The sequence below is a fragment of the Neolamprologus brichardi genome, chromosome 22 (genome assembly GCF_056152115.1).
Source record: "Neolamprologus brichardi isolate AB-2024 chromosome 22, ASM5615211v1, whole genome shotgun sequence".
Lineage (NCBI taxonomy): Eukaryota > Metazoa > Chordata > Actinopteri > Cichliformes > Cichlidae > Neolamprologus > Neolamprologus brichardi.
The window spans coordinates 25836083-25980261 of NC_142124.1; positions in this window are offsets into that span (position 1 = coordinate 25836083).

Below are 144179 nucleotides of genomic sequence, written 5' to 3' on the forward strand. Positions count from 1 at the left end.
TTGTGCTTTGATGATTTCAAGCAAAATGACCACAAGAAGTACAAAAGAATATCCATGACATGGTATAACTGCACTTTGTCTTCAGTCAGGCATTCAGACGCTCTGTGTTCTCTTAATGAAAATAGAGTCAATAGACAGAGCTTGGAGAAGAACAGATAAAAGTTGAGACAGTTTGAATGCCAGGTTCAAATGAAGGCGCAGAATCTGTGCAATATTTTTACAACCTGCTTGACTGTATTGAATGAAAGTTGGTCTGGTTGCTATTGGTATATCAGAGATATATTGACATGTGTGTTCAAGTGTCAGGAAAAGAAAACAAGTGACAGGAAAGTGGAGGGAGAGAGAGGAAGACATGCAGCAAAGGAACGCGGGTCGGATTTGAATCCAGGCCGATCCTGTTTGTGGACTTTAGTTTGGCTTTTAATACTATTGTGTCTCTCCTCCAAACTCTTCCAGCTCAGTGTGTCACCAGTTATCTGTCAGTGGATCACCAGCTTCCTGACAGATACGGAGCAGCAAGCGAGGCTGGGGGAGATCACCTCTGAAACTCTGTCCCTCAAGGATGTGTCCTCTCACCACTATTGTTCTCCCTCTACACCAACGACTTGACCTCCAAGAACTCGGCTGTTAAATTCATGAAGTTTGCAGATGACAGCACCGTCATTGGCCTCATTCAGGATGGTGATGAGTCTGCATATCGACAGAAAGTTGAATGTCTGGTACTCTGGTCCAGTCAGCATAGCTGAGCCTAAGACTGTAGAGATGACAGTGGACTTCAGGAGACATCCCTCAACACTGCTCCCTCTCACCATATCAGGCAGCTCGGTGTCTACTGTGACGGACCTGAAGTGGGAGACTAACATTTCCTCCATCCTCAAAAAGACCCTTTTTGACCAGCTGCCTTCTGACAGATGATATAGGAGCCTGCAGACTAGGACCACCGGACACAGGAACAGTTTCTTTCCCCTCGCCATCTCCCTCCTAAATAGTTGAACTGTCACATTGTTTCACACTGCCAGACTGCAACTTCACTTTATGTACGTTCTGTGGTATTCATTTTTGTAATCCTGTATTTTTGGTTTGTAAGGATTTAGATTGTTTTTATATTGTAGTATATTGTATATATAGTGATACATTGTGTCGCTGATATGGTTTTTACATTGTTGTGATTGAGAGACACCATCGACCGGAACCAAATTCCGCCAATAAATGCGATTCTGATTCTGATATTAAGTAAGTTCTTGGGGCTGCTGCAAATATAATCTCTCAAGATGTAAAGTGAATGCAACTGTCCTCTAGCATGAAGAACCTGTACAGCAGCCATTTTTGCTTTGTGTTTCATCAGTGGCCTTCTCTTTCTACAGTGTGTGAAGGCTTCGCCATTTAAAATGTCTTGAGTTGACTGAGTTATATAAATTCAAATATTATTTAATCAAACCAAAAACACGTTTTTATTTATTATTAATATTTTTTCTTTTTCTTTAGGATGTTGATCAAAAGCTCCACTGTGAAAGAGTGGCTGCTATGGCAACCCTTGTTGTACTGACAGGCTTCTAGTAACATATTAGCACATACATTTTTTTTTCAATTCTGCCAAGAACCTTAAATAACATCTTGTAAGCCATTGTTTTTGCTTTCATTACTATGTTTACACAAAGAGCCAACCAGTGTAAAATATAAAACAATTGTTTTCTTTCCAACTGATCAGAATTATATGCTGTGGCTTTCATAGTCATGAGCTTTCACAACAGAGTGCATATCTTTTGGTAGTGTTATTTTGTCCGTCAAATACAGTTGCACAGTTTTCACTACAGAAGATTCAGTCTTTGTTTTCATTTCAAATGAATGTGAGCTCGTCTATGATAATGCTGAAAATATTTGAAGTGATTGTAAAGCAGCTTGGTTTCATCTTGCTGTTGCATATATTTGATTTGATATTATCTTTGTTCTTACAATGCTGATGTTAAATGAGGGAAACCTAATGAAGACTTTTGATTTCTTTGAGCCATATCCGATGGCCATATTATGATGTTGTCATATCAAGATGCTACCTAATAGGTTAATCAAGATTGATTAACAAGTTGGTAGCCTCAATTTCATTAAACATGTTCAATATTTTTTCCCTGTGTTATGTCTCCTTATTTCACACAATCTAATTTATGGACACACTGTGGTTTGATTCTTTTGATTCCTGGGTTGTTACCTGCATCTGGGGAGAAGTTTGTGTCAATAGCACCTTTACAAATATATTTACTTAGAAAATTAATGACATATTTAATACTTTTTTTTGAGGGAGAATGTTCTGAAAAACTACCATGTGCACACTTTTCTTAAGGTTAAACAAAAGTCAGTTATCTTTCTAATGCTGTAGTAAATTGCACTGCTACATAAAGTCATGGTGACTTGGGATTTAGGAAATCTTCTGTGTCTAGCTGGAGCTCATTCATAACAGCATCACCATGATGAATAATGACTGCTTCTAATATCATGCTCGCGAAAGAAGCCAGCCATCCACAGGCTTTTACAGTGGCTCACTATGGATAATAACCTGCTTGGTATTGTGAGAGTAATTCCACCAACTACATTCCTCAGTCATGTTTTTTTCCACTTCACCTATAAATCCAGTGGTTTATTCCCCGTCTTTAGCAAGGCATGCTCTTTGCTATTAAAAGCCATTCCCATTAAAAGTCATTCAGGGTGTAATTTTGTGAAATTATGTCGAAAATTCTTCCCAGCAACTGTAATGCTATCTCCCGTGTAGAAGCATGCTCAGAATTCTATTTAATTTACTCCCTGTACTTTTAGTGGAGCACAAATGTAGCAAGGAATGCTTAAATTCCCAAATATAAATTAGTCTAAAGAATGTAGTGGAGGTGATCTGCCAGAACCACTGTGGTTGTGTGCAACTGTAAAAGTATAAATGTTATGGTTAAAACAAATCATCATCAATAAAACCGCCTTTCAAATTCGACCTAAATTGATACTTAAATTCAAAAATTAAAACTTTATCACTGAATAATTTGTCAAAATGAAAGTGGTATCCAAGCCCTAAATTAACACCTTATACTTGCAAAGACCGTCATGCACTCAAGTGCAATGCATAACATTAGAGTTTTAAAATATAATTTCATATTTATTTATGCAGTCAGCAGAAGGATCTGTCTGCTGGTGATGTTTTAGTCTCCTACTTTAAATATTCATACAGTGGCTCACACTTACAGAGTCAACGAACAACCTGTAGAAAAAATAACACACATTAAAATTACTTATCATATTTCTTTACCACCCATCATCAAATTTGTCAGAAACATTTTTGAACTAAAAATTATATTGTTGTTTTATTAGGCAAACAACCAACTGAATTCACATTTTGCACACAAATTTTACCCGGTGCACTAGACTTCTCTAAGAAGTCAGAAATTAATGAAGCATAACAAAGCCTGAAAAACTGCTTAAGAATACACCAATCGTGTGTAGAGGAGAAGGCATCTGGCTTGCAGAGAGAGACAGAGAAGAGTGGCTCTTTGGGGGAACTAAGCTCATCCTTGTCCACAGCTGGCACTGTGCTGTCATTGTATTTTTTAATTGTGCCCTTTTAATTGTGCTCTCTGCCCAGATTTGTCTTGCCTTTGTCCCAACATTACACTTGCCTGGCTTGTGTATAAAGCCTCTATGCTTCCCATGTCTCTTTGTCTTGTCTGTTTTAGTCCTCCTCTTACTGGTTTTGTTTCTGTAGGGTGCATTATAAAGCCGGTTCAACATAGTCAGGCTTTCTTTTAGTTTAGAAGAAAATTAGAGTCAGAGATGGCATGTATCACAACAGTGGCTATAAGCTTCATTTTCAGTCCAGGCTTCCTACATCAGGATCTCCTGTGCTCTACATAAAAGGAGCTGCTGATGCTTCTTCCACACAAAATGAACACATCAAGTGCCTCCTACTTCAGTCAAGTGGAACAACTCAACTCGCCTATGAGGAAGTTAAACAAATTGTTACACTGCTGATGCAAATAAGGTGAGAGAGGAATCCTCTCAGATATTGTTAATCTTATAAATTTTGAAGTGCAAATGTATTTTACCACTCAATCCACTCGCGATGCTGCTATTCATTTCTAACATGACAGCTGCACAGTAGAACTCTTAAACTTTAAACTCGGTCCATTTAGACGTAATGGCTTTCTATCTGATATTGTCTCATAATGAAGGCAGTGCGGAAATCACTTTAGCGTTTGTCCAATTCAAATTCAGTCATTGCAATAACTGAATATTGAATTACTGAAATTGCTTGCAAGACTGACAAGACTTCCTGGTTTTGTTTTGTTTTTTTTAAAATGCAAACAGTTGCACCCTTCAGGTGGTCACCAACCAGTCTCTAGGCCCATGTGACTGAGACCAAGATCTAAAAGCACAAAATTAGACAGTGTGTTGCCCCATGATCGGAAGGTCAGGGGTTTGAATCCACTGAATAGCTACCCTGAGGTACCACTGAGCATGGTACCGTCCCCCCACAGGGATCAATAAAGTATACATTATTATTCGCATGTCCTTACATTTTGTTGTTAGTAAATTCAAAAATTGTAAATAAAAATAAACGAGACTACAGGAATAGAAAACTAAAAATCGACTAAAAGTCAGTTAATCATACAAGAAACAGTTTTCTATTGAACACAACTGCACAATCATAACTGTACCAGCAGTTAGATGTTGAAACAGTGTGGGAAGAGCAACCACCTGCTGTCATTTAACCATCATCCACCCTGTATTCTTCTAATTGGTGTTTGTTGAGTTTCTGCTTGTTAGCACTTTCACGGGTATCTGCTGATTGCCACCAAGTGGTTTGTTTGTCAGGTTTGTTCTCTGTATGAAACAGACAACTACTTATAGCTCATGGGAAGTCTAATAAGTAACATTTGTCATAAGTACATAAACCTACACATTTATGAAGACACCTGAGCACAGTATAGTTGCTCTTTATATATATATATATATATATATATATATATATATATACACACAATGATTATATATATATATATATATATGTGTATATGTATATATATATACACACAATGATTATATATATATATATATATATATATATATATATATATAATCATTGTGAGAAAGAAAATGAATCACTTAACACTTCTTGAACTAATCAATGGTCAAACAGCTAACAAGGCAAGCTCATTTTCTCCATCAAAACGTTATCTGTTTGCTCCTTGGTTTAAACATATTAAGCTCATTAACATTTCACAAATTTATAGTGCTGTGTTAATTTTACCTTACCTTTCATTTGTTTTTAAAACAACCTTAGATATCTAACTGATTTCACAGTACAACCACCTAGACTTTAGACTGTAGATCACAAAAAATGTCATAGATCTCTGCTCTGTGGGACACAAAAGCAAGACTGAGAATATATATATATATATATATATATATATATTTTAAGCAAGCTAGAAAGTCAGCGCTAATTTGAGGTTATTTTAATTCTTGTGCGGATTCCAAGATAAAAAAAATGCAAGAAAAGATGCATGCACACATTTAAAAGGTTTATGTGTAAAAAAAAAAAGAGGAATAACTGAAGGTGGAAGTACTGTAGGAGCTGATGAATAAAGAAAATGAGAGAGAGCGGAGGACAGATTGATGTACAGAGGAGGAAAGTCACTGAACTACTCAGGAACTACAGAGAATTAGTGAGGAGGAACTGAGGGCAGCTATAAAGAATATGGGATTATCAGAGTGGAAAGGTGATTGGTCCAGATGAGAAACCTGTGGAGGTATAGAGATGTCTAGGAGCAACCAGAAGAGGGGGGAGTACACTTTAACCAGATTGTTTAACCCTCTCAGGCTCAAATTAAACTTTCTGTTGCTAATGCACAACCAGGTCCTGCAGTGGTACTTCTGAGTAAAAAAAAAAAACTCATAAAATTTGTATGTGGGGTAATCAGGTTGTTAGTTTTTAACTGTTGCAAATCGGCAACGCCTGCATCGAGAGGGTTAAGATAATCTTGGACAGTGAGAGGGTGCCTGAGGATTGGAAAACAAGTGCACAAATACAGATTGAGACTGTGAAAGCTTTAGTGTGCTCTCAGCCTCACTAACAGATTGTCATCAGTGTCAGGCTGTGAAAAAGAGTGAAAAGGCTCTTTGGTTGTTGTACTATCATATAGAACACATGTCAGGCTTAGTGAGCTTCTTTTCTTAATCCCAAACAAGAAGCGCACACTTTGACTCTCTACACTTTCTGAAACCTTTCTTGGTCATTAGTTTTCTACTGAAGTACAACAAGTTATTTATAACACTCCTTCTTCTGGCCACTACCGTTGCAAACTAAATGCAAACTAAATGTCTACATCATGACAAGAATTTTATTAGAGGAGAAGTTACAGTGACCCCTTTTGTTGTAAAGTTTTTTTGCCAGAAGATTGGAAAAAAAATCACTCTGTTTATAAAACATCCTGAACAAACAGGTTTCATCAAAGGTAGACTAGAATCTACAGCTATCTCTTTAGATCCAGAGAAATCATTTGAAAATGGATATTAGTAAAATGGATATTTATATATACAATTTGCCTTGAGGTAACTATTTTTGTGATTTGGCGCTTTATAAATAAAATTGAATTGGTCTGCCTGCTTATGCACTCCCTTTTTTTTTATCTTCACTGAGACATTAGCAGCAGTGATCCAATGAAATAAAGATCTTAAAGGAATTCAAACTGAAGATAGATCTTATGCATGACTATGAAAATGATCTTTATGAACTGAAAATCCAAAAATGATTTGTGTTTTTCTCAGTTTGGAAATTTAGATCACATTTGTTTGGAGAGAATGTCTTCTTCCACACAAAGCGAACAAAAAGCCCAAAACAAATTGGTGCCCACTGATCTCAGGTGGTCAGCTGTGGTGTGGTCTCGTCTCCTAGTGTGCTCTGCAGGTGGCTGGGGGTGTTTGCGTGGGCTGAAGGCGTCTGGCAACTTCTTCTTTTTTTTTTCTTTTTTTTGCCTGTCCCGTTTGGTTCTTTTGCCATCAGAATTATTGTCTAAAGGCGAGGAAAGATGCCCAACGGATTTACTTTACCAAATAGACCATCACAGCCTTGCCGTAATGGTCTATTTGATTCACCATTTATTGTTTATTTTATTTTATTTATTTTTTTATTTTCACTTGCTAGATACGGGACAGACTTGAATGAGGAAAAGAAAAGGGAGAAAGGAAGAGGGGGAAAAAACAGCAGAGAAGAGGGACGGGGATAAAGGGCAAAAAAAAAAAACCTAAATAAGCAGACAAAAAAATAAATACATATATCAATCACCTGGATCACCTGTTGAGAAAAAAAAAGAAAACAAGCAGAAGAAACGAGAGCAATACAATAAACAACATCACGATGATATATGGGAATATAACAGTAAATACTAAATATTAAACATTATTGCGCAGCACGTAATATCGACAGCGCACAGTGTGCTTTGAGCCAAAAAGGGTGTAGTTTGTGTGTGTGAGCACCCGTGTGTACACCTGTGAGCATGGACGCGCTTGTTTTTAAAAGGTTCCCTCATGTAATGATCTGCTAGAGGGTGTGGGGAGTCACTGACTGTTCTCCAGGGCATGAAGCAGGCATGGAGGACATCAAGGCTCCAGACATCCAGAGGCCCCCAGAACACAAGAGACCAAGGAAGACCAACAGAGGGGCAGCCGCGCCACTATCCCAGAAGGAGCTGAGGAGAGTCCCAGATGAGGGGTCACTCAGCAGCCACGGAGCAGAAGCCAGGGGGGTTGCAGTGACGTGCCCGTGAGCTCCGCCGGCAGCCAGCTGCGCCAGAGTGACAGAGCACCAGGCCGAGAGGCCGAGGGCACCCCACCCCCGAAGTGGCCCGAGCGAGCCCCAGGCTCCAGGCCCCGATAAGCAGCCACCAAGGAGTGAGCCGGTGTGTACCTGGGCGCCCATCCCCGGACACAAAGAACCACCAACGCACCGATGTCTGAGGGTGTCTGCCACTGGCAGGGGAAGTGGTGGAGGGAGATAGGCCTCCGTCTGGCAACTTCTTGGGGAGGGAGGCTATGACCGGTGTCAGCTGTAGATCTTGTTGGTGGGGGACTTAACTGCCTTGTGGTGTTGGGGTTTTGAGCCTGGGGTGCTTGCCTTGGGGAGGGTGATGGTTACATTTTTACTTGCCCTGTGGTGGGATATTGGAAGCAAATATATACAATTGGAGCAGGTTTTCCCCTTCTTAGGTGTGTGTGCGGCCAGTATGTGTAATGCTGTGGCGGACTCTGGGGCTAGCTATGTCATGTGACCTGCAGGACATGGTCATGGAGGGAAAGGGGTGGGGTTTTCCGCCTCCTGGTAGATGTGGGTACTTCGTGTCTCCAGGCCAAATGCTAGATGTTCATGACCGATGTCTGGCTCATGCCGGGGTGGTTGGCCTCTGGCGAGGACGGCTGCCCATTGCCTCTGGCCCTTTCAGGCTCTTGAACTTTGATCGGGGTATCCCTTTTTCTTCTGCTGGGGTAGGCATGCATTTATCATTGAGGCGTGTAGCGTCTCAGTGCTCAGGCTGTGGATGACCAGGGTCTCCTGGGCCCTTTCTCTGGTTGCCTCTGACTCCCAGAGGTATTGTTGCAGCTTTTGCTCATTATTAATTACATGTCATGACAAATACATGCAATCACACTCAGACATACACATTATAGGAACATCCTGTGTGTTTGTGCATCAGTTTATTGTTTTTCATTCAGGTGCTGGTTCAGATGCAGCAGTTGATATGCTTTAATTTGTGCCGTGTCCTTTACTCTCATCTCTTTTCTGTTCTTTTTTCTAACAAGAGAAACCTATAGAGAGTTTACAAAGATCCTGCTGGCAAAACAAATGTGTTTGACACAGCAGTGCATTGAGATCATGTTTGTGCTTGCCAAAGCTGCCGGACAGGAAAGGTTATAATACATGAATAAATTAAATATAATACATACAATAGATAACAAATGAAGCAAACCATGTTTTAGCTGTTTTTACTACTATATACTATAGTTTACTATAAAATTTATTACATTGGCCACTCTGGCATGTCAGAGAGGCCAATGTAGTGGTCTGCAGATTTTAGAAGATACAATAAAATACAATAAATCACATATTTTTTTAAAAAACAAACAAACAAACTAGGATATGTGGGGGAAAAATCAATTTTATCACTGTGAAGGCATTTACTCGGTTCTGCTTTACAAAAGATGGGAGAGTTAAATTATTTTGACATTGCATCAAAGAAAATTAATATATCTGGGCAGAACATTTCCATGTAACTAGTCATACTGTCTCTTCAATAAGACTAGAATTATTATGGTTAAGCGAAAGAGGGGAACTGTTGGTGATACATTGCTTCAAGGTGATCCTCCATAAGTATGTTTTTTATGTACAATAGTATACTGAGCTAAGAATCTATATTCTTTTTTCAAACTCTGACAGGAACTTGGTTGGCCTTGACTGAGCAGTGGAGACATTATGCTTCAGACTGCCTGTCCATTCTAAATATGACACTCTGTCAGAGATATACAGACACGCTTTCTTCGATTAATTGGCTTTCCAGTCTCTGTGTGCAGAGACAAGGCGACAGTAGAAAGCTAATACCTGAAAAATGTGCCTAGGGAGGTTAATATATACTTTGTATGTTGGGTTTGCTGACAGGCAAGACAAATATAGTTTATGTTCATGTTTTCTCAACTACAAAGGCAGTTGTAAATTAAGCAGGCTGTAAATTAAACCAGCAGAAAAAGTACATACATCTTGTTATCTTAGTTTCCTCTAGCCTCCCAGTGTTGTTGGCACACAAGTCAATCAATTCTGCTGCATAGCAAAGAGTATTTACAGTTCATTAATGAGGCAGCTGGGGACAGGAATGTCAGGACGTGGTGCTCTGGGGACGAAGCAGACATTTGAAGGAGAACCAGTAAAATGACAGAATTACAAAATGTACATCTAAGAGGGGACTTGTTCGGGAGGTGGAGAAGGGTGGTGGAGCGAGAACACAGAGGGTGAATGTAGGAAAAGAAAATGCTTTTTGCTTGCCGTTAAGGTGGTGTCTTCATTATGCAAATGTCTGTGAAGAAAATGCAGTTAACAGTTAGGGTGGGGATGTCCGCTGATATTTAGCATTATCAGTGTTTTTCTTCACTTTTGGAATCCATTTTTTTTATAACTTTCTTTCTGAAAGGCAGAAAAGCATTTGAATCATATTCACATGCTCACAAATTAGTAGCTTGGTTAGAAAGTCTGTCAAGAATCCCAAAAAGGAAGATGTGCGGATCCTCAAAAGAAATACTCTTTCAGTGCATCCTCAAACACCCTGAAGTCGATAAGTACTTGTCATTTTGCCCCACCTAACAAAAGCCAAGTCTGTCAGAAACAATATGAGTCCTCATCAATTTAAATATCCCTCCTGTTTTCATCTGAGCCAACAACACGGGAGATTAGGAACATGGTTGCAGCTATCAGAGCGATGGATCTGGACACACCATCAGTTATTTCCAAATAATCTGATTTAGTGAGTGACAAGAAGGCCCTACCGAGTCTTGCCAGGAGGGGAGTGTAGCAGCAATGGAAGACATGATGTTGATATGAGGGGTCATAATGGATTAATAGCTGTAATTGACAAGTGGCCAAGTTACTAGCGCAGGTCAGCAAAGCCCCTTAAGCTTGATGGATGTAATTTATCTGCACAATAAATCAGGGGTCTTGGTTGGCTGGAATTCACTGATGCAAGGTGGGCTACTTTGCATCTCTTCTGTTTGAGATTTTCTTTCAAAGTACAAGTGGAGTCTTGGAGCCTCATCTATCAAGTAGCCGTGGCCCTCAAATCCACTTCTTCTTGTCAATCACTATAGGTGTTGTCTATCCATCTCCAACAGTTCCAGTGTGTTAAGGCTGTCTGTTACACATTTTGTGGTTGCATATTTGTGAAGGTAGGCAGGATACATTCTGTGAAAAGCCAAAGTAGACACATTTCAGTATAACTAGCTAGGTAACTATGGAAACAAATTTATTATAGCAACTGTATTATCATATATGTGTATTTAGGATTCTAAGAGTGACTGCTGATATTAGCTCAGTCTAGCTAATATATATAACAGATATGAGTTTCATTGGCAGAGTTTCCAATCCATGGTTCTGGAATCACATTGACTCTGCTGTATCCACTGCTGACCCTTCAAGCTCTCCCAGTGTGGAAAATCATAGGCCTGTATTTATTTTAATTTATTTTATTAACCTTTATTTAACCAGGAAGATCCCATTGAGATTAAAAACCTCTTTTTCAAGGGAGACCTGGCCAAGATAGGCAGCAGCATGTGTCTCACAGTTACAGAAATTACTGAAACACAGGCAGCAACAACACACATGCAACAATAAGTGAAAGAATACAAATAAAATAAAATAAAATTCAAATAAAAATAAAAAAGTCAGTTAAAATGACAATCAATCTAATTGAAACAGTTGCATGTTATGGACTTGGCCTGAAGGATGCGTAGTTTAGATTTAAAAGCACTTAATGAAATGAATTCAGTCATTTTCCATTCCTTCTGCAGTTTGTTCCAAGCCAAGGGTGCTAAAAGCTCTTTTACCAGACTTTTGCTCTGTATAAATGGGTTGCCTGATTATGCAATGGCTTCCTTGGCTTGGTAGAAGTCAGTGGAATTTTACAGAATAAGCAAAAATATCTTAGAAGATGGAAGTACCATACTTATTTAGATTTTAAAATATGCATAGTAGATGGGATCAAGCCTTTGCAGCAATTATTCCAAATCATATGATATGTACATGCATAATTGAATTCAGCATATATGATAGAACCAGTTTAATAAAGTAATACCACCATCATAACGTAAAAAGCATCTAAAGCCCAGTGTAAGGTCCCAAGGCTGCACAAACAAATGAATAATAATTCAACGCGTTAAATTGAACAATGCTTTGCCAAATTTAATTATGTTTAAAAAAAAAAATCCACACAAGCAAACACAAACTGACAATAAACCATGAGATTCATCAAATAATCATAAATTACCTCACTGGGACTTTCCTTATTATTTCCTAGTAAGGAAATAGCTTAAAGGTAAACTGTATCTGTCACTTGTGGCACAATCAAAAGAGTTATGGAGATAACAAACTTATATGAGTTAATCCTTAGGACATGATCATTTTAATATTCACTTTTATGAATTTCCCCAGCAGTGTGGCTGCTGGTCATCAAGACATCTGTTCCGTACCTTGTACAGAGCTTAAAGTGGGATTTGCAAAGTGGGGACACCTACAGTTGTGTTCAAAATAATAGCAGTCTAACTTGACTAACCAGAACAGTCAGTGTTTTTGGTATAAGTCATAATATTACATGGCAAATAATTTACCAGTAGGTGTAGTAGAGTCAGAGAAATCAACAGACCCAACATTCATGAGATGAATGCACCTGAGTCTGTGTAATTGAATAATTAAGTGACAGGGGCATGTTCAAAATAATAGCAGTGTGGACCAATTAGTCCAATTAGTGAGGTTATTTGTTATGTGAAGAGACAGGTGTTGTTCATGTGGTCCTTATTTAAGGATGAAGCCAGCACATGTTGTGCATGAAATTCTCTCTGAAAACCTGAGAAAGATGCCTCGTGCCAGAAATTGTTCAGAAGAACAATGTGCTTTAATCAAAATGTTGATTGGAGAGGGGGAAACATACAATGAAGTACAGAAAATGATAGGCTGCTCAGCTAAAATGATCTCCAATGCTTTAAAATGTAAAGCCAAACTGGAGACACATGGAAGAAAACGGAAGACTACCTCAAGTGGATCAAACAATAGCCAGAATGTCAAAGACTCAGCCAACGATCAGCGCTGGGGAGATCAGAGACGGTCTGAAGTTACCTCTGAGTACTGTGACAATTAGAAGATGCGTGTGTGAGGCTAATCTATCTGCAAGAAGCCCCCGCAAAGTCCCACTGTTAACAAAAGACATGTGCTGAAGAGGATACAACTTGCCAAAAAACATATCAACTGGCCTAAAGAGAAACAGAGAAACATTTTGTGTACTGATTGTTGTAAGATTGTTCTTTTTGGGTCCAAGGGCCACAGACAGTTTATCAGACGAGCCCCAAACACTGACTTTAAGCCACAGTACACTCTGAAGACCGTGAAGCATGGTGGCGCAAGCATCGTGATATGGGGCTGTTTCTCTTACTTATGGTGGCGGGCCTATTTATCGCATACCAGGAATCATGGATCAATTTGCTTATATCAAAATACTCAGTGTTGGGCAAGTAACTTTGAAAAAGTAATTAATTATAGTTACTAGTTACTTCTTCAAAAAAGTAACCGAGTTAGTAACTAAATTACAAGATTCTAAAAGTAATTAAGTACTTGAAAAGTAATGTTAGCCATGTTACCCATCATCTTGTTTGGATGGATGGAGATGCGTTTCCAGCAAGCTTCAATTTCACTGTGTGTGAAGGGCTTTTGAGGAGACTGTCTGAGTTGACATTTGCCACGTTTGGAGTGGAATGGCAATGGAAGAGACAGTGGGGGATTGCACAGGACAAAGCTGAAGAGTAGAACTGCCACTGGACTGGGGAGAGGAGACCACAGTGGAAGTAGGAACAGGTGAGGACATGGAGGAATGCTGTTATCTAGTGTGGGAAATCAAATTTGGGTTAGCGAATCTGGGAAAAAGGAAAACTGACTTAAGTGGGAAAATTGAGAAGGAGTCTGAAGCACTGCAAAAAGAGAAATGTACAGAACATGACACACACAAACAGAAAATGCATTAACCATACTAACACATACACATACAATGAAGCTCATGAAGACCAAACAGCATCTTAAGCATGTGTTTCTGTTTATTATCTTGTCCGGTTGACTTAGTGAGATGAAACGTGATACATAGACTAGTGAACTAGTATTATTTTGGGGGAAAGATGATTGAAGTATAGCTGGGGAAAACAGAATGCTGATGAGGGGTCTTGAATGAGCGAGACTAATAGATTGTTACCCTCTTGAGATTAAGAGCGTGCTTCATAATTTAACTAGGCCTTTCTTTTTTTACTTTCACAGTGCACTGAAAGTTTTGTTTGATAATCTCTGTCATTTAAGCAGATCTGCACGATTAGGATGGAAAGCGCTCTACAACATGTTGTCGGGAAAACAGTCTCAAGTGAGCTTCTCCACATTAAAATGGGCTCTGGAGAAAGCCACTTATTTGGGACACAATCAGATAGCGAGTCCCGGTCTAAAAGGATTCAGTGAGGTAACCCAGTCTAAATTCTTTCTTTTTCTTTTTTGAAATGGCGTCATATTGCTGGCAGTAGAAACTTAAAGACTCCACTATCAACAATAAATAATAATAAAAATGGGGAACTGACTGGACTGACAAAGATGACTGAGTTGACTAAATAACACCGGTATGAAAGATTGCACCTACCTCCACCCAGGTGTGACAAAGGGGTGGATGTATGTATGTGTGTGGAGGGGGAGATTTTAGGGTCACATTAGAGTTTGTGGGCCCAGATTTAACCTTTAACTGCTACTTTTCTGGTTTACTGGTTTTTGTGTGAAGGAAACTGTGTTTTACTGGCTATGTGTTGGTTATACTATCACTCTGTGTGTTGTTGTAAATGTTGAATGTTACAGTGGAGAAAATGTGTATACATCGTGAGGCACATATTGTGTTAAAATCAGTGTTACTCCTTTTATGGCAGATTGTTAACTTTATGACCTTTTACAGCACCTCTGGAATCTGTTGACCTAGGCATGACCTCCAGGACGCTCCACTGCTAATGTTTTGTTTCTCTCTAAGAGTCCTTGTGGAGGATTCAGCACAGAAGAAGTGACAATAGAGCAGATGTGCAGTGATTATAGAACATGTTGATGCTGGGCTCATTATCAGACCACCATTGAGCTCATATGGGTAAAAGAAGTGAGTGACAATACTTCAGGAAAGTCACTGGTTACAGTAGTGTGGAATAAATACATGGGATGATCCATGATATGGGGCAAAATTATCAATAAGATGCCACACAAATTATTTGTGCCACTCCAAAAAATAATTTCTGTCTACTATAAAGGAGAACATCACAGCTTGATACCTGCAGGCCTGACCTGTCCTCTACCTGGAGACAGCAGTCACTTCATTGTTCTGACACACAACACAAAACTATCCACAATTCTACACGCTCCAAATTAACTAAACGTCACAAATCTCTCACATCTCAAAACTCGCTCTTTCTCTTTTTCTGCTGTCTTTCTTTCTCTCTCTCTCTCTCTCTCTCTCTCTCGCCGTCACTCCTAAAACTTTCCCCTCTTCCTAAACAACTGAAGAGGAAATGCCCTTGAAATGGGTGTTTCAACAAGACAACGACCCCAAACACACCTGTAAGTGAGCAGCATCTTCGTTTCAGACCAACAAAATTAATGTTATGCAGTGGCCAGCCCAATCCCCGGACCTTAATCCAACAGAAAACTTGTGAGGTGACATCAAAAATGCTGTTTCTGAGGCAAAACCAAGAAATGCAGAGGAATTGTGGAAGGTTGTCGAATCATCCTGGGCTGGCATACCTGTTTACAGGTGCCAGCATGGTCGACTCCATGCAGCACAGATGTGAAGCAGTTCTCAAAAACAATGGTTATACAACTAAATATTAGTTTAGTGATTTACAGGAATGCTAAATCTTAAATTCTTTTCAGTTTATTGAGTAAATATTTGAGTTTGTAATGAAAAATGCAGACATTGCTATTTTTTACAGCCCAATATCATGTTTTCCTTCATTTTCTGTAAATTAATTGAAATATTGATACCCCTTTTCTTCATGTTTTGATGTAAAATATAATGTGCTGTGTTCCCAATGAATAAATATTATAAGGATTTTGAGCTTTACTCACATTTTAAAACTACTGCTATTATTTTGAACACAAGTGTAACTGCAGGACTATACTTATCTACTGCTTTAACTTCATGTTCTAGCTGCGATGCAGTCCAGCTACTGGAGGTGGCAATGGATGAGTTACAAAAGCGTAACAGAAACATCCCAGAAGCAGCTCTCTGGTCACGTCAAGCTGCAAGAAGCAGCTAAGGAAGGTCAGCAGTCAAAATGTTAAAGTTTCAAATTCTGTCAGATTTCAAAATGGAAAGCCCAAAGCACACTACACTGCTTTTGTGATTTGAAAATGTGCAAAAGACAGAAAAAAATTGCTTCAGGGATGAGTTATGCAACCAATGTATTCCTTGAGTAATGGAGGTCTTCCAGTTTTGTATTTGAAAATATGCAAGGATCCACCTGGGTCAGAGTGATGTAAATTTTATCAGAAGTCGGTAAATGCAAGGCTGTGTCTGCATACTTTTTTGTTAGGTTGCAGAGACATTACACTATAACGAGACAAATATATACGTACCCTTTTTTAATATCTTTGCTTCAAATAGCAAAACTATCACAGGAATGACTACTTTATCTGTGGTGTCTGCAGCTGTCTTTTTGACCTTGTGCACAACTGAATGTAATACCATAACACTTTTCACTTTTACCCTTGATTGAACCTTACAACTTACAGCAAGACAGAACTCAATTGATAAAGACCTGCAAACATGATTGCACTTGATTTCCAAGTATTTTCAGTTGTGGATGTTAAAGGATTCAGAAAGTTTATTCATGCACTGAATCCTATGTATGCAATTCCAAGCAGGAAAACACTTCCAAAAAAATCATCCCAGGCCTAAATGACAGAGAACGTGCATCTTCTTTTTGTTTTGCATATTAATTTATATTTTATTGTGTTGTGGTTTTGTGTTGTTTCACTTTAAATTTGTTTAAAAGGAAAAAGCTGAAAATTGAAATAGCTAAAAGTAGAATTGTAAACAGTCGGTTTTTGTATTTTATAATTTATTTTTAAAATTTTATTTGGAGTGAATAAATAAAAGCATATTTATACAATAAACATATATAAATAAAAACACATTTTTTGTTTTTATTTACAAAATAAAAACAAAAATTGTTTTTGTAAAGTAATTAGTAAAGTAATTCTAATGAATTACTTTACTAATTACTTTACAAAAGAATGAATTACTAATGTAAAGTAATTCTAATGAATTACTTTACATTAGTAATTCATTTTGTACATAATTTTATACTGTTGCTGATAATAAATTTATTAAAGCAACAAAACAACCTGACGAGCCAGCTCTTTTTAGTGAGCCGAGCTCTCTAAAAAGAGCCGGAATTCCCATCACTAGAATCACTAGAATCTCCCTGCATTTATCCCAGTATAGGGTTTCCTGGCTTCTGAGTGGCCAGTGAAGTATCATGAGGGCTGTACGAAGTGTTTCGTTGTTGTTGAGGTGTGCTGAGAGTAAAGGTGCTGCTAAGAAGGTTATCCATCTCCATCTTGCTGTTATAATACTTTAGAGAGATTCCAAACCACAGCGAACAGTTATAACATATAAACTAACCATGTTTCAAGGTTGATTTAATGTAATGTAATGTAATTGAATTAGCTAAAAAGGCAGTGTTTTTGCAGGCCTGATCCGTGGTTAATATAAAGAAACTACCAAGATTCCACGTAACAACCTTAAACACAATATTTACAATGTTACCTTCAAACAAAGAAGAATGCTGGGGGTAGTTAGTAGGATTAATTCCGGCATCATAATATGGTAATAGCATCCTTATATGTTAAAGTGACAACTAATATTACCTTATTATTATGAGGTTACCTCTAGAAGTCTGTTTATAAAAATTCTAATGCACAGATTTTCTTCTTCTTCTTTCAGTTGCTTCCTTTAGGCGTCATCACAGTGGATTCTCTGCCTCCATCTCACTCTATCCCTAGCATCTGTCACACCCTCTGAATGTCACCAGCTTTACGGATGTTCACTACATCTGTAAAGCTCCTTTGAGGTATTTTTCCTTTTTTCCTCCTCACTGGCACTTCCATATTTCTTTGTCCAAGATAACCACTATCTCTCATCTGCACATACCCAAACCATCTTAATCTTCACTCTTTAAATTTATCTCCAAACCGCTATATGTATTTTTAACCCTGTCCATTCTGGTCACTGAAAATCTTAACATCTTCATAACATCCTGTTCTTTCAGCCGGTCCCGTCATCTCCAAATCCCACATCATTGCAGGGCTCACAGGCATCCTAAACCTTCCCTTCCGCTCTTGCTGCGTACTTTCAATCACAATCATCATCATCTTAGTCTCATCATCACAATCTCTAATTCTTGCACTTCACCTTCCCAGTCAGGTTCTTCTCATTAACATATATGTATTGTTTCTACTGACTTTCATTACTCTCTTCTGATCATCTCTCCACCATCTCAAAGCTCTCTTCTACCTGTTCATTGCTTTCACTGTAAATCATAGTCCACGGAAACATCTGCCTGACTTCATCTGATAGCCTGTCCATCACTATTACAAACAAGAAGGGGCTCAGAGATTCCCTGATGTAATTCAAGACCATCTTGAAACCATCAGTCTTTCAAACCCTACACCTCGCTGCTGTCATATCCTCAGTCCAGCAACATCGTCACATAAATCTCTGCCACTCCCGACTTCCTCACTTTATCTCTTGGCACTCTATTATATGCCACAAAGACACAGCACAAGTCTTTCTGATATTCTTTATACTCCTCCATTAACACTCTTTCAACAACTTGTTCCCTTATCCTAATGGTACGACTCATCAACTCATCAGTTGCTACAGCTATGTATGTGATTAATTCTTTTATTTTTAATGGAGACCTATTCAAGTAACTACTTCTGCTATTGCAACTTGCTAATCTGCCGCAAACCATAAAGCATTTAAAGAAAATCTTTGATATTAACATATAGGAGAGTAGTCTGCAGAACATGCACATTGACACAGGCAGAGCATAAACAAAATGACAGCTTAGTAGAAATGGTGATGAAAGCTCTAATATAAACAGAAGCAGAGAAAATCTCTTAAGATGTGGGCTTAGGTGGGATGAGGACCGTTGGAAATGAGAGCAGACATTACAAAACCATGAGCTGATGGAGATGAAAATGTATTGATTGTTTTGCCTGCAGACCAGATTAGATCTAGTGCTTGTGTATCGAAATTATTAAAAGAGTCTGTACTTATTTCACATGAGCATAAAATCAATAACCATTTCAGGCAAGCTCTGTTAACATATCCTTTCTTTTGAAGCCAAAATTTCCCTGGAGAATTTCTTTAATGCCATAATGTTGGCTCTCTTTCAAGTAAAGTGTTTTGAGGGTCTGGATGCATCAAAACATAAAACTCTGTAGTGCTGATATTATCAGAGGTGTTTTCTATAGAGCTATCTCTCTTCTTGAATTTCAGTCTGTGTGAAAAATTAGGAATTAACAAGTTGGTTTGAATGTAATAAAACCATGAAGGATTTATAATGCACCTTTCATTACATGCAATAGGAACATTACAAAGATAGCAAAGATAATATAAGAAAGAAGATTGTCAATGAAAGATGACAGGCTTACAGCTCTCTTTGAAGTGGCTGCTTCCGCGACTCTTTACAAAAAGATGGACAGGCAGACAGACACAAAGACAAAAGTCCTGTAGACAGTGGATGTGTCTATATTATTAAGGCAGGTCTAGTAGTAGTCGGGTGCATTATAGACTTTTTCCTTACTGCATCTTCAATTCAAGCTGGGGGGATTGGAAATGTTCTATTCATACACACTAGTGTGATAATGTCACTCATCTCCCACAGCACACTGAAGCAGCGAACATCGTGTCCTATAAAAATCTGTATCTGTAAAGTCACTGTCCTCTTGGAATCATTTTTAAATGTGGGAACTTCATCCTGTTAGAAACATTCCTCTACAAAAGGTAGACAGTGTCAAGGAAGGGATCCTTTCAGTTGGATACAATGTTAATCCCGATTTAACTGTCAGCGGTGTATATTTGGCACTATGGGTCTTAACTGGATAATAAAATAGATTCACACTGCCACCAGCAACCTGCCACTATTTTTGCAGTCTGAAATATTGAAAATTGACGATCTAGTGAAATTCCAAACAGCACAAATTCTATTCAAAGCAAAAAATAAAGAACTGCCAGGTAATATTCAGAGTATGTTTTTTTTTTGAAAGAAGGAAGTTATAATTTAAGGGGTTTTTGTAACTTCAAAACAATGAAGGTACGTACGACAAGAAAAGGCTTTTGTGTTTCTGTTCATGGAGTGAAACTATGGAACAGTCTGAATATGGAATTAAAGCAATGTCCAAACATAAAACTGTTCAAAAAGAGTTATAAAAATATGATCTTCTCGAACTATAAAGAAAAGGAAAATATTTAAATTAAGCGAATATCTCTATTTTAAAAAAAAAAAACAAAAACTCATGATGTGATATTATAGTATATAGTATATCAGAAATCTGTTCACTATTTTTATTACAAATTATATCAGTAAGGAAGCTGACTAAATATTAACTGGGGTGGGATTAAATAAGTGTTTATTTCTTCCCACTCCCTTTCAACATGTAAATTAATCAGAACATTTTTTTTGTATAGTATTTTTTTTCTTTCTTATTTTCTTTTCTAAATGTACTTGTATATTGTTCACATGTTGAAATAAATTACCAATCAATCAATCAATCAATTGTGCAAGCAAAGTGAATAAGTTGAATTTTAAGGGAGAAAAAAGATTCTTGTATAACCTTTCTAAATTATAAGACCCAATGCCATGTATGCATTTTATATTTTCCAAGGGTTTGCATGTTCTACCCGTACCTCTGTGTATTTCCTCCTGGCATTTTAGGTCTTATGTTGGTCACAGGTGCTCAGGGTGAACCTGCTCTCCCCTGTGAAAAAACACAGAGTAAAAATGGTGAACCTGCCATTCATGGTGCCAGACAGACCACCCTCATGAAGTCTGCTACAGATTGTTTGGTCAGACATATGCACACCAGTGGCCTGCTGGAGGTCATTTTGTAGGCTACTGGAAGTGCTCATTCTGTTTCTACTTGCACATAGGAGCATATCCCTACTGATGGGATAAGGGCCTTCCACCACCTTGTCCAGCTCTCCTAGAGTAACGGCTTGTCTCTTAGAATCTCCTCCATGATAGATGCTAGAGACACAATACACCTTCAGTGGCACTGGCAGATATTGATCCACCATCTTGAACAAGTTGGAATACCCGTGCAACCTCTGTTGCAGTCAGTTGTTCGTAGTTCCCATTGACGCCCCTCTAGTGCACCCGTTGTTAATTTCATGGCAGCACAAGAACAAGCTCCAACCAGGTGAAAAAATGTCACTGAGACAATCCAGCACAGAAGAGCTTGGTGCAAGATGCCAGCAGGCATGGTAAATGGTAAATGGAGTGGTTCTTATATATAGCGCTTTTCTACTCTTCTGAGCACTCAAAGCGCTTTACACAACTTGTGCATTCACCCATTCACACCCATTCGCACAAGCACATTGATCTAAGTGCTTTCTAAGTAACATTCACACACATTCACACTCCGATGGATGCATCGGAGAGCAATTTGGGGTTAATATCTTGCCCAAGGATATTTGGCATGCAGACTAGCCAGGAAGCCAGGAATCGAACCACCAACCTTCCGATCAGTAGATGACCTGCTCTACCGCCTGAGCTACAGCCACCCCCCGTGGATGGCATACATGGATCAAGATAACCAAGTGGCTGGCATAGTGAACATCTGTGCCAAGAGAGGATGAAGGGGTGTAGTGACAAATACCAAGTGATAGAAATATCAGGAAAAATGAACACAGGAACCTCAAGAAATAACAAGAGAAGAGAGAAGAGGGAGAGAAGATGAGAAGATGCAGAAGGTCCACGTGGTAATCTGAACACTCTGGGTACTGATGACTGACTGGGTGAGTGGCTTCAGCAAATTATCAGGGCTGTCCTTTGTTACAGATTCTGTTCATAGTTTTCATGGACAGAATTTTTAGCCATAGGCAGGTTAAACTTTTGTACTCTCAGAATCTTATCTCTGCTTTTTGCAGATGATATTGTTCTGTTGGTTTCATCAGGTTTCATCAGTTTTTTTCACATTAGTTTTAGATGAGACCCAAATGACAGAAAATAGGTTCAGTCTACCAAGCTGGCATTTTTCACACGCCATCATTTAAAATGTTACATTTTACATGTTGTTGGGTCTACCTTACTATATAAAGAGCCTTGAGGTGACTGTTGTTGTGATTTGGTGCTGTATAAATTGAATTGAATTGAATAGATTAGCTATAGTCAGTTAACCTAACTAAAATAAAAACACTGAATAATGTGAATGCACTGACAAACAAGTTTTCACACACATATTTGACAAGTTAGATAATTGATCCTGAAAGGAGAAAATGAGCCGCCAAAATGATCAAAATCTCAGGACTCTGATGTTCTTCACTGACTGCCCCAAGTCTTTCCCTGAGAACAGGGACCAGTTCAGATCTGAAGTTTCTTTTGTTGTTGTTTCCATTGTTGTTACTCAACTGCTTGTAGTTAACATCACTTAAAAAACAACACGTAAACTATTATTTTTATCATGCAGTCAACAGTAAGTTAATAAAAGCTAGTAAAAGAATCTAATCTAACCTCCAAAAGTTGATTCTGTTCATCTGGACGTAGCGTTTTCTGGGAGAAACGTTTCGTCACTCATCCAAGTGACTTCTTCAGTCTCAGCTGCAGGTTTCCCCAATCTTATAAACAGTACAATTGCATAATGACTGAAACCAACCCACTGAAGGAACAATGGGCTGTGAGGTCAGTTCCTTAATCATAATTATGCAAATTCTCATGAATCTGTGATTGCAGCCATTCCCCAACTCTCTGTGAATGGTACTCATGGCCATTGATCAGTGGTCTTTGATCAGTGGGTTTTGGTCAATGGTCATGAGAATTTGCATAATTATGATTAAGGAACTGACCTCACAGCCCATTGTTCCTTCAGTGGGTTGGTTTCAGTCATTATGCAAATGTACTGTTTATAAGATTGGGGAAACCTGCAGCTGAGACTGAAGAAGTCACTTGGATGAGTGACGAAACGTTTCTCCCAGAAAACGCTACGTCCAGATGAACAGAATCAACTTTTGGAGATTTATTTTCCTGGATGATTGAGAATGCATCAAGACAATCTAATCTAACGTTTGCAATTAATGTTAACTAGTTAGCCTAGCTGCTAACAACAGATGCTTAATGTGTTTATCACAGTCCCTGGAAGCATTTCTCTTTTTTGTAATTACCATCTAACATAATATTCAAGTCCCTAAAAACACTATGAAAAAATACATTTTACGTTTGTCAATGTTTAACCAAAGGAACTGGTTAAACATTGTACCTGTCTGTAAGCTTTATGCTTTATTTTTATATGACTCACCATCTGAAGTAGTACACATGTCCCTAGGGTAATGCATATGTTGAGAGCTTAACAAGTGATCCAGAACAAAGACAAGACTTCTTCGTCACAAGAGACAAACGTGGTGTTTTACTTGCAGAGCTGTCTGCTTATGCGGACAGAGGAATACTTAGCACTAAGGATCCACTAATGCACAGTCAGTCCCCCAGGAGCTTCTATCAGACGGTCGCTGCCTGCTCAGTGCGCTGTTGTCATTGGCTCATCACATCCCATCACAGCCCATTTGCCTCTCAGTTAATCCAGTGCTCCAAACCCTTCTAAGTCTTTACATTCTCAGCATGGGAAAATAGATGCATTGGCTAAACATGCCAGCACAGTCTTCTGTAACAGAGGTAATCATCCAGAACATTAAACAGCACTGCAGAAAAAGACATTAGTATTTATTGTCTTCTACCTCAAAAAAGCTTTGAATGCTCATAAAAAAAGTCGCTTTGCAGTAGCAAAAAAATTGCTGGAAATGGAAAGAGTTTCAAGACACAAGCCCGTGGAAGGAGGTGCATGCTGGGAATGTAAATGTATTACAGTCCGTACATCTTAGAAGCTTCTTGGGTTACATTTCAGGGAAACTTTAGCGAAATACTGTCTGAATTTGTTGCCTCAGTCAGATTTTAATTTCTATACCATAGATCCCACTTTACATGGTTAGTGAGTTTCCTGAACTTAAAGATTTAAATCTCCATACTGTCATCATTTTAACAACCTTGGCTCACCTGACTTTCCAATTGATTCCTACTGGTGCAGTTTAAAACAGATTGGCAAGGGAAATTGCATGGTAAACATGAGAAATGTACTCTGTTCAAGCTGCCTGGCTGTCATCCATTCCACTCCACCTATAAAAATCCCCTCAGCATAAACAAATTTGCCCAAATATCCTCTGGCCACTACTTTCATACATCTAGACAATCTAATTATCAGTGCCATTACCTCCACTTTATTGTAATGGAGCTAATGTTGTGACAAGTTGTTTAAAATGCCAGTTTTCATGTACCCAGCAAGAGCTGTGTCTCATCAGTCTGTTTGTTGTCTCTATCAACTGTTTTCCTTCTGTCCACACCTAAAGTGGGCCCACTGCTTTTGTTTCAGCTCATTAGCTACTATAGTTTCCATATATTTCACAGTGGAATGTATACCTTAAGTGCATTCTTCAGCACAGAATTGCCTGTGTGAAGGCACTAACTTTTGCTGTTTCTGCTGATGAGTCACAAGTCATGGCTCCTATTGCCCATTATGGCAGTTGTGAATGTGAGCAGTGGGGATCATAAAAAGATAAAAGATAATGTGAAAAAGCTGAAATGAGTGTTGTGCCTCAAACTTGTTTAAACAATAAAGCATACTGTGATGTTGTTGTGCCACATAAATGAGTCAAACGCTTTTAAAATTCTCTATAAGCACCTACTAATTTGTAATTATATATATAATTTAGTCGCTTATGAGTCCCTATTTCTTTTGGTAGAAATTGAATAGTCTTTTTTATTCTTTTTCCCTTATGTGATGTAATACAGCTGTGTATTGCATCACACAGGTGTTGCCTTGAACTGTGGTTCACATTTACTAAAGTCCTGTTACACTACTGATGCATGTGGCCACGTCCATCTGGGTATCTTAATAAAGGTATGTGTCAAGAGTGGAAGTAGAGGATATATCTTGCTTTTGGAAGCTATCCAATCCCAATGATGAGTCCAGTGATGGACAGTCAGTATTACTGCAGGACAGAAGCATTTTTTTTTATCCATCTCATGCCAAGACTAGTAGAGCCTCTACTCTTCCATATTCAAAAGGAGCCAGGTGAGATGGTTCAGACAATCAGGTTTTAACAATCTTTTTTTTCCCCCCAGATTGTTCCCCCTAAACAAACACTGCTCCTGAGGGGACACCAAGGCATTCCGAAGCCAGGTTAGAATTATAGTTTCCAGGTTATACTGGGTCTTCCCCTGGGCCTTCTCCTGGTTGGATATGCCTGGAACACCTCATCTAGAAGGTGCCTTGGAGCATTATGGTCTGCCTTGGAACCATCATGGTCTGCCTTGGAACCATCATGGTCTGCCTTGGAGCCAACATGGTCTGCCTTGGAGCCATCATGGTCTGCCTTGGAGCCATCATGGTGCCTTGGAGCCAACATGGTCTGCCTTGGAGCCATCATGGTCTGCCTTGGAGCCATCATGGTGCCTTGGACCATGATGGCTGGATAACCTTGAAACTATAATTCTAACCTGGCTTCGGAATGCCTTGGTGTCCCCCCAGGAGCATGCACGTTTAGGGGGAACAATCTGGGGGGGGAAAATGATTGTTAATAGTAGAGTTATATTGAGGATAATGATTATATTAAGGTTTTGATGACGAAGAAGAATTCATATCTTAGTTTTATTAGTTCTGCTAAGGTATGATTTTGTGTGTCAAACGAGTATTGCTTTGAACATCCGATATTTTGCTTTCATCATGAGATATTTATTTGTTACCAGACCTAAGTGAAGCTACTGTTTCACTCATCTTATTCCTTTGCTGATACAGCTCTCTGTGCTGCTGCCATTTCATAACCAACCCGTAGCCCCACCTATACAATACGTGGAGACTTTCTGCAACTCCCAAAGAGGTATTATCAATATGTGTATCCAGCCTTTACATTGCTGCCATCTTACGACCGCAATCGACTATTGTTGCTAAAAGCTGCGCTTATTTCGATCTCTTAGAAAAGTGTAGTCTCTGTCTCTGAAAGGGTGTCCATCGCTTGCTAACAATGACTGGAACTGGGCAAGCTGGGAGGCCAGCAGCTTTCTTCTGGTTGTTGATGCTTGTGCATTTTGGATAAAACTCTGGTCTTTGACTGTAAACTGAGACTGCAAAGTAAGCTGTCGCTGGTCTGTTTTCACTACTCTGAGATCACTTACTAGCCGCACTTCATGTGGAAACACATTAGCATGTAAACAAGCGTCTAGAATTCAGCATCGTAATAGATGAATTTCCTTTTGCTAAGAACCTTAGCCAACATGTGTGATGTATAGGAGATGGAAATTAAGAAAGTTGTTAATAACTGCTTTAGAACATTAGCAAGGAATGTGCTGACAATGATGAAGTGGTGACGGGAGCTCTTACCAGCTCCAGTCTAATAAAACAGACAAGTTGAGCAGGTCCAAGCTCAGCAGCACTTTCGAATTTGCATCTATAGGAACCTCTGAATGCTGTTTTCTCTCTGTAGAGTTTGACCATTAACCATGTCTGTTCAATCTTTTTAATTCAGCTACTTTTTGTTTTGTTTTAAATTATCAGTATATTTCAAAATACATATTACACACATACATACATAATATATTTTTTTATCATCAACATACAGAACAACTGATTTTGTAATAGATATTTCCTCCTCACAAGACTCCCACTACAAAATTGGTGATTTTTCATGCTGGTGCCTACTTTATTTGTTACTCTGCCACATTTTATGTAAAAACATGTTTGTATTTATGCCTGATTCTAGTTTCAGTATATTTGCCAATGGTGTGCTTATGCTAGATTCATAAATCTTGACGATCCTAAAACCTTCTCCATGCTCTTGAGGCTGGAACACACAGCAAACTGTCTGGCAAGTTTTCATGTGCGGTATTGATGTGCCAGCTTACAGGAGTTAGACAAACTGTGCAACTGCTGTAGGGTTCAGATATCAGCTCATGCTACCAGTAGTAACACTGAACCCAGACAAATGCAAATAGTGAAAAAACAGTCAGGAAAAGATGAGGATGGAACAATTGTTAGTGTCCTCCACCTGTAAAACCGTTCCCTGTTTTGAGGGTTGTCTTGTCGTTGCCCCCTAGTACACCTGTGGTTAATTTCATTAATGCCAAAGCAGCTGAAACTGATTAAAAACCTTGTTTGCTACTTAACTGACCAGATCAATATCCTGAAAGTTTAACTGACTTTTTCTTTTCAGCACTGCAGTAATATCAATAATAGAACAACGCAGAAAGACAGTCATATGAAGGTCTTCTGTAAAACTGGCAACTGAGCGACAGTGTATGAATTCTAATCATTAGTGTCATCTTCATCCCTACTAACCCTTGTAATTATCTTTTCACAGACAGTGTTGCTAACTGTACAGCTCAAAATGGATTCATCAGAGAACATAATTTCACACATGGGCCCAAAGGTATACAGTCTCTTTAAATGTTATTTCTAATGTATATCTTTTTAAAGATCTGGGAGCCTCTAAGAATATCTGATGTAAAACATTTCTGCTGAATATTCAGTCTATTTGTCTAGAACTGAGATGACCTGCGGCACCAATAGTTAAGATTTAAGTATTGAGGTACTGAGCAATTCAGTGTAAAATAGGGAGAGAAGCAGGTGTTGTTAACTACATTTAACTATGTGGAAAATTCACAGATGGAAAGCTTCTACTGAGCATATCAGGAATCCTTGTGGCATTCAGCAGAAATAAAATGACCGAAGACAGCCTATCAGCTGATCATTTCAGGAAAGTAAGGTAAGGACATGAGAGGCCGTGGTATTAAACGTACCAATAGATTGATTCTCACAAAGCGCTAATGTTCTGAATGTACCTTATATTTTGCTTCAAATTGTCTTAGTCAAAGGAGGAAATGGGTTATTCAAAGTACATCAGAGGCAGAATGGGGGATGATATCACTGTGAGTGGGGACACATATGGCAATGCTGAATATCATTTCTTGTTATCTGAGACACTCTGTCATTCCTTATCATTTAAAGGGCTGCTCTAATCATGTGACACCCTGGTGGAGAAGCTTTTCCAGTCACCTGTCTGTTTTTCCATCATCATCCACCGTACACTGTACTATCTCAGCTTCTCACAATGCATTCAAAACAAATGCTAGTATGCATGTCAAGTTGGGGGGAGATACTAACCCCTAGTTGCTTTTTGATGCATCCATCGGCGCATGAATGATTGGCAATGTTAAATAGAAAGCACTTAAGCACAGAAAAAGGTGCCTATGTGAATGGGTGAATGAGGGTGTTGTATAAAGTGTTTTAAGTGATCTGAGAAAGTAGAAAAGGACTATAGAGGAATCAGGTGATTTACCATTTGCATCTCCAAAAATGTTAATATTCTGAAAAATGTTTCATAACCTAATTTAAAAAGGCAAACTTTCAGATATTACATATTAATTACATTTTTTTTATTTTCAGTGGGAGAAACAGTTTGTCACTTATCAAAGTGACTTCTTCAGTCTCGGCTAATTGCAGGTTTCCCCTAACCTTATAAACACTGCATTTTCATAATAACTGAAACTGGCACCACTGACTAAAAACGGGCTGTGAGGTCAGCTTGATGATCAGTGCAAATGCAAATTGTCATGACCATCAATCAATGGCTCTGTGTTTTTTTCAAAAACGCCTTCTTACTGAAGGAAAAATTTTTCACAACTTTTTTTTATTTAGTATCGTGTTTTGAGGAGAATATCAACTGTAAGTGAAAAATAGTTTCCAAAAATTAACTGTGTGGGAGCATCTGAGAACCTTTAGGCCTTTACTTCAGGCTGTACATACTCCCCACTCAGGACTGAATTCTATCTCAATATAAGAGAAGTGGCAATATATAGAACAGTAGAATATGATTCCCAGTGGTGGTTAGGTCTCTTGCCTCATAGCAAAAGCCCTAGCTTCAAATCCAGCCTCGGGCCTTTCTGTGTGTTGTTCTGTAGTATTTTCTCTAAGTATTCCAGCTTCCTCCCACAGTCCAAAGTCATGCATGGGGTTAGCTTCATTTGTTACTGTAAATGAAGAATTAAGAGCCCGCAGCCACCAAACCAGTCACCTTCAACCACTTGACTGTGCCTAGAAATTCTGTTCATTAAAAGGCAGCATCAGTGAGTCTGATTCATTGCCAGTAATGCAGACTTTGCTCTCACAATGGTACAGGAACCAGATAGCTTGTAACAACAGGCCCGATATCCTATACTACCCCGGGGGATGCAGGAGGGACCAGATCCAAATATTGCAAACTGTAAACTGGCAAACTCCCATGTACCCTGAAATATCCTCAACAGGATGAAGAGCTGATCCTGGAACACCACAACTAGGGTGAAAACACCATAGTTCATCCAGAAGCTAAAGTTTGAATGACAGATGAACTCCTCTCCAGCTCTCTGGAATAGACCTTTTGAGAAAGGCTGAGAAGAGTGATTCCACTGAAGTTGGAACACCGTTAGGACAATTTTTAAAGAAGGGAAACAACACCATCCCAGTCTGACAGTTTAGAGGCAGTGGCCCCAATGTTGCAGAGGCAAGTGAACCATGACAGCCCTAAAACATCTAGAACCTTGGAATCTCATCCACCCCAGAAACCTTTCCTCTAAGGAGCCAGCTTGATGACCACCCCCAGTGATGCGTAAATCATTCCCTTCACCCCCAGACTCTGCTTCCACTACAGAAGATGTTTCATTGATTGAGGAAATCTGCAAAGTTGGCATCAACAATTATTAAATGGCAAAAATGTAGTATTTAATAATAATAACATGTATTTAAGTGTGCAATAGTTGTATGCATTGCAATAAACTCTAAATTTTCTCTAATATTCTAAAGTGTTTCCCCACGATCTTCACAACTAATATTTTTTAGGCAATACTTTTTTCCACTTGATATCAAATCAAATCATTGATATTGACCAGTAATACATGAAAAATAGGCAAAACTATTCAGTGACACTTCATTTAAATATCATTAAATTGGAAGTAGGGTACACAGAAGAGTGCCTCACTGTTGGTGGTAAAACCTAATTTTCAAAAATAATTAGTTGCTAGATTCATTTGAATAGGCATCAAACACAGAGCCATGCCAGTCTCTCATAAACAAGTCCAGATGACAGATTTTTCAGTATTTTGTTGACTGTCAGCTCCGCTTTCTCTGTTCTTGTGCACTTGTTTGTTTTGAGGTCTGACACGCGCCCCGGCTTTTACAGTGTGTTATGGAATGTAATTCTGTTTAATTAGAGATAGAGAACAAATACCGGGCTGTGTGCCCTCGTGCAGAGAGAAGTGATTAACCACTGTCTTTGTTTAAATATAATCCTGTCAATCACCACGTCCATTGTCTGGGTGCTAATATGTATTTCATTGTTCAGCAAACACGATTTCCCCAAAACGTAAGATGAAGGATTAAAAATAATGAACTGTTTGCCTGTTCATCTGCATCTTATGTTACGTTGAAGTGAATGGCTTAAGGAAAAACACTGATCAGTGCTTTGTGTCTATTAAGATGTCTTGAGTAGGACAGTGTGCGTGTAGGACAGATTTAATAAAAAATTGAGTGAAAGATCACCACATTTGTTCCAAAACTGTTTCCATGTATAAATGCAGCTTTATGCGTCTGTGCATTCAATAATTTTCTGTAGCAGTCAAATCCATCCATATTCCCCGTATTTATTATATAGTTACGTTTATATCCTTTTACATATATTGATTGATCCATTTTCTCAGCATCTATTAATTAAGTGTCTGTTAAATTCAGCAATTTTCCAAAACATTTCTATTCCATACATCCATTTCTCTATAAATCTTTTAGCCTTGTTATACTTACATGTAAATGGTAAGGGGCTGTTTCTTATATAACACATTTCTACTCAAGCTGAGTAAATGCTTTCAACTGTAAGTTGCATTCACACACATTCACTGTCTTCCTCACAGATACGATGATATGCAGTCTGGAGGAGTCAGGAATGGATCCATCAACCTTCTGATTGGTAGACGAATGACTTAGCCACAGCAGCCTCACAGTATTTACACAGTGTATGCTTTATTTCCCTTTCTGCTCCATCCATTCAACATTTCCCATTAATCTATATGTCCCTTCAACAATATTCTATAACAATATACTAATGTTATGAACATCTTAAGAGATGGGACATAACGCATAATCCGATTACTTTTTTCAAGTACGAGTAAAGGGTAAAGTAAGGTATTACAATTGCAAAAAAGTAATTAGATTACTTTTACTTTCCTGTAAGCATGCTGCGTTACTACCAGTGATGGGAATAACTTCGTTACAAGTGACGCCTTACTAACTGCGTTACTTTTTTCAGTAACGAATAATCTAACTAATTACTATTTCTATCGTTACAACGCTGTTACCATCACTAACAAGAAAATACGATGCAGTCGCATTACTATTTTTTTACAAACAGACGGTTGAAGCTGTGTTCAGCTTATTGCATCTTATATCAGTTGCATGGAAGTAGCTGTAAGTAATCTGGGTGCTACATGTTTAAGCAGCTGCGCGCGTTCCTGCGGGCGGCAATCACTTTCTGGCAGACGATCATTTTTTGGCACAACGCCTGTAGCTAGGTGGCAAAACAATCACATGAGTGCTGCTGTTTGACTGAGGAAGAATAAAGTAGTCATGATAAGCTAATCATATGACCACTTCAAGATGACAAAGCAACAAGGTGATATATACCAGTTTTTAAAATGTGTTGATAGGCCACGTAAAACCAGAGTCATGATAAACAATATATACGCAGCATTTTTTCCTGAATAGTTTCGTCACGTTTAACGTCTGGGGACAGCGCTAGCATGCACTCTCTGCTTATGACCAACAATAAAAAAACAAAGCAAAAAAACAGCACTTTCGTGTTGGTGGAAAAATGCACCATGTCGACGAATCAAAAATGATATGGCAACACGACATTTAGTTGTTTAGGGAAGAGGGGAAGTTTTAGGAGTGACGGCGAGAGAGAGAGAGAGAGAAAGACAGCAGAAAAAGAGAGAGCGAGTTTTGAGATGTGAGAGATTTGTGACGTTTAGCGTGTTTGGAGTGTGTAGTTAATGTGTTGTCTTGTGTAGTTAGTGTGTGGTGTTGTGGATAGTTTGGTGTTGTGTGTCAACAATGAACAATGAGGTGACTGCTGTCTCCAGGTAGAGAAAAGGAGGAGTGATACACCTGCTGTCAGACCTGCAGGTATCAGGCTGTGATGTTCTCCTTTATAGTGGACAGAAATTATTATTTGGATATTTTTTGGCATCTTATTGAATGCAGAACACCTGATTGTTATGTAAACAGTTTGAAATGGTTCTTTTTACAAAAAAAAGGGTAAAAGGTAAATGCTGCAAATAACTTTGTTGTTTGCAAAACTTGTGCATATGATTTTAAATCTGACAATTTATATTTGCATTAACATGTTTGTGGTTGTTACAGTGAAAAATATAACTTTTTCTACTTGGATTTTGTTTTTTTTGTCTGATTTTTGATCAATTGTGTTAGTACAGTATGTCAAAATGAAAACGTAACTGTAAATTCAGACACATGAGGTTGTGCTGAAAAGGATGATACCAAACAAGGCAAAGTAAATAGTTTATAAAGGTGAAATGTGAGGTAAAATCAAAAGTAGTTAAAAATGGCCAATTATACCCTGGACCCCAGAGGGTTAAAAAAAAATTTTTAAGTAATGCAAGAGCTACTTTTCAAGTAGTTAATTACCTTTAGAATCTTGTAACTCAGTTACTAACTCAGTTACTTTTTAGAAGAACTAGTAACTATAATTAATTACTTTTCAAAGTAATTTTCCCAACACTGGTTACTTATGGCGTTATTTTTGTGCCACTATTCTGAGCGCACGTAAAAAGAATATGCAGGTGCAAGTGTGCATTTTGAGGAGAAATTTATTTTGAGGGAAGAAAAACTAAATTTGAGTGAACAAAATTCATTGCTGCGTGCAAAAAATGTATTTCAGTGTTTGCTATTATCCATATACACCCACAATAGCAGCCCCTCTCGCTCAGTTTTTGCAGTTGTGCTTGCTCGCAATGTGTTGCTCGCGCTCTCAACATTTCTGCCGTGCGCGCTCAACTCTTTCTCTACACAGTTATATTTGTCCCACAAAACCAGCCAATCACAGACTTGGATGCAAAAAAATCTGATTGGCTGTTTTAGTCTTCAATCAGCTCGAAATGACGAAATGCAATATTCCAGAATCCATTTTGTCCAAAACTCAAACGAGTCAGTGGCGGAGGAACACAGAGTGGCGGAGTTTGAAATATTACTCTTTCTGGGTCACAAAATAAACTTTTAAGATATTTTCATGCGAGAATGGTGCTGTGTAAACTTAACTTAAAAGACTTAACTTAAAATATCTGCTTGATTTATCAAGACATCACATATTTACATAAGTAGTCTAATGTTTTTGGAGATGCCTGTTACCCACCAGCTGACTGCATAGCTGGATTGGCCATTGGGCATACCCGGCATTTACCTGGTGGGCCGATGGTGATTTTTCATTTTAAGTTTGTTTGTTTGTTTTTGTAACGGTATAAACAATGAAAGGTGGTGGATTAGCCAATTGGTCATGATCAACTCTGGCCTGGACCAATTACAATACATTCGTATTGAGGGGAAAAGGAACGCGATTCGTCCCGTACTTCAGCTAGAACGAAAAAAAGGACACAAAGCTGGAGTTATTCTGTGTCTTTGCTGCACAACTGCCTGTTCTTCTCTCATTCTCTCCCCTCCCTCTCCTGTTGCTACTTCAATCATGAAACTGATCAATGATCAGCTGATTAGCTTTTCTGCCACAAGTCCCGTTGTTCTGGGATTCCATCCTACCTCAAAAAACTTCCTACCCAATGTTTCTGCGCAGACGCGGCGCATGCGCACAACACCACACCCATATTAATTTATTTTTCTCTCACCCATCCGGAACACTTCTTAAGGTTATGGTTAGGGGTAGGGTTAGGTTTAGTCACAAGTCACCGTCAAATTATAATACGGGTAGGACGATTTGTCAAAGTAGGATGGTTTCTCAGAACACCGTCTCTCTTGTTTGTTGATCTCCCACTTTGCGCCAGAAAGAGGAAACCAGCGGATGTTGCACTAAACAACAGCAGCACATTCAAGCTGTTGTTAGAATTTATTTAATATTACTTTCTAGTATCAGCTGATGTTTGCTGGAGCCACAGCTGCAAAGCTGCTGGTCATGATATCGGTTTGGTTATGTGGTGAGAGGGAAACATGAAGGTGATACAAATCATACATATATAACAACAAGACAGTGTACATCACTGTCACAACAGCGTTTGTTTTAGTTCAAAGGCTTTATGGTTTTTCCTATAATACCTGGTGGTGTAGTCGGCCAATTTTTTGTCAGTTCAGCCTTATACACAGTGTTGGGAAGGTTACTTTTAAAATGTATTCCATTACAGAATACATGCCCCAAAATGTATTCTGTAACGTATTCCGTTACGTTACTCAATGACAGTAACGTATTCTGAATACTTTGGATTACTTAATATATTATCATGCTCTTTACAACTACATGAATGTACTATTGCTGTGATTTATTACTGTTACTGAAGGTCCGCGGCTCCGAACCGTAGTAAAGGGACCTCTGGCTAATACGGTGGGTTCGTGTTGGGCTCGTAGCCGAAAACTAGCTTTACTTTGTTGTCTGGCTCAACGTTGCCTGCGAGAGACAGAGAGAGGCGTTGAAAGGCTGCTCCAACAGGACTTATTGTTTTTGGACGAAAACACGAACACAGTGTACAGTTGAGTCTTAATAGCTTACTTACAGCTGGGCTCGTCAGGCACTCTTCTTGGCTGCAGTGGTTATTATTATATTTACATGCTTCCAGCTCCCGTTTTTGCTCGATGACAGCTCGTACTTTTCCTTTTTCTCCCTCCCTCGCTCACAGACATATAACGGGTATGGCAGTCCATTCTCCCTGCAGCACGGACTACACTGCCTATGATGCTACATTCTTTAGAGCTATACCGGTAGCATTCTGCCTATTAGCTTAGCACAACACAACAAAAAGGCCTCTCTCACCCAGGAAACACGCAGAGAGAGAGCATCACCCTGTAACCATGGCAACTGTAACGCTGCCACCTGGAACAACAGAACGTAGCTGTCAAACAAAACCCAAATAGTCCTGACCCGCCACAAAATGAAACAGGGAAGTACCGCAGTGTAATCCATTTATTTCAACAAAGTAACTGTATTCTAAATACCACCTTTTTAAATGGTAACTGTAACGGAATACAGTTACTCATATTTTGTATTTTAAATACGTAACGGCGGTACGTGTATTCCGTTACTCCCCAACACTGCTTATACATTATGTTTAACCCAGGGGCGATTCTAGAATCAGAGCTTTGGGGGTGCTGAGCACCCAGAGAGCTGCCCAGCCAGGCAAGATAAACCTGTCTCTGTCAGTCCCTGCATCCTTAAATGTTGTCCCGAGTTCTCTCCGACTGTCACTTTGGTGCATTTAAACCCCTGTTCCTCCCTGTCCTCATCGTCTGTTGTATTCATCTCCATTATCAGTCATCATAATTTTACCATCTCTGTGTAAGTCTGCAAATTTCTTTATTAAATCATAAGATTCTTAAATTCATCAAGTCTCTCTGTGCCTGGGTCCTCGTCACAAAACATGACACCACTGTTTTGTACATTTTAACACAATTTAATCCCCACATTTGTGAAAGAAAAGCAAAACACTTTTTTGAAAAGTCTGTAACAAAACCATCAAATCTGATCAAGGTTATTTAAATGCTGCTAAAGAAGAATGGATTGGAATAAAAAAGAATACATATCCTAACCTTAATTACTGGGTGAGAATAATGAATGATGCTCATAGTGAGTAAGAAGTAAACTGAGTGCATTTTTTGGACAGAGATTCACATTTAATGTGTATGTATAATATAATACAGATACATAAAAAACACTCCCGAAACAGAATAAATTGTTACAAATAAATTATTACATAATATTAATAAAAACTATAAAAATGGAGGCAACTTTGCCTGTGGTAGAATGTATACAATGTGTACAATGTATGCAGATACTAATTTTACTAATTTAATAATACTAATTTTCTGTTGTAAGATTTATGAGTTTCATGCTTTCATAGTGGTACTTAGGAGAGCTTGACATTTTATCAGGTGGTCCACACTGTAGAAAGTTTGAGAAACACTGAGAAGTGTATGTGTGCTTTTGGAAAACATTTAAAGCTGCTGTACAGAATCTTTGAAACAAGCTTAAAACATTTTTAGAATATAAACAGAGCACTCTGCTTCTCTTTACAGCTCCTCACTCCACCAGGGCTGTTTGGCACTTTCTGATAGTGTGCAAATGTAATGTACGTACTGCGGCAGTCATACAGACAACTGGACGGTCCAAAAGCTGGCCTACCTATTACTGGCTGAGGTTTTAGAAGAGTTGTGGCTGAACCACATAAAAATATATCATTAATTTTAATCTCCCCAATCAATTATAATGTTATGTTGGAATGTTGTTAAAGAGGGTCAAAATGTTTCAACCCAGTTTGTTTTGCAGATTCTGTATAGCAGCTTTAAAATAGGGAGGACACAACTTCCAGATTGTGTGAGTTTCTGTTGTGCCTGTCACTCTTCCCTGTCTGTTTTCTTACCTGGTTCTTCCTGACCTTGCCCTTTCTCCTCACATTCCCCTCTTTCCTCTCTCCCTCTTTGGACTGACAATCATACACAAATAGATTGTATTAAATTAGATGAAAATTAAATTAATATGAAAAAATACTATTAAGATCACTAATAAAAAAGTCCTCTCTCAGTGTACTTTCAACCAAAAGGCAAATAACCAAACCACATGAACATCTAATAAAAGATATAAATATTGAAACACTGATCCAACATTATTCTTGATTGACGGATCATTTGATTTTACACTTTTACCTGAATGTGGCTCCTTTTTTTTGAAAAAACTTCCTTATATTCATTATGAACCTGGCTGTCTCTCTGTACGCACACACAACAGGAGTTATAAGGTTAATGGGCATTCAGTCAGTTAGCTAGTTAGTATCCATTTAAAACAGGACAGTGGTAACAACTTTAGGCTACGGAAAATTTAAAGTTTTAGATTTTTAAATAGGCTGTATACATTTCAATGGGAGGAACAGGACGGTGAAATGTCGCTGAATTTACTACAGAGCAGGACGGATTGTAGGGTAGCAAACATTGTCGGAAAACACGTTTTCAACACTGCAGGTTACCTGGGTGTAATGTTTTTCAGTTAAAACGAAACATGGTCTGACTCCTACCTAACTATATAAAGAGTAACTGAAGGTTAAATGCAGCTAATATGTCCTGTTTTAAGCCAGGCACTCACACCTCCGCTCCGCTGTCTCAGCCACCATCGCTCTGGCAGCAAGAGCGCTAGAGCCAGAGCAGGAGAGAGCTGGAACAAACCATTTTGGGAGGGGGGGGGGGGTTATCTATACTTTTGTTGTTAAAATGTTACGTCTCAAACAAGTACAGTACTGTATGCTTTTTATATTTTTAGTAGTGTGTCACACAAACAGCAAATATTGTCAAAAAAAGTAAGAAATCTTTGGGGGTGCTTTGATTCATTTTGGGGGTGCTGAAGCACCCCCAAAAATGGGCTAAAATCGCCCCTGGTTTAACCCGAGAGACCACCCGGTCAGCTGGTGGGTGCATAAAGTTAAAAGATTAAAACTAATAAAACAAGTTTTAAATAGAGACTTTTTCATTTGATTACATTTTATTTGATGGATTATGCATAAAAAATGGAATTGGACTGAGAAGTCTATTGCTTTATTACCTATTCAGGTTGTGTATCATGTTTTTAAAAAGTAACTAAGTAAGAAAGTAACTAATTACCTTTGAAAATAAGTAAAGTAATAGGATTACTTTCTTGGAGAAGTACTAAGTAATTAGTAAGTAATTACTATTTTCAAGTAAATTGACCAACACTGCTATCGAGTCATCCATCCATCTGTTTGTCTATAACAAACCGTATACCTAGCCTTGTATTTATGCATACATTTATAAAAGAAATCTTACAATTCCATTAAAGATTGTGTCACAAAACGATAACAAGAGAGAATGTGTGTCAGTATACACACATTTTTTTTTTTTTGTAATTTGTGTAACATGCAGATTGAACTAATTTGAACTGGTAAATGTTCAAATTTGCGGTATGTCTTTATTGAAGGCTTTGTTAAGATTGTGTCTGTAAACGTTGGTTCCTTAAGCACCACCTTGTAAGAGTAGTGCTCAAAGAACAAACTCCTCTCTGTGCCTGATCCATCTCCTAATCAGTCTAATCAATGCAGTATAATTAGTTTATGATTGCATTGGTTTTTTTTTCATATGAAATTACAAAAATGCACGTGAAGAAATATGACGTAATAAGCACACATAGTGATATCGCTACTGTAGTGGTAGTGGTATCAATCAGGTGTTCTGAATCAATACACAGGATTTGCTCACTTCTGTCAGCTTCACTTTATAACATAAATTCCAGGACGGCATTCTAACAATTTAAGGATTTTTAGTAGGAGTTTTGGCTTTGGTCTTTTTCATTTTGTTCTTTGTGTTGTTTCTGAATACATTTTGCAGTGTGGTTGGACACACTGTCCTGCTTCAAGAGGCTCTGCAGTTAGAGAATGCCAGGGTACTTAATTTGAATAAGTTTATCCGAGTGTTATTCATGTCACCTGTGAGGAATTTTGATGTTGTGGCTACTAAGTTCATTGTGAATGTAAAAGCAAAAGGTGCATTTAGAGTGCCTTGCTTGACGTTTAATTGCAAATTAAGTATTCATGTTACGTATTTTCAAAGATTACAAGGTACTGCAAAAGGTTCCTGGTGAAAGGCATAAACAATATTACAAGGACACGACATGTTAGTACGTTGTATTTATTCTTGTTATTCCACACTGTTTGTGAAGCACCACAGTTTATTCAGAAGTCAGACAGCGATTTTTGCTTGTAATTTCTTCCTCTTTATAAGTGGAGAAGCCCACCACAGGCTACAGTTATTTGACCTCTGCTATGATCTCTTAAAAATCAAACATCTTAGCTTTTAGAAACTGTCTGTGCGCCTTCCTCAACCTCAAGATGACTTTGTCTTGTGCGTACAAAGTGTTGTTAGATTTTCAAAGTCACCCAAGGGAATAGCTCAAATAACTCCTTTTACTACCTATAATTGATGGCTTGTTGCACCTCTTGCTGACCTAAAACATTAGCTGGCCTTTAAAAACTAGCTTCAGGACCTACCATTTCAGATCAAAAATTGTACTTTTTAGCCTCTCAAAGATATGGAGAAACTTTTCTGCTGTATTCTGGAAAACCCAAGTCACGTTTGAAACACCTTAACTGAGGCAGGTTTATCTGTATGTTTAGGCTGACCAATTTTTACCATAAGCAGCTGTGAAGGAAGACGACAACCACAGACATGCTTTATTTATTTATTTATTTTTTACCTTTGAGAGCTGAATACCTGCATTAATGAGAAATGTTCATAGCAAACGGTCTTGATCTGAGGATACACATGTGAGCTCCGGTCCTATTGAGCCTTCATCACGATGCCAAAGCGGGCATCACTGGAGCTGACACCTGCTTTCAAAGCTCAGTTTTTCAAAGGCTGCCTGTATCACTGCAAAATCCATGAAATGCTGTACCAAGGAATTGATGTCTTTGTAGGTGAAATTCATCTATAGTAACAATCTCAGAGAAATGGCAGCAATGCTCCCCTGACCAATGTCTGAGAGATGACATTTTGTTGAACAGTATTTCATTCCTCATTATCTTCTCATGTTCAATCTATCATCTTTCCCCTTTCTGTCAGTGATGCACGCCTTTGCTCTTCTCTCACCTCCCTGCTTAAAATGTATGTCGTGCACCCTTTCTCCCTTTTTCTTGTATTGTTCCACATGTGATTTCATTCCATGTGATTAGATACAACTAAGTCAAACATGCTATGAAAAAAGCTTTTCTAAGGAAAAAAAATCCAGTGTAATCTCAAAGATAATTCAGCACCATTGTGACTCACAGTATAATGGGTTTTTGATAGGTTGGTTTATTTTTCAAATGACATATTAATTTCCAATTTTGGGGGGAAACAAACCCCAAACAAACAAAAAATGGGTCATCTATTTCTAAAATCAGTAATGCAGGTGAATGAAGGTAAGCAGGTAAATGTCAGCTGCGTGTGGTCAAGATCTCATCAAAGGTCTGGAATGCAGGCTCAAGATGAAAGAAAATGCCAATAAATGGCATACTCCTGGCATCCTAATGCTCAGAAAGGGTGGATTCTTGATGATAAAGTTGGTTTATACCATAGCTGGAAGGCAGACATATAGAAGCAGAGAAATTCTATTGTATTGGGAGGCTAAGTTGAGATCAGAGTTTTAAAAGTATTAGTTGGAGTAAATAAACCAATACTAAATCTCTTAATAAGTAATATTTATTCGGTGTACACTGAAGCCACACCTATATTTACATCATTACTTCACTTAATATCTTTTTTTATTTAACTTGTCATCTGTTCATAATTAACATCTTTCATTCATTAATTAAAAAAATTAAAATGATATGAGATCAGATAGTTTTTTTTGTCTAGTTTTTACTAAAAAAGACTGGTTGATTTAAAAAAGAGGTCACAATAGATGAAGTATCAAAAAGTATCAAACACTAATATGAAATTGATTGAACTCATATTCTTATCTAAAATCTTTTAAAGAAAAAAAGAACAACAAACCAGAAAGCAGTGATCTAATGATATCCTTCTACTAAATACTGTAATGTGTCACTTTTACAATCAGCTAATATTGTCACATAGTGCTGTGTGGCTGGCAAGTTTCGGACGCAGGTTACCTAACTGGAGCCAGGAATACTTGACTAAAACACTGTGAGAATGAATACAACATTACACAACGAAGAAACTTTATAATAGGGCTTGAAAGTCCAAAGAACTCAAAACACTGGGTGACAGACCCAGAATTTAATTAAGCCAAAATAAAAAAGAAAGAAACTAAGGAACTTTGTGATGACTCACAAATACATGATTATTAATAAATTCATGTTTCACCAGTTTACCTAAAAGCATTTTATCTTGTTGAGGGAAGCTAGTTAATGAGTCCATACAAGAATAAATGGTACCATGAGCAACCTGAAGCAATCCTACTAATATGAAGCATTAGAGTATCAATGGCCTAACGATTGTATAGGAATTTCTTTTACTTATGTATTAATCACATTATTTTATTGTATAATGCCTTGGTGCCACTGGATTTTAACAAGTCTCACACTCATACAGCAAGACAAATGGTGGGGGTCTAGTAAGGAAGTTGGGGGAAGCAGACAGCTCCGCAGGATGAAACTTTTGTCTCTTCGAGGACTCTGGGAGGTAGCAAGGGAGTGTGAACCTTAAGTTGTGTGCACTGCCTTTTGTTCCTGAAGAAGGTATTTAACTGAGAGCCATGCTAGGCTCAGGGAGACTCTGCTGACCATCTTCCCCGCGGTCATGTAGGCTCTCCACAAGCTTGGTTGTCTGTTCTTTGTGTTTTGATTAAAGAATGTTAGCTACCGCTCACCGCTCGTCTGCAGGCTTTATTTAAATGGAAAACTTCCACAACACTATCTAGCCTCTAATAGACTTAAAAATACATATACTGGCCTACATGTGCCAGTGTTTCTTACACACGAGTTAACTCACTCTTGGTACAACACTAGTGTTAATATGTGCCATACTTGGGTGTTAATATGGCTATGATAATTACCAAATTATCAAGGCTTTTTACAAAACCGTTTTAAACAGTGTCACTTCAGGAACACAACTCTACTACTCAAAACGTGCATGAGCTCAGTGAAAGCTCATCAGCATATCAAAACTGTAGAGCAGATAACAGGATTTTAAGCACATGGAGTGTCAGCAGAGATCCCAGTCACTCTTTGTACTGTGAACCTGATCCATAAGCAGAGGATGTTGAGGAAATGATTGCTCTGCGGTATTGTTTTCACCTTCTCCTTTCTCTCTCTTATGCTTCTGTTCTCCGCGGCACTTGCATGTTTCTCTCCTTCCTCCTTCAGTCACATCAAAAGCAGCCTTTTCTGCTTAATGGCCCATTAGCTCTGCTCTGAGTCTTTGTCAAAAATCTCCCCAGGCTTCTCATCTTGCCATTTCACTCATATGTTTTAAGGGCAACAAAATAAAAAGAAGATAGAGTTGTGCTTCTTTTTCAGATAAAAAAAAAAAAAGCATGTTCATCCATTAGTGCAACATAGCATATAGGAGTCATTAAAGTAGGCACTACAGTACTGTACAACTAAAGTCTGCTATCTCTGTTGTGGCCTTATTACTCCTAACAGATGTTTCAGCTGAACCCTTGTAAATTTGATTAACATTTTTCCCTTGTAGTTATCTATTCCATTTCCTTGAATTTGAATTTGTCAGTTTTTACCTGCATGTACCACAGCAGCATGTGTTTCAAAATCTTGTCTTGTCTTCCAATATATGTATAAATGTATATACATAAAAATGTTATTCACAGTGTCATAGCATCGTGTTTATTATTGAAGCAGTCTTTAAATAATCTCACAAGTGCAATTTTAGCAATCCTCCATGTTAAATAAAAAACAATCATGCAGCACATACTCTTTTTTGGAGAGGACCTACTTCCACTTAAAGCTAAATAGTTTAGAAGAGCACCTAATATGGAATATCTTCTGTGCAATGTGAAGGGACACAGTTAGATTGAAATGAAGGCCCATTTTGCATCCCTATAGGTACAATTTACATAGATGAACCGCGCCATCCACACCTACCAATTCCCTAGGGCTGTCTGTGGGCCAAAAACATATTTCACCACTTCTCCTGGATTATAATGACCAATATGCAGGATGATTTGTGTTGAGCATACACAAAATTTATTTTGAACTATTTCCTTTGAATGAAATGAAACAGGACAGCACAGTGGCACGGTGGTTAGCACTGTTGCCTCATAGCAAGAACGTCCTGAGTTCAATTCATCAGGCAGGTGTCTGGGTCTGGGATCATTTTCTCCCCGGGTCCTCTGGCCTTCTGCGTCCTCCCACAGCCAAAGACCCTGAAAAAGGATAAGCGGAAGCAAATGGATGGATGAAATGAAATTTAATTCACTGAAATGAACTGTATCTATCTGTCTTGAGTTTGAACCTGCTGGTTCACATTAATAACACTTCGAGTGGTCATAAAGATTACAAAAGACAGACAGATACAGTGCATTAGTGAATGATAAAAGAATAGATACTCTGTACCTTTATACATTACATAAGGAAAGATTTGGGACTGAATCTTGTGTATATGTGTGTGTTCGTCTAGATAGACAGATATTTACCTTATCCTTGTGATGCACTGTAATGCATGCATCCAGCAACTCTTCCTAGTGTTGTTGCCACACTAAGATGATCTAGAGACCTCTGCACTCCCCCCATTGTGAGCACTGAAAATCAAAAATGACGTGGACACTGAACTCTTATGTGACTACATAATCAACTAGGTACACACTGTCAAAGTCAGATATAAACCTTTAATGCATGGATGAGTGGTCCATTTCATGCATGGATACACAGGAGGGATTATTTTCTGAACTGATGACTGGCTGAGATGCCCCCTATTTGATTCGAAGTGACACAGCTTTGTCCGCTCAGATATCAAGTTGTTGGAGTGAAGTTGTGTCTCTAGCACAACCTTTATTTTCGAGGTTCTACCTTGAAAATAAAACAAACAACAGTAGGAAAGATCTTTATTTTAAACATGTATTTTAGCTCCCATTTAAATTTTCTCAAAAATTATAATCCATCTCATGTGGTCAAAGGAAATTGTGTGTCTATAAACTTGCCTGTGAAAGATGTATCAGTATAAACGTTCTGTTGAACAGAATGACTGGCTATGAACAGATGACTAGTTTAACCAGAGCTTGTAAGCAGCAAGCAGCTCTGATTATTACACTTCTTTTCTCACTTATCATTTACCATTTATCTTTGACCTGCTGTACTGCAGAAGCATTAAAAAGTAGGGAAGAGTTGGCCAAATGGACACATCGGTGTCAAACACAACAAAATCCAGTTCAGTTAACATTTAACGCTGTGATATTTGTGATCTCTGATGCCAAGTCAAATCTGATGAGTTGAAAACAGGGTGTAAGCTTTACTGTGTATAAAAGGAAACGTTAGCAGACCTTTGCTGTCCGAGCCTCATACCTGCTTGAGGCTACATTAGCTGCTAACAATGTAACACATCTAATGATTTTCTGATCTCTGATCTGAAGGAAAAATATATGAATCAAAAAGATCTGATTCAAAATCCTTCTCCGCACATACAAGGTCTCGAATATTTATCTTATCTCATAGTACCACATCACCTGAATAAGGAAAACTTCACTTTTGGACTCCAGGCTGTGGTGGGGCGTGGTTTGCAGTGCCGTGTGGATGCACCTGCACGGACGCACCTGCACGGACGCACCTGCACAGAATCCACAGTCACACCCGCCGTGTTAAAACAAGGGGACTTGGGGGTTGTTGTGTTGTGGTGTGATGCAAGTCAATAAAAAATGGCTCAAAACTATGACCCGTGGACTCGCCGTGCCTCATTCACACCACACAGGCTTACTTGTTACTTCTAAAGTTTTTAAAAATAAGAGGCAGGGTGTTTCATAGGCTTGCAAGCCCCTCTTCTGTGGAACCAGCTCCCAGTTGAGATTTGGGACAACAGACACCCCGTCTGCATTTAACTTTTAAGTTTATCGTTAGGGCTGGATCAAGAGACCTTGAATCCTCCTAAGAAAGGTTTAAACTTTGCATTTAATCACTAGTTATTATTAAGCTTTATCCTCCTCTCCCCCAGGTGGTTGCAGCAGATGGCTCCACCTCCTTGCCAGAGGTTTCTTCCAGTAATAAGTAAGTTTTTCCTCCCCATTGTTGCCAAGTACTTGCTTGTAGAGGTTGTCTGATTGTTGGGGTTTTAAATGGTTAATGAATAACCATCAATATGAAAATACATATAAATTGTTAGATATATTATTGTTCTGATTTGGCACTATAGAAATAAAACTGAATACAACTTAATTGTGTTGTGCATCTACAAACATTATGTGGATCCCCAATTTAAAAGTAAAACCTGGCAGCTAAGCTTTTTTTACTTGCACTCAGGTTTGTTTTCACCTTTTTGTTCATTTTTTTCATTTGTGTTGAGTGTTTAACATGAGGAGAAACTGTTATTCACAGAAATATAGCCAGTGTGTTCTCATTGTGTATGCAGGTGGATTCAAAGAGGAGTTGTACAAACACGTAAACCAGCAGTCATTACAATTTTCTTTCAATGCACTCTGGCCATTTATTACCACAACCTTATAGGACTATAAACTGCTTGTGTATGCATTTGATAAACATTATATCCTGATGCTCTTTAAGTGGAAATTTTTAGGGAAGCTGCTAAATAATAAATAGAGTGAGAAAGTTATCTGTGTAAAATGCCTTGACTGTTTTCAAGACATTTTTTTTTTGCATTATTATATACAATACATTTAATTAGATAAGTCCTTTCAAAAGGCACATTACATTAGTGATTACTCTGCAAATATAAACAACAGACTGCTGCTCTAAATATTACAGAGGACCCAATTAAAATGTTGACCTTAAAATATTGATGTGAAAAGCTTCTACAGAGGTTTACTATCAGCAGACATTAGTTTGCCCTCCATACAAGTAAAGGTTGAACCACTAAACTGTTAAAATGGTGGGTCATCAATTCTTACACGTAGACTGCACAGTCTAGAAAATGAGCCTTGGGTATTGACTGAAAGAACAAGTCTACATTTCGAACAAAAACAACAAAACGAATATATAAAAAATACTATTCCCTGAAAAAGTAAATGCTGCCCAGAGTGTGAGCTGCGCTGGCAGAGGTTTGCACTCGTTCTTTTGAGATATGTTATCAGTACGTGAGCCATTTAAATAAATTTCCTCACCATTTTGAAATATGTCGTGACTTTTTGTAGCTATTTATAACTTATTTATAATAACATAGAATTTCATTAAAGCAGTGACAAAAATACATAATTCTGACTTTTTCCCCGTTTTAGATTTAAAAGTTTTGGAGAATTGCCGCATTATAGCACAAAGACAATAATGCAGGTAATGTTTTGTGATATCACTGTGTTGTCAGCTCTTCTTGCATTTCCACCACTGTAAACACGCTGGGTGATGAACAAATTCTCATAAAGACTGTCTTGCAGTTTAGATTATGAGGAAGCATATTGTTTTGTTTTACACAAAATACCTGACATAATCAGATCAAAGTATGAAGGGTGAAGGCTTCTTTCACTCCTCTTTCAAACCATCTGTCCCTTTGAGAGGACAGATGGTTTGAAAGAGGAATGAAAGAAGCCATCTATGTCCACTGTGAGAGACCATCTTTGAACAGAGGCGGTGGTTTACGACACCAACTCTCTGCCATCTATAATCCAGTTTTGAGATCCCTTCCCAGACGCCTTAACGCCCACTCACATCCTGGGCCATGTGACCTCAGGAATTCGCATGATAAGGTGGGGCCAGGTTTCACAATGAACTCACCCGAAACTCTGGCTGATTGGGACCCACATCCAGTTTCACACCTTGGCTCAGGCGATTAGAGGATCATTAGGGGGTCCTTTTGTCCCTCTGTCGGGGGACACTCCCACTAGGTTTATATCTGGGACTCCCCAACATTTGACCTTAGAACTGAAGAAGCTTCTCGGATGAGAGGTGAAACGTCTTCAAGTAACTTAAAGAAGTCCAGACGCTTTTCTTTGCAAGCTCATTTGACTATGAAGGGCTTACTCGAGACAGTGGCCCTGCCATTCATCTTATGGGAGACAGCTGGGCACATGAAGCTTGAATTCTCACAGTCACTCTGTATTAAACCCACATTTTTTACATTTTGAGATCAATGTTATGGCTGCCAAATGAACCTTCAGTAATAAAGATGCTTACATTACACATAAATATGGTTTTCTGCTGAGCTGACCACACATTATGCTTCAGGTCCGTTTAAAATTTGTTTTCATCAAGCACAGAATTAAAATCCTTGTAACTTTGCTCTGTCATGCAATTACTATTTCCCTGATCAAACCTCAATAAGCGTTTTGATAAAGTAATTGGGTTCAGAGGTGAATGTGCTCCCTGAGACAGCGACACTGAAAACAGCTTTGCTCCAGCCTCGCATCCTTTTAGTTTGCTTCTGATTAAGTTGTGTAAGACCAAAGAATGCAAATAAATCCATTCACTGTGCCAAAAAGGAGCCTTTGAATAAAACGTCTTCTCTAATAAAGTCGGAATGCAGAAAGAGCATAACCAAAACACACATCTTTGTTATTCAAAGGGAGATGAGAGCTGAATTTTAATTTGTTCTAAATCCACTCATCAATCAATAAAAAGACTCAGAGGTCAATGAAATAGTTTTGCTTGCTTAAAGTTATGGCATTCCTCTGAGGGATATAATTGTACAGTGTTTTTTATCATCTAGCCAACTTTCACTTTGGTTGTTTAATTACTCAAAACATCCCCTTTGCTGTACTTGGTAATGCAGGGCATTGTCGCTATGGAAAATCACAATTAAACATTTCTCATCTCATGATGCCTAAAGCTTTATGGCTTCAGCAACAAAAAGCTGTAGGCAGTTTGCATCTATTAACACATTTTATTGCGGACTTATTCATATGTATTCTGGAATAGGATTGGATTTGAGTCTGGCGCACACAGATGACTGCTGCACATTTTCTGGCATCATTTATGTAGAATGGCGAGGGCTTATAAATGATTCATGACTCTTGATCAAGCCTTTGAAGTTATGATATGATTTGTGTATCTCTAAAGGTCATTTTCACAACTGTTGATAAAGTGTAGATTTGTGTTGCATTATTTGTGACTTTAGAGAAATGGTTAGCATATTGTGTGCTTTTACCAACGAGGTCTCATAGTGCCACAGCTGATGGACGCACAGGTTGTACACTGTTGCAATTAAAGAGAAATATGTTCTTCATTGGGGTATGCTTTTATATAGTGGAAAACACCATGTGATTTCTTTTCATAGTTCTCTTGCAAAAACCTTTGTTAAGCTCTTTGGAAGCTTTTAACTTCGAGAGGGGAATCACATCAAACACATTACAGTCACCAATAAATGATAAATTAGTGCATTTCACAGAAGGAAAAGGGGAACAACAGCTCTTTGCCAAACACACTATAGACTCTGTTATGAAACATCAAACTGATTTACAGCATGGAGCAGCTCTGGTAAATGGGTGACTGGCTCTCTGGATTTAAATAATGTTTTTCTGAAGTTTAGCATCCAAATGGGTTTCCTAAAGCATGAGATCGATCCATTTCTGATTCAGTAAATACTCCAACATGAGATTCTCTTAATTACCTCTTTCATCCTTTTGATGTAAAGCTGTGCATAGCCGTTGTGGAAATGATTAATGCTCAGTTTCCTTCCCATTAGCTACCACTCCAATGGTCTTTGTTGTTTTGCTTCATGGCTACAAGCAGCACGTTTTTTATTGTCTGTTAATCACACTCTTTTTATTAATCAGGGCAGGTTGATGCCACAATCACAAAAACGCACAGATGGGTGTTTAAAGTTTCGCAGGGGAGCAGTTCAGTTTACTAATCAGATCATTTCAGTAATGACCGATGCAATCGACAAAGTGCAACACAAATTAGTGAGTTAAATAATACAGGTTAAGTACAGGTTTTATATGTTTCATTCTGGAAACAGAATGATAATTCAGATCAATGAGAGGCAGCTGCAGAAGAATTAACATTTTTGACTTATGGGCAAACTCTTCTGTTAAAAATAAATGGGGATTGTGTGTGGACCTTTGGGATGAGGCAGCGTAACAGCTGACCTGTAGAATGTGCACAAGACACAAAATTATTATAGCTTTGGTGAAGTGTGTTCATATTATCTTTTTGTACAAAATGAGAATAACAAAAACTAAAGACTAATTATTTAAACATATTGACTTATTAGGTCAACACAGTTTCATATGATTGCTAACTAGCAAACAATCTTCTAACAGTGTGCGTGCTCTTACTGTGTAGCTCCTAGGAGCATCTTGTTGTAGTGCAAAACCCAGTGTTTTTGACAACTTGGGGCAACAAAAGAATAAAAATGTGCCATAAACCCAGCACTGACTTAGTATTAATACAGCTGAGGTAAATTTACAATCTGTTACATATTTACACCTGAAGCAGACAGAGGACAACCTGAGCATTCGTCATGTTTATGGCTCCATTGCTACAAGTTCAACAACTATTTTTCTTTTGTCTTTTTCGGCAAGTCGACCAACTTTATGAGACTGACTTTGCTCTTTAGCTGCCAAATATGTCACTTTTTAAAAATACTGATAACTGTATCTTTAAGTTTCTTTTACACTTTAATGTTTGACATCAAAGACCCAGTAAAAAGTAACAAAATTAAAATGAAAAATTAAGTGCCTCCACAGCACCACACATGGTTGTTGAACTACAGATGAAAACTTCTGTGGCTCATCCACTTGCTGTCCACATACACTTCCATAACCTTTTTCATAAACAAGTTAAAATGGATGCTACTTCAAATGATGCAGATAGTGCTTTTTGAAACCAGTGACAACATATATTGCATCCTAATATAGTACGCCATTTATGGCTTTTAAAAGTTTGAATTGATGTTTCTGGGCCAGAAGACCTGTCTGCTCCTTTATATCCCACTCCAGGCCCCTCACATCTATCCAGACTTTTGTATCGAAAGTGGCCAGTGCAAAGTACAGCATGCCAACCCTTTTATGCTATGTTTACTTAGCATAGACCTGGAAAATATTATAGAAAATAATTCAAGGACTTTTTTTAAAATCATTTTGGTTTCTCAGGACACCACTTATACTTTTAGTTAATGGAATATGACACTGCAATTTTTTAATGTTTGAAGTGTGATGGTATTTCACAAGCGATCATTCATTTTCCATTGCATTAGCCTAACGACAGTTTTAACTGTTACTGGACAGTGTGGTCTTTTTAACTATGACGCTGTACAACTATACTGTTATACAAAAGTTTATGCAAATGTTAACATGAAGATAACCATAGCACATGCAAAATGTAGTTTTTAAATGATGTTTTAATGTACATGCCCCACGGCATGTCATTCACCTTTTTTTTAAAAAATAAGACGAAAACTAGAAGGTTGGCGGATCAATCCCTGACTCATCCACTCCATGTCCTAAAGTATTCCTGGGCAGGATACCAAACACCATTTCCCCCCCTAAGTCTACAGTCCCACAAAAACAATATCTCTTCTGTAGTGAGCATAAAGCTGACAGAAATTCTTAAAACCAGCGTAAAGACACTTCAAAGCCACTGTAATTCTGTGGTGAAGGTAGCATAATTTTCCTGCATTTGTGCTACTCGCACTTTAACCTCACATTTGTGTCCTTTCATGCAATAGAAATAAAAGTAATATGCATATTACTCTTCCCAAACATTGTAGAATGTCAGTATTTTACTCCTCCTTGCAAACAAACTAAAATCAGCTGTTTGAGAGAAACAAAAAAGCATTTTTAATGTACTTAACAGCTTCTTGTGCAGATAAAAGCACATTCCCAATGGAATTCACAGCATAATTGTAATTGTAATATAATTATTTATTACTTAAATGCATTATGTAAAAGTGTTAACAAAAAATGTAATGTGCTAACAATACAACATTACATTCAACTCTTGTATGTGGATAGAAATGTTGACTGCTATTAGCATTTCTGTTTAAATCAGAAAGAATAATGTATTAATATGCATAATATTAATGCCTGTTGTCATGGCATTAATTTTGCTACACTGACCAAAGGAAATATGGATGCAGAAATGAGAATTTATTACAATCTTCTGAAGACCTTTTAGATATATATATTACTTGACTTGGGTGCACTGCTATTCTGTATTCTAAAATGCACTCACACCTCATTCAAAATGACATGCTATTGTTTGGATTTTATATTTTTCCCTGAACCAACAAACCTCATTTCTGTTTTGTTTTGTTTCTGACACTCGTGACACAGCATGGCAAGTTATCACTGCTGGACCGAGGAAACATTTATAACTTTTCAGAGAAAACAAATGAGGAAGCCACGGTTTGTCGAACGCCACTAAGCTTGCAAGACAAATTCAAGAGATAGAAGAGATATGAGTGGGCTTCTCACAGTGGCAGCTGGACTTTGGCTCCAGCTGTGGATTTACAACAGCAGCTGCTGAGAGAAAACCTCATATAGAAACTGGGAAGAAAGGCCTAGAGATTTACATGCACCGTCTTGAAAGAGCTTTATTAGATTTTGCCCTTCCTTTACTGTGTTTTATGGCTTTTTTTTTTTTTATGCTAATACAATCTGCAAAATCACAAAACCCACAGTACCTGAACTTACTGACGTACTTTGCTGGCAATTCAGCCTTATCTTCAGTGGCTTTTCCATGCCACCATGTAACACATTTTCATATTGCCCACCTAGGAAGGATCAGCTGTCGAACATTTTTTTATTTGTTCACAAGAACTTCTACTTTGGCCCAAGGTTACACTTAATTTAACATCTGTCGATCATTTGAGGAGCATATGCATATATATCTTTTTAGTAGCTACATTTGGAAAACACATTTCGCATGAGACTGTGCGAGTCAAAGTAAAAGCAGACAGTATCATTTTGGGATGGTATTTGTGGACTTTTGGATCCATCATAACTTCATCAGATCTTAAGTTTGCAGTGGTGTGCTGTTAATTTTTTTTTAAATGATTTTACTGATTATTTTGTAAGCATAAAATGCAGCATTTGCATTGAGTAGAAGGCAAATTTAAAATATCTGTTTCCTCTTTGAAGGAATAAAGAATTTCTAATGGTCTGTGGTTGGCTGGCAGTGTGATCACAACAGTCTCCATTTATCTAAATTAGACATTCAGCAGATCACTGAGCGTTTTTCTTTTTTCCCCTTAACTGTGATTTTTAACCTCATGTTTTTGCTTAAAATGTGTCGATGCTTTGTCGGATATTCCAAATAAGGCATACTATGTTGAAATTATCCTTCCATTCTCTATTAAACACCTTTACAACATGCAAATCTCTCTTGTTTGCTTATGTAGTCATTCCCTAAAAGGACAAAAAAAAAAAACTTGAATGTGCATTATAAAAAATGTTTTTTGAACATTAAAGCATGTATGGATAGTCCACCCACAAAATAAAATACCACACCTGTAAAAGAGCCTAAAATGGGTTCTTAAACTGATTACAGATTGAGGATTCTCTGGTTGCTGCTGAGTTATTTTCATTTAAGAAAACATTTAAGTTATCTACAGTATTTGTCAGTATTCTTAGTGACACTGGCTCTCATTTTGGTGCTATACTTGCTATACCACGTTCTTTCACTGCAAGTGCATTTATCCTTGAAATCCTGTTCAGAAGGTGTTTTTGTCTTTTGCAGCTGGACCTATAAAAAGATTCTTTTGATCCTTATCACAGAAAACATTTGTTCCCACAAGTAGTGTCTGCACGGGAAGAGCTGTGGCATCATGCAGGGGGATGAAAGAAGAAGGCTCTGGCTCTGAAATGTAATTCATTCAGCTCTTCCTGTCAGTACGCTTGCAGACTCTACACATCAACTGCAAATGAATGTGTAAAAAATTTAAAAATTGAATTCCTCAACCTTGAGGGGAGAGTTGGGATGGTGTGCACATTTGCCACAGGCTGACAAAATGGAAGCTGAGTAAAGTTTTTGACATTGCATTTGGCATTCCTGGAAACTGCTTTCACATTCAAAGCTTTCACGGCATCATGCATAATCATGTTGTGTATTGCATCTATGTGCAGTAAATTGGGAAACATAAAAGCCTGTCGCATAACAGATTTTCTCTCACATGGCGAGTTCTTCTTTGCTTTATAGAATCTGCTTAGACTGCAAACCTGTGAACATGGCACACCATCAAATTCAGAAAGGTCTAATAGCAAATGAGACACACTGGGCAGTGTTTAAAGTATTCAATCTCCCACCGCTTTAGAAATTGTCTGTCTTGAGCAGAGATTTTCTTTTCTATTCATTCTGAGATAGCTCAGATTTGCTTAACCCTTGGATAATAATTCAAACACAATTGAGCCCACGGGCCTGGAGATTGCCACGTAACACTTTATAACACAACCACGGAACCAACGGAAACAATGGAACAAGTACATATAAGTTCGCTGTACTTTCTGGGGTGCGGGTCGTTTTATGGAGTGACTAAAGTATAAGTACCCTGCACTTATGTGTAATTTGCAGGCAACAAGTCAGGTTTTTGCAGGAAACTATGAAAGAAGCACACTGTAAGTTCCCTGTACTTTCTGGGGCGCAGGTCGTGTTATGGAATGACTATGGTGCAAGTACCCTGAACTTGCATGCAATTTCCAGGGAAGTACAGGGTACATAGGATGTAAGATGGGGAAATATTGGTTTGTTTGTTTTTTCAGAAATTTACCATGAAATAACCCAGTACTTAAAATTACTTAGTTTAATTATATGTTATTATTTTATTGTTTCCTCTACAAAACTTGTTACACGAAATTATATGTAATTACAGACTACTTGTGCCTTAATTGTGGGTGCTACAGTGGAATTTTTTCATTGTTTCACTGGTCTTGCAGGTGACTCCATAATATAGCTTGCATCCCAGAAAGTACATGGTACTAGTTCTCGCAAAATGCATGTAAGCACAGAGTACTTGTGCCCCATTTTTGGGTCATGTTATAAAGTGTTACCCATAACGTTAGTTTGACAGTATAGAGCAAATTGCAGTTCAGTTAGTTTTTTGTTTTGGTTGTTTGCAGTTTTTCTGGTGTTTTCATGGTGGTTATCACTGTTCCCTCAAAACAAGAATATCCTGGGTTCAAATTCACCAGCTGGCCGGGTCATTTCTGTGTGGAGTGTGCATGTTCTCCCAGTGTCTGCGTGGGTACTCTGGCTTCCTCCCACAGGCCAAAAACAAGCAGTTAATAGTGTTATGTTAATTGGTGACTCTAAATTTTCCATAACCGTGAATTTGAGTGAGAATGTTTTGTCTGTCTCTCTGTGTTAGACCAGTGGCAGGCTGGTGATTTGTTCAGGGGTGTACATATTCCCACTGGGACATGCTTCAGGATCCCAGTGGGGTACATATCTCACGCATACAGGCATTACCCTGATTTGGATAAGCAGAAGAGAATGGGTGGATGGAGGATGCAACTCAACCTTTTTCTTGTTTTGGTGATTGTTGCTCAGATTTCTATGTTCCTACAGCAATACAATGTGTAGTTTGAACTCTTGATTGAACACAGGAATGCTTTTGTTGTGTTTTGTTTGTTATCCATGATCAGTAAAGTCTTATTTTAAACTGACAGATTTGTTCAAGAGATGAGAGAGTGAGACCGTTTTAGTTGTTTTGTGAGTTTTTGGTTATTGATAGAAGATGTACCATCTACTTTGTAGAAAAATGGAAAATTGTTGATGACTTTGATCCTTCAGATTTGCACAATGAATCCAACGTACTTAATTCCACTTTGGAAATATCTGGAAATATCAATGACCCCCTGGTAACCACCAGTTGCTAGGTGAAATTGTGTATGGTTAGGAGTTGTGGTGAGGGTTTGAGGTAGGTTGCTTGTGCTGGTAGGTTACTGATGAAATTGGTCACAAAGAGGTACTGCACCAAAAATCTCCTTGTAGTTGCTTTCGTCAGTGCTTTGGGGTTATGCAGAGTTCCTTCAACCTGCACACAAACTTAACAGTTATTCTGCCATCACTAATTCCTTATCTGGAATTGCTCCCTAAATTGCAGTTAAAACAAAGACATTGTCATACTCCTGAATCTCTGGTAACTCAGAAATCTTTACAGCATGTCCACCACCTGGAGCATTCTGAAGTCATTTCAGGTTGAAAGGAATAAATGGTGTTAGGCACAGCATTCGTCAAAGGTGTATAGGCTGCCTTTATGAATTCAAAATAAACAGAGTTCGGTCAGGTTTCCCATTCATCTTTAATATTGGTTTTACTTTACGTCAGAGTCTACGCTGCGGGACTGTTTTGATCACGCGGACTGGGAAATGTCTCACGTGGCTGCTAGGGACATTGATGAATACACAGACTCAGTCTGCGGATTCATCAGGAAATGCGTGGAAGATGTTCTCCCATCCAGAACAGTTAAATCCTTCCCAAATCAAAAACCCTGGATTAACAGAGATGTTCGCACGGCACTGGCGGCACGGAGCACCGCTTTTGCCTCCTTGAACACATCGGGCTACAAACACGCACATTTCCAACTCCGGAAGACGATCAAAGCAGCCAAACGTGAGTACAGGGACAGTGTGGAGGAACAGTTTGACAACCCTCGGAGTATGTGGCAGGGACTAAACACAATCACAGACTTTAGAGGGAAAACCAGCACACCGCAGACTACGACCTGTCTGTGTGAGGATCTAAACGCTAGATTCGACACAGCGAACACCATGAGACCGGACAGTGTGCGCACCGCGGATGATGTCAGTGCGCACACTGTGTCTGAGGAGGATGTGCGGAAGTGCTTCAGGAAGGTGAACGCACGCAAAGCTACTGGTCCGGACGGGATTCCCGGCGGAGTCCTTAAGTCATGCGCAGCTCAGCTGGCTGGAGTTTTTACACACATCTTCAACCTCTCCCTCTCTCTGTCTGTAGTCCCAGCCTGCTTCAAAATGGCCACCATCGTCCCTGTACCCAAATCCTCCACCATCTCCTCATTAAACGACTGGCGACCTGTAGCCCTGACCCCCATCGTAAGCAAATGCTTCGAGAAGCTTGTCAGGGACTTCATCTGCTCTGCACTACCCAACTCACTGGACCCTCGACAGCAGGGGTGTCAAACTCATTTTAGTTCAGGGGCCACATGGAGAAAAGTCTATTCTCAAGTGGGCCGGACTGGTAAAATCATTGTATATATAACTGAAAAACAACAACTTCAGATTGTTTTCTTTGTTTTAATATGATCAACATAAAAATAAAGCTAGAGCCTGTGGACAGTATGTTCAAAATAGTACAGGCACAACATAGCTATTAATCATAAAACATCTCAAGTTATTTGAAAATTCTGAGGACAAAGAACACACAAGCACACAGTGCCTCAGTGATTCACAGAAGTATATCACAGATCACAGAACTACATCAGGGTGTCTCATGCAGCACTTTCAGTGGGGTTGCATAGTTTATTTGACTCCTGATACTTGGCATCTTTTAGCTTTCACCAGCTCATCAATATCAGACTTCACATCCTGAGCGGCAGCTAACTTCAGGATGTGATTCAAGTGCCTGTGCGTGAGCCTTGAGCGCAGTTTTGTTTTATTTATGCTCATTACAGAGAAACCTTGCTCACAAAGATATGTGGTTCCGAACATGCACAACAGTTTTGCAGCGAGGGCTGTCAAGTTGGGGTAACCTGGCAAGAGATTCTGATAGAATGTGTTCAAGCCAGCTACGGCAAATTGGCCCTTCAAATCCGAGTCGCACTGCAAGTCTATTATTTCAAGTCGGATCCTGACGGGCAGATCAAAGGGATTCACGGTGAACGGCGAGCAAAAAACTTTGAAGTCTTTCTCCAGTTCACCAAAAATCTGAAATCGTTGCTCAAACTCTAGTAACAGTCCCGTTATTTTATCTTTAAACCGCTTCATATCTGCCACACTTTGGATCGTGCACACATTTTTCAGACAGCGGAAGTGAGCTGCATCACCACCAGCGAGCTGCGTCTCCCACAATAACAGCTTCAACTTGAAAGAACGTATGCCGTCATAATACTGCGTGACAACTTTGTTGCGTCCTTGCAGCTGTTTGTTCAAGTTACTCAGGTGCTCTGTAACATCCACCATAAATGTAAGGTCCTGCATCCATTCTGCGCAATGAAATTCTAACACTGGTTTGCCCTTTTCTTCCATAAACTGTTCAATTTCTTCTTGTAAATCAAAGAAACGCCTCAGCACAGCACCTCGGCTCAACCATCTTACCTCAGTGTGGTATGGCAGGCCATAGATGTGGTCTTTCTCTCTGAGAAGACTGTCAAACTGACGGTGATTGAGGCCTCTGGATCGGATGAAATTAACAGTTTGGATGACCACCTTCATGACCATTATCCATTTTCAGTGACTTGCAACACAAAGCCTCCTGGTGCAAAATACAGTGAAAAGTCCAAAAATCACGTCCTCCATTTGCAGATTGCACTTTATCTCTGAACTTTTTTACAACGCCTGCTTTCTTCCTGATCATTGAGGGCGCACCATCTGTAGCCAGGCTGACAGCGCGGGACCAGTCCACTCCGACCCTGTCCAGCTCGCCAACGAGTGCGGTGAAAATATCAGCTGCGGTCATTGTATCTGTCATCGGTACCAACTCCATGAACTCCTCGGTGACGGTCAATGTGTCATCAACTCCACGGATGAAAATTGCCAGTTGTGCAACATCTGTAATGTCCGTGCCTTCATCAATTGCAACTGAAAACACAATAAATGACTTTATTTTTTGCTTCAACTGGCTGTCCAAATCCGCTGAAAGATCAGAAATCCTGTCGGCAACTGTGTTTCTTGTCAGGCTGATATTTGCAAAGGCCTGGCGCTTTTCAGGGCACACAATCTCCGATGCCTTCATCATACATGTTTTTACAAATTCACCCTCACTAAATGGTTTTGAAGCTAGTGCAATTTCGTTAGCATTGAGGTAGCTAGCTTTCACTGCAGCGTCACTGATGTCTGGGCTGTGAGTAAACAGACTGCTGTTTCTTCAGACCTGCCAACAGTTCATTCACCTTCTCTCTTCTCCGCTGTCCTTGAAAGTTGTCATATTTGTCGGCATGAAGACTCACATAGTGGCGACGGAGGTTATATTCTTTCAGCACTGCAACATGCTGGGAACACACCAAACATACAGCTTTCCCATTCACTACCGTGAATAAATAGGAGGATGACCATTTTTCTTGGAACACTCTGCACTCTGCATCCATTTTCTGCATCCATTTTTCTCTTTTTTGACAGAGACATATTGGGGCAATGAGGGTGCCAAAGCACATCAGGTTTAAATTTTGTGGGCAAAACAAAGTAGCTCACAATTGCTATTGCGCCATCCAATGGACACAATTGGAACAGCAGTTTCTTTATTGAAAAATTGCTGCTCATTTTTATACTTTACAAAATCATCTCACGGGCCAGATTAAACCCGTTTGCGGGCCTGATCCGGCCCGCGGGCCGTACGTTTGACACCCCTGCTCTACAGTTACCGCCACAACAGGTCCACTGATGATGCCATAGCCCCAACACTACATACTGCCCTGTCACACCTGGAGAAGAGAGACACGTATGTGAGAATGCTGTTTGTAGACTACAGCTCAGCATTCAATACCATTGTTCCCTCGAAGCTGGACAGGAAACTGCAGGATCTAGGACTGAGCAGATGCCTCTGTAGCTGGCTCCTTAGCTTCCTGACTGACAGACGCCCCCCCTCCCCCCCAGGGACCCCAAAGTGCTTTACACACCCAGTCATCCACCCATTCACACACTGGTGGAGGCAAGCTACAGTTGTAGCCACAGCTGCCCTGGGGCAGACTGACAGAAGTGAGGCTGCCATATCGCGCCATCTGCCCTTCTGGCCAACACCAGTAGGCGGTAGGTGAAGTGTCTTGCCCAAGGACACAACGACCGAGACTGTCCGAGCCAGGGTTCGAACCGGCAACCTTCCGATTACAAGGCGAACTCTTTAGCCACGATCGCCCCTCAGATTAGTCTCAGATTTAGCCATTCTTATATTTTGCTTCTTTTACGTTATTGTATTTTTGCACAACTCTGTTACTTGTGAAGCTCGCACACAAGAATTTCACTCGCATGTACTGTACCAATGTACCTGTGTACATGTGATGTGACAATAAAAGTGATTTGATTTGATTTGAGAAGTGGTTAAACTTTGTCTTTTTCTTCATTTTTCCTATATGGTCCTCATCTCCATCACTCCCATGCAGCAATGTACAGAATTGCTTATAATCTGTAGTTTGTAGATTAAAGTAACTTTTCATCTTGAGCAGTCTTCTATGCAAGGCCACTTCCTGTCACATACCCTCATACTTGTAATTGCATTCACATTTGCCACGAGTTTAATTTTTCTCACAATCAAATTACATGACAAAGTACAGTTCACCTTGAATGTGATAAGATACACTTTAGTCACACTGCATTGCTGCTCTGTCTGCGTCCTCAAATGCTAAACACAAGCAGTAAAACTGGAGAAGGCACTGATACAGGAAATATAAAATATTATTTTCCTGGATCAACTTTGAGTGTTTTGGACTTTTTATTCTGTCTCTTATCTATTTATAGTATTCTTTTTTGCTAAATCTCTTTGCTGAAGTAAAACTAATGTAACACAAGTTCTACCACAGTGGTGGAATTTTGGCAGGGATTCATATTTGATTAATAAAAGTGAAATTCTATTTTTGGGGGTATGTCCTTGTTTACATGTCACATAGAAAGAATATGGCCGCATATGTATATTGTAGCGGGGGTCTTGCCTCACTTCCACCAGAGGTCCTGCGCTCCACCACATCACCTGCGCCGCTGGATACGCAGGAGGCTCCCTGAACCGACATCTCCCTGTAACTGGGCCAGGGCGGGTGGAGGTGCCAGTGGTCAGGGCGGATTCCCTCTCCCGCTTGCGGAAGGGAGTAGGTTCGGCTGGATGGCTGCCCTGCCTCAGTTGGGCGATGGGGGTATGTGGCGGGGCGTGGTCTGTGGTGCTGCTGCAGGGGAGGCGGACGCACCTGAGCAGCATCCGCAACATCACTCCTCGCCGCTTAAAATGGGAACTGGGTCCTGTTGTTATGTTGTTGTTGTTGGTGTGTATGTTCGCCGGCGACCGGAAAGTCACGTCCGCGTGTTGTGAACAGCAACCAAGTGTAAATAAACGAAATGAACATCTCACCCTAAGACAGCTGGGATAGGCTCCCCCCACCCCCGCGATCCTGAAAAGGATAAGCGGTTGAGAATGGATGAATGGACGTCATCGGGTCTGTCGTGGTTCTATTACATATATATTGTCATGGTCCTGGGTCGGTGACCCAGCGCTTTCGGTTGATGATTATCACTTTCTAGTTTATTTCTGATCTTGTATTGGTGGTTGGGGGTTGGTTGTGTTTATTTTCCCTACCTGCGTCTCCCTCGGTGCTCTGTTCATGTCCCCGTGTTGTTATGTAAAACAGTCTGTGTGTTTCCTGTTTTACTTTGTAGGGTTGTGTCTCGTTATGTCCATTAGTTCCAGCTGTGTCCCCGCCTGTCTGCCATTACCCGATTACCCTGTGTGTGTGTATATATAGTGGGTGTCGGTCTGTGTTCGTTGTCGGCTCGTCTGTGTTTCATGGTGTCTGTTCCTCGTCTGTGTCTCTCTGCCTCCCACCCCATTTGTATGATCCGGTTTGTTATTTAGCTCACCCAGTTTAGGTTTATGTTCTGTCCTGCCCTCAGTTCTGTTATTTGTACACTGTAAATTAAACCCTCACTCTTATCATCATATCGGCTGTCTGCATTTTGGGTCCTCCGTTTCCTCCACACCACACGGCTCACCCCGCCAGCCGTGACAGTACGAGCCGACCAAACATGGACCCAGCAGCATCCGCACCTTCCCAGGAGTTTCGGGAGGGAGTGATTGACTCCGTTTCAAGGTTAGTTAACCTGTGGCTGGAACATGAGGGGGAGGAATTTCACCGCGCTGTAGAAGCCAGGCTACAGCAGCTTATTTCTGCTCACCACTGGCTACTGGACTCTCTTCACCCGCTCGCACAGAATTTCATACTCCACGAACTTCACCTTCACCCTCCAGCTGCTACCGCTTCCCGACCCAGCCCGGCGGTGAATGTTTTGCACTGCCCGCCGGGCGATCTGCGGCCCGGCCCGCCGGATGTGGAATTACCCGGCCGGTCGGAGCTATCCTCCAGAAAGAAGCGACGTTCACGCCGCCGACGCCCATCGCCACAGCCGGGCCCCGAGAGTTCTGAGTTGCCGGCTGTGGTGAGTGGAAAAGGCACTCTTTCTGTTTCGCCTGAACCTGTGACTGTTTGTACCGGGGCTGTGTTTTTTGAGCCAGTGGCCCAGCCGGTAGCTCGGTTAGCTGCCCAGCAACCACTAGCTCAGTTAGCCGCTCAGTCGTCACCTCCGTCACATTCAGCCTCACGACCCATAGCCCAGTCATTACCACAGCCAGACCGACTACAAACTACGTTGCAGTCCATAGCCCGGTCAATAGCTCAGTTGGTAGAAGACTCATCAGCTCAGCCACCAATTCAGCCATCATCTTCACCATCTCCTCTGGTACAGCAAGCCATAACAGTTCAACCCATAAAGGACAGTTCAACAACTTCTTATCCCAAGCAGAGAGACAAACCTAATGACTACAAAAACGTCCCTCAAGAGCTGGCCAGTTCTGAGACTGAGACGCACTCCAGGGCCTCCCCAGAGGCTGGGTTTCAGCCCTCAGCAGACTCTGGACCCCTGGAGGTAAAGACGCCAGCTGAGGACTGCACCCGGCTGTCGCTGCCTGAGCTGAGTCAATGCTCTGTGCAGCTGCAGTCAGCCTTGTGTTTGCCAGAGGCCCGTGCGCCTGCTGGTTCTGATTTGTTCCTGCCAGAGGCCACCGTGCCTGCTGGTTCTGATTTGTTCCTGCCAGAGGCCCGTGCGCCTGCTGGTTCTGATTTGTTCCCGCCAGAGGCCCGTGCGCCTGCTGGTTCTGATCTGTTCCCGCCAGAGGCCCGTGCGCCTGCTGGTTCTGATCTGTTCCTGCCAGAGGCCCGTGCGCCTGCTGGTTCTGATCTGTTCCTGCCAGAGGCCCGTGCGCCTGCTGGTTCTGATCTGCGTCCGCCAGAGGTCCCCGCGCCTGCTGGTTCTGTTCTGTGCCTGCCAGGGGCCCCTGTGCCCGCTGGTCCTGAGACTGTTCTCGCTGGAGGGCCCGAGGAGCCCGTCCAGCCTCCTGTCTCGTCCGCTGGAGGGCCCGAGGAGCCCGTCCAGCTGCAAGACTCGTCCGCTGGAGGGCCCGAGGAGCCCGTCCAGCCGCAAGACTCGTCCGCTGGAGGGCCCGAGGAGCCCGTCCAGCCCCAAGACTCGTCAGCTGGAGGGCCCGAGGAGCCCGTCCAGCCCCAAGACTCGTCAGCTGGAGGGCCCGAGGAGCCCGTCCAGCCCCAAGACTCGTCAGCTGGAGGGCCCTAGGAGCCCGTCCAGCCCCAAGACTCGTCAGCTGGAGGTTCAGGAGAACCCAGCCAGCTTCCTGCCTCGTCAGCTGGAGGGCCCGAGGAGCCCGTCCAGTCTTCTGCCTCGTCAGCTGGAGGGCCCGAGGAGCCCGTCCAGCCGCCAGCTGCAGCCTCATCATCCTCGCCGGCTGCCGCTTCATCCACACCGCTGGCAGCAGCAGCGGCTTCATCCTCGCCAGCTGCAGCCTCCGTGTCTTCATCCTCGCCAGCTGCAGCCTCCGTGTCTTCATCCTCGCCAGCTGCAGCCTCCGTGTCTTCATCCTCGCCAGCTGCAGCCTCTGTGTCTTCATCCTCGCCAGCTGCAGCCTCAGCTTCACCCATGCCGTCGCCTGGTCCAGCTCCGGCTTCTTCGTCGCCTGGTCCAGCTCCGGCTTCTTCGTCGCCTGGTCCAGCTCCGGCTTCTTCGTCGCCTGGTCCAGCTCCGGCTTCATCGTCGCCTGGTCCAGCTCCGGCTTCATCGTCGCCTGGTCCAGCTCCGGCTTCATCGTCGCCTGGTCCAGCCTCTGCATCCGCCTCGTCTGGTCCAGCCTCTGCATCCGCCTCGTCTGGTCCAGCCTCTGCATCCGCCTCGTCTGGTCCAGCCTCTGCATCCGCCTCGTCTGGTCCAGCCTCAGCTTCCGCCTCGCCTGGTCCAGCCTCAGCTTCCGCCTCGCCTGGTCCAGCCTCAGCTTCCGCCTCGCCTGGTCCAGCCTCAGCTTCCGCCTCGTCTGGTGCTGCAGGGGCCACGCGACCTTCAGGTCCCAAACTGCCGCCTCGACATCGGCGGTCATCTGCCAGGCCGCTTGTTGGGCGTCATCGTCGCTATGGACGTCCTCCCAAACGCCGCCGCTACCTTCCGCGCGGCCGGCCTCCGGACTTGTGTCGCCGCCGCCGTTGCTGTCCGCACGGTCGGCCGCCTGAACTGTTTCCCCGTCGCCGCCGTTGCTGTCCGCACGGTCGGCCGCCTGAACTGTTTCCCCGTTGCTGTCCGCACGGTCGGCCGCCTGAACTGTTTCCACTTCGCCGCAGCTGCCTCCCGCGCGGTCGGCTTTTGGACCTGAATTGTCAGCCTCCGGGCCGGCCTCCTGAACTTTGTTTTGGGACCCTGTTCGGGAACTCCAGTGTGTGATGTGTTTTGGACAATTCGTTTGGCCCACTGGAGCTTGTTTTTTGTTTGGTTGTGGTCCCTCCGTCCTGGACCCCCCGCCGCCCGCCCTGGGTTGGTCGTCTGTTTTTGTTTTGGGCTGTCTGGAGCCAGCCCTTGGAGGGGGGGTACTGTCATGGTCCTGGGTCGGTGACCCAGCGCTTTCGGTTGATGATTATCACTTTCTAGTTTATTTCTGATCTTGTATTGGTGGTTGGGGGTTGGTTGTGTTTATTTTCCCTACCTGCGTCTCCCTCAGTGCTCTGTTCATGTCCCCGTGTTGTTATGTAAAACAGTCTGTGTGTTTCCTGTTTTACTTTGTAGGGTTGTGTCTCGTTATGTCCATTAGTTCCAGCTGTGTCCCCGCCTGTCTGCCATTACCCGATTACCCTGTGTGTGTGTATATATAGTGGGTGTCGGTCTGTGTTCGTTGTCGGCTCGTCTGTGTTTCATGGTGTCTGTTCCTCGTCTGTGTCTCTCTGCCTCCCACCCCATTTGTATGATCCGGTTTGTTATTTAGCTCACCCAGTTTAGGTTTATGTTCTGTCCTGCCCTCAGTTCTGTTATTTGTACACTGTAAATTAAACCCTCACTCTTATCATCATATCGGCTGTCTGCATTTTGGGTCCTCCGTTTCCTCCACACCACACGGCTCACCCCGCCAGCCGTGACATATATACAGTCATAGGATTCCATATTTGCTGAAAGAAAAGAATAAAACAAAAAAAAAAAATCCTTTTGTTTGCTTTATGGCTCAGTGTCATCTCAGTAGCACAGCACTGAACACTTTCATTTATCATTGTTGTGCTCTTTCAGGCCAATCTGCCGTTTTTTCCCGCACAAATTTTCATAATATAATAAGTGTAAATAAATACATATTGGACATTCTGTATGGATGCAAAGGCTGTGCTTGGAATTAAATACGGCCTTAAACCCAGTATGGTCTGAAGGGGTGACTAATGTGTTTTTCTCTTCTTGTCTTTTCTGAAACAGGTTGCAATATGCAACACAGTCATCACCTGCAAGTTACTTGGCTCTAATACTAAAGTAGGTGGTGCAGGGCCAAGTCAAGGTTCTTTTACTTCCAAACATGAATATGAATTATTGCCTCATACAACCTTTGAGATGGTGGCAAATGTCAATATTACCACATACATATACACAAACTGGGAATTTACCTTACCTTACAATATCAAGCACACTGGAGATTGCTGTTGACATCTGGCACTATATAAATAAAATTAATTGAATTGCTGTGATCGCAAACAGAACCACAACATCTCCTCCTTATATGCCCACATAGACTTGGTGATATATATACAGTGGGGCAAAAAAGTATTTAGTCAGCCACCGATTGTGCAAGTTCCCCCACTTAAAATGATGACAGAGGTCAGTAATTTGCACCAGAGGTACACTTCAACTGTGAGAGACAGAATGTGAAAAAAAAATCCATGAATTCACATGGTAGGATTTGTAAAGAATTTATTCGTAAATCAGGGTGGAAAATAAGTATTTGGTCAATAACAAAAATACAACTCAATACTTTGTAACATAACCTTTGTTGGCAATAACAGAGGTCAAACGTTTACTATAGGTCTTTACCAGGTTTGCACACACAGTAGCTGGTATTTTGGCCCATTCCTCCATGCAGATCTTCTCAAGAGCAGTGATGTTTTGGGGCTGTCGCCGAGCAACACGGACTTTCAACTCCCGCCACAGATTTTCTATGGGGTTGAGGTCTGGAGACTGGCTAGGCCACTCCAGGACTTTCAAATGCTTCTTACGGAGCCACTCCTTTGTTGCCCGGGCGGTGTGTTTTGGATCATTGTCATGTTGGAAGACCCAGCCTCGTTTCATCTTCAAAGTTCTCACTGATGGAAGGAGGTTTTGGCTCAAAATCTCACGATACTTGGCCCCATTCATTCTGTCCTTAACACGGATCAGTCGTCCTGTCCCCTTGGCAGAAAAACAGCCCCATAGCATGATGTTTCCACCCCCATGCTTCACAGTAGGTATGGTGTTCTTGGGATGCAACTCAGTATTCTTCTTCCTCCAAACACGACGAGTTGAGTTTATACCAAAAAGTTCTACTTTGGTTTCATCTGACCACATGACATTCTCCCAATCCTCTGCTGTATCATCCATGTGCTCTCTGGCAAACTTCAGACGGGCCTGGACATGCACTGGCTTCAGCAGCGGAACACGTCTGGCACTGCGGGATTTGATTCCCTGCCGTTGTAGTGTGTTACTGATGGTGACCTTTGTTACTTTGGTCCCAGCTCTCTGCAGGTCATTCACCAGGTCCCCCCGTGTTCTGGGATCTTTGCTCACCGTTCTCATGATCATTTTGACCCCACGGGATGAGATCTTGCGTGGAGCCCCAGATCGAGGGAGATTATCAGTGGTCTTGTATGTCTTCCATTTTCTGATGATTGCTCCCACAGTTGATTTTTTCACACCAAGCTGCTTGCCTATTGTAGATTCACTCTTCCCAGTCTGGTGCAGGTCTACAATTCTTTTCCTGGTGTCCTTCGAAAGCTCTTTGGTCTTGGCCATGGCGGAGTTTGGAGTCTGACTGGTTGAGGCTGTGGACAGGTGTCTTTTATACAGATGATGAGGTCAAACAGGTGCCATTCATACAGGTAACGAGTGGGGGACAGAAAAGCTTCTTACAGAAGACGTTACAGGTCTGTGAGAGCCAGGGATTTTCCTTGTTTGAGGTGACCAAATACTTATTTTCCACCCTGATTTACGAATAAATTCTTTAGAAATCCTACCATGTGAATTCATGGATTTTTTTTTCACATTCTGTCTCTCACAGTTGAAGTGTACCTCTGGTGCAAATTACTGACCTCTGTCATCATTTTAAGTGGGGGAACTTGCACAATCGGTGGCTGACTAAATACTTTTTTGCCCCACTGTGTATATATATATATATATATATATATATATCCCAATGTATTTGTTGTGTGGCCATTTAAGTTGAAGCACTTTTCCTTTGGAAAAAGATGTCTGAAGTGAGTCATCTTATATACGAGTTACTAATGGTAATGCTAGTGCTTACTGTAGGAGCAAAAAGTGAGAGCTTCACTGCAGAGCAAAGGCACATGGATGCTATGCCTTTTTCATGATGCTATGGATAGACAAAAATAACTCTTATAAACATACATATGTACAACACCAGCTAAAGCATCAAAATGCTTATAATATATACGGTACTGTGGAAAATGTCAGTTTTTCTATAATACCACAACCAGCTTTGATCAGGTGGATGATGTCTGGGTTACTGGGAAATGTCTTATAAATAAAGAGCATATATAGATTTTAAGTGCTTACTAACTAATATAAACACACATTCAAACTCCAATGGATGCATCAGAGAGCAACTTCAGGTTAATATCTTGGCCGAGAATATTTGGCATGCAGACTAGGGGGAGTCAGAGATGGAACCATTAACCAGGTATGATTTCATTGCATTGGTCTGTTTGGCATAATGCAGTAACACTGAACCTTTCTCAATCTGACACTTTCTCAATGGCATTGCATGGTGGATCAAAATCTAACAGTACTTTTCTGTATCCATTATTTCTTACATTTTGACACATTCTCCCACACTGCTCCATGAAATACTGGCTCAAACCACAACACAAACCTGCAGACACTCACTGCTATACCTCTCTCCTGACCTCCTCTACACATAATGACCATTTGAACCAAAGATTTCTATTTCGATTCATCAGTCCGTAAGACCTGTTGCAACTTATTTTTGTGTCTTTTGGCAAAGCTCAGCTGTTTATCCTTAAGAGTTGCTTCTTGGCAGCAAGCAATATCAACCTCATTTATTAAGACATGCCTTTTCTCATTAAATATCAGAACAATTTGCAGTAAACTGTGTGTTGCAGACTTTAGTTAATCAAAAAGAAGCTCCCAAAAATACACATGCAGCAAGTCCAGTAAAAATATCTGAGTTCCTACCTCTTACACAAAATCTTGTCACTGCACTCTTTGTAAATACAGGCATTATTTTTTGTTTGGATGATGCTTTCTACAAACCAAGTAGTTAAAGCTTCTATAGGTGGCTTTAACCAGGTAACTTTAACCTTCTGGTGGAAATAAATTACCCCTTCTCTACTTTCAGAACCTCTTCACAAAGTGTAGTGAAATACGATTTGCTCTGGAGCAAATACAATACACAGTGTAGGTAGACAATAATGCAGTCTGAGCACACTCTGCAGTAATTGCAGAGGAGGGAAACACTGCGAGAGACCCTTTAGCTATTAATTGGAGTTTTTTTTCTCTCTCTTTATTTTCTCCTGCAGCTGTTCGGGCATGTCAGTGCATCAGAGGGATGGATAAAGGAGAGCAAATATCTTCCTTTCAAAAGGCACTTCAAAGCCATGCAAAGACCGTGATGCTGATATTTATGAATAATTTTTTTGACAGTGCCTGAGTTTGGTTGAGTTTTTTTTATTTTCCCTGCCCCCTCCGCCTCTTACTAGATAAGCCAACTGAATATTGCATCGAAAAAATGTTTTATACCATGCCCGGGGGTTCTGTGAACAGAGATGACACATCTCAATGATTGATGTGCCTTCATTGTGAGCGTCTTCGATTGGAAAAATAAATGAGTGAGGAGGAAGGCTGAGTTGGTAACGGATGAATTTTGCCTGCAGTGTTGACTAGCCTGTTCCAGTTTGTGGAGGCAAAGGTTGAACAATGACAAAAAGTTCATTATTTAAAACACATTACTTTATAAATATAAAACCTTTATAGCAGTTTCATTAAAGCCCGCTCTCTCTGTTATTGTTACCACTTAACTTTGTGCTAGTTGAACAGTAAAAGACAGATTTGAGTTTTTGAAATGATGATGTCAAAGTGAGTACATTATATTTTTGTAACCACACACACATACACACTAAAAACCCTTTAAATTATGTGTGAAAAATTCTTTCCACCGAACTAACAGCTCTTTAAATTCACTGACACACCAGACAGGCATGCTGGAAGGTCACTGTAGACCTCCCTCTTTGCACAGTTTACTGTATGTACCCTGTTACCTTAAAGGTCCTATTAATAGCGGTGCAAACAGCAGTCTATACATGGCTGCACCATTATATGCCCAAAAGGAACCAACTATTATGTCTGTGCCACGATGCTTAAGGGACACAGCTTTTTTTTATTGTTTAATTTGTTAACTTTATTTTATTATACCAACAAACTCATTTGTTGACTATCTAAGTACAATTTAAACTTCAAAAGAACTCTAAGAACTTTGGCCAATTTTCTATCTAGATCAAGGGTTCCCGAGCCACACCAAAATTTAATGAGATCGTCCTTTGGCCTTGCTCTTTGCCAAGTTCCAGTAACTCTACAACAAACAGAAAGTCCTGGCTTTTGCATTAGCTGATGAAAGAGCATTCAGGCTGCTATTAATGGCGTTTTGCAGTTTTGCACAGCAGTCACACTTACAGCGTACGTTTACAATTATGCCACTCTTATTGTATTTATTACTACTGCTAATGTGGGAATTAAGAACTTTAATTAAGTCCAGAGCTTAAAAATATAATCGCAGAATTTTACAAAAAATATTTTTTTTTAAATGAAATTCACTCTCACGCTTTTTCCTCTTTAGATGCTTATAATCAAATGCAACAATACAAGTTTTTTTTTTGTTTTGTTTTTCTGCCATTTTAACCTCGTGTAGCCTATCTACAAATTCCTGCACAAGGGAGGAACATGCAAAATGTAATGTGTTATAACATTGTGAACTGCAGGTACTAGCTGTGAACAATACAGTGAATGACGGTCAGATTAGTGTTGATGTTTTCACACAGGAGTACAGCTGATCCTCTCCATTGGCCGATCACTTGCAAAACCAACAAACCCTGCTCGTAACATTTCTTTAGAGATACCCTTCATAGCAAGGCTTCCAAACTGCAGGGTGTCAGAGACAGCAGCACGGATGTATAACAGCAATTCAACAAGTTGAAATAAGAAACTTGATAACTCCTGATGTAGATGATCACATGGTTAATATTCAGTAGAGGTATTTCTAGGATTTTTTGTGGCAACCTGTACTGTTTGTAGACTGTTTTAAGACCTAGCACTAAAAATCCGGCCTACATATACGTCGGGCAGAACTTAATGGGATGATAATGATTTCTCTGCTCTAATATCCCAACTGGCTGTATTCGTTTTACATATCCTGAATAAGCCAAAAATGCTTCACAGTATGGGGTTAGCATGTTAGCTTTAGGGGCACAATCACAAGCTTAGTCAAATCCAGTTTAATTCAATACAATTTTATTTATATAGCGTCAAATCACAACAACAGTCCCCTCACGGCTCTTTAATAGACATGTGATAAAAGAGAGAATAACTCTCATGGTGTTCATTTAAAACTTTGATTTCTTTTCTGCACATGGTATTGCAAGTATCTGAGCATGTTCAGATGTAACCACATTAACATATTGGTCATATACATATATATCTACAAAACAATTTATTTGCAGAAAACCTAAAAGATTACATTTTAGGGTTCAAAAGCAACTCTACAAATTATTAAGCATTGAATGTGTTAAAAGATCCTACATCACAGTTTCTAAACATATATTTATAGTACAAACACTTCTGTCTGAAGTAGTTTCTGTTTGCATGGTAAGCATCACTTATGACATTTTGTGTTGCCATAACCACCATAGTATGTGGAAAGAAAGAAATATACTAAATCCCTCATCCTCGGTGGTCAGGGCTGTTTTTCCTCAGACATCGAGCTACTGCTTTTTTTTGACTGGGTTTTAAATTAGTATAATATGTTAGAGTCCAAACAGGCTGGGGACACAAGCTGCTTATTTTGCAGTTAAAGAGCAACAGAGTGGACTTTAGATCTCAGTGTCTTGCAGTTTGTCATTTTTGTTTTTGTGCACAGATTGCAGCATTTGCATATTTTATCATACATATTTCCTTTCTGATTGGTCTTTTGCTGCTTTGTTCTGCTGCTGTTGCTGTAGCTCATATGTTTTCAGAGTTTTCTGCTGCTAGTTCTGTGTTCTTGACTAATTAAAACTTTCGATAGCACTGATAACCTTCATATGTATAAATAAACTTAAAATACCTATTTTCAGCACGCTGTGTTGTCACATATAGATCGTGCATACAGTGGCATGTTAGGCTCATTGCTGAGGCCAATCCGTGTGTGTGTGTGTGTGTGTGTGTGTGTGTGTGTGTGATAATCTGTAGTTTTCTGTCTTTTCATGTTTCCTGACCTTTCTCCCCATCACCTGGGAGGCCCCCAAGACCCCAAAAAGCATACAGTGTTGTAAAAACGGATGGTGATCACTGATTACATACTGTACAGTACCTATTACTATTTTTTATTACAGTTTATCTATGAGGACATATTTTATATGTTTTATATTTTGTATGTTATGTCATCTATCTATCCATCCATTTATCTCCTTCCGCTTATCCGGGGTGCTTAAACAGAGAAACCCAAACCTCCCTCTCCCCGGTCACCTCCTCCAACTTGTTCAGGGGAACACCAAGGCATTCCCATAATCTGTCCAGGATGTCCTGGGTCTGTCCAGGGGCCTGCTCTTGGTGGGACATGCCCAGAACACATCACCTCACCCAGGAGGCGCCCAGGAGGCATCCTTGTCAGATGCCCGAACCACCTCAACTGGCTCCTTTCAATGTGGAGGAGCAGCAGCTCTACTCTGAGCCCCTCCTGGATGGTTGAACTCTTCACCCTATCTCTAAGGGAGAGGCCAGCCAGCCTTCATAGAAAGCTCATTTCCACCACTTGTATCTGCAATCTTGTTCTTTGGTCACTACCCAAAGCTCATCATTTACATCACTTAATTTATCTTGTTTATTTAATTTAATAAAATTGAATAAAGTAATAAAGTAATTTAATAAAAATAAATTATTCATTAACCAATAGGTGAATTTAGTGTAAAGATGTTCTTTAAAATGCACTAATAAACTCTGGTCACCTAATTTTCTGATTATCTTTACCTGCACTGGCCAGTGCCATCTTCACAGCCTTATAAACAAACCTTTGCCATGATGCAACCAAAAAGCAGTCTCAGGGATTGAGCACATTAAGCACAATGAATACCTGTGCCTTCCACTGGGATGACTGTGAATTTGTGATTTGCTGTAGACAGTTGAGAGCGAAGAGGCAGCTTGTTAAATGAGGGTAAGCCTGGTCGAGCAGGCAGTCCCACACAGCTCTCAACTGACATTATTGAACAGATGGCATGAGAGGTCCACACTCATAGAACAGGACACCCCAAGTGCTAAATAAACCAGAATACCAAGAAATAATACTGCAGCTGGCCTGCTCTGTATTTTTCTGCGAGGGATGGAATAATCCTGCAGCGCTAGGATGAAAATAAAAGGCTCTGCTTTGCTGGAGGCTGATTAAGATTAAATTGTGTGCTCGAAGACATTTTAGGACCAATTCAACAACACAGGTGGTCCGTGTAGTCAAAAACAATACTCACAGTCAGGTCCATAAGAAATTGGGCAGTGACACAATTTTAATAGCTTTGCCTCTATATTCCACTATAATGGATTTTCAATGAGGCAATCACAATGTGGCTAAAGTGCATGCTTTCAGCTTTAATTTGAGACATTTAATGAACATATTGCATTAATTGTTAGGAAATAAGCAATTGATTTTAGTCCGTCAATTTTTACAGGCTCAAAAATAATGGACTGATGTCAGACCAACATGTTGGCAAACCTGCTGGCTTTAAAAGTCAGAGGAGGGTGTGGCAGAGGAGCACGGCTTTGTGAAAACAGAGAGACACTGCTGGCTTAGGATCAGCAGACCAAATCAAGCATAAAACTGGTGTATTAAATTGAGCAAAAGTTTTGACCTACCGCCCTAAATGACATGAAAGTATGCTGCATTAAAATCTGTCAAAAAATTAAGTAAATGTAACCCCATGCTAGCAAGAACAAAGGTGTCCAATTATATAAATGTTAAACTATATACATGTATAAACTAAAAAGTCAAATTTATGGCTTTTTGGTTTAAAATAAGCTTGCTCAACCAGAATCCACCTGCTATCAGTTGCGTGAGGCCACATTTTCTGCAAACAAATCAGCAACTTTGCTCCACTGCTTGGGTGTTGTTTCTTTCCCCCCTTTTTTTTCATAATAGCACATGAGTAAAGACAAGAGCAAAAATAGGCCCCCAAGGACCAATAAAAACAAACTCTTGCCTGTAACTGAATTACCTCCCACCTCCCCTAAGCCATGTCCCTCAGCCCTGGTGGTTGAGCTTCTAATGCATTTTCCACTGGTGATGAGGAAAAGGCACACTGACAGGAGAATCAGCTTTCTCAGAGATGGTAATGGGGGGGAAAGAGGAGCCTCCAGCCCAGTTCCAAATCCTAATGTGTAGAGCAGGGCTGCCAGAAAGGAGGGAGTCGTGGTGAGAGGCTGTGGGATTGGTGGGATTATAATGGCTTTTGGAGCGGATGAGAGGTGCAGATGGGCTGTGGGAGGAAGCTGGGTCCAAAACCCAGTCCCGATCGCAGACGTCACTCATGTAGATGGCACCGTTTCGCTCAGCACCGCATCATAAATCCAATTAGACACTCAAATCCATATTAACACATGCATAAAGATGCAGGCAGGCGCACACAGACAGTCAGGACCATACTGCAAGTACAAAATATTTGTTTTGAGAGGAAATTCATCACACAAATTGGAATCTGCATTTCTACAGCATTAAAAATCCAACTGCCAGCAAATGTTTTCTTCTGTCTTCGTGCCCTTCCTCAAAGAAGGACAGAGCTGTTGCTCTTCATAAAGTCAAAACAAACTCCACTTCTAAATCATAAAGACAAGCAGAGAGAAGCCTTCAGACTGACTCATAAAAGGTGTTTTCTTCCCCTCTGGCACGAGGCCTAAACAGTCTAACCTCAACAGTTTCATATTATCTGAGATCATAAAACCTCGCAAAATCGATTCTTGACATTTTTCCATCATTGACCCAACCGCTGCAATTTCATACATTAGGTGCCAAGAATCAATATTTAGTGAAACTCAGTCAGTGACTTGTGGCAGCTGAAGGAGCTGTTCTTAACCTTTAAAGATCTAAACATTTGTGATGTGTGTTGTGTCAGGTGTCCGTTCTTTCCTCCATACTAAAACTGTGTACTCATGAAATAAAAGCTATTCACTGTGAGTTCTGTGAACACAGTTTTGTTTTTAGAGCTCATAATTGTCTCTTGACTATGGAAGTTGATATATGAAATTGGATGTAGCAAGGTGGAGCTATATATATAGACACTGCTGGTGGCTATAGACACTAGTTAGCAGGCATGTTTGTGTTGCACCTGCACAGTTTATGGATTGAGCTTGCTATCTAAACCGTTAAAAATTGGCCGATAACTTAGCGCTTTTAAATAATTTCAATAATTTGGTTGCAAAAAGACAGTTTAAGCACTAAAGTTGAGGTTTCAAAATGTTTACAGATCAATTTGTGACACCTTGGTGGTTACCGTTAAACTGGTGAGTTCAATGAAAATGTGCTTCTACTTCATTGTTAGAAATTGCGTAGGGATCAGATCCATTTTTTGCACCACGTTGTAATCGAGTTTATTCCTACTGTAAAGTTTTTGTTTGTTTGTTTGCTTTTTTGTATTTCCACACTTCCATCCATCCATCCATCTTCATCCGCTTTATCCGGGCCCGGGTCGGGGGGGCAGCAGCCTAAGCAGAGAAGCCCAGACCTCCCTCTCCCAGCCACCTCCTCCAGCTTATCCGGGGGAACACCAAGGCGTTGCCAGGCCAGCCGAGAGATATAATCTCTCCAGTGTGTCCTGGGTCTGCCCCGGGGCCTCCTCCTGGTGTGACATGCCCGGAACACCTCACCCAGGAGGCGCTTAGGATCCTTGTCAGATGCCCGAACCACCCCAGCTGGCTCCTTTCGATGTGGAGGAGCAGCGGCTCTACTCTGAACCCCTCCCGGATGGCTGAACTTCTCACCCTATCTCTAAGGGAGAGGCCAGCCACCCTTCGGAGGAAGCTCATTTCCACCGCTTGTATCCGTGATCTCGTTCTTTTGGTCATTACCCACAGCTCGTGGCCATAGGTGAGGGTAGGGATGTAGATCGACCGGTAAATTGAGAGCTTCGCTTTTACACTCAGCTCCCTTTTCACCACGACGGACTGGTGCAGCGTCCGCATCACTGCAGCCGCAGCACCAATCCGTCTGTTGATCTCCGGCTCCCTTCTCCCATCACTCGCGAACAAGACCCCGAGATACTTGAACTCCTCCACTTGGGGCAGGAACTCATCCCCGACCCGGAGTGGGCACTCCACCCTTTTCCGGCTGAGAACCATTGCCTCAGATTTGGAGGTGCTGATCCTCATTCCTGCTGCTTCACACTCGGCTGCAAACCGTTCCAGTGTGAGCTGGAGGCTATCACCCGATGAAGCCAACAGAGCCACATCATCCGGGAAAAGCAGAGATGAGATTCTGAGGCCACCGAAGTGAAAGCCCCCGCCACTTGGCTGCGCCTAGAAATCCTGTCCATAAAAATTATGAATAGAATCGGTGACAAGGGGCAGCCCTGGCGGAGCCCATTACCCACCGGGAACGAGTCCAACTTATTGCCGGCAATGCGAACCAAGCTCTTGCAACGGTCGTATAAGGACTGAATGGCCTGTAGCAATGGGCCAGACACCCCATACTCCCACAGGACACCCCGAGGGACACGGTCGAATGCCTTCTCCAAGTCCACAAAACACATGTAGACTGGTTGGGCAAACTCCCATGCACCCTCAAGTATCCTTGAGTGGATAAAGAGCTGGTCCAGTGTTCCGCGACCAGGACAAAAACTGCATTGTTCCTCCTGTATCCGAGGTTTGACTAGCGGACGAACTCTCCTCTCCAGCACCCTGGCATAGACTTTCCCAGGGAGGCTGAGGAGTGTGATCCCCCTGTAGTTGGAACACACCTCCGGTCCCCCTTCTTAAAGATGGGGACCACCACCCCAGTCTGCACGCAACATTGTAGAGGCATGTCAACCAGGACAGCCCTACAACGTCCAGAGCCTTCAGGAACTCGGGGTGGACCTCATCAACACCAGGGGCTCTGCCACCAAGGAGTCGTTTAACTGCCTCAGTGACCTCGCCTCCGGAAATTGGGGGGTCATTCCTCTCATCCCCAGACTCTGCTTCCTCCTCGGAAGACGTGTCAGTGGATTAAGGAGGTCCTCAAAGTATTCCTTCCACCACCTGACAATTTCCTCAGTTGAAGTCAGCAGCGCTCCGCCAGCACTATACACAGTGCAGGTAGAGCACCGCTTTCCCCTCCTGAGACGCCTGACGGTTTGGCAGAATCTCTTCGAGGCAGTCCGAAAGTCTTTTTCCATGGCCTCTCCGAACTCCTCCCACACCCGAGTTTTTGCTTCAGCCACTGCCCAAGCCGCATTCCACTTGGTCTGTCGAAACCTGTCAGCTGCCTCTCCCTCGGAATGCTGTTGAAGCTCTGCCGGAGGTGTGCGTTGAAGATCTTGCGGACTGGGGCCTCTGCTAGACATTCCCAGCAGGTGCACCGGGTCTCTCCAGCGTCGTCCCCCGCCACCTGATCCAACTCACCACCAGGTGGTGATCAGTTGACAGCTCAGCCCCTCTCTTTACCCAGAACATATGGCCGCAGGTCTGGTGATACGATTACAAAATCGATCATCGACCTGCGGCCTAGAGCTTCCTGATGCCACGTGCACTTATGGACACTCTTATGTTCGAACAAGGTGTTCATTATACCCAAACTGTGATTTGCACAGAAGTCCAGTAAAAAAACACCGCTCTGGATCAGATCAGGGAGGCCGTTCCTCCCAATCACGCCTCTCCAGGTCTCACTGTCATTATCCACATGAGCATTGAAGTCTCCCAGTAGGACAACAGAGTCTCCAGGTGGAGCACCTTCCAGCACCCCACCCAGGGACTCTAAGAAGGCTGGGTACTCTGAACTGCCATTTGGCGCATAAGCGCAGATGACAGTCAGGACCTGTTCCCCGACCCTAAGGCACAGGGAACAAACCCTCTCATCCACCGGGAAGAACCCCAACGAGGGGATATTAGAATACCCACCCCAGCCCGCTGCCTCTCACCAGGGGCAACTCCAGACTGAGTCCAGCCCCTCTCCAGGAGACTGGTATCAGAGCCCAAGCCATGCGTAGAGGTGAGCCCGACTATATCTAGCCGGTACCTCTCAACCTCACGCACTAACTCAGGCTCCTTCCCCACCAGAGAGGTGACATTCCATGTCCCAATTGCCAGTCTTGGCAGCAAGGGCCTCCACTCCTGGCTGCCGCCCAGCACACAATGCACCCGACCCCTATGGCACCTCCTGCAGGTGGTGGGCCTGCGGGAGGATGGGCCCATGTCTCCTTTTCGGGCTGTGCCCGGCCGGGCCCCATGGACTAAGGCCCGGCCACCAGACGTTCGCCCTCGGGCATTCTACCAAGGCCTGGCTCCAGGGCGGGGCCCCGGTAACCCTTTCCCGGGCAGGGTAAACTGTTCCCTCGATGTTTTTCTCATAAGGGTCTTCTGAATCGCTCTTTGTCTGGTCCCTCACCCAGGACCAATTTGCCATCGGAGACTCTACCAGGGGGCAAAAACCTCCAGACAACATAGCCCCTGGGACACACAAACCCCTCCACCACGATAAGGTAGCGATTCACGGAGAGGTTTCCACACTTCCTTTTTTTTTTTTTTTCTGTGAAGAAGAATGATTAGTTGGATCCACTGCTGACTTAGATCTAGTCTATTGTATCAGTTATATGCCGTGTTGGGAAGGTTACTTTTAAACAGTATTCCACTACAGATTACATGCCCCAAAATGTAATAATAGTAATAAACTTTATTTATAAAGCACACTTAAAAACCAAGGGTATGCCAAGGTGCTTAACAAGTAACAAAGAGAATAAAAGGAAGATAACAGAAATAGGACCAAAGCAAGTACTAGGTATGCAAGCAGATAGCTGTCACTGATACACAAGAAAGCAACAGATACAGAACAAACAAGGAATTAAATGAGCATAAAAGTGCATAATATAAAATCATAAAAGAAATGTTAACTAGAGGGAAAGGCAAGATTGAAAAAAAAATGGGTTTTTAGTCGTGATTTAAACAGTGCTACAGAATCAGATGCGCGGATATCAAGGGGAAGGGTATTCCACAGTACCGGGGCAGCCAGAGCAAACGCACGGTCCCTTCAGCCGAGATCTAGGTTGCGTCAGAAGTAGTTGAGTGGCAGATCTAAGTGTTCTAGCAGGAGTATGTGGCTTGAGAAGTTCACTAAGATAATTCGGCGCTAATTTATTAATAGTTTTAAATGTAAGGAGTAATATTTTAAATTGAATACGATAGTTTATGGGCAGCCAGTGCAAGCTAGCTAGAACAGGAGTAATAGCGCAAAATTCCCTGGTTCCAGTCAAGAGGCGGGCTGCCGCATTTTGGACTGTTTGCAGTCTAAGAAGAAGAGAAGAGGGAAGACCGTAGTACAAGGAATTACAATAATCCAACCTGGAGGTCACAAAAGCGTGAATAAACTTCTCCAGGTCCTCATGTGGAACATAATGCCTAGCCTTAGAGATAAGGCCCAGTTGGTGGAAGTTAGATCTCACTACAGCAGACACTTGCTTAACGAGTTTGAGCGAGCTATCCAGCAGTACACCCAAGTTACTGACATAGTCACAGGAAGAGCTAGCAAAGGAACCCAGGGCAGCACAAAGTTGGGCACGAGGGATTTTACTGTTGAACACCACAATCTCAGTCTTCTTATCATTTAAAACGAGAGAATTACTCAGGAACCATTCTTTGACCTCCCGCATGTAGTTTGTAACGTATTCCGTTAAGTTACTCAGTGTGAGTAACGTATTCTGAATACTTTGGCTTACTTAATATATTGTCTGGCTTTTTACAACTACATGAATGTAGCAATCACATCCTGCAAATCCTGGTTTTTTTTCTCAACCAATCGGCTGTTAAGCCCAAATCTCCCTGAACAGACAACATATTTACTGTTAATTATGTTAACATAAGTTTCTTTGGGTTGGATGGAGGTGAAGTCTTTTGATGCTGAGAGCAGCTTAGTTTGTGTGTGCATTGCATGGTCAGATTTCACCTATCCCATTCTTCTTTAAATGTGCTGTTGTTCCAAGTAAGAAATTCATTCCTGCCTGTCCACTGCTGGCTCTGGTGTGCTGGCTTTAGGTCCATTGTGTGTCTGACGCCACCAACATTAACAGGACGCTTACATTAGAGCCTCTTATTGCGTGTTTGTTTGGGTTTCCGGCAAAGCGTTTAATTACCAGCATTAGAGAGGGGATAGCCTTACATATGAAACAGGAAAAGATCATGTGTAATCCATTTATTTCAACAAAGTAACTGTATTCTAATTATCACATTTTTAAACGGTAACTGTAACGAAATACAGTTACTCATATTTTGTATTTTAAATGTGTAACAGGTATTCTGTTAATCCCCAACTGGTTGTATTAGAGAGTGCTAACATTAAAGAAACACAAATATAATGCAAAAATGGTGTGTCAGTTAGGGTTTTATGTACATGTTTTCCCACATTCCCTCTCCTGAGCTGTTTGCTGCTTTTCCTAGCTATTAAAAATGTTTTTTTACTCTCATATACCATTTCATCTTGTCACATATGCATGCCATATCTTACGTACTGCTCCTTTGTGCCAAATGTTACCAGCACGCCAGTGTTCAGGCATCTTTGTTTAAGTCTGGTGTATTTTACTCGTAGCAGCCTCAAGCCATGAGCCAGAGAGGTGTGTTATAGAGGTCTCGCTTCCGTCTGACATCATAGACTTTTTTTTTCTTTTAGTCTTCAACTCCAAACGATGCTGACATTTGAGGCCATTTATCAAACTTCACACAGCTTTCACTGGAACCACAAAAAAGTCATTACACACAACCTTTCCACATATAGAGCAAGCTCAGAATATAGACCCACGTTGTTCTGTGCAAAATTGGTTTCCATTTATTAACAGTGTTATTCCTCAGATGAAAAACATTGAATAACCTTGCCAATTGATTTAAACAAAGAGGTGATTTGTAAATGTGTGATTTCAAAAACATCACTAAGCCCTGAAAGCATATAAATGTCACGTAAACATATGTAAATGCAGAAGAAATTGCATTAAACTAGATGACAAGTTTCTTCACATATTTATTCACATATTTTGTTCATTTCCACATCACGTACAACATTACAGTGAATAAAACACCAAATTTCACATTAAACACTCATTATTTGTCTTGCATAAGAGTGGATTGATGTCAAGCCTCAGTTTCTAAAAAGAGCATCTAAAAAGACGGCTGAAAACTCCGCCTCGGCTTCTCTCAGGCTTTGAAATAACAATAGCAATAATGTCTTGTGTGTGTGAACATGTAAAAAAAAAAAAAAACAACCCAAAAAAACATAAGAAATGCAGCATCTCATTTTCACATTAATTCTCCCGAGTCGTGTGCTGCTCTTTCCTGCACTGATGGTCATTGGTTTGATAAGTGATGACAAAGGGTGTGGTATTTGTTGAGAACAACTGAACATTCTGCTAAATTGTGGGGAGGAAAAGCATCACCGGTCTTTATAGCCAGCATCCAGCTATTCTCCCATGTCTCAGATGTCTGTCAGATTCACTCAATGGGATGTTTGTGTGCCAGGAAAAAATGCTCAACATTATTGCCTTTTCAACATCGATTTAATGTCTCTCTCTTCTTCTGAAAAAAATGGCAGGGATTGAGGGCTGAAAAATCTCTGCAATATAAAATGCAAAATACATTCATGGTTAATCCTCCTGTCTCTTGAGTGCTGTGTACAGTCCTGTTTTACATTTTTAAACAGAAAAAGGGAAAAAACAAAACAAAACAAAACGGCTTTATCTGTGATACAGTGTTGCTAGATTGATTGCACATACAGGAATAATGCATTGTTAGGTAAACAACAGCACCCTATGATGTTTTGCCAGCACTGTAATTTAATCACAAGAGCAAATATATGAATTCCTGGCCCTGAACACTCATTAAGGATGCTCACCATACGGCTCCTTCCTGGAATGAGGCATTTGCAGCTTCGGTGGTGAGAGTAATGACCATCATTCATACTGCCAGCTTGCATTGCCTGGTGGTGTGTTTAGCTACACATACTTGAGATTTGAAGGAAGGAAAAGCAATAGTATTTAATCATCCCCAGGGGGAGATTTGGCTTGAAACCTGTGCAGAAATGATCAATGGCTCATGCAGACAAGCAAAACACTCCATCCAGGCACCACTTACTTTACATCTCTGCCCAGTCCTTCTGACACCTGCTTTCATGCGTGCATATTGCAAGTATGAGATAACTGTGCAACATAACGTTATTTCGCAACACCACCAATTTCCCATGTGAAAAAAACAGCATTTGCAGTTGAGAAAAACAGGAAATGTAATTTAAGAAGACTTAGACTCGTTTATAGTGATTGCATATCAACGTAATACAGCTGCATCTACCGTGACTCAGCAATTAGTGTCCAAAATTACATCGTGTTCTCTTGTACACAAGTGTGACGTATGGCCTTTTCGCTTGAATTTTGTGTCACATGTCTTCTTGAGTTCTTCCTTGCAGTGATACAGATGTGCAGTAAACTTTTTTTAAATTGTTAACAGCAATTAAATTATAAAAATGTCTAATTGGTTAATAATCGGTCTGATTGATGCATCCGAGCAATGTACATCTTATCCAACAACCCTTCAACATTTAGGAACTAAAATCTTCTGATAAGTAGGCAGCTCATTCTATCTCCTGTATAATAGTTATTTGGATGGCTGTGATAAGGCTGTAACTGAACTGACTCATATAAATAGGCAGGTGACTGCAGTTTGGGCTCATGTCCGCTGTTTAGTCTCTAAACAGTATAATTTCCTTGGATAGGTTTAGTAAAAGATGGTAGCTTGAGTTAAGCTGAACTGGTTGGTACTGCAAAAATGCCAATACATGGACCTTTGACAGTATTTTAAGTCCTGGGAATGAGGACGAGCTAACTTAAAAGTAACAAAACCTTTGTTAAAATGACAAACAAACTCTGGTAATTACTGAACAGTGTATAATGTAGGATGTGTGAACAAGCCCATCAAAAGACTCCATCATTCACTCAGAAGCCATTTTCTGAGCTATTATGGACCACAAACTTGTGCAAAGAAGAAACATCAACATCTGTTCAAAACTGGCCTGTGAAGGCTTATTGCTAGTGATGAGAGCTTGTTCAGGCCTGAGTAGTTTTCAGTGGATTAGTCCTCAGTTTACACACCCAGTGGCTCTGTGTTGAGCTAGCATTGAGACCAAAACTATGCCTGTGATTGTTTTTGACATTCTAAGGACTGTGCACAATGAATTTGTCCCACAGGCTAACACTGTCAACAGTGACTTTAACCGGTCTCCTCCTATCAGCTATGATCAAGTGCAATAAATTTAAGAAAATAATAGTAATAAAAAGTTTAACAATTAAACCAAAACTAACCAAATACCTAACTCAGGAATCAAACAAAAACAAAATGACATGTGTAAGATAAATAACTTAATCATCACTCAGTAATTGTCAGGGTCGTATTCTGTTTTCCAGGAGTCAATGATTCCAGAGATCATTGAGTAATTGTCCCGTTGGTGTCTTTCACAGCAGGAAGACCGTGGCTCAGGGGGTTGGGAAGCGCATCTGTAATCGGAAGGTCACCGGTTCGATCCCTGGGCTCTCTGTCCTGGTTGTGTGTCCTTGGGCAAGACATTGGTGGCTTGCCTCCACCAGTGTGTGAATGAATAGTAGAATTGTAAAAGTGCTTTGGGTGCCTTGAAAAGCGCTATATAAATCCAATCCTTTATTATTATTACTCATGCATGGACATTCTTGAAATATATGTGAATTAAATAAAGATTTTCCCTCAGACAAAAAAAAACCAGGTCACAGGCAGAGACCGATGGTATCAATCATCATCCTCTTCTTCCTCATCATATCACAGATTTGTGGTTTTACACCCACATTTTATGGTGGTACAAAGCATTTTTTGATCAGTTTTGCTGGATTTTTTGGACACAGACTTAATGTGACCTTTCTTCCCCCACAGAGGTAACAAACTGGTATTCTTTTAGCAGGTTTGGAGTGCGCTTGCTTGATGATCATCCTTAAAAAGGGGTTTAATCACACTTGCTGCTGATCTGTGGTGGTGCTGAGAGAGTAGCAGCCTTTCAGAGTCTTTATCCTTCGTGCCAGTGTTAGTCGATGGCTGACCCTTCTTTTGGGCTGCCACAAACATGTCACATGTAGCAGCTTCACAGCAACTGATTTATGTAGGATTGTGCTCTTGTCAACACAATCCTACATAAATTAGGTGATCCAAAACCTGAATTTCAGAAAATAACTGAAATTCTAAAATTCTTAAATATTGTTCCACAATTATCATCTCACCAATAACCATTTTGTCTTTAAGCTGAATCCACTTCCTATATAACTCCTTACGCGTAGACAAAGTTCTTTGGGACTTTGTCTATAAGCCTCTAGGTTAAAGTCATATTTTTACTTTATTTTATTACAACATCTTTCAAATTATTATAATCAAGTGATTCATCAACAGCAGTGCTGGGAAGGTTACTTTTAGAATGTATTCCACTCCAGATTACAGAATACATTACAAAATGTATTTTGTAATGTATTCCATTACGTTACACCAGGGGTAGGCAACCTTTCTGATGACGAGTGCTATTTAAAATTTCCCCAGAAGTCAGTATGCCATATGATTGCATTAGCAATAAATTTAATAACGCTCTATATTAACAGTTACACACTATATAGAACAACTTTATAGAATTATATTTGTTTGCAGATGTTGGCAGCTATCAGCGAATAGTTATCAGCTATTTTGAAACAAAAAAAAAGACACTTTTTATCCATAACAAGAACTCCATGACAGCAAATGAACTGTACAACAGAAAATGCAAATGCTATTTATGGTCTCCTCATAACAATGGTAAGAAAAATAAACTGGGCCAATATGGCATGTTTGTTAATACAGAGATACACATGTTAATGTGATCTCTGGTCTTCCACTCAGAGACACAGGTCTCCGAGTGTCCAGCATTCAGACGGCTACCTGAGGACTCATGTGAGAGAAAATCTGCTCACACAGATATGTAGAGCCAAATACTGTCAATAAGGCCTCTGCAATGTTCTGAAGACTGTTAAACTTGTCAGGTAGTGATGTCCAGCAGGTGAACATGCAAGCTCCATGAACACGCACAGCTGTGGATTCCAGCTGCTTCAATGTTGCATTAACTGGCATTAACTCAGCCAGTTAATGCGAGACAAATCCAGCTGCTCATTAAAGATTTCTGGTTTGATTAGAAAAGAAAACATTGGTCCATACACCTGAAAGTCCCAAAAATTCATTGTCTCAAGTCTACGCATGTATCCGTGTATCTCCATGGTTCTGTTGCTGTGCTGAGCGGAAAGCTCCTGAAGCTTTTGAAGTGTCAGAATATGGAAAGCTAACAACGTCCCTCTCACCAGTAGGCTAAGTTATTTTTAGCCAATTACAAGTTGAATCTGGTAGTTGGGGTTGCTAGCTGATATACTATCATTAAGAAGTGGCACAACTAATGCGTCTATGCGAGCTGACTTGCGATGTGCACCGCTGGCGCGGCCATTTATTTTTTAGTGCACCTTCTCAGATTAATTCATTGTGTGTCGTGCACAGGGCTGGACTGGGACAAAAAATCGGCCCGAGCATTTTGACTAGAGACCGGCCCATCAGGTATTAAAGCCATAAAGCCTTTGAATGAAAACAAACGCTGTTGTGACAGTGATGTCCTAGTCTTGTTGGTATATGTATGATTTCTATACATTTTATGTCAGATAAAAACTTTGGTTGTAAGCTTCAGATAATTATTTAATAAAAGCTAGACATTTTAAATGAGAATAAGAAAGTATCTCTTTGTGCCCCCCTTTCCCTGTTAATGCCCCACTTGGCCCCCCTGGCAAAACTTTCCTAGACCCGCCCCTGCACAGTTAAAAGCTGTCAGCTACTTTAAAAGGGATCCTGGTGTTATTTGTCTCTCAGAAACAGTTCATAACTTCCCTTCAACTCATTCATGTCACCTAAAACGTAAACCAGTTTCTCCATCACCTGTTCAGCTCTGATGATTCAGTAAAGACATCACCTAGTTTCATTTTCATGTTTCCCTCTCACCAGATAACCAAACCGACATCATGACCTGCAGCTTTACAGCCGTGGCTCCAGCAAACATCAGCTGATACTAGAAATTAATATTAAATAAATTCTAACAACAGCTGATCAAGCTTAAACGTGCTGCTGTTGTTTAGCGCGACATCCGCTGGTTTCCTCGTTCTGGTGCCGATCAGCTGATCATTGATCAGTTTCATGATTGAAGTAGCAACAGGAGAGAGGGGGGGAGAGAATGAGAGAAGAAGAAGCAGCTGACAGCAAAGACAGAACTCCAGCTTTGTGTCTTTTTCCATTCTAGCTGAAGTTCGGGACAAACTGTGTTCCTTCTCAGCTCAACACGAAACGCGTAATATTTTCTCTGAATGCGGGACGATTTCATTTTTACGGAACTGTTGGCAACTCTAATAACAAACCTTATAATAAAATAAAGTTCAACATCAGTAACATCATAGCACCCACCCAGCTGTATAGAAACTCCATCATGCTAGCTAGTACGCAGTACGAGTTATTGTATCTGACTGTAAAAAGTCAGCACAACGAAAATAAACTCCACCTAAACTTGGCTTATATCTGACCCAGATAGACTGCAGGTCATAAATTCTTACCTGAAGTTCAGTTCACCTGACACTCAGACCGGCGGCGGCTGCCTCGGGTCTCTCCTCTTGCCTCCCCTTTCTCTCATCCACCTGCTGGCCTCCACCACTTGCTAATGTTACTGAATCTGTGGAAGCACCGCCATAGCCACCACCAAACAACTGAGTTATTTTTACACACCGACCAGCATCAGGCCAATCCACCACCTTTCATTGTTTATACCTTTACAAAAAATAAATAAATAAATAAATCATCGGGCCACCGAGCAAATGCCTGGTATGCCCGATGGCCAGTCCAGCTATGGTCGTGCCATCAGTTAACCCTTCGCGTGCCAACTGTGGCACGCGTGCCCAGGGTTGCCAACCCCTGCGTTACACAATGAGAGTAACGTTTTTTTAATACTTTGGATTACTTAATATATTATCAAGCTTTTTACCACTACATGAATGTACTATTGCTGTGTGATTTATTACTATTACTGAAGGCTACACACCATACCAATACCTACTAGATTTTTAAATCTCAATATAAAATGAGTAACAGTAGGGTGGACATTAGGTAAGGCTGCACTTTGCAGCGATCTCGTATAGAAAACTCTAAATGCGTGTTTTGTTTGGGTTTCCACTGGTGTGAATTACCAAAAATAGAGGGGATATAGCCTAACATATGAAACAGGAAAAGACCGCTGTCTGATCCCTTTATTTCAACAAAATAACTGTATTCTGAATACCACCTTTTTAAACGGTAACTGTAAAGGAATACAGTTACTTATATTTTGTATTTTAAATACGTAACGTCGGTACATGTGTTCCGTTACTCCCCAACACTGATCAACAGCCGAAGGAACACTGGCACTCTTTGGCTTACCAATGAGTGGAATAAGGAAGAAATCCCAAATGTTGTTGTAATGTTGCTGTGTCAAGGGCCCAAGCTAAGCAGTCTGATTTTGGTCATCTAAAGCCAGCTGAAAAAAACAAAACAAAGAAAACGATGTGGGCTTTATAAATAATTGGCAAACCTTCTGGAGGAAACATGGACTTGTTAGGAGAGACGGCATCCATCCCACTTTGGATGGAGCAGCTCTCATTTCTAGGAATATGGACAAATTTATTAAACCCCCCAAAATATGACTATCCAGAGTTGGGACCAGGAAGCAGAGTTGCAGTCTTACACACCTCTCTGCAGCTTCTCTCCTCCTGCTACCCCCCCCCCCCCCCCCCCAAAAAAAAACCCCATCTCCATAGAGAGTGTTAGCTTCCAAAAAGACAAAAAACAAACTAAAAACCAGCAATAAACAACTTGAACATAAAAAATCACAAAGAAAGAACAATACAGTATCCACATCTGAACCAAAGAGTAAAACAGTGAAATGTGGATTATTAAACATTAGGTCTCTCTCCTCCAAGTCTCTGTTAGTACATGACTTAATAATTGATCAACAAATCGATTTACACCCCCGAGTCATTCTAACTACCAGAAACCTCGAAGCACAGGCCGAGGGGGCGGAGTGGCAGCAATTTTTCACACCAGCCTATTAATTAACAAAAGACCAAGACAGACTTTTAATTCATTTGAAAGCCTGATGCTTAGCCTCGTCCACCCCAGCTGTAAAACTCAGAAACCAGTCTAACTTGTTATCATCTATCGTCCACCTGGGCCTTACACAGAGTTTCTGTCTGATTTCTCAGACTTTATATCTAATTTAGCTCTAAACTCAGAAAAATAATTATTGTGGGTAATTTTAACATCCATGTAGATGCTAAAAATGACAGCCTCAACATGGCATTTAATCTGTTATTAGACTCAATTGGCTTCTCTCAAAATGTAAAAGAACCCACCCACCACTTTAATCACACTCTAGATCTTGTTTTAACATATGGCATAGAAACTGAACATTTAACAGTGTTTCCTGAAAACCCTCTCTTGTCTGATCATTTCCTGATAACATTTACATTTACAATAATTGATTACACAGCAGTATAGACTTTATCAAAGTAGATGTCTTTCTGAAAGCGCTGTAGCTAAGTTTAAGAATATAATCCAGCCACTGTTATCATCGTCAATGCCCTGTACCAACACAGAGCAGAGCAGCTACCTGAACGCTACCCCAACAGAGGTCGATCATCTTGTTAATAATTTTACCTCCTCACTACATACGACTCTGGATACTGTAACTCCTGTGAAAACTAAGACCTCAAATCAGAAGTACCTGACCCCGTGGTATAATTCTCAAACACGTACCCTAAAGCAGATGACTCGTAAGCTGGAGAGGAAATGGCGTGTCACAAATTTAGAAGATCATAATTTAGCCTGGAGAAATAGTTTGTTGCTTTATAAGAAAGCCCTCCGCAAAGCCAGAACATCTTACGACTCATCACGGATTGAAGAAAATAAGAACAACCCCAGGTTTCTCTTCAGCACTGTAGCCAGGCTGACAAACAGTCAGAGCTCTGTTGAGCCAACCATCCCTTTAACGTTAACTAGTAATGACTTCATGAACTTCTTCACAAATAAAATTCTTAGCATTAGAGAAAAAATTACCAATAATCATCTCACAGATGTAATATTATCTACAGCTACTTTTAGTACCATTGATGTTAAGTTAGACTCTTTTTCTCCAATTGATCTTTCTGAGTTAACTTCAATAATTACTTCCTCCAGACCATCAACATGTCTTTTAGACCCCATTCCTACAAAACTGCTCAAAGAAGTCCTGCCATTAATTAATTCTTCGATCTTAAATCTGATCAACCTATCTCTAATAATCGGCTATGTACCACAGGCCTTCAAGCTGGTTGTAGTTAAACCTTTACTTAAAAAGCATCTCTAGACCCAGCAGTCTTAGCTAATTATAGGCCAATCTACAACCTTCCTTTCATATCAGAAATCCTTGAAAGAGTAGTTGTCAAACAGCTAACAGATCATCTGCAGAGGAATGGCTTATTTGAAGAGTTTCAGTCAGGTTTCAGAGTTCATCACAGCACAGAAACAGCTTTAGTGAAGGTTACAAATGATCTTCTTATGGCCTCTGACAGTGGACTCATCTCTGTGCTTGTCCTGCTAGACCTCAGTGAAGCGTTCGATACTGTTGACCATAATATCCTATTAGCGCGCTTAGAACATGCTATAGGTATTACAGGTACTGTGCTGCAGTGGTTTGTATCATATCTATCTAATAGACTCCAATTTGTTCATGTAAATGGAGAGTCCTCTTCACACACTGAGGTTAATTATGGAGTTCCACAGGGTTCAGTGCTAGGACCAATTCTGTTTACATTATACATGCTTCCCTTAGGCAGCATCATTAGAAGACATAGTATACATTTTCACTTCTATGCAGATGACACACAACTCTATTACTCTATCTATCCATGAAGCCAGATAACACACACCAATTAGTTAAACTACAGGAATGTCTTAAAGACATAAAGACCTGGATGGCCGCTAACTTTCTGCTTCTTAATTCAGATAAAACTGAGGTTATTGTACTCGGCCCTGAAAATCTTAGAAATATGGTATCTAACCAGATTCTTACTCTGGATGGCATTACCTTGGCCTCCAGTAACGCTGTGAGGAACCTTGGAGTCATTTTTGACCAAGACATGTCCTTCAATGCACATATTAAACAAATATAATATAAATACATTGAGTTTTTCCTTTCCAGTCACCTTTCTCACTCACTATGTGTTAATAGACCTCTCTGGAATTAAATCATACTTGATATTAATATCTGTCTCTCTTCCACAGCATGTCTTTATCCTGTTTTCCTGCTCTCACCCCAACCGGTCGCAGCAGATGGCCCCGCCCCTCCCTGAGCCTGGTTCTGCCGGATGTTTCTTCCTGTTAAAAGGGATTTTAACTTTATTTTAAAAAAGTCAAACAATCAGAACTAAAAACATCTACTAACAAAGTGACTCCAAACTAAGTGCTCAACAGAACCCAAACCAGCCTAACAGATGAGACAAAGTGGTCTGAAGTACCGGATTATCAGATCAGTCTGATAAGTCGTGCACCCCTTTTTGGGATGGACCTGGGCTTTCTATGGCCCAATCAGCCCTTCCTCACTAGCATATCCTTTACTTCTATGCTGTGAGCACACCTGAGCAGCCAAGCAGACCAAGGATATAAATAATAAATCATTTTACATAGTTGATCATGCAAAAGTTAAGTCAGTGTGCACTACATCAGTCCATGATTTCAGACATAATTCGAATGTATTTCACATTGTAAATGGTTACAATATATCTTAAAATGTGATACCACAATATTTTTTTTTTAAATCTGAAAATGTTGAGTGATTCAAAACAGCATTAAGCCTCTGTTAATCGATTACCTCAGAGTGGTAGCATACACATAAGCATAAGCAACGAGTATGGTAAGTGCAGTGATGTGTTCAGTCAGCTTTATGTTATGTATGTGCAACTTATTGACATCAAAGACAGTGGATGTCAGGGCATTACACTGATGGAAAACCTTTCAAATTAAACTGTAAACTACAAATCACACAGATACATTGAGACAGACCAACATTTATTTATATACAGATTAAATCCATCTACTGGCTCTGTGTTATTGAATTAAAAACTTAAAAATGTATATAAGAATTTAAGTTATAAAAGTGATAAAAAAAAATATTTTGTTTGCTGTTGTTGATGAAATCTGGTTGGCAACAGATGAATGTAAATTGATTGCACCCATATGCAGATGGCCACATGACAAATCCTAATGTGCAGTTCCACAAATTCTAAACGTCAGAAAACAATTTCAATAATTGCTTTAATTCCTAGCGTCGTCATCTGTCACACCAAGCCTCTGCACATCCTCTTTCACTACATCCATGAACCTGTCATTCTCTGTGGTCTTCCTCTTTTCCTCCTGCCTGACACCTCCATATTCAACATCCTCGGTCTTGTCTATCAACTATAATTTCTCTGCAAGTCCAAACCATCTTAAAAGTTTAAGCGTCAAGATGGTTTGAACTTTTGTCTTCTTCTCTCTGATCACATTGTCATCTGGAAACATCACAGTACACGGAGACTCCTGCCCGACTTCAATCTGTCCATTGCCACTGCAAACAAGAAGGAGCTCAGGGATGATCCCTGATATAATCACACACCAAACACACAACTATTTCTGACTTTAACAGTACCAAAGATCCTGTCTTGGCAACAACCACAATTCCAACCATCAGATGAGCAGCCATTTGGTGACAGTGGGATGGAAAAACATCATTTTAACAGGAAGAAACTTCTGGCAGAACCAGGCTCAGGGAGGGGTGGCCATCTGAGGGTGACAGGAGGGAGACATTACAAATGACACACTGTGGAAGAGAGCCAGAGATTAATGAGAACTAAGGATTAAATGCAGAATGGTGTAAAAACACATGTTGAGTTAAAAAAGGTGAGTGAAGAAGAAACACTCAGTCTCGGTTTTAACACTGAACAACATAAATATTGTCAGTATATTTTATACACCTTTATATATTGATTACATCTATTAATAATTAAGCCACCAACTTAAAACAACCAGACAGGAGACAACTTGTTCAAAGGCGGACTTTGATCATCAGATGATCTGAGGATTTTACAGTCCAACACTTCACTTTCAAAATCAATGCAGATGTTCAAACTCACCTCTAATAGCATAACCGACAAATGGTCAGCAGAGTGAGTTGTGCAAAGACAAAAGGAGGTTCCCAAGAATCACAGCTCACGCCACTTAATCGCTAACATATGCAGTCCACCCACAGGAGCGTCCCATCGGCCTCAGAGTTGGTTAGTGTAAGTAAAAAATTTGGAAGGTTTGGCTTGAAACCCCTTCACAGCAGTACAACACATGACATATTGGGAGTGACACCTAATTTTCACTTATGTGCCAGTGCATCACAGCAAAGGACACCTTGCTCTGTTCGCCATGTTTCCTGTGATGTAAAGAGAAGGCAGTACATGACACCACAGGGATTAGCACAGACTGGAGTGAAATATCTCACCAACTAGTGCAGCAAGTCTTAAACTGTAGAGAAGGCCCAATTTCTCCCATTGCTCCTGCAGAAGAAAAAGTATGAGGTGAAACTAAGTCTCTTAAGGTGACATGAATGAGAGTTTGCCGATGTTATGGCGCTAACATTTATTTGACCAGTAAATCCCGCTTTGATTCTTTGTTCTGTTGTTAATGATTGATACAATTTATGTGGTATGGGGAATGCCTCTGAACTGAGAATGTGAACAGAATTTCAGACCCAGCAATGTTTGTACAAAATAAAAGTTGCATTCATGCTCAGAATCACTTAATATAAAATTCCCTGTGTAGAGGTTAACGATGCATTGTAGTGTTAGTACCAGTTTATTCTCAGGGGCACTGCAAATACAAGTTGGCAAGATAACAATGTCTCCTATTCACGATGTAGTCGAGGTCTAGTCATCTCTGTTCTCACATCACATACACTCCTCCGCAGCGCAGACTAAGCTTCATACAGACACTTTGTGTTTGTGATGTCCAAAGGGAGGAGGCAGTAGAAGGGTTTACAATTGTTCTACTTGGTTATTAGATATGAGTCGTTGCTGACTTTAAGTCAAGCTGTATTAAATGTTAATAAACCATTACCTGATGCACCGATAATGAAAAGTTCTGATTACCCTCTGAGTCCAGACTAACTAAACTAACTTAACAAAATCCTGTTTTCTGTGGATATGGTCAGGAAATGTATCCAAACAGGGCTGCTCTTGTAACTTGGCTATTGTTAGTTTGCTGTCAGCTAACCTTACCAGTTACTCATCACATGTTACAATGAGGTTGCACAATGGAACTAAATTAAAGTGACTTGGCTAACTAGCCTTTGTGTGTTGTCTACTGTGCTATGTCTTGATTTTAGACCTCTCTGCATTGAATCATACTTGTTATTAATCTCTGAATCTCTTCCACAGCATGTTTTTATCCTGTCTTCCTTCTCTCACCCCAGATGGCCCCGCCCCTCCCTGAGCCTGGTTCTGCTGGAGGTTTCTTCCTGTTAAAAGGGAGTTTTTCCTTGTCACTGTTGCCAAACTGTTTGCTCACAGGGGTTCATATGAATGTCGGGTTTTTTCTCTGTATGTATTATTGTAGGGTCTACCTTACAATATAAAGAACCTTGATGCAACTGTTGTTGTGATTTGGCGCTGTATAAATAAAATTGAATTGAATTGGATTGAATTGTGCAAGTGTCAGTATTCATGTTTGTATTATCACTTTTGATTTTTTTACATTTTACTTTAAAAGTCAGTTTTTTATTCTCTTCATATTCTGCATCAGATTTGTTTCCTGTCTGTCTCCTTGTTGTTGATTGCGTGTGCCTGGGACTCCTTCCCCTCCTGTTTCCAATCCCTAATTGGGATTTGGTCCAATCTTGTCATGTAATCATTCGTATTACATTGGGTCAATGTCCCTGTGCTCTCTTGTTTCTGGCTCTTTGTCTTTTTTGGATTATGCATCTTTAGAGCTCACTTTCTGTTTGTACCACCTGCATTCATGGTTCATTACATAAATGTACAAAAATATATCACCAGCACAGGCCTAGGCTGTTGACACAAAGAAGGTTAAGGGCATAGATTTATGCTGCTAATATGAAATTCTGAGAGAAATTAAGATCCATCCATTTGTGCTCACTGCAGCCTCGTCTATCTGTTCTTCACCGAGAGGAGTGGAACCTGATGTGCTTGGTCTTCTGCACTTGCTCGCCCACCTAAAGATGTTTTGCATTCTGCTGAGCAATTTAAAAAAGTGCAGTTATTTAAGTGGCATTTATTCCAGCTCTAGCCACTCTCTAATCCAAAAAGTGTCACTCATTTGATATTCCTGGAGTTTTCCTGTTGTTGTTGCTGTTGTTTTAGTTTAAGTGTTTTTGTCTCTTATTATTCTGAGCTGTTTTAGTGAAAATCCAGGAAATCAGCTGGCTGGGGAAAAAAAACAAGTTAAACCATAAATCAATAGTCAAGATTTCAATTTGCTCTGAGAATATACATTGTCTGCAGCTTTTGGCATGTCTGTGTTGTTTTGATTCCCACTGATTGCACTGCTGTCATTAGTCATAGCTAAGTTGATGTGCACGTGCCAAATAAAATGCTTTGTGAACAATCTTGGAAGAGACGATCTGCTGGCTTAGCCTCTGGAGGCAATGGCCAACTTTTCTGTTTCCATCCAGCCTCATTGTTCACAAAGTCAGATGCATTTGAGTTTTTTTTTCTCTTGTTTGTTTTGTTTTATTAAAAAGCTAAATTGTATTCCAACTGATGGCTTCAAAATTTCATTTTTGGCGAATTTGTTCCCTCTATTTCTCCACACAGACTGTTTAACTGCATGCAACCAAACTCAATCAAACTCAAACAAGGGAACTATAAATAGAGTCCATCTTCCTGTGTCAGAGATACTGTTCCTTGCCTACTGCTTCAACTTGTACATATTACTATGTCGATATGTTGGTGAGTGTAAAACAGAAACACTATTAAGTCAGATAATGCAGTGAAAACTGCAGTCTAGTTCCATTAATGAATCAATTAGTAAATCATTAATTATGTTGGGTATTTTGGATGTAATGGTGTGTGTTTGTTTCTGTAACTCAGAGCTGAGCTAAAGAGGTTTTCACTTTAACTGGGATACAGTATGTGGAGGCGAAAGCTCAAAATGCTTCCACGCAGAAGTAAACACAGCAGCTTTTTCTGAGCACAGCAAACCACTGCACCTGGTCAAACAGCTCCAGAGGGCTCTTTTCATCTTCTGCCGCCAAGTCTTCTCCACTTTACAAAGTTGTTTATCTCTCTCTGCAAATCGTTTTTTATGTCTCTCCACCTCTGTGAAACCACAGGGCCAGTATTTTTCTGCCCTGCTGCGAGTTGCCTAAACCTGCCTCGCTCACTGTACTTTCTGCTACATATGATCCATAGAGATAAACACTGAGTTTCTCCTTTTTATTCCTGTGCTCTAACATCCATCAGATCTCAACAGTAATACATCTCTCTTTCTGCTGCTTGTTTTTGTCATGCTTAATTGAAACCAACTGAAAATTGATCTGCTGAAGAGCTGTACTCTGTTTTTATGTGTTTGCTGCTTCTGATGGCAGAAGAGCCGCAGGAGTGCCCTTCACAGCCTGGCCTCTATAGACACATTCTCACAAAGCTCCTGGAGCATCAACAGTGCACTGGCAGATGATCAAAATCCCTCCCCCAGTGCACCCCCAGCGAGCTGAAAGTGGGTGTTGGTGAATGGAACAAATGTGTTTTTTAAAGCTACCTGAGAGCTTGGCTCTTAAAAGTCCTCTGGGCAGCTCCTTGAAACTTTTCTCTGTGGAGGGGAATGTGAGGCCACCCACACAGCGCAGCATTGCAGTCTATCTCTATGGGTTCGCTGGGGTTAAGATCACCAATCAGACTCTGGTGATTGAGCCCTTGGAATGAGAAAAAGGCAAGTTTTTGGAGATCCAATCAAGACTTCATACGTAAACTCTGCAGTTTAGTTAATTGAGATTCAGTCAGGTAGTTCGGGATGAGAGGAGGAACCCTATCTTGTCAAGGTTAGACATAGATAGATGGATTACACCAATTCTTTAAAAGGTGATAGCAGCAGTGAAACAAGAGGCAGAGCAACATGCAAATTGGTCGGCAATGTTTTCCCAGAGCAAAGTCGCATCAAAGTTTTTGCCTGAGGCTGATTGACTGGAGCGAGCTGCATTTGAAGATTGTCAGAGTGTCACTTTTCTCTCTCTCTCACTGCTCTGCCCCACACTCTGCTAAGCTGGACAGATTGGCGCCCCCATAATTCCCATTATTCTATGCATTTTCAAACAGCCTCATTGAAACTGCCGCTGAATGTCAACCACTGCCACAGTCAGCCTAAAGCAGTGTGTCTATGGCTGCTGGCTGCCTCGGTTATTGATTTCCAACTTATGAGCTTGTTTTTTGTTGTGGACTGAGGACAGGAGCATCAAGGACAACAAAAATCATGTTTAAGGGTTTCCATAACAACAAGTGCTAGGGCGGTGATGTTTCTGTGGGCTGTGTGTGGAAAAGTCTCGTTTGTCATAAGTAGGTAAACCCCCATGGTGTCAGGATGATTGTTGTTTAAACTTTCACGTGACGTGTTTCTGATACAGAAAATATACAATACACAACGACAGGCGTCCAGAAAAAGGCATTTTCAGAATAAAACTCTTGTATTTTATAAGGCATAACACTGAGCACGTATAGTTAGAGAGTTTAGACATGCCTACCTCTTCAATTTTTAATGAACATTTTCTACAGCATAGAAAAAATGCAAGGCATCACAATTAAATATGAGAAAAAGATTTCAAGAAGTTAAAATGTTTTACAATTTTGATTCTTCAAGCATCCACCGTTACCACTGATAAACATTTTAGTGAAGTTCAGTCTACTGATAACAGTGCACCCACCATCCAGCTATCGTGGGTCATGTCCACAAGGACAGGTGTCACAGGGTGAAAGCTGGGGTATGTGGCCGGGTCACACAGTCTATTTCTCTGTGGAAATGGGCACAATTTGCCCCATGTCGTTTTTGCAGACATCATATCCTTGAAACTAACGTATTATAGTTGGAAGAACATTTCACAACTCCTCAGAGGGAACATCACTCAGGCAATGAAGGAAACTCAAGCTTGGAAAAAAATACAGGCATTTTTTTGTACTTTAACCCAAACCATGGACTTTTTCTAACCTTGAAAATATATATTTCTTATTTCCCAAACCTCACCAAGAAGTTTTAAATAGTTTTATTACCTCCTACGGAGAAGTCCAGCTTCTAAACAATTCAAGCCGTTATATCTTACAAACCTAAAAGAGTAGGTTTTGTTGTCTGATCACAATCAAATAAAGATAGATGTGGCGTGGGTGTGGTCTCTGGCCAGCTGCAGAGGAGGGGTGACGCAGTGAGCTCCTGGGGCGGCGCAGGGGCGGGGTGAACAGGTGTGCTGGGATCTGACAGTGATTGTGTCTCTTTATATGTTGGCAGTGACAGTCGGGAGGGGGAGCGGACGTGACAGCAGAGAGAGAGCGGGAGTGTCTGTGTCCCAGAAAATAAACCACAGTATTAAATAAAAGTTCTGCTGTCATCATATTTGCTCCAGCGTATGTTTCTTGGGTCCAACGTTACAATAGATTAAATATATAATGCACTGGAGATCATCAATTACATTTTTTCATAGTAGGCTTCATTAAAGGGAAGCGTATTACGGTGAGAACTACTCAGCCAACTACAGCAAAACAACAGTCCATTACACATGTCTGATGTCTGATATTCTGGGTTTAGACAGAAGAGAGACCAGTCTTTCATTCCCAATTCATCCCACGTGGAGGCTTGTAAAAGACCATTAACACAGCATCTTTTCAACAAAACCATCATGAGTTTTTTTTCTAAATATAAAATATCCCCAAAGAACATGGTCGGTGATTTCCTGAACCCCAGTTATCCCCTGACAAACTTTGACCACCATCCCTCCAACCTCTAACTCCAAATTGTCTAAGAGAGGATCTTTATCTCTATTCATGTAGCCAGTTCATCCAGGCGCATATACCCATGAACAGCTAAGCAGAAACACTTTGTCAAAACAGAAAGAGGTAGGACTTCATGAACTTTGAATTTTGTATTTATACAGTATTAGGATTATGGATTTCATTATCACCTATTGATCGTATCTATTCAAACAGGATGCCTTTAATAGCTACTAAGCTACTTACAGCTCCTTTATTCACAAGGGGTCACCACAGCAGAAGGGCAGCAGATAGCTCTGCATGTTTAATTTGTCAGTTTTTATGCTCACTGACCTTCCTGACGCAACACCAAAGGGATTCGCATCTCTTCCTGGGAGACACAATTGCTTGGCTGAAACTGGGTCATGCAACAGGACAACGATCCCGAGTACAGAGCCAAATCTACAACAAGCTGAAAAGGGAAAGAATGAAGGGGCCTGATTGAATTGTAATGGCTGGACCTTAAGAGACCTGTGCATAAACTTGACTTTTACAGAAAGCCAAGCAGAGATGACCACCACCCATTACACAGAAACAAAAACATCTTCCTCTACTATTTAGCCGTTCATAACAAACTGAAACTGAAACAGACCATTTGTACTGCCCGTCTGCACTCTGCACGGAAATCTTCCCCCATCTACCTTTTCTTGTTTAGAAACACTGGGACTCATTTTTTTTTCATAGTGACTTTTTTGAGGAATACCTGCTCGGTATGTAAAGGTATTTATTTGAAATTAACTAATTTCACCTGAAGAAGCAGGAAATTTTTCTCAGTATACTAAACTGTTAAGAAATTGAACAAACAGCAAAAAGCTAAAACAATTAGAGAAAACATTGCACTCAGCGCTTCACATGCAAACATCATCATTTTCCCTCTACAATAAAAGTTACGGCATCTACAAATTATTAAATAAAAATATGCTAGTACAAACAAAACACAACAGTGGCTAATACTACCAATAAAAAGTCCACCGTTTCAGATCACTATGCAAAAGTGTCAATCAGTCCAAACTGCAGGGAAGAAGAAACACAGCATTTCATAGAAAATGCAGGAAACAGTGCCCTTGTGATTGGCTGTTCCCCTGCTACACAAGCAAAGCCGTGATGATGGACAGGTGACATTAAGTTCTGTTTAATAAAACAGGCAAGCGGTGCAGGATCACCCACACTTTCAGACTAGCCTCTCTGAGAGATCACTACTAAGTTTAAGCTGTTTTGCCAAAACACCATCTTCATTTTTCATTAGTGGTTTAATTCTCTCGGTAGACACTGACAGCCAACAATGCCACACACTGTTCAGGCCTTTTAATTGCTATTTTTTCTTTCTTTTATTCTAAGTAGAATTTCTAGAAAAAAACACTGAAAATATAAAATTTCACAGTATATTATGCTTAAACAGAATATGAAAGGTTTAAAATGAACTCAACCTTAAACATCTGCAGCAGTAATACCGATCCATATAACTGACGGAAAACACTTTCCGTTTACATTTAGGCTATGTCCACACGTACACGGGTATTTTTGAAAACGGAGATTTTCCGTTTTCGTTTTAAAAAATAATCCCGTCCACACGTAAAGGCAGAAATGAAGGAAAACGCTGCTAGGAACATGCCAAAGCAGCAGGTGGCGCTATATTCCTAACCGTGTAGAAATGTTGGCCAATCAGAAGTCTAGAAGCCTTGGTGGGAAATAGTAAACAAAGCTGGGGCATAGAAGCAGAACTGAGTCTTATGTGTGGAGGGACAGTAACTGTGTGTGTATATGTAAGCATTTAAACACTGCAGAGAGTACAATTAACAGTAACAGTATTGTAGAAATTCATTTCACCGAAACAATAACCTGGCGCACAGTGTGACGTCAAAAAAGGCGCACATCTTTGACGCTGCGTTTTCTGCGTTTTCTCCGTTTTTCTCGTCCACACGTAAATGCAAAAACTGAGTTTTAGAAAATATACACCCTGGCCAGAGTTTTTAGAAATCTCTGTTTTCAGTGACCGAAAACGTCGTTTACATGTGGACGAAAGGTGCAAACGCATAGAAAAATCTGCGTTTTCAAAAATACCCAGGTACGTGTGGACATAGCCTCAGGCTTTACTTTACCAATGATACAGTTTTATATACATTGACGTGTTTTTACCGTGTTTTACTGCTAATTTTGCTAAAGGAACGTAAGCTAATGACAAATGATCTTTGTGAAGATAGTATATATTTATTTAACTACACACGTGATAATATGTTACAGTTATGCAGAAACTTGAAGATGTCCATGCAGAATACAGTAAGCTACAGGAGACTGTCAACGTATTCAAAAGTAAATTTAAATACACTCATCATTATGTGCTGGCTGTAGCTCAGGAGGTAGAGCAGGTCATCTACTAATCAGGAGGTTGGTTGTTCGATCTCTCGCTTCGATCCATGTTAGATAAAAAAGCATTTTGTGTACTCAGGGTTCACAGTGTCCTATCTGAACAGGAACTTACTACAGATGATGATGAACTGTTCTCTTGCACTCACTTACTCGATTACAGCAGAGTTATCAGCACAGTTAAACTTAACTTCAGAATATTTAAAGTGGAGTATTTTCTTGTATTATTGCAATCAACAAGGTTACCAGTAGCACGGTCTATGAGACGATAAACGATCTTTATCCTGTGGCCTCTAAAAGAATCTCAGGTGAGTCAGCCGCTCCCTTTCATGCACTGCAGCTGAAAATTGATGTCTAGAATTTATTGTAGTTGTAATGCAACTTAAAAATAATATCAATACATTAAAAAGTGTCAACCCTTTCCAAATAGAAGTTATTTCTAAAGTTAGGATTGCAGTATTTACAGTATGATGTTAGTGTGACTTTACAACCTTGCTCATTACACTACTCCATCAGAGTCAGCAGCTTGTTTAAAGTATCACATTTTAAAGGATAAAAACACCTGTGTGTACTTTGGTTGTTGTTATAATACAGATACCCCGTTATTACACAAAAACTATACTGACTTTCTTTTACAATATACATTCAAGCAACATTTTAAAATCTTTTTTATTGATATTTTTTTCAATTTAAGTAGCTTCTGCGGCGCTAGATGGACAAATAATTGTTCTTCAGTGCAGTACTAGAGTAAGTCTACACAGTTACTTTTTACCGGTGGTGAGCGTGTTAATACCAGGCTGACAGACCTGAAACTAAACCACAATCATTGTTCAAACTGTAGCTGTATTAATCCTTTTTTTTTCCATTAGCAAAATCTAAAAAAACTAAAATAAACACTTAAATTACACGCTCTCATTGACTTGATAATAACTGGGTATATTTCTTTTGTAGCGAGCCTTGGCAGCACCAATAAAGCCCCGCACATCTTGGGAGAAAATTGCATTGTGTCTGCAAAGAAAAAGTAATCCAACACAAACCCAGAGTGCCAGACAAAAAGACTGAGAAGTGCCAGTGGACCCAATCAGTTGACAGTGAAGGCTGTGCCAGCAAAGAGTTTCAAAAGAGCACCCAAAAAAAGACACCTGGCAAAAAGAAAGTGGACCAAGTAACACAGACTCCAATAAATCAATCAAGGGTCAATCAGAACAGTGAAATATGTTGATTCTCTTTATGTATTCGATACCGAACATGTATTGAGAGTAAGTGAGACATATTTGAAAAGTAAATACACAGTTGTAATACTGTAAAGCAGGGGTCCCCAACTCCAGGCCTCGAGGGCCGGTGTCCTGCAGTTTTTAGATGTGTCCTTGATCCAACACAGCTGATTTAAATGGCTAAATTACCTCCTCAACATGTCTTGCAGACCCAGGGTGAGATCTAAAACCTGCAGGACACCGGCCCTCGAGGCCTGGAGTCGGGGAACCCTGCTGTAAAGTAACAAGAGAGTGCATAAGTATGACGTTGAATAAATCATGTTGGCGTATTCAGAAACGACAAGCCACGTCTACCTGTCTAATCATTCCTTTTCTGTTTATAGGACACATAAACAGCTGTTCACAGCTGCTTATTAAAACCAGCTCCAGTGATCCTCAAGTACAAGTCGTATACTTTGGATGTGGCTGCATAATATAGGAGGAACCACACTCCTACTTCTCTGGTGTGAAATGTGATGTCTGGTCTTCTGTTACTCTGTAATGTGATGATTTTGGTTTCAGTCGGAGTCTGCTCCTCATCCTTTCATACTGGCTGTGCATTGGAGGAACCAGAGCCTACGCCCCTCCAGAGTATTTCACACATGGGCTGCTCCTACTGTAATCTGGCAGCTGGGCACGCTGCTTTATGAAATGATGAACAGAATTCAACAATTTATCACCTCCAGGTTCCTCTGTGGGATAATTTGTTTCAGTGGTCATCTGTCCAAAAGTGAGATAATGGAAGAATACTTGTGTTTTGGTGCCCACAATCAGATGACCCTCTATGAGCAAGCGCTGTGGCGACAGTGGGGAGGGTAAAGTCCCTTTTAACAGGAAGAATCCTCTGGCAGAACCAGTCTCAGGGAGAAATGGCTGTTTACCGTGACTGGTTTAAGGTGAGGGGAGGAAGACAGGACAAAGACATGGTGCGTAGGAGAGCCAGAGATGAATAATAACTCATTATTAAAAGGCAGAGTGGTGCATGAAGACGTGCAACAAGATCGCTATGAAAAATAAAAGAATCCAGAAACCTGTTTACCCCGACAGCACTGGTCGCATTTAACACAAGAAACGAGAGATTTTAAGACTGAATTTTTATATTTAGAAACAAAAAGGTAGACTGTCGATATACTGTATGTCTTATTGGTCCATTATTTTTTTTAATTATGGGACCAAAGTTGAATCAAGCAATGGTGAGCTGGTCCTGATGTTTCTAAACAAGAAAAGGAAGAAAATGAGATTCTGGGTCAAATCTTATTCTCAGGTGAAGCCAGCAGGAGGGAGGATATCATGGTTTGATCCTGGAGTTGAAGCTGTATCATGGTCACTTTCACACATATTTCAGGATGTCAGTGGGGCAGTTTGAACCACATCTGAGGAGGCAGAGAAATCATTTCAGAGAGCCGACTGACCTGAAGCATCGTCTAGCTCTGTCTGAGGTAAAATAGCATCATCTTATTATTACCTATGAGCACACTTGTTGCCAAATGCAGTGATCTGATTGGTAAAATCTCTTTATTTTGATTCGAAAAATCTAATTTGGCTCAAAAAAATAAATGCAGCAAGTTTGTCCTTATACTGATCCAATACTGATATTTTGTACAAAAACTTGTTTACGATGGTTCGCCTTACCATAAGCTTATCATCGGATTCTGTGCTATAATTTACGTTTGTTTGTGTTCGACAATGCTGGTGGCCACATGTCTCACAAACGGCATCTTGGCTGTTTGTGGAGCTTGAATAGCTCCACACATGACTGATATCGACACAGGTATTATAATAATATCAACATTTTAATGTGACAATCGATTCTAGGACATGAATATAATAAATATCTGGTATCGGAAGAATCGATATTTCAGTATCGATCCGCACTACTGTAGAAATTACTTCCTTGGTATGAAAGGCTGCATCACGAATGGGTAAGTCCGAAAAATATTTTTAAGGCACAAAATGTTAGCGCAGATTTTACAAGTCCAGTAAATGCAAGATGGTTAAAGGCCTTTAACCTTTAAAGGCCTTTAACCATCATGGGTTACTGTACAGCATAAAGGTTTTCTAGCCAAGGGCTGATGAGCTGTTCTGTTAATTTAGATGGGAAAAAAATCTGTTTTATTTTAAAACTACATGAGCTCAGATGTTCTTCTTTTTCATTAGCACTTAAATGCAGCTTACATTTTTGGGTCTGTACCAAAGACTGTAAAACACATGAACAACCTACCCAGCTGCCAAAAGATCCTGAATTCACAGCTTTGATTGGCAGCAGCAGATATTTGTTACTCTCTGATCAGGAATTACAGATGAATGATGTGTCTGCTAACTAAAGGTATTTGAAAAACTGAAAAGGAGTCCATCATAATATTCATAATAAAAGTACAGTAAGCAGGGAAGGTGCAATTTCATGAACATTCAAACACAACAGTGATTTCTTTAGTCAGTCTCATTCACATGCACAGATCAGCTGTTCACCTGACAGGTGCCTGTTTTTCTTAGCTAGTAAGGTTTCCGTATGTAAGTAAGTAAGTAAGTAAGTAAGTAAAATTTATTTATATAGCGCTTTTCACAGATAAAAATCACAAAGTGCTTTACAACACAGGAAATGGGAATATAAAAACAATATAACAGTAAATAAAACAATGTAAAACAATAAAACTATAAAACAGCATAAGAAGAAATTAATCAAATGCTTTTCTAAATAAAAATGTCTTCAGCTGTTTCTTAAAAGAATCAATGGAGTCTGTGCAGCGAAGAGACAGTGGGAGAGAATTCCACAACCGTGGTGCCACAGTCTGAAAGGCCCGATCACCACGAGTTTTAAAACGAGTGCGCGGTACCACCAGCAGTCTCTGATCTAATGACCTTAAAGCCCGAGAAGATGTATGTGGTTTCAGCAGGTCAGATAAATATTGAGGAGCCTGACCATGTAGGGCCCTAAAGGTTAGAAGTAAAATTTTAAAATGAAACCTAAAATTTACGGGCAACCAGTGAAGGGAGGCCAAGACTGGAGTGATATGTGATCTTCTCTTGGTGCCTGTTAAGAGCCGTGCTGCAGCATTCTGCACAGTCTGAAGACGATTTAAGGCTGATTTGTTAAAACAAGTAAAAAGGCCATTACAATAGTCTAAACGAGAAGAAATAAAAGCATGAATAATCATCTCAAGTTCAAGCTTTGATACCATTAGTCTGAGTTTAGAGATATTCCGTAAATGATAAAAACAGTTTCGCACCAGCTGCTTAGAATGTTGCTCGAGCGACATCGAGCTGTCAAATATGACGCCGAAATTTCTAAGGCTTGATTTTACAGAAGGGTCTAAGAAGCTGATATGCTGTCTAATTTCTGGGACCATGTGGTCTGGAGCAATAATTAGAGTTTCTGTTTTATCAGAGTTTAGTTGGAGGAAATTGTCATATAACCATTTGTTGATTTCTGTCAGGCAATTACTTAAATTAGACAATTTATAAAACTCAGACATTTTGAAGGAACAGTATAGTTGGATGTCGTCAGCATAGAGATGATAGGAGATATATTTATAGCGCTTAATAATTTGGCCTAGGGGAAATACATAAAGTAAAAAGAGAATTGGACCCAGGACAGATCCTTGAGGTACCCCACACGGCAAAACTGTTGATTCTGATGTGACATGATTCATGCAAACAGTAAAAGATCTCTCAGACAGATATGATATAAACCATTTTAAAACAACACCAGTAATCCCAAACAAGTTCTCGAGTCTGTTTATCATGATACTGTGATCTACAGTGTCAAAAGCAGAGCTGAGATCCAACAGGACCAGCACTGTGTACTCTCCAGAGTCTGCTGCCATCAAGATATCACTAGATACTCTAAGTAAGGCCGTTTCAGTGGAATGCAATTTACGAAAACCAGACTGGAAAGTGTCCATAACAGCATTTTTATCTAGGAAATAGTTTAGTTGCTCTAGTACTACTTTTTCTAAAATTTTCGATATAAAAGGCAATTTGGATATTGGCCTATAACTGTTAGGAAGAGATGGATCCAGCTGAGGTTTCTTTAATATTGGCTCAACAATAGCTTGTTTAAAGAAGCTGGGAACTGAGCCAGTATGAAGAGAAGTATTTATCATTTCCACAATACAGGGGCCAATTGAATCAAACACACTAGTGAAAAATGAAGATGGAAGGACATCAAGGGGGCTTGAAGTCTGTTTTATATGACAAAGCAGGTCTCTGATGTCTTGTAATGTAACAGGAGTAAAAGAGGACCAAGTATCAGAGGAGAGCAAGTTGAAAGTTTGATATTGAGAAGATGATGGAGAGATATTAGACCTGATGGCAATGACCTTATTTCTGAAATAGTTCATAAACTCATTGCATTCGGACGTTGAGTGAACTGGTGCACTAGGAGCATCGGGAGAAACAATACTCTTAATTGTTTTAAACAAGAATTTAGGATCTTTCTTTTTTGAAGCTATGAGGTGTGAAAAATACTCTGTTCTGGCATTTTTCCACATGTCATTTAGCAAGAGGATAGATTCTTTAAGGTGTAACTTATAAACCTCAAGCTTGGAAGCCTTCCACAAACGTTCTAGCTTGCGACAGTATCTCCTGAAATTACGAATGTTTTCATTTAACCAAGGATGAGATTTCAGACATAGGACAGTACTTTTTTTCAGAGGTGCCACTATGTCTAAAATAGAATTACACTGGTTATTAAAGGATGAGACAAGAGAGTCCAAATCATTGTAAGTCATTTCAGCGTCGAACATGGCAGAGAACCTTTTGCCGGCGTTCTGGTTTATGATTCGCCTTTCAATCGTCATTTTGGGAGCCGGGGGATCCAAATAAAACGACAAGTTAAAATATATGCAGCTATGGTCACTCACATGGACATTTTCCACACAAATGTCATTTATATTTAAACCCAAGGAGAAAACAAGGTCCAATGTGTGACCCTTTACATGTGTAGGGCCAGAAACATGCTGCATAAAATTAAAAGACTCTGTGATAGTCATGAAGTCAGCAGCCATATTACAGGATGCATCATCAATATGAAAGTTAAAATCTCCCAACATTACCACCTTCTCTAATTTAATAATGGATGATAGGAGGTCGTTAAATTCAGTTAAAAAGACTCCGGCAGGGCCGGGAGGTCGGTAGATTAAAATACAATAAAAGGTGTGCAAAGAGCCGACCTTGATCATCTGAAGTTCAAATGAGGTAAAAGAATCCGAGTTCATCAGACTGCATGTGAATCTGTCCTGGTGCACAACAGCGAGACCTCCGCCACGTCCCGAATGACGTGGAGTTCCGATGACGGAGCAGCCAGTCGAACAAATTTCCTTCAGATGTATATAATCCATGTTTTGTTGCCACGTCTCAGTTAAACACATGAAGTTGAGAGATTCCTTTATAAAAAGATCGTTTAAAATAAACGATTTGTTTGTGATTGAGCGAGTGTTGAGCAGGGCAAACCTGATTGATGACGTTTGGTTGGTGCAGTCAACAGCTGACTGCAGTGGCACTCGAATTAAACACCTGTGCGCACCTCTACACCTGTTACGCCGGGCGGGGACTTCAGGGCTAGCAGAAGCTAATATCCATAGCGGTACATCACCTCTGCCATCAAAACGGCGGTCGAAGGAGGGACGCCAATTGAACATGGGGCCATCAGACCATAGACTCCGAGCTGGGAACTGAAGTGTAGCGTCGGCACCAGGTGACAGCAGACGAATTGGTCGCAGGCACCGGGATTCTTCACACATCCAAGAAGCTAATCTTCGGTACCTTCTCAGTCGCACCTGGACACCGGCCCTGGTTCCCCTACTTCTTCTTTTCTTCGTGTTAAATCCCACCGACATGTACGGTAACATGCACTCAGGTGAGGAACACACAAAGGGTGGAGGGAAAAATTTCCTGTAACTGTCCCAGCTGTCAAAGTAGCTCTCCATTGAATCTTTGATATACAACATCATGCCCCGATCATAAGTATTGGTGGCAGAGACAAAATCAAAACACAGGACGGTAAAAATAATATTGCAAGTGACAATAGCGGCCAGTATAAAACTATACCAGCGAGCTGTACTAGCGGCACAAGCGGCAAAGCCAAACACAGGCGCCATCTTGTCCACCAAGTATTCTCGGAGCGTTCAAGGCTTTGATCAAATATTATAAAGCACGTGTGGCTTGTGTTAATGATGTATTGGTGACATTCGAAGCCTGACCAGTACCACTGGGGGAGTAGCAATGGAGTTGTTCCTTCTTCAAATAAAGCCTTATTTAAAAATAAAAGTCGTTTGTACCACATAAGTGATTCAAGGAATAGTTTGTGGGTTTGGGCTGCGATTCAAAATACACAGGTCAGCAAAACACAATGGATCAATCCTCCCATTTTGTGAACTTTGGACTTTTTTAAGCATTTGTTCACAATATTTTTAAGCTTCTTTTTTTGCGATGCAACCAGCAAGAAACAGGAGATTTTTCCCTGTCTGAGAACATTTTGAGCTGATCTTTCCTAATTTGGAATGCACATAGCTATAAATGATTAATAATAATAATAACTAGCCTTATATAAATAAAACACAACACAGCGAAGATGAAGTGTTTGTTGTGTTCAGAAGAACTTGGCTTCAGCAATAACAAATCATCTATGCTGAGCCATTTCAAGCCCTGCATGAAAACTAGGAAACCAGCCAAGGTAGACCAAGATCAAGCAAGGATGCAACAATAAGCAGCATCCAAACAATTACACATTACATTTGTATTAGGCAACAATCACTTAAATCTTAAATGTGACTAATTAATGACATCTGTGATTGCATGCTGGCTTTATTTGTCATCAGAGAGAAGAATAATGTGAATTAGCCACTGGTCAATATCGTGATTCCCAGCCATTCACTATTGTGGAGGACAACGGGTTCCTAATGACGTTAAAGTATTGAACCCTTCCTAAGTTCTCCCCACAGAGAGCAGGTGCACATTTGAGCAAATATGAAACATTTTCCCATTTCCTCAAATTTGCCATTTAAGCTTTGGTGAAGGACAAATATAAGGAACAAGCCAAAAACATTGTGTCAAAAGCATGTGCAATGGTTTAACTCGTTAGTTTAATGTCAGATTGGGGCATTACACACACACACTTACTTGCCTTGTGACTGATGCCACAGCAAATATGGGTGCTTGTGCCAAGAAGCTTTGTTTGTATTACCAATTTTTTAGTCATTAAAAAGGCTCTTGATCAAATCAAATTGTTATCTGACATCCAGACTAACTGTAGGAAGTCAGTGGGCTATTTCATGAGCAGCATCACTGCAAGGGTCCTTTACTTTGTTTATTTCTAATATTCTAAATCATGCCGTTTTGTTTAAGTTGCTGCTGCTGAAGTGGCACTTGAATTAATTATTTTTTCTTGGCTAATTTTGTAGGAGAGGATGACACGTATGAAGCCAGCACTGAAGTGATTTCAAGAGGTGGACACATGTTGGAAAAGCACATAGCATATGCTCCATTGTGCTTATGATCTCAGGGAACGTGCTTTGGCAGGCCTCCACACTGACATTGACCCACTCTCATCAGAACAGTATGAAATTAATGCAAAATGTCCCCATTTAATGATTCCACAGGTGAGCTGTCAGAGGAGAAGAGGGTGTCATGCTCAAAAGTCTTTTCCCTTTTATCAGTGCAACACCATACACTGGAGCAGGAATTGTTCCAGTGCATGGGAATTGTCCAGACTCTAGAGAGCACAGGAACAGCTGAGAGTCTGAGAAGACCATTAATGAAGAGCCTATATACTTTGCAGTCAGTGAGCATCATGTCACTGAGACACCCAGGTTTAAAATGAATTTTCTTTCTTCTCTCCTCTTCTTCATTAGCCTCAATAAGCAGCAGATGCCCACTTCTGAAAGTGCTGTTTTTATTCAAACCAGTGGAAGAGTTACCGCTTCCTCATCATCACAACCGCACATAACAGAAAAAAATCCCAACGTATATAAATTTGCTCTTGCTTTTCTCAGTACCACAGCTTCATATGTGCCCTGTGAAAGGGTATTTTATACAATTTTATGTGTCGCATGTTGTCCCCAGTAACACAACCACATTCACATGACGGTCCTTACCTCATATTGTTTCCACTTAGTATCATAGTGTATCATAAACACAGACACCATGTTAATAAGTTAAGAATTTATGTATTGGCATCACAAATGCATGAAGCTTCATCTCATCATGACTAGTCTTAGCTAACTAGTTAATACACTTAATTTACTGATTAGCTTAGAAATCACATTTTTAAAAAGTGTGATGATGCCTCAAGTTAGTCCAGTTTACTGCCTCTAACTCTCAGTTTGAAACGGGGCAAATGTGGTTATGGAAAGTAAACATGGAGCCCCTTCACAGTGTCCCTACCCTAGCTGCAATTCCAAAACGGAGATACACAAGTTTCCCCATTATTACAGCTGCCAATCAAAGCTGTCACCATGACCCCAATTTTGCAGCATCGAGTTTTGCATCTAGATTATGTAATTTCTGGAGAAATTGTGGTGGAATTGTTGCTACTGGCAGACTCAGTCTGTAGTTTGCCTCTGGTGCAGCTCAAAAGTTGGAGGTAAAGAAGTTGGTTAACATAGTTGAAGAGCAATTGCTCATAAACGGATGGCCTGCAACTTTAATTTACCACAAATGTACTATTGTCACGTCTGATGGGCAGACGGTGTGGAAGGAATGAGACTGAGGATCAAAGTGCAGGCAAATGGAGATGAAGCAAAAAGCAAGCCTTTATTGACAGCTGAACGAGACTACAAACAGGTGGAACAGAGAAAACTAACCTAAACTGGGGGGAACTGGGGAAAGCATAAACATAACATGAACCTAAAACTAGAAACAAGAAAAGCTGGAAAAACGAGGGAACGGAGAGCAGAGGAAATCCAAAGGAAATCCAAAGGAAACACAAAGGAACGCAGTGGATGAATCAAAAAAAGAGGCAACATGGATGAGAACACGCAGACGGACTGACAAGTGATACGGGACAGCACACACTATGAATACACACCAGGTAACGAAGGGGGAATGCACAACAGAAGGGAGACACGACTGGGACTTACCTGACATCACAAGACACAGGAAGCAAAGCAGGATATATTGACATGGGACACAGACTACCAAAGTAAAACAGGAAGTATGAGACAATTCACATAGATGCAGACTAGACACTGAGACGTGGAAACATGACAGACTCTGGAACAGAGAGAACATGAAGCGCAGAGACAAAAGTAACTAGACCTGGAACATAGGGAACACATAAAGACAGAAACTAAAACTAAGCATACAACACACAGAGAACAGACACAGAACAGAAACCTAAAAACCAGGAACAGTAAATATAATACAAAATAGAAAAACATAATTCAAAGAGTACAACTTAACCCAAAAACACAAAACGCTGAGTCACCGACCAAGGACCATAACAACTGTACCTGAGATAGTAGCTACTGTTTACCTAATGGAATCGCTCCAAGTAGTTGTAATGACTTCTTTCAGATTTTTGTATTCACGGTGTGGTCACCCTCAGTATTTAGTGAAATTTACCTTGTAGTAAAACTGTCTCCCTACAGTATGGAATGAGCTTGTAAACCGGAAAATGTTCCAAGTTTTCTTTCTGAGATTGGAAGGGAAAAAAAAATATTTATGAAAAATGTGTTAATGTGTGATATTTAACACAGACGAAAAAATGTCAGCATGAAAAATACCCCATGTCGAACTCACAGCCGTCAACATACAAGGGAGAGGCGAGAGAGCGCTATCCCTCAAAGTCAATGGGACTTCATCACTAGAAAAAGTAGAATTGGTGACCACATGAACCCACATAAGGATCTTTAATTGGTAAATGGCAATAATCTTAAAATTTACAGAGTAATGTGTAAGTAGTGTGACGAGTAGTCTGTCTGCAGTTTTTGTGACTTCTTCACCAATTTTTTTTTAAATTCCAAAGATCGCATCTTGTCCCGAACTAGTCCTGATAAATGAAACCTTAAAAAAGAAAGAAGATGTAGTTTCTTTTTACATAATCATAAATAATCAATCAATGAGATGTTTGTCAGTCGAAACAGCTCCATGCTATTGCTGCTGGTAATGGTGGTGAATGCTGGTGATGAAGGATGGAACCAAAACAATAAACGTGTGGCCAGTACAGAAAAACAAATAGTGCAGTGTGAGGTTATCATGCATTTTACTCTGATGACTTTACATTACACCGTTGATTCATAGTTAATATAAAGTTGCAATTAGTGTAGATTTAATTATAACATTTAGTGGGGTATAATTTTACTCATAGTCAGAGATCACATTAACAGCTATTCAGCCTTGTATTTTCATGGCCCTCCCAATGGATAAGTCTTCATTTTTTTGTTGACTTACACATTTCTCACATCATAATAGGGTCTAATTATACACTATTGAAAGTATTTAATATTAAACCTAAACAGGCAGATTAAATATAGTGAGTAAATGTTACCCAGGAGATTGAAAAGCTGACTGCACATCTAATTTTGAATATCTGTTTATCATGGAATCAGTACTGGAATATGCTGGATGAGAAAACTGCTCAAATCTGCAGAAGTAAATGAGCATAACTGTGTGCCTTGTGAGAAACTCATCAAATGTATTAAGATCAAAGTTACACCATCAATAATCATGACACGCTTTACCTTGTGTTTCCTTCAAAATAAAATTAAGACACGTCTAAAAGCCAGTTAGGATCTATTTTCAATCTCACGTGCTGTAATTTAAGTTATTCTCCAACCATAGTACTGACTTAAAATAAGAAGGCCTCTGGCATGGGAGACGATTGAAAAGGAAAGATTTTATGTTTCAGTTATGTCTAATTAGTTAGAAAAGGACATTCTTTGAAAAAACTAGACTAAAAGGAGAGCACAGGAAGAGGGAAAGGACATTTTTCACCTCCAGGTAATCTTCTCACTGCAACAATTATTCAGCCTGATGAGGTTATGGACAGAGTAGAGGACACAGCCAAAGCCTGCCTTCAGTGTTTCAGAAGTACAGAAGAAGCTATTCTGTGCTTTGCAGCCTTGGTGAGCTTTTGTTCCAGTGCTTGTTTATTCTGTCCCACGCCTGTGAACACCTAAGAGGAAAACATCATTAGTATTTGCTTGTATTGACTGAGAAGAGATTTGAGCTGAACAGGCTCTGACATCCAGTGTAATCGCACACAAAGGTAGTGCAAGGTAAACAGCAAATTATGTGCGGAGGGATACAAAAGAAGGTTTAGGTAGCAGCTGAAAAATTTCTGTTAGCTAATACAGTGGAGAAATTAGCAACAAGCAGTAAATCAGAGAAAGATATTTTAGAAAATAAAATAATAATAAAATTCTGAAAAAAGTCATAAAACAGATTTTCTAAGCACCTGTTTCTGGCTACTACTACTGCTATGCAAGTTTGATGGAGTCTGTGTGTAGACATATTTAAATAATAATCCATACTGACATAAAATACTGAGCCACTTGCACATCACCTGCATGAGCTGTTTGGCCATGAATGCTCATACCATGAAGCTCCTGACACATAGTTTTGGTATTGATGTTATTGCCATAGAAGGTTTAGTTCAGTTACCAAGGCAGCAGAGCACTGGTGATTACAGCTTTACATGTTACACTTATATATGCATGTGGAATATCTAGGAGAGAAGGAAAGATGCTTGATTTTATGCACCTGTGGCAATCGGACTAAAATACCTCAAGAGGTGTGGCCTAATATTGTTGTCCATAAATTGTGGCATATTTGATTTTGATTTGATATACCTTTATTAGTCCCACAAGGGGAAACAACCTATTGCACGCAATGGCGTCGCCATCTTACCCTGCGACCATATATACATTACACAAAACATCACATGGGGAAGACAGGTCAGAGAGGTATACTATAACAATGGAAAAATGCACCACATGAGGAAAGATAAGGAGAAAAAAAATAACTCCCCCCCCCCCCCAGACTGAGCTCCAACAGGGAGATCAGTTTGAGAACAGAAAAAAAACCACCTCTGCACATAGCACATGAAAAAACTCTTAATACACCAAAGAAACACATGACAAGCAACAGGGGTGGGTAAAGGGTGAGAGACAGCCGAATTAGACAGTACATCCGGGCCTGCAGCCTGTGCGCTGGTCTCCTTGATCCACCATCAGCATCAGAAGGGAATAAGCGTCGAAGGCGCTTGGAAAGGGAGGGGGGATGAGTGTATGTCTGCATGTGTATATATATGTCTGTGTGCGTGTGTGTGTCCAGAGTTCAGCTGAGACAGCGTCCTTCGCCCTGCTAGGCTAAGTAAACAGTCTTCCAGCCAACCCAGGTGGCCTTGCATGGAATGGGAAGGAACTAACTAACTAACAGACTAAACACAGTCGTTATCAGCGTGTTGTTGTTCAGCTCCAGCCTTGAGACCACAGCTGGCGCCAAAGGGGTATCCGCATAAGTGATGGTGGTTTTTACTTTAGTGCGAACAGCTCATATGAATTTCAAAGCAGTTCTACAGTCCAACACTGGTCTCTCAATCTCCCGTTGGAGAGCCGTGAGCTTCACCACACTTGCGTTCTGTGATGTTGTCATTTCTATATATGGCATAGTTGTGGTTCTATTTCACTAGGTGATCCAGGTATCTCCCAAAGAGTTACAAGTAAGTCTTGACACACAACGTTGACCCACAACCGGTTCCTAAGCGTGATTCTCCCAGAGGTTTCAGTCTTAGTAGCCAGGGATCAGTCCGCCAGGACCTCCACTCCTGGCCGCTGCCCGGCTCACAATGCACCCAACCCCTACGGTGCCTCCTGCCTGTGGTGGGCCCGCACAGAGATGGGCCTACGGCCAGGCCCAGCCACCAGACACTCTTCCTCAGGCACCCTCCCCGGGCCTGGCTCCAGGGCAGGGCTGAGGTAAGCCTATCCTATCACAGGCAGAGTAAACTGTTCCCTCAGTGGTCCTCTCATAGGGGTCTTTTGAATCGCTATTTGTCTGGTCCCTCACCCAGGACCAATTTTGCTATGGGAGACCCTGCCAGAGGGTAAAAGGCACCAGACAACACAGCCCCTGGGATCCCTGGGACACACCAGGAGGAAGCCCCGGGGCAGACCCACGACAAGCTGGAGGAGGTGGCTGGGGAGAGGGAGGTCTGGGCTTCTCTGCTTGGGCTACTGCCTCCACAACCCGGCCCCAGATAAGCAGAAGAAGATGGATGGATGAATTGAATTGAAAGTAAAACTTTAGTATAAGCGTCTGCTGGTGTTCAGGGCTGTGCATGGCTGTTTATGACCAAGTAGTTTGTAACAAAAAAAGCTAATAGTTCAATATCTGCTTTGCACTTAAGAGGCTGAAATGTTCCTGAACTATCCCATAACGTATAGGTACTTATAAAACAATGAATAAACAAATTTGTCAGGTAATTATATTACAAAGCATTACCACTACAGCACCTTGAAAGACACAACTAAGGAACTTGAATTAGCTCAACTGACACCTAGCAGACAGCTCACAGGTCCTGCTAGCCGTCTGCTAGCAGTTGTAGCCAACACACTATGGGATTTTGCTGTGATTTCACAGCTAGCAGCAACTGCTGGCTATCTGTTGTGTAAAAAAAAGTGACTGTTATCATCAGCATGTACAGAAATGTGATATCTTTATGCTACGTCTATGATGTTGCAGCCTAATTATCGTTACCAAATACAAAATGCTTTGTACTGACTCTGATGTACCAGGTCAAGCAACTAAAATCAACATTTGGTACAGCAAAGTTTTATTAATTAGGAGCTAAGTGGCGTGACACATTTTCAGATGTTATTGATTTATGTTTTCATTCAAAGTCAGTTAACATCCCTTTGTAATTCACTGTAAGCATATGAAACATGGGATAAGCTGATACTGAATGACAAACTAGTGTCTGCATAATATTAGCTCTACCTAAACCCGCTAATTCTACATTTTTGTAGCTTGACATTTTCTATGATCTTTAAAGTCTGTATGTACATACACAAACTGTTAAATTAACCAACAGTCATCCAAACAAACAACAGAGTAAACAGTAACATCGAGATTTAAAGGGTGACAAAGCTGTGACTTTACAGTAAATATGTATAGGGCTCTACCCCTTGGACCCTTTGAGAGAATTAAGTACTCTACAACATAATCAAGGTTTATTTGACAGCTTAGAGGAAAACAGATGAGGCAGTACATACGGCACACCGATTACCGCCATTCGCTTTGGGATGAGATGGATCAAAAGCACAACTTCTTTCCATCACCACTAAGCAGCAGAAGGTTTCTTTCTCACCTCCTCTAAAATTTCATTGCATGATATCTGAAGTGGTGTCAAGACCAAGTGCCACAAGAGAAAGCAATGCTGCAGGAGAGGCAACATATTATCATTTTGTCAGTGCACGAACACTCTAGGAACTCGTTTGTCTCCGGGCCAGGAGCCGTCATCTTACAGCAGACAAGTCATGTAAAGATGATACTAACTCAAGTGATACTTTCCCTGCAAGCCCTGACAAGTTCATTTGGGTATAATTACTTGCCCCACTCAGGTATTCTGTTGACATTTGTCACCAAGACACCCGCATTACCCAATGAGATTAATTTGTCATATTTCTCGTGTTGAATACTTTTCCTTCCTGTAACTGATCTAATCCTCATAGCTCAGCAAAGTACGGTGACACGGGGCCTTCTTTTTATCTACATACTTGAAGTGCCTTTTTTTTTGCCAAGCAGCCCGCCTTCAAGCTTATTTATGTGAGTGGTCCCTGCACTCAGAGATAGCGTCATTTAGCGGGACTCAGGGGAGCGGCCCATCCACTCCTGCTCAGACCTGACACCGAGCGGATAGATTTAGCTCTTCTGCCCTGACTCTCCACCACTTAAACTATGGGCCATTCCAAGCTCCATTAACAGAATCACTTGCTAATGAACCGTCTTTCTCAGGAGGAAATGATTAATAGGAGTGGTCTTCCAGGATTTTATTAGCCAGTAAGCACTTTTCTGCAAAATGTGGCAGACACAAGAATACAAAGAGCAGAACACTGGCATAACGGTAATCTTCTCAATGTTAATAATAGTTTAAGCATAAACAAGAGCTCAGTGTTAGATGTCCCATTTTGCCATCACACTAAATAGCAAGTTATCTAGCAGAAGTTATTTACTGATCCTTTGATTCACAGTAACTGTTTGAAGTCTAAAACCACAGACATCTCAATAGCGATCACACGAGAATAACTTCAAGCACAGTGGAGATAAAGGGATTATGTTGAAAAGGATCATTAGGTCTTTTTAATCACTGTTGCTAAAGAAGCTGCTGGCCCTCAAAACAAATGAACGCCTCATCCTTTGGAGTCTAGGCTTGTACAGGGAAACTCAACAACAATAGAAGCCATCAGACAAAGCTACAGGAGCCATATGCTTGTGACAACAGGACGCCAACTTTGCCGCCTTCCTTTCCCTTGGGCTAAAATCATCCTAAACTCAGCAGCGAATTGCTTCCGTTTTGCTTTAACATATGGTGAAGCAGCAGCTGAAGAAGAACATGTGTTTCACAGGGGAGAGTTTTGACAGTCGCACAGCTCCATAGACTCTAGGGGGGAAGGGGGGGTGTTCATTTGCTGCCAGTATTACAGACAAGGAAAAGCTCCACGCTGTGCAGAAAAGCTGTTTTTCTGCAGTATTAATCTACTGATCTATAGCATCAAAACAAGCTCCATAAACTCTGCAAGGCCAAAAGGCTGCATGAAATACAGGTTATTTAAAGGAGCAAGCATTCTTCACTGACTTAACAATGTGGCTCTGTGGTTTCCTGGGAAACCTTAGTGACCTCGGTGCCATGGCCTCTCAGATCCACATGGGAAATGAGTAAATCTTTGTCCTGGAGAAGCTTAAGGCTCCACCTGGCTCCACCTGTACACCTTCACAGATGGTTTCATGAAAAAAAAAAAAAAACCTAAGAGGATATAGACAGCCTGGACCCTTGACACCTTTGATGAGGTGGTGAGAAAAACAGAAAAAGAGTACTCCGAATGTGGAGAGGCACCAGAGGACAGCTGAGACTGATTACGACAACTGCCAGGGCTTTTCAAGCTCATCTGAGCGCGCTGGCAGTCACTACACACCCTCTGACCTGCTGCTCCTGCACAACGAGACATCACGAGAACAACCTGCTGCTCCCCTCTAATTCATCAGTGACCTTTAGCCCGCATGCATGAATAGAGCTAAGCTTGTGATAGAAGTGACACGCCAACCTGTTGGTGGTCTATAAGCGCAAGTCATGAAGGTCACTCTGGCCGAGGCTCTGAAAGAGATGCTCGACTGTCCATTCTTCACACTTCATTTTCTGGTCAGTTGGCATTTGCTCTCTGATTAGCTCATTATGGTATTCAGCAAGCACCGGGCACTGCAGCCAGCAGACCTGATGGAGTGCGCCGGGCTAAAGCATAAATAGCCATCGCAGATGTGTGTGAGACATTCACAGGCATTAGCACCATGCTAATGAAGTACAAATGAAGATGATGCTGATGAATGTAATTAGATCAATTTCATACATGTTTGCCCGCCGAGAGGAGCCAGCAAATGGTCTGATGAGCCCTGGAGAAAAGGGTTTCTGACTCCATCTGCAGTGGTGCGCTATAGGTTTTGTTGGCATGATTGCATGACTATATATATAATAAACAATACATAATTAAACAATCCCAAGCCTTCTCACAGCACACACACACATATATAAAAACAAAGTAAGCCCTCATTAGCTTTCAAAAGGTACAAACTGAGAGCTGTCACTTAAGTGGCACTCTGTCATTCTGTGAAGTCATCTGTTTGCCTCAAAGGAAACATTATGTAATCGTCAATTTAAAATGGGGCCCAGAGCGCTTGATAGTCCTAACAATGTAATTTTCTGCTTTTCAATTTAGAAGGAGCACTTTATGACCACAGCAAACTGTCAAGGAAAGCCATAAACAGCACCTCGCTGCACTAAATGTTTTTATTTTAACACCCCATGTACACACCAAACTCCAAAGATGAGCTTGGATGTGGAGTGAAAGCATCAATTAAATGCAGACATAAATCAAACCCTGTCAATCCAGTTGTGACTGATTGTTGACATACTGCTGGGAGACTCCTCAAAATAGCAGATTTGTCCTTAGAAGCAGTGAAAGCTAAATGACTGATTTCAGTTTGGCCTCTGCTGATTTTTGGGGGGAATGTGCTGTGCTTTGTCACACGCACACACACAGCCCAGAGTCACTCAAGAAGGTATATTTTCTTTTTGACAATTCCCTGAGAGCTTAGCAGTGGAAATAGAGATATCCCTGCAAATCCTTAAATGACGCTTACTCCTCCTCTCCAAAGTGAAGTTAATCCGCTCCTCTCGGCCTACTGGTCGCTGTCTGGTGCATATTAACACTTTCTGATCACCGGCGCAGGTTCCTGTCACTGCTATTTCAGAATCTGAATAAAAATCGGCTTTTATTCACCAAGTAGGTTACATAAACTCAGGAGCTGCTCTTCAAAGACAGTTTTTTTTAATAATATTTGTTTCACACCTACAATGATGACAACATAAGAAAAACAAGGTGTTTTGAGACAGCTACACACTTGAATAAACTCGTTTACTCGTGAATTTAATTATTGGATGTAAGTTTTTGTCTTCTTCATGCCTGTTTGTTCACTCTGATTGTCAACATGACGGTTTACTATGGAGCAGAACTGAATAGAACTGATTGCTGTGACCCACTTTGACAAGGTCTAATATGAAAAACATTAATATGTTTAGTACTATTACTATTATTACTAGAACAAGTGGCAAAACAAGGATTCCAAGTTGCCAAGTTTCAAATTCTTGATTATTTTTTTTTTTCATATTTAATCTGACTGCCTGCAGCAGGCAGAGAGTAAACAGCAAGTATAGGCAGTGTGGCAAAGTAGTTTTCATAAGATGAGGGTACACAGTGAGGTAACAGGTAAGTAACCAGATTCAGAGTATGTAAACCATCTGACCAGAGCCAAAGTTAAACATAGCTGTTAAATGGTAATGAATAACAGGTGTGCCACATGGAGTACAAAAGAAACCACACCTACTCAGCACACAGCCACACATACGACAGACACAGGTCAAATATAAGCAAACACCTAATGTTCTGGAGAACCACAACGTAAAAGAGGACATGAACCAGCAAGTGTGTTATCACTCCTCATTTCAAAAAGCCTTTATCTCCGATGATATGAGAATGCAAATAAACTGCCAGCTTGCACCATCAGTGCTGAAAAATATGTACAGGTTCTATTCAATTTATTTATACAGCGCCAAATCACAACAACAGTCGCATCAAGATGCTTTATATTGTAAGGTAGACTCTACAATAATACATACAGAGAAAAACCCAATTTGACCCCATATGACCAAGCACTTTGGTGACAGTGGGAAGGAAAAACTCCCTTTTGACAGGAAGGGCAACGTATGCTCCCCTCCAGACAACATTTTGTCAGGGAAGGCCTTCCTTATTTCAGCAACGCAATGCTAAACCACATGTTGCTGCTATTAAAACAGCAAGGCTTCGCTGCTGAAGCAGCCTGAACTTTCCTTACCTGAAGACAATGAATACATCATGAAACAAAAAGTATGACAAAGAACAAAGGCTTTGGGGCAATTACAATTCTATTTTAATTATACTATATAGAAGTAGGTTCCAATCATGCTGCCAAAACTGCTCTTACCTATAGAGGTGTAGGGAGTCCTTGAGCCCTCTCTTGCATCTAACACTGGGACACTGGTAGTGCGGGCTGATCAGATCAGTCAGAGGGGGATCACATGGTGGAGTCCCTAGGCTGCAACAATATTTATGAAGGCATCAAAATTACATCCAGATGAATGAACGAAAAGAAACAAGATGATAAATGTTATTCACCTGTTGTGCTAATGTTAATGTTGTGGATGATTGGTGTATGTGTCGTGTGTAGATGTTTGTTTCGTATTTGTTAAGGGTATGACGGAATATTGCAAAAGAAGGCACAATGGTGGTGTAATATTTCTCATCTGTGTCTCTGCTGGAAAATCATTCATATCAATAAAAGGTTTTCTGTTCTCTCAGGCTGCATCGTTGATGGATTATCAATTTTTTTTGCTATTTTTTTCCTGTTGAAGCGTAATTAATGCTGGCCAACCATCACAGTGAATCCATTGTCATATCCATTAATATTTTTTTTAATCAATTTCAGTATGTTGAAAGGAGAGTGATGCTTCAGCAGTCGGGCATAGAATGGAAAGATCTTACATTAAGACTTTGTCTTGATTTTCTGAAGAAAATCTATTCCTTTTATATAGGAACTGATCTGACAGAGGAGCTCTTTTCAGCAACTTCTAATATATCAATTCAGTGTTAGATGGTTTATTACACTGACTATGTTTTGAGTTTAAATCACGCATGTAGTTATACATTGTTCTTAGAGAGGCAGACATGACGTCTCTCTCTTTGTATGTCCCACTGCAAGGATTTTATTTCTAATCTTATTTGAATCAGACTCCAGATGACCAAATACATCACACTTCAGATCTTAATTTTCATGTGAAAGGCATAGTTTAAGCATTGTTAGTCTAAGCAAAAAGTCATGGAATAACTTGGTCAGGCAGTGAATGTAGTCGTAGTGATGGGAAACATCAAATAAATGCTGGTAGGAATCTGGCATTTATTGTTAGGTTTGACTTCTTCTCTTGAACCTATGCGGTTATAGGCACAATGCTTTGAAAGTTACTGGTTTTAATGCAACTCATCAGCACAAACAAACAAAATAATAAACATTTTAACACGGGGGGACATTTCGGAAAAGACTTTCCTGAGGATGTGATTTGGACAAATGCACCTAAGCTTTACATTATTTATTAGTTTAACTATAATCTATGAAACCACCTGAAACATTCATTTCTGTGATCCTGAGAGAGGAGCAAAGCTCCCTTGGAAAGTACATGTAAAATCTCTAGTACTTACAATTAGATTCCTATGTAACAGACAGCTACAGTGGTTATACTGCTACAGTGCTTTTATACCACACAGGCCTCTAATAGAAAAATCTAATAAAATTCCATAGATATGGGCTTTACTGTCTTTATATACAGAGCATTATCTCCAACCTGCATGCTCTGTAAATTACAAATCGAGAAAGCGGCGCAAAGAATAGAGACATGAATCTAATGCTTTATCATTGCATACAGGACATTGTAGCACATTCATCTTAGGGTAGGGACAGCACCCAGCTCAATGACCCGCACCCCCCTCTACACTTAAACCATAAAATATTACTGTCCGCTGCATAATTACAGGCCTAAGTGCTAGCTATTCCAGCTTGCATTCACTTCTCCAGCAGCTAGTGCTGTCAACACTATGCTATGCAGAGCATGCATACATTCTTATTTCGATGTGGAGGGATGCGTACTTAAGAGTAACATGTACTATGGCGGCACCAGATTACAGCAGGAGAATTGTATGATGAAAAGAAAAGGAGTAGAGAGAGGAGAAGAAGAATGCACTGAAATGTGATCAAATATAAAGAAAGAGATAAGGGGAAACAGAAGATTGTATTTCTGGTGAATCTTTGACAGCAGCTCTTATGGGATAGGGTAATAAATCAGGAGGCACCCTGCAGATCCCCTCTATCAGTAGACTTTTCTACATGGGCAACTTTGCATTGATGGGGGAACCAAGCATGGAGCAGAGTCGAGAGTCTCACGATGGGCTGGCAGGGTTGTGGTGGCGAGATGACTGATAGGATGAGCTCCCTTGAGCACTCAAGTTACACCTCAGTGGGTGGTGTTGACTAGCTGGCAGAGGCAGCAGTACACTGCTGTACAGCTTGGTGAGGGTATACTCACAAACACCCAGAATAGAAACACAGTTCAGCTGTTTTTTTGGCATGTTGTAGTCTTCTTTATTTACACCCCACTGCAGAGAGGACCCACCAAGATTAAAACAATGATCATAACCATCGGGGAAAAGCAGCGACAAGAAGCCAGAGAGCATGAGAAAAAGAATCTGCAGCAGCTGTGGTGAGCAAGCAAAAGCACAAAGACAGCTGAGGGACTGCGAGGATTCAGATGCTGTTTGATCGGACAGAAAGTTGCAGAAATTTTCTAACAAGCTCAGCAAGCTGAGCATGTGGACTGTTCATTTGAATGAGCTGATCAGTGGATGTTTGCATGCAGATGCAAACAAAAGGCAGTGAAGTTGAAAAAGAAACAGAACAAACAATTTTGTGTGATGGTTTGGACCAGTGGACACTGGTGTGACATCTTTTATTGTATTATTTCGGTCAGTCTCACAGCAGTGGCAGTGGATTTGCTCGTAATACATGCAAAATTTGTTTGTGAAGCTTCCTCCTCCTCCTCCTCCTCACAAGCGTGTTTCAGCGAATCATTTAATACTCAGTCAGGGGTTTCTTTCAGTCCTTGAGAGGACTCGAGTGGGACCTATAGCCTGGTGAGACTGGTTGTGTTAATGTAATTTACAGGAAATTATCCCATAAAAACAGTCTGAAAAAAATCCCTGCATCGTCCTAATTATGGTTTTCATCTCCATGTGTATTATCCCCCTGTAGTATAACAATCCTATAAAAGGCTAATAAATCAATAAACACAGAAATCTTCTTACATGGATGTCTGGGACTGAGGCTAACGTGGTGTCTGTCACACTGGGGGTGGTGACACTAATGGCTTTATGCGCCTGTGACATGTAAACAAGTGTGAATACGTGCAGCAAACAAGGAGCAAAATAAGTAGTTTGCGATGGATATTAATGTGTTGTGATTGAATCATGGGATCTCATCTTCCCTTCCAACGAGAAAGCTTTGACTCTGATGCATTTAGAGTGTACTGGAGATGAATAGCAGGGCGCAGCAGTGCATCCATGTCCAACTACTGCCCCCTGCAGCATTAACAGGAATTTTTAAATAATTATGTTTTGTTTTTTTGTTTTTTTGCCTTTTCATTAGTTTTGCCTTGTTTGTTTGTTTTTTTCATTCATGCGGTTGGTGGAAGAATCTTACAGGCTCTAGGCATCATTGTTCAATATCACATTAATTACAAATACTGATATTTTAGTGTCTAAAAAGTTCAAAAAGCCTAGAAAATGTAAGAATTCTATAGGACTGAGTTGTCTTATACTAACCAAGATGCTATGAGCATTTTGAAGGTCTTATATGTCCAATTTCCTTTTGGACATATAAAAAAAAGTTCCTGGTTGTTGTTCTTTGTTTCTTTTTTACCTGCACATAAATTAAACTATACAAGAAAAACAGTATTTACAGTGGCTTGCAAAAGTATTCGGCCCCCTTGAACTTTTCCACATTTTGTCACATTACAGCCACAAACATGAATCAATTTTATTGGAATTCCACGTGAAAGACCAACACAAAGTGGTGTACACGTGAGAAGTGGAACGAAAATCATACATGATTCCAAACATTTTTTACAAATAAATAACTGAAAAGTGGGGTGTGCGTAATTATTCAGCCCCCTGAGTCAATACTTTGTAGAATCACCTTTTGCTGCAATTCCAGCTGCCAGTGTTTTAGGGTGTGTCTCTACCAGCTTTGCACATTTAGAGACTGAAATTCTCACCCATTCTTCTTTGCAAACCAGCTCCAGCTCAGTCAGATTAGATGGACAGCGTTTGTGAACAGCAGTTTTCAGATCTTGCCACAGATTCTTGATTGGATTTAGATCTGGACTTTGACTGGGCCATTCTAACACATGGATATGTTTTGTTTTAAACCATTCCATTGTTGCCCTGGCTTTATGTTTAGGGTCGTTGTCCTGCTGGAAGGTGAACCTCCGCCCCAGTCTCAAGTCTTTTGCAGGTTCCAAGAGGTTTTCTTCCAAGATTGCCCTGGATTTGGCTCCATCCATCTTCCCATCAACTCTGACCAGCTTCCCTGTCCCTGCTGAAGAGAAGCACCCCCAGAGCATGATGCTGCCACCACCATATCTGACAGTGGGGATGGTGTGTTCAGAGTGATGTGCCGTGTTAGTTTTCCACCACACTTAGCGTTTTGCATTTTGGCCCAAAAGTTCCATTTTGGTCTCATCTGACCAGAGCACCTTCTTCCACATGTTTGCTGTGTCCCCCACATGGCTTGTGGCAAACTGCAAACAGGACTTCTTCTGGTTTTCTGTTAACAATGGCTTTCTTCTTGCCACTCTTCCATAAAGGCCAACTTTGTGCAGTGCACGACTAATAGTTGTCCTATGGACAGATTCCCCCACCTGAGCTGTAGATCTCTGCAGCTCATCCAGAGTCACCATGGGCCTCTTGGCTGCATTTCTGATCAGCGCTCTCCTTGTTCGGCCTGTGAGTTTAGGTGGACGGCCTTGTCTTGGTAGGTTTACAGTTGTGCCATACTCCTCCCATTTCTGAATGATTGCTTGAACAGTGCTCCATGGGATGTTCAAGGCTTGGGAAATCTTTTTGTAGCCTAAGCCTGCTTTAAATCTCTCAATAACTTTATCCCTGACCTGTCTGGTGTGTTCTTTGGACTTCATGGTGTTGTTGCTCCCAATATTCTCTTAGACAACCTCTGAGGCCATCACAGAGCAGCTGTATTTGTACTGACATTAGATTACACACAGGTGCACTCTATTTAGTCATTAGCATCAGGCAATGTCTATGGGCAACTGACTGCACTCAGACCAAAGGGGGCTGAATAATTACGCACACCCCACTTTGCAGTTATTTATTTGTAAAAAATGTTTGGAATCATGTATGATTTTTGTTCCACTTCTCACGTGTACACCACTTTGTATTGATCTTTCACGTGGAATTCCAATAAAATTGATTCATGTTTGTGGCTGTAATGTGACAAAATGTGGGAAAGTTCGAATACTTTTGCAAGCCACTGTAGATTGCAGCGTTGTTCAGGCTCACATCTTGTAAGAGCTATGTCAAAGTTTAGCTTGCGCAGATTAAAAATAACTTCATATGTTCATATTTCATATTTCATTTTCATATTTATAACATTTAACAACTTCAAATATGAACATGCATCTATTTTTATTCCATCTTCCTTATTAACATCAGCTGCTCTGAACTATCTTTTCTTAACACCACCTGCTTTTACTATCCATCCAGACTGTAAACACTAAAACGAAATAAATTATGTTTTCTGTAACAGAATCACAGGCTTTTAAAAGCGAAGAAGCAAAAAAAAAAAACAAAAAAAATGTGGCAATCAAACAATGGGTCTTAATGGAACACAAGTCAAACCTTTATGAATGTAGTTCAATTTTATTCAGTTATATTTATAAATCACAACAGCAGCACTTTATATTGAAAGGTAAAGATCCTACAGAGAAAACCCTAACAATTACATGACCCCCTATGAGCAAGAACTTGGCAACAGTGGGAAGTAAAAACTCCCTTTTAGCAGGAAGAAACCTCCTGCAGAACTAGGCTCAGGAAGTGGCAGCCATCTACTGTGAGGTGAGGGAGGAGCTCCTGATCCTAATCTTTGGTAAGTGCTCCTTGTTATCATAACTCACTCACAGATAGGGATGGGAATTCATACGAATTTAGTGATTCTGTTAACGATATCGCTTTTCAGTTTGATTCCGTATCAATTTTCCTGTCATTGGGTCTCATTGGTTCCACTTTGTGCGTCATCACCATTGCTAAGCAACATATCAAAGACGATTATTTGTATGCTCTGTGGTGAAATGTTTGTGCATGTTGGAGGTATTTCCCCATGTAATGCTCTACATTACTTAATTACTCCCAGGAGAAAGTAATTTGTTACACTGCTTGTTACATTACTTTTCCTTTGCTCCGTAAAATCACCTGAAACTAGGGATATTCCTGGCAACTAATTTCTTAGTCAACTAAACAAGGAAAAAAAACTTGGAAAAAATAACCGACTAGTCTGAAACTAAAAAATCAGGTATTAAGCTAAATTTGAGAACCATTCAATGGAAAAGGTCAAAAACGAATAAGAAAGGCATTTTAAACCATTTATCACATTCTTCAATAATGAATCATGCCACTTAACTGTGCAGTACCTCACATCGTGCATTATGAACATTATACGTTATGCTCCAGACAGACAACGAAGAAGAAAACCTTCTTCAAACAAATCAATGTTAAATATGATATGAAAACGTGTTACTACAAAAGATGTTCAGGTATTAATAAAATACGTCAGATTAACATCAATAAAACAAATAAAATGTGGCTTAAAAGTGTGGCGCATTATGTGCATTATAAATGACACACACTGGTCAAAAGTTCATGACAAACACTTCAATAACAGTGCAAATCTAAAATAACAAAACAATAACTCATCCAGTTATTTTCAGTTATTTTGCAGGTAAGCCCAGACCTCCCTCTCTCCATGTCCTCCTCTGGGGACATATCATGCTTTTCCCGGGCCAGCTGATAGATGTAATCTCCCCAGTGTATTTACACTGGGTCCTCCTCCTGGTAGTACATGCTCAGCTGAACACCTTACCCATGGAGGCGACAACCTTAGCTGTCTCCTTTCAATGTGGAGGAGTAAACAGCTCCACTCTGAACCCCTCCTGAATGACTGAACCCCTCACCCTATCGCTAAGGCAGAGCCCACTCAAGCTGATGTCTTCCGCAATCTCATTCTAATACAAAAAGATCAGGCCTAGAACAGATTAATGGCATTTCTCAACAACAATGCGCCATCTGGTGGCAGATGGCTGAATAACATTGAGGACACAATAATTTGGGCATCAGTTAAAATTTTAGCAATTAGGTTAAACCACTAGTAAATCAGATACCGATCAGGGGACAACACCATCGATTAGTCGGTCAATCGACTAGTCGCGCACATCTCTAGGGATTATAGTTTCATTATTACTGTTTAACAATATAAACTTATAGGCTACAGTCCCACACACCTACACAAGTGTGTCCTCCCTGTAACAACTGAGGACACACTTATGATCTTTCTCTTAGTATTTAGGTATGAACACAAAACCAGCTGCACAAATCAAAAATTTAAAAAAAAAAAAAAGAGGCTTTAAATCAATTATTACAGTGATTCTACTTTAGAAACATGAGCAGGTAGAGACAGAGGATGCAGCCTGACAGCTGATCATTTGATTACCTGTTGAAGTTTAGGGTGGGGCTGCTGGGCTAGCGTCAGCATTCACTCAGCTTTAACTCACACAGGGTTCTGGGCTAGCTTAGCATTAGCATGCTGCCTGTGTGAAGTTTTGTTAGCAGTATAATGCAGCTGCATGCAGTTTGCACTTTACCATCGCGCTCTCAGCCTTTTGTGCAATAAAAATAAAAGCAATGTCCATATATGTGTGTGAAGTGTAAGTGATAAGTGGATCTGAAGTACTGGGTGAGCAGAGATGGGAATTGAGAACCAGTTCTTGAATTGAACCGGTTCTCAGTTCCTATCCCTGCTCACAGATATGCCTCAGCTCACTGTTATGTTTCAAAGTGCTGACATTTTTATTTTGTTCATGAAACTCTCTCAACTTTTTATACATTTGTCTTCACCAGCACCACCTGTAGCTGCATTGCCACAATCAGTACTAGTACCAACCTCAACACTGTGTATCTTAAGATGTCTGTGAATTAGTGAGGTTGTTTTGTAATGGCAGGCAATGTCTGTTTTTTTCAACATCTACTGAACGTCTAGTGTTGATGTCCTTAGGAACTCTGGATATTTATAGTCCAGATGTGATATGTCAAACTTAGAAGCAGTATAAAAATGATGTCTAAAATGAGTCTATAGGCTCTGTAGTCCCATGTTTCCAGAGTGTGCAGGGCATGTTTTCTGTACAGAAACAGTTATATGTGAAGGAATGCAGAGTGATGTGATATCAAACATGGTGCAGGCTCCTGATGCTGAAACAAAAGTGAGCAGTTGCACGGTTAATTTGGAGCACAAATGTCTCCAGTTTCTTACAGACAGACTCGGCGTATCGATAAAGATGAGCAGATAGTCCAGTTCATGCATACACACTTGCACAAACTTCTCGTACTTTCCGTCGCAACCTCTCTCAGTCCACCTGCCTGCTAATCAACACCCTGTTCACTTTCTCCTAAAATCATGAGCTCTTCACAAAAAAACAAGATACTTGTAAAAAATGAACCATATATAATGCAAATACTCTTTTAAGATTATTAAACACATGGTAGTCCTTTTAGAATAGAACAGAATAAACCTTTAATTGTCCCACAAGGGGAAATTTGGTATTTTATTATTTATTATTATTTTATTCTATTATTCTGTTTTAAAGGGAATTCCAAAATGTTTGTAAATAATTTAACCATTACTATTTAACATTTTAAAATCAATTTCAATGTTTTTAATATTTGAACACGTTTTAATAAATGGCCATTTTAACCTGGATACACACGAAGAAGACGATTACTTGAAATAAATAAGACTGTTAAAGAAAAACAGGAAAATGTAAATAACAAACAAAACAAAAACTAATCTGTATTTATCATTTTGATAACAGCAATCTTGATATTTGTTAAAAAAAAAACAAAATATATATTACATTTATTAATCATGTGTTTTCTGCACTTGTGATAGACGTCCACATGACATCCAAAAAAATTACCCAGTCAAAGCTCAAATGTTGAACGTCAAAATGATGTCCAAGTTGGGTTATGGTTGGACGACTGTAGATCTAGTTTTGACGGCTTATAGATGTTCAGAATTGTTGATGGACCCAGTATAGACCAGATCTGCATGTCTATCCGACGTCCAATGTTTAGTGGGATGGCGCTATATAAATGAAAACTGAATTTTATTTGCTTGAAGCATCTCCTATTATTGTTTCAATATTTGAATGAATAGGAGCATCAAATGTAAGACCCCTATCATTTTAAGACAGATGGCCTCAGTTCCGCCAACTGTCTTTTGTGTTTTGCATACATATCTCTGCAGCTTCATGAACTTACTAAATTTTACAGTGGGCAAGGGTTCACAATTTTTTCTTCAACATCTCAGATTTTTATATTACATTGTTGTTCCACGGATACTTTCTGGGTCCGTGTGCCAAACTTCAACAAATTCTTACTGTGACAAACCTTCCCCGAGGTGTTCTTCCCTCAGAAGAAGGTAGAAGTTGACAGTGTGCAAAAAAAGTTTTAGGTAGCAAGAATGCTAAATGGCCAGAGTGGGCCCAACGCAAAGCAATCAGACTGCTTCATTCTCATTCCCATAAGCAGGCAGCTTCAGAGTACGCTGGCAAAGAAAGAAAAATAGAATAAAGGAAGAGCATTGGGTTTGAACTGCAATGGTGGTTCTTGATTTGCTTGTGGCCACCTGAGTCAGCATTTGTCACAGCGCATTTCATTACGCACCCGGTCGAATTTATCCTGCCAGTAATCTAATTTAAATGCCGTTGGAGGAGAGGGAGTAGGCCCTGTAGTGCATACTATCATGGCCTGAGTGCCAAAAAGTTGATATTCAAAGCCAGCTAAAGGGACAAAGATAGAACAGGGGCATTAATATTTCATGAGGGAATACGATTTTCTTTATATAATCAAAAGTGTTCTTATTTTGCGGCAGCATTTGATGAAGCATTATCAAAACTGCAGCAGCCATACTTAAAAATATATGTCTCCTGTGTGCATTGTAATTAAAGTATGAATATATTACAACATTGCCCATATTTAGTGATAGACTGTGATCCTTAGCCAAAAAGGAGTGTCCTTGAATGGTCAGGGGCTTCACTGGTCCTCTGAGAGACAAATTTAAGATGGATTATTCATCCACATGATAAATTCATCTTTTGGTTTAGTTATGAAAGACTACCAGAGACAGGCAGGGTTTTTATCCCCGAAACAAGTCATCCACCACCTTGGGTCACATCACCCATTCAACAACAATGTCAAATCACAGTTTAACCTGCAGATTTAATGTCACCTGCTTACAGCCTCGTCGGCAAAAAATTCTATCCCAGGAATTTGATTGATAGCATCTTTGCTGCTTAAAGTGTGGTGTAGGTGTTTGACTGAGGTGCATATTGCTTTGAGGTGCTAAGGGAAAGGGGGTTGGGGGGGGTCAAGCAGTTTATTGGTCCATCACTGGTAGTGCAAATGTATTACATTCCATTTGCATTCTAATTTTGCACAAATCCACTGTTTGTTCAATGGGCCTTAGTGAGATGGATGCACGGGTTTATAATAAACAGGGGACGTCATTATGCAAATGAAGGAAATATTACACCCAGGAGTCATAAACACGTCGGCGATGTGTGAGGTGGGTGGTGGAGCCTTGAAAAAGTGTGTCACAGCACCGTTCATTGCCTTACATAAATGTCATTATAGTCAGATTAGAAGGGGAGAGCGGCCGAGGGTAGTGAAGCAATAGTTGGCGTGGATGGCAGACTGGTACATTTGGCATGGGAGTCTGTAGTACAGAATCGAACGATGATTGCATGGAAGATGTACATGGCTTTTAATAATCAGATTTACTGAGCACAAAGCAACTCTAATTGGCTTTAAATTTTTGCTAATTGGCATTTATGGAGTGCTGCTCGCCAGAAAAAGAGGGATGATCGGGAGAGGCAAGGTTGTGAAAGAACGGCCTCAGCAGAGCCACTACACTCATTTAGGGTGTCTGTCAGCACTGTGACTCTCACACATTAACTCCTGAGTGGTGAAATAAATAAGTAAGAGTAGCCAAACAGACAGTGGGAAAGACACAGCACTACTTAGTAAAGAGCCCCTAGTTAGTATTCAGAGAGAAAAGTGTCCATTAAGGTTAATTTTTAGTCTCTCCCCAGAGTTGGCTTAATGGACAGGAGCTCAAGCGGCTGCTGGCTCAGAGTCCCAAACCAAAGCAAACTGGGCTTCAGCACAAAGAAACCTAATCTGCATCGAACGGTTCATCAGAACAGCCTGACGGAGCCTCTCAAGACTTTATGGCCCCGGGGGAAGCCACGGCGCTGCTTTTACTGGTGCTACTGTAGCACAGTTCATGAAAATAAACACGCTAAGCTAACCTCAACACAAATTGCTTATTCACTGCTGGTATTAAAACTATCAGTCATATTGTCACTGTTTTCTTTTAACACATTCATCTTCATGGTCACAGTTGAATTGGGCCATATTAGTCTTTATCCAAGACCGCCGTGTTCATGTTGTATTCATACATCTCTTTGTAAGCCGTGCAGCGGGGGCCTGAGGCCTGCTTGCTCTGTGGCACGGATGTGATGAATGGCTGCCAGAGGCTGGCACTGCCTGCTGATGGATGGGGGGGAAAGTATGCTAATGGCCTATTGTTTTAAGGCCTTCGCCTGACGTAACTTATAGCGTTGTGAAAGCCTTTCGCTGCAACCCCATCAATTTGTCACAACCCAAAAGTTCAGAGTCAGAAAATAAAATGGGAATAAGCAGAAGGGCTGCTGCGTGATTTAAAGTCAAATGCGGAGCAAGAGAGCCCACAAAGTGAAGTCAGAAGGCGCTGGAATGCCTAGCACAGCATATGTTTCATGCCATGTGTTAGCATAACATACATCTTGCTCTTGTAAAATGGATACTAAGTTTATAGTGTGCAGAGTGCCTAGCTGATAAAATATCTGTGCTGATGGCTGTAGGTGATAACTCAGCAGAAATAACATTTGGCACACTTCAAAACTCCCCTCCAGAACAAATCATGCTCTCTCTGCAGGGAAAAAAAAGTTTTTTCCACCTGTACTGTATGTCGCACTATGTGTAAGGTCTGGCTTGTACATTAGCCTCAGAGAAAGAAAGCCAGACTGTGTAAGTGGAGTTGAACATGTCAAGTTGAACAGCTCTTCATTTCCAGTGTCAGTATTGCATCTGCAAGGAGGCAGGAACATCCCCAGGTGAGCACATCTCTCCGGCTTTGACAGCCCTGCCTGCAACATTTATGAGTGCCAGTACATCGATCTCACCTGATTGGCTGCTTTCATAATCACAGAACTTTAGCACCTTAGCACATAGACTGGAAACCACATTAGGACAGCACACCCCTGTATGGGGGTGCCACAGGGGATCATCGACCTCCATCTCCACCTTGGAAGAGTTCTTTTTTAAACTCAGGCCCTTCTGACTGGACTGTGATCAGAACCATGTTTGTGTGTTATATTATGCTAACCACAAAAGATGCAGCTGTGGTAGGAACTCACACTTTAATAATATTTTGTGAGTAAAAAAGAAAAAAGACATCTGCTTCTTTTAACTTCCTGTGCCACAAATGAGATGAGTTCATAAAGGTTTGAGGTCATTTCTGTGAGGTCTGGTGTGTAATTAAGTTAATACAATTCTCTGTTTGTAAATCTAAAAGCGAGCATAACTCTGCTAGTAGTAATAATTTGCAACTGTGCAGGAAAGCTATAGCAGTGTTGAATACGGAGTATGTACAAGGAAGTTTTCCAAAACCTGTTACCTTTCATATTTGTCCTGGATTTGGGGAAATTTTGGATGATTGATAGTTTAAAATCTATCAGATTGGACATACAGTAATACTTTACATTACGACTTAACCCTTTAAACCCTAATCCGTCGGCAGCGATGGATTAGGGTTTAAAGTAGGGGTGGGCAACCCCAGGCCTCAAAGGCCGGTGTCCTGCAGGTTTTTAGATATCACCCTGGGTCAACACACACCTGAATCAAATGATTAGTACCAGGCCTCTGGAAAACTTCAAGGCTGTATCCCAATTCAGGGTCTGCAGCCTTAAAGTACGCAGCCTTAACGGTCCACAAGGGCCACGTACTCAAAGAGGCCGGAAGTGCAAGGCTTGTGAAATGAGACGGTCTAGCATCCGTCGCGCTGCCCAGGTTGCCTAGCAACCATGATACTAATAGCTGGAAACATTTCATACAGCTTTGTTTGACAGAAATGAAGGAGAACATATTTTGTTCATTTGTTTGTTTCTACATGAGCTTTGATCATTCTCTGTAAGATTAAGGTCAGCTATTGAACGGCGTATATTTTAAAGTAAAGGCTTTAAAACCAAGTTAGTGCAAACGTCACTAATGTCACATAACCTTGCCGACATGTGGCCAACAGGAATGTTTTAATGTTCTTTGTTATTAAACATTTACACATAAATAAGTGACATAATATTCATTACTTACTTAAAGTTTACTCTTAGGGCGCCCCTCATCCGCCGTTTTTTTTTCAGCAAAATGATCCACACCCACTGCCGCGCTATGCATTCTGGGATATGTTGGGCCATGAAGTCTACACCGCCACGTCCTTAAAATTCAGGGAAATGAAGGACGCATTTGAGGGCCGCATTTCGAGCAGCCTTCGAATTGGGGCAGCCTTCATCACGTCGCTGTGATGTAATCGGCCTTAAAATGCGGCCTTTAAGGCTGCAGACCCTGAATTGGGATACAGCACAAGACATGTTAAGGAGGTAATTTAGCCATTTAAATCAGTCGTGTTGGATCAGGGATACATCTAAAACCTGCAGGAAACCGACCCTTGAGGCCTGGAGTTGCCCACCCCTGGTTTAAAGGGTAAATTAGGTTAGGGTTAAACAGACTAATAGTGATCAAATTTGTAATAAACTAGAAAAATGTTTCAGGCTCTGAAAACAGCTGGGCTGGATTTCAAAAGTCTTACGGTTTAGCTGTTTCAACAGTACCAAAGAAGCTCTGTGGTGAAAGTTTTGGTTCAGCCTTTCCAAAAGCTGAATTCACTGCTCCTTGTCATTAAAAAGAAAGGATGCCTGAGGTTCAGGAGTTAAGTCTCCCATTTAGTTCCCCTTCTAAGCGCTTAGAAAATTTCAATGGCTGTCTGAGCAAACTCTGACTTGTTATAGAAGGCACAATGTGTGCCGACCATTCAGCTGATCAGTCTACTTGCGGATCTATGGCACCTGAACTCCATTTTCAATTTCCAGCACTTTCTAAAAGGAATGAGAATAGAGAGAAAATACAGTATTTAAAAATATCTGCTGCCACCACTTTACCCCTGTAGAGCTATGAAGTATCTGTGACTAACTGGGAACATATCCAGGAGAAGTGGAAATCATTTCAGTGATAAATTGTTGAATGTTTCACAGCCTTCCATTCTGTGGGAGAATATAGTGCCTTATATTCTCCTAAATTTATCCTCTCCCTAATCTCACACTTTCACTCATTCTCGCCTTTTTATTTGTCTGTTTTCTTCCTAATCATTTCACATATTCACTGCAGACATCCACATCTCCGCAGATAAATACGCATCAGTGTTTCTAAGAGAGGCAAATTTGCATAACAAGAAGCTCATGCTATGTGACATCAAAGACATTAATTGACTGAAGTGCTTTCTGATGGAAAGAAAAATCTCTGTCGCTCTTTCCTGGTATGGATACTGTGTCTCTGATGGGATTTAGGACTTTGAATCTTGACTAGAATGAATGTAAACACAGATAATAACCTGGGAAATCCATTCTGGGGAGCAGCTGTGACCCTTGGTTTTTCTCCTGGACCCTGCAGTAATCTCTTTTTAGAGGACAGAATCTCTTTTCAGAGGACAGAATATGAAGCACATACACACCCCGTGTGTAATTTATTCAAAATAACTGGTGATGTCACCCGGTAATGTGGGCATGAGTTTGTATATCATTCTCTGCTACAGCACAAAAGATAAGCTTTCCATATCTTCTATTCACATAACCTTGACTAGACTGTACCGTCTACATTTTCTCCGAGGACAAATATTATGGGAACCTCTCAGTTATTTTTTTCCTATTTATTAAGAAAAGAAGATGAGTATAGTGATGCAGGCTGGTTGGGTGACCTCATTAGCCCCATAACACAGGAACATTCCCCTGGGACCAAGAAACTTTCAAGGAAGTTGCACAACCTGCAATTTCATTATAGTTTCAAGGAGACTGCTTTACTTCTCCCAAAGTCTCATCTTCAGGAGTACTATCTGAAAGCAAAGGGACTTTCAAGCTGTCATACAAGGTTATTTTATTAATTAGACATCCATGATATGAATCTCCTGTTCCACCACATCTGTCATGTTTCAGTGGACTGAGATCTGGCGACTGTGGTCACTTGGTAAATGGTAAATTGACTTGTTCTTATATAATGCTTTTCTTCTTGAACACTCAAAGCACTTTATACAACACGTCTCATTCGCATACATTCATACAAGCTTTATGTCTAACAATTATACTCCACTGGATGCATCGGAGACCAACTCGTGGCTATCTTGCCCAACGAGTCTTTAGAATGCAGACTTAAACAGCCAGGGATTGGCTAACATGCTAACTTTGCAATTAATTGGCCTGCTCAATCTTCTGACTTGCACCCTGCCCAAGAATTTCACTACATTTGAGTTCAGTGAGCCTACTATCATGTTCAAGTAACAGAGGTCATCTGCTAATTAGAAGGTTGGTGGTTCAATGCTTGGCAACTACAGTCTGCATGCCCAAAATCCTTAGTATACCACTTAAGTAGAATGTGTACACTCTCACAGCACTGTTAAAAGTCACAAAAAAGACTCACCCGACCAGGCGATTGTTTTTCCAGTCTTCTATTGTCCAATTTTGGTGACCCCATGCAAAATTGTAGCCTCAGTTTCCTGTTTTTAGCTGACACCTGGCACACTCAAAAAATAATTCATTGGATGAACGTAATTTTATCTCTCCACTTATATTCCATCTAAACAAATCATGTTATATTAATCCATCTTGTTTCTGTTGTTTCAACACGATATATGTTTGTAACATAATATTAATATTAACATTAAACATTCGGTTAATTTTACTTTTATTCAGTCAACATGTTTGTACCAAGTTAGTCTAATTAAATGAATTCATGTTATATTGTTTAAACGCTTTGGCACATCAAAAGTCAGTCTTGTTACATGAACTAGTAAAATATTTGTTTGTTACACCAATGTTAATCTTGTTGAATGAACAAATGTAACTTATGTCTGTAGTACATGTTCTGTTCATATTACATAATGTTCAAAAAAAAATTCAACGGATTCACAACAGCCTCCAATCCATCCATCTTCTTATCTTTATCTGGGCTGTGGACGGGGCTAAACCCAGAAGTGATAGGGTAAGAGGGGCGGGGTTCATCCTGGACAGGTCGCCAGTCTATCGCATAGAGACAAACAACCATTTGCATTCACATTAACACCTTTGGGTAATTTAGAACCACCAGTTACCCTAAACCTAATAACAGCATTACTCTTAACTGTGGTGGAAACCAGAGTACCCAGAGAGAACCCATTGCAAACTTGGCCAGATTGTGGACAGCGCTAACCACTATGCCATTGAGATGTCAACCCACAAAAGTAGGAAAGCTGTGATGCAGAATTTTCTTCATGTTTTAGTCCTTGACAGTTTAAACCACAATAAATAGCAACAGCATACACATGGTGTGTGTATGGTTGTCTGCCTCTTATAAACCCAGTGATTTTCCTGTGGTTTGAAATCTCATTTGATCTTGTGAATTTCGTGAGTGCAGGATACAAACCACTCTAGATTGTATCATGTCATCTGAACAAGAACAAATTAAGTTTCTGAATTTCATGCAGATCCAACATGATTTAATTGCATTCAACATAGAAGTATGAAATTATTTTGTTCAACTGACAAGTTAGACTTTTGTAAATGTAACAACCACCCAATTTCCTTTTTTTGAGTGTGTAATTTTGTGCTGGATTTGTTTCAAAGTCCAGTGTGCATTCAAAGATACTCTTCTGCATACCTTGGCAGCAACAACTGGTTATTTGAATTACTGCTGCCCTTCTATCATCTCCAAGTCTGTCCTCTGACTTCTGCCATCAACAAGGCCCTTTCCAGATAACATGCCACTCACTCGATATTTTATCTTAGTGATGGTTGTTTTAAAAAAAATCCCATCTGGCACCAAAACTTTGAGCCATGACCTTTTTTTCAAAGTCACTTAAATCAGCTTTTCTCTCCAGCCTGATGCACAGTTTGAACTTCAACAGGTCATCTCGACATGCCTAAATGCACTGGGTTGCTGACATGTGATTGGCTCATTAGATATTTCCAGTAACAAGCAGGTCAACATGTGTACCTCCCATTTTCCTGTCGTTAGTTTGTTTGGACTGTTCATTTCTCATGTTCTCCTCTGTTCTGTGCTAGGTGCTGATCCTCAGATTAGGTTGACGATAATGTTCATCCCTTCCTTATTTTTTGGATATCCTATAGGTCTCACTCGTGTAATGTCACTGGCTTCTGTGCTGAACCTTGCAGGTAAGGAAAAAGTACAGTAATTGTACAGTACTTTTGCAAAGTTTTTGGATACATATAGAATCCAAAAACTGCAAACTCTATGTGAGTGTCCCACTTCCAGTGGTAATTGGAATTTACTTTTCATATTTCTTCAGATAACTCTTTATCTCACACTCACAGATGTTGCCTGAGTGTACTTGGATACACAAACATTCACCCAAGCAAACCATGCTTGATTTAATTAGGCATTCTTCCAGTTTAATCAAGTAACTCCAGCACCAGATGAACACATATACTCACTGCCTCACTGTTTGAAAGCAACTCAATTTTCAGGCAGCGACATCAAGCAGTGGTTCTCCCTGTAAACTTCCCCTTTGCATTCACATGTGTGTTTATCCTCTTTTCTTGCAGACTCCCTCTATCATCGGCTCAGAGCTGCCGCGCCTTGACACCGGGAACATGCTACACCTCTTGGTAAAAACATCTCCACATTTACTAGTCACCATTTAGTCGACTTTTCACAGTGGCTTTGCATAAATCAACTCTGGAAGTGATCCCTAAAAGAAGGGGGTAGGTGGGTTTATCATAGAGGCTAAACCACGATAAAACCCAACAATCAGTTATTATCCTCATAGTGGGAGCAAATTGTAGCACTGTGCCAAAAAAGTGAGTGTGATTTTAGCTGCTTAACTGTGGGTCATCTATAAGCACTGAGGCGTTTGGATTAGCTACTCCTACACTGCTCTACTGTGGGACTGCTGCCTGGGGAAAAAAAAAAAGGATGCATAACTTGGCGATGGTGCATTAACACACACACACACGTACACACTGTAGGCCTCTTTGGACACAGCACTGTTGATCAATATGTGTGATGCAACTTCAAGTGAAGTGGTACTGTGCTTGCTGACACCTACGCAAAAACCAGTATTTGCAGAGATGTGACACTAAAACATCCTCCTCTGCTTGACATCACTTATTTAACATTTATACCAAGCAGCTCTGCGGGAGCATGTACAGCATGGAAAAACCTGAGGGGCATTTTGTGGGTTCAACGGTTACACTGTTATCAGGCTGGTATTTTTAATTGTTACAGCCAACAGACATTAAGCTGCAGGTAGTAATTGCAACAATACTTACGGTTTACAAGTCTTTAACAGTGAAGTCATTACAAAAAACTCTCCAAGCAAGTGTTAAAATGACTATTACAAGCATGTTTTAAAGCAGGGATATTAAATATAAGGCCCGGGGGCCAGAATCAATCCAGCAGAGACTGCCCAATGGACCTTTTGAAAATGTGAAGGAGGGCATACATTTTGGACTTTGAACTGTATTTTTATGGATTTTACAGCTTGTCCTGCTGACAAAGACCTCCTCCACAGCCACTACACCAAAGTAATGAAGTAATAGATAAACAATTAAATGACAGAAAAGTTCATGGTTTTTCAGTACTGTAGAAACTTGTTTTGTTTTTATTTGGGGGGGGGGGGGGGTGGGTTGGCAGCGTAACAATAAAACAAATAAATACATAAATAAATAAACATAACATTTCTAATTAGTTAACAAAAAACTTTCGGCTTTATAATAACAGGACAGTTTGGGCTTTGGGCTATCACAACTTATTACACTTTGAGCTGAAAGGATTATACTGACCGATTTCTTTCTTTCCCATCATTTCTTTATGGTGTAGAAAAAGTTTTGCTTCTTTTTCTTATATTAAGATATCTCATTGATTGAATGTGCAGTTAAACTATTTTACACTGACAGAAAAGGGGAGTTTCAATGGTCCGGCCCACTTAAGCTCAAAGTGGCACGTGTGTGACGCACGATGTAAAATGAGTTTGACATTCCTGTCTTAACCTCCTAGGACCTGGCGTCCACATATGTGGACATCACATTTTGGGTTATTTAGAACAAAATACTCAATTTTGCTCTACAAGGGCCTGAGATCCACTTACGAGGACATTATACTGCCACTGTTCTACCAAAATTTTAAACGAATATCCTCATATGTGGCTCTCATTTTTCTTAGAAACAAAAATCAGGTAAAAAAAAAAAAAAATCTGGTAATTCTTTGTTTTTACATTCATTGGGCCCTAATATGCCCAAATACCAAAGAGAAATCAAAAATGCATGATGTGGGAGAGTTCGGGTCTTAGGAGATTAAAGGATCACTTCATCAAAACCTTTTGTATCTGCTCATCACAAACCAGTAAAGTCAAAAGGAATTTAATACATGCTACTGAAAGCTCAACACAAGCTCAACAAATCACCACAAACAATTGTTTAGTTCCCCCATATGCCACCAAGACAGCTCCAACCCTCAGGGCGTAGACACGTGAGCTGTGGCAGATGTCTGGATCCTGTAGGTGGTGGAGAGACACCTCCGTGTGGATCAGGCTTTACATCTTAGGCTCTTCCTTCCTCAAACTGTTCCTGAGCAATTTATGTTTCTCTCTTCCTACCAGCAGGGAGTTTCCGCTCCATGAGGACTTTCCCATCGATTCCTCAAAAATAAATGTTTTGCATGTTACTTTTTACTTTTTTCTAAAGTAATGCACTAATGCAGCGGACCCCAACCTTTTTTGCGCCACGGACCGGTTTATGCCCGACAATATTTACACGGACCGGCCTTTAAGGTGTCGCGGATAAATACAACAAAATAAAACTAGTACTGGTACCGAAAAAAAGAAAATTTATTCATAACACACGTGAAAAGACCCAGGAAAGCCGAGTTAACGATAAAAAACGATAACAAAATAACGCTGAAAACTGATAAAAACCCTGAAAACCATACATTTCACACCTGAGCCTCAACTCTCGCGGCCCAGTACCAAACGACTCACAGACTGGTACTGGTCCGAGGCCCGGTGGTTGGGGACCGCTGCACTAATGTACTTATTTGAAAAAGTTGTTACATTACTTTTGCATAACATGGCCTGAAATTCCTTGTCCCATGATTACCAGTGAACAAAGTAAACCTTAAGCTACAGTCCCACACACTGACACAAATACCTATGCTAATTTAGACACATATGATCTTTATTTTATATGTATACGTTTGAACACAGAGCTGACAACACAAAGCAAAGTCAGAGTCAGAGGTCTGACAGCTGCTTGCTTGTTGTTACTTTGCTGACTGGGGCAGTGTACACAGGTAAAACATGCCTGAAAATGCCCACAGAGAGCAGTGCAGAGGTCCTTTGTTATACCCAATGAGGACAGTTAACTATGAGAAAACAATTTCATTAATCTGTCAGCACAGAGTTCAGAGCACGCTTCTGAAGGCTTTTATAATCTTGACAAGAAGAACATTGTGAGAGGGAAAGCTGAATAACTGAAACTTTTGACATGAAAATGGCCAGATCCTGAGTTATTATTATTTTCCAGACAGTAACGGCGACAGCTTTGATTGTAAAAAGGAGCATCTGGTATTAAAATGATTTTATGCTTTTTCACAGAGTATTTATATGTTTTATTAAAAGAAGTGGCATTTGCATTATGTTTCATTCTGTTTTAGACTCACAACACCTCAATGATTTACAGCCACTCTTTTTTGACTCAGTAATCAGTGTTCACTATGAAAAATACCTTGGTTCAAATTCCAAAATACAGGTGTTTCAAAAGCAATGAGTGTAAAGCAGTCCAAAAATTTCTAAGCTTTTTTGTTTCTACACAACAAAAGAAATTGGAGGAATTTCAAATGAACACTGAACCATTAGCCTGTGCAAAATAAATATTTAGTCATTTCAAATTATTTGGCACTGCCATTTCCAAGGCCTGGAGAGAAGAAAATGTTAACTACTTGGTAAGAGTGAAGTTTGGATTGTGCTAAAATTACATTTATATTGACTAAAACTCAGTCAGAGGTTGTAGTCACCCCTGTGGCTACAATGCTGAGGCAAGCCATGCACTAAGATTGACCTAGTAAACTGTATAAGTTTTACAGAAAGTGATAGAACAACAGGGGTTAAAGGGAAGCCAGTATCTTCTTTTCATTAGCATTAGTAAATATACTAGTATTTAAAGTACTTATATAACGTATACATTTCTCATAGATTTGAGAGTTAAATAACAGTAGGCATTTTTGTACCATTACATGAAGGTAGAAAATTATCAGCAGCATGGTGGCACGTGCTCATAGCAAGAAGGTCCTGAGATCAATTCCACCATCAGGTCGGGGTCTTTCTGTGTTGAGTTTGCATGTTCTCCCCGTGTTTGCATGGGTTCTCCCCGGGTACTCCGGCTTCCTCCACAGTCCAAAGACATGCACTTAGTCGGGATAGGTTAATTGGAAACACTAACTTGCCCAAAGGAGTGAATGTGAGTCCAATTGGTTGCCTCTGTCTATGTGTTAGCCCTGCAACAGACTGGTGACCTGTCCAGGGTGTACCTCTCGCCTGAAGGCAGCTGGGATAGGCTCCAGCGCCCCCCCCCCCCCCCCCCGCGCCCTGAAAAAGGATAAGCGGAAGCGAATGGATGGATAGAAAATTATCACCGGAGGTTCAAGAATGGTCTTGGTACAAACAACGAGGATCCAAATAATTACCCAATATTGAGGGTACAATAGCAGTACGTCACGTGATGCAGCACTCTGTCTCACTTGTTCTTAACAATGATGCTAAAACCAGGAAACCACAGACCCTGAATTTGGGCCACTGCTCTAATCTCAGCTTATTTTGTTGGTCCAAAAGATTCTCCTCTTCTTGGTAGAAGTCCTGTAGAAGAGATTACTTCACACACTCTCGCCCCAACAGTTGTGCCTGTAACCTCTGGTAAGCTTTGATGTGTCCTCTAACCTGAGGTGTTGGTAATTGGAGATTTCAGCGGTGGCACTCTGAACCACTTCTTTGCAGCAGAGGGAATTCTTGGTCTTCTTTTCCTGGGGCAGTCCTCTTGAGAATGCGTTCCATCACAGCTTTTGATGATTTGCGCGAGTGTATTTGAAGAAACTTGACTGATGATTGTGTCTTCAATTAATTGCTGTCAATAGCTGCCACTGTTGGCATACTTGTCAACTGGTCTTACTGGTATCCAAATGCCTCCAAAAAACATCCATAGGAACTAAAACAGTTTTGTACCAGGTTATTCCAATATTGTTAACTTGGAAAACTTGTTAACATGGGAATCTATGGGAAGTTACTCACTTTAGGAGCCAGCCTTAGACTGGGTGCTCCAGGAAGTGCAAGTTTTGGTACTTCTGCATTTCTTTGTTTTTGAGATCAGTAGTTTTCATTTTAGGTACACAGATGAGGATCTCAGATGAATCAAGAACACAAGATGCCCCTGCAGTTAAATTTGAATAAGGCCAGGATATTCTATTAGCTGAAAGCCATTCCATGTGACAAGCTCATCTGAAATGGGAATGATGTTTTTGGCTTGTTTCACACGTTGTTTCATTATTTCCTAGTAGGTTAACCCTGTAAATGAATGTGTCCAAATTTCTGATTGTAACTGAATGTTCAATGGCTCCACATATAATTGCTTCTTTATCTGAATCACCTTGAGAACAAACCGGTTCCCTGGAACCATTACATGAAAGAGGTAAAATTGCTTAATGTGGAATTACTGCCAGAACATCACTTCACTTAGTCGTAGCTCCAAATGTTCAAATCTGTGTCAGTATCTCCCTTAAAAACCTAACATCACTCAACCCCCAGCTGATATCACCAAGCAGCCTAACCTCCCCTCTGTTATCGCTACACATGGTCAACCACCTGTCGCTTTATATTAACAACAACTCTTTGCGATATTAAAAATTCAGTCAGCCTTGTAATAGTTTTTTCACATCTGAGATCATCATCATTTCACCCTAGCCTGGCTTTATCTCATTCTTACCCATCACCTCTGCAGATCTGTGTTTCCCCTCCTTAATGGGTCTCTACTGACCCCCTAAGCTCCACTCACCTTATCCCTTGCTGCCTCACACTCCCTGCAGTTCCAGCCTCAACTTAACATTATTTGTTGTTTCTCCGCAGACATTTTCATTAAGATGATGTCAGGATAAACTCAAACTCATTCTGCATTATATTTACTCATGGAGATACTGGCCAGAACATCTCTCTCCTCTGCTCTGATCTCAGTGTGGATCCATTTGAATAAATACAAATGATTGGGATGAGGGGGCGGGGATCAAATGGGGGAAAAAAAGATAAGACTTTCACATGGCAGAGGTAATTATTGGCTTCGTTCAATGGAAAAAACAAGTTGTTAAATTTTGCATGAAATGCGATTTAAATACAGGGGTCAAAACCTTGGCTCCATGTGCGTCCTTAGAGGGAAGAATCATTTCAAATCAGTACAAAGTTCATTTGAGCAATCACCTTTATTCTGTGATGAAACATTTCTATATTGATGGCACTGATCTCTGCCAGGATAACAGTTCCTCCTTACACATAGCTTGGGGGTACCTTACAAAATGATATGAATCACACACTATGCCCTTTTCAGTAACAAGTTCTAAATTTAGTTGGATAGCTAGGGGAGGTAGCACTTTCCAACATTAAATTAGGGAATATCTGTTGGAAGGATTTTGTTGTAGTTTCTGAAATAATAGGGACGGTCTCTTCGGATCTCCTTATGCAGGGCAAATCACACATCAGTGTACTTCCTCAAAATTTGAATGTAAAAATGTGAGGTCATAACTATCATTAGATAACACACTTACTTAGAAGTCACTTCAGTGATTTTAAAAAAAGTACTCCCAGGAGACTACAAATCAGTGGGAGATAACATTATTTTTATTTTATTTATTTTATTTTTTATTAATATTTTATGCAACACTTTAATCTTTCTTATTAGTTAATTGTTGTATTTGAACTTTATCTGGTTTGTACAGGTAGTGTTGACTGCTGGAAGACTGTTGCCAGCCATCAATATGGGATTTTCTAACATTATTACATTCTCTTTCACATACAGACACTGCAGTATTTGAAAGTTTAAGGTAAATAGCGTATTAGTGTATGTAGTTTAGAGTATTTCACTAAACTACTAACTAAACAATTAATCCAGTTCTGCTGTTAAATAATTATAAACATGTAGCAACCCGGCTTTAACTAAAGCAACCATCTGTTTTAGTTCAGCATATATATCTAACTTCTAAATTCAGCAAGCAGAAGCATCTTTTATTCAAACAAAATATGTATTTATCTTCAACGTACAGCTACCAGTTGGAGAAGAGCAGTGAGCAGTAATAAATACTGACAATCAATGTCTTTAGACTACTTGCATGAACACCAAGATGAAAATAAACAATGAGTAAAATTGATATTTAATGAAACAAAATGTAATGTCTTTAACAAATATCTCACCCTCTAGTTCACAAGTAAAGAGTAGTAATAAAGAGTATTTCCAGAAGAAACATAAAATTGCTCATAAGATGAGAAGCTTATCAGCTCATTTGTTGCGGCCCCTGTCAAATAAGTACACC